The sequence below is a fragment of the Mesoplodon bidens genome (assembly GCF_964165515.1).
Source record: "Mesoplodon bidens genome assembly, chromosome: 1".
NCBI lineage: Eukaryota > Metazoa > Chordata > Mammalia > Artiodactyla > Ziphiidae > Mesoplodon > Mesoplodon bidens.
This window is the reverse complement of record NC_138176.1, coordinates 81,663,700-81,807,878: the sequence shown is the minus strand read 5'-3', so window position 1 is coordinate 81,807,878 and position 144,179 is coordinate 81,663,700.

Below are 144,179 nucleotides of genomic sequence, written 5' to 3'. Positions count from 1 at the left end.
AGGGGTGTTAATTATAATGCACAAGGTCACACCGCTAATAGTGCAGTTGAAATTCAAATGCATTTTTAAAAAACAGACTTTACTTTGGGGACATTTTAAGTTTATAGAAAAATTGTGCAGAAAATTCTCTCCCAGTTACCGCTATTAACTTTTTGTATTAGAATGGTATATTTGCTATAATTGATGAGTTAATATATTACTAACTAAAATCCATAATTTACATAAGGGTTCACTGTGTTGTACCTTCTGTGGGTTTTGACAAATGTATAATGAAATATACCCATCATTATTGTATCATATAACCTAGTTTTACTACACTAAAATCCTGTGTGTCCCACCAATGCATACCTCCTTCCTTCCCCTGGAATTCCTGGCAACCACCTAATTTTTTTACCGTCTCCATAGTTTTGCTTTCTCCAGAATTTTATGTCGTTGGAATCATACAGTATATACCCTGTTCAGATTGGCTTCTTTCACTTAGCAGTATACATTTAAAGTTCCTGCATGTATTTTCATGGCTTAAATAGTTCATTTCCTTTTAGCAATGAAAAACATTTCATTCTCTGGATGTATTACAGTTTATTTATTTATTCATCTATGGAAGGACTCTTAGTGCTTCCAAATGTTGGCAGACATGCATAAAATTGTTATAAACATCCATGTGCAGGATTTTCTGTTGACATAAGTTTTTAGTTCACATGGGTAAAAACCAAGGAGCATGATTACTGGATCATATGTAGTTTGTTTAGTTTTGTAAGAAACTGCCAAACTGTCTTCCAAAGTGTCTATTCCATTTTGCACACCCATCAGCAATGAATGGGAGTTCCTATTGCTCCACATTCTCACCAGCATTTGGTGTTATCAGTGTTTTGGATTTAGGCCCTTCTAATAGATGTATATCTCATTGTTTTAATATGCAACTTCCTAATGACATATGATCTTGATGATTTTTCAGATGCTTATTTGCCTTTTGTCTATCTTTTTTTGGTAAGCTCCTTGTTCAGATCTCTTGTCTATTTCTTAATTTGGTTGTTTTCTTATTGTTGAATTTTAAGAGTTTTCTGTATAGTTTAGATACTAGTCCTTTATCAGATATATGTTTTGCAAATATTTCTTTCTCAGGTTTTGTCTTGTCTTACTTTGAACAGTGTCTTTTGCCCAGAAGTTTTAAATTTTAATATAAGTCCAAGTTATCGATTTTTTCATTCGTGGTTGTATTTTTCGTTTGTCTAAAAAGTCATCACCCAACACAGAGTCACATAGATTTTCCAAATATACTTTCGTTAATGAATCTATAGATTAAAAATGTAAATAAGTTATTTCTATCTGTCTTTAATTTTTTTTAATTTAGTTTTTATGTGCTGTTTCTCTTTGAAGTTTGTATTATATATTTTAGGCTGAATTGAGAAACTTGAGTGTGTATAAAATCTGCTACAGATGATGTGAAAATATTTCAACTAAAATTTTGGGAACATTCCTACCAAAATATCAGAAATGCAGTTTATATTGAAGGACTGAGAAAACAGATAAAAGAATAGAGAAGATTCAAAAGAAATGTGTTAAAATATTATGATTTTCTTTCTCTAGAGCTATGTTTACCAATCTATATGAACTGGTGTTTTCCTGGTATATTTCAATCCAGGGTGTGCATTAGGAAGAATATCACCTTCCCAAACTCTCCTGGCTTGGAATAGCCTAAGCTATCTGTAAGTACATTTCTGACAAACCCTTGGAGAGTTGATCCCAGCATATACATTGAAGTTTTGGGATGTTCACAATTGTCTGTGAAAGTTCACAACTCCTACAATACAAAGGAAAAATAATTAAAACTTCAGTCCCGGGCTTCCCTGGTGGTGCAGTGGTTAAGAATCCGCCTGCCAATGCAGGGGACACGGGTTTGAGCCCTGGTCTGGGAAGAACCCACATGCCAGGAACCAACTAAGCCCGTGCGCCCCAACTGCTGAACCTGCGCTCTAGAGCCCATGAGCCACAGCTACTGAAGCCCGTGTGCCACAACTACTGAAGCCTGCACGCCTAGAGCCCGTGCTCTGCAACAAGAGAGGCCACTGCAATGAGAAGCCTGTACACGGCAAGGAAGAGTAGCCCCCACTCGCCGCAACTAGAGAAAGCCTGCGCACAGCAACGAAGACCCAATGCAGCCAAAAAAAAAAAAAAAAAGAAAGAAAACTTCAGTCCCTACTGTATCTTATATATGGCATAGATATTCCATCATCTTCCCCAAAAGATAAACAACAAAATTCCAGTGAAAACTGTGTTCAAAGAAACTGAAAAAGAGGTGATGACTCATGGAGGTGGTTCCTCATAAGGAGAAACTGATTTTTTTCTCATAATGAATGTGTATTATTCAATCACCAAACTGTTCTAAACAAAACAATAGCTATGAGATAATTACGTACTTGTGGTTTTGCAATAGAGTTTGAAATGTCCTCTAGGTTCTCAAATAATTTTCTCTGTAAGAAGAAAGACTTATCTAGTGTTCAAGTCCAAAGCACTCTTCAAATATTACATGCTGTACCATTTAGAATTTATGTAACATTAAGGGATCTTACTGAGCTGGAAAATAGAGAGATGCTCTTTTTTTCCAATTTGTTCTTCACTCATTTTCCAGTCTAATAGCAAAATACTGCTCGGAAAGTGAAAGTCAGTAAAAATGCTATAGGCTGTTCATGGTTTCCATTGGGAAGAACTAGTAGAAATACTTGAAAAAATTTATAAAGTTCTGAGGCGAGGGCATCTTGGTGTCAGAAGTAAAATCTTTTTTAAACTGCTTTTGCAAAGTAACTGTAAATATGCTCTCTCCAGATTGAAAACATGTGAGATACGTTGCATAAATTGATTGAAAAAGCACAATATTATGCAAATTTTTCTAAATTAAGTTCATGGTTCAGTGATCTAAGCACCCCACCAAAAAATTAAAAGATGTTCTAAGGAATTCTGAATCTAATGATATATCAGTGAATAACTGCTGGATAGGGCCTTGGACAAGTCAGATAATCTTTCTAGGATCTACATTTCTTTACAGCTCAATTTCTTTTCAGCTATAGCTATGCTCTGACTTAATGAAACAGAATTAAGTGAACATCTTAGTGAGCAATTCTAGGGAGTGGGAAAGTGTGATTCTCAAACAAAGCATACTTTGTTTGGAGAGGGTGACTTTTGCCCCTCCCCATCTCCCAGTAGTACAGCCATCTACTGCAGACAACTAGGCAGCTCTCTTCTCCAGACCCAGAACATACTCCAGTCAGGATATCAGGACAATCAATTCAAAAAGCACTCTGCATTACTTGGTACTGAGATACCTAGGGACTGCATAAGTTATTTTTCTGAAAGAAACTATTGAATAAAGCTGAATTAAGTAGTATGTCATTAATAGAAAGAGTTAAAATAGCTAGGAAAATCACTTAATTTCTACTTACGGGGCAACTTGCATTAAACAAAGATCAACATTTTTAAAAGTCATATGTTTTAACACAGTCTCTAGTCTGCATTTTTCTACATGGTTTATATACTGCAGTGTATTTCTGTAAGTTCAAGTAGGTCGAAGAGTATTAATCCTTTTGTTTGTTTCGATTTGTTGTAATTTGTTAAGTCAAGGTTTTCTTTTAATGCATATTTCTTGTGACATAATTAAACATAAATGTGAATAACAGTGATTCCAATTTCAGAACCGTTTGGTCATCAATCCAAACCTCAAGCTTATATCCCTATATAATCACTCACCAAAATATGAAAAACAGCAAAAGGAAACCTGTTTCTATGAAAACAAAATGAAATACAGTACAACACACCTTAAGTTATCTTTACCCAGTTTAAGTTACTGTTTTCCACCACCTACTATAAGACTGAGGATACAGGTCACTTATTGATCTTGGACCTATGTACAGTTCTACTAATAGAGCTTGAATGCCATTCTGTGAATTAGCTAAGACTTATTAACAACCCCTCTTTCTGCCTATATAGAGCAATTATATATGATACTATTAGTGGTATCAATTAAGACAGATAAAGTAATAGCTTAATTGAATGCATGAGGAATCTAATGGCTTTGCTTTCCTTGATAATGGATTGCACTCTATCCTGAAGTACAATAAGCCAGACACAGGATCAATAGAATTTTATGCTTAGGAAAACTACTAGCCTGAAAGATGCCAATACCTAATTTAGGACTCATCATACAGATTTTTAACTTAATGGAAATATGCATAAAATTAAACAGTTATTTCTGAAACCAAAGTTCATGGTCATTTTATCCCCAAACACTGAGGCTTTAATTTTTTTTTTTCTATGTATGAATAGTCCATCTTATGGCTGTAATATTCAGTTCAAAACTTTTGTTTTGTTTTGTGTCTTGCTCTTTATGACTTTTTTAGTCTCTATAAAATGAACTTGGGCATGGGCAAGTCAGTGCACCAACATTCCAATAGTTGCATAACCCAATTACCCATAAAAAAAATCTGAGGAAAAATGTGAAGTTATTGTAACTTGCCTGAGCACTCCCCTGGTGAAAGTTAAACTTATTTTGGTGGAGAAACAGACTTTATTTTACAGAGCTTGTGAGAAAATAATGTCTCATATCAATCACAGCCTTGCATTCAAGTATAAAGCCGCTTTGGGAAAGCTTCGGGCTTCTAGGTATTTTCCAATATTCTTGATAGAGGCAATTCTGGGAAAGCAGAAGGGATGACAAAAAGAATTCAAGTGAAATTTATGTAAGGCAAGGCACTCAGATGAAGCTAGAGTGTTTTTAAGCAACTCTAGAGTGAACGAGCTTTGCCACGTCCAAGCTTTAACGAAAGCTTTGTAAAACTCAAAAGCTTTGCTTCTTATACTTCTCATCATCTAAATGAATAACAGGATATACCAGAACGGTAGTGATTACATAGAAAAGAAAAATAAGAGGCTCCTTGTGAGAATATGTTTTATTATAGCAGTCACAGTCCACATGTGTACAGAATAATGACATGGGAGACTTTTGGTCTCCAAGCACAGTACCAGTGCTCTCACTTAGTATACTATAATTTAAATTTAGATATTCATATTGTAGTGGAATGTGGGGTAATGGGCATAGTCAAACACAATTAGCTGGAAGTGAAAGTTGCTACAAACTTTCTGGAGAGCAATTTGGTACCATTTACTAACATGCAAAGTGCACACAATTGTTGACACAGCTATTGTAATTACTTTATGTGATTTACTTTTATATATTCATAAAAGTTTTCCAAGATGTATTATAATGTAGATTAGCTTGAAATAGCAAAATTAGGATACAGTTGAAATGCTAATAAATTAACTGAGTGATTAAGTAAACTATAGTACATGTACATGAGGTATATCTGCATGTGCTGATATGGAATATATTTTCAAGATATATTGTTATAATTAAAAACTGAAGTACAGACAAGATATAGTGTATGATCCCATTGTGAAAATAAAAATTATGAGCAGAAGATAAAAAATAGAGAGTGGGGGACTTCCCTGGTGGTCCAGTGGTTAAGACTTCACCTTCCAATGCAGGGGGTGCAGGTTCAATCCCTGGTCGGGGAGCTAAGATCTCACATGCCTCATGGCCAAAAAAACCAAAAAACATGAAAAAAACAGAAGTAATATTGTAACACATTCAATAAAGACTTTAAAAATGGTCCACATGAAAAAAAGAAAAAAGAGGGTGGGAAGATGTGGTTTATGTTTCTGGAGATAGATGCAGGAATCATTTAAAGCAAGTTAACTTTATTGCTAAGGATTATATTGTTCTCTTCTGGTTACCTTTTTAATCACATCAATATGCAACTTTTTAACAATGTTACAACAATATTCTCAAGGGATTGTGGGCTAGTATTTTTAATGTACACATCTTTTTGAAAAAGAAAATAATATATAAGTATTCATAAAGTAGCTATGTTAAGATAAATGTTTATTTTCACATAAAGTGATAAAATAGATTTTTATCTATTTAGTATGTTTGGGTACAAAGCCATCTTTAATTATGTAAGCATCTTTGTGAGCATGATTCTTACCTAGTTTAGAAAATTTCAGTCCTGAGATATTTGACCATTGTGAGTCTTTGAAAAACAGAAAATAGATCCTGTTTATCAAAAATACAATAATAACTATTAGGATTATTTTGTTAAATAATTTTAATAAAAATCAATGCATAACATTGTTATACTAATCAAATAATCATTTGGACCCCTACAGATTGTAAAATATGTAGTGTTATAGATTGGATTTAAAGATATATAGGTCAAATGCATTTTGAAATTACTTTAAAATTATTAGTAGTAATTTTGAATGTTAAATCCATAAAAAAACATTAAATGAAATGATGATACTACTACCAAGAATAAATATTTAAGCATTTATTGAGCTGGCAATCAGACAGTGAGCTACTAACTTTAAACACAACACTATATGGAACTAAGATGGAAAACATTCTCAAAGCAACTTGGTAGAAAGAAAAACTAGAACTTTAAGAATAAGAGATGCTAAAATTAAAATAGGGATTAAAACCTCATGGAATTAGTGTTCCTTTCATTAGTGACATGGTCTGCATCTGTTAGCAATATATCATGTTTATTGAGGTTCTTTCAGCACATGAAGCAAGCAGCATAGAGGACAGTCTTTGATAAATAGCTGACTAGCATTTCTGAATCATCAAGTCTATCAGGCAGAGTACATTACAGACAGTGTTTCACACAATTAAATCCTCAAGTAGAATCTGAAAATCTTCTCTGCTACCCTAACGTGGAAGATTTAATGCTTTCATAATAGAATAAGTTTTTATATTCTTTGCCTTTCCTCTTTTATCATATCCTAATTAAAAAAAACCTTACTTGATCATTGAGATTGGACTTCCTTATATTTCAAAATATAATAGTGCCATTTTTAGAACTAGAATATGTATTTGGAAAACTCTACTAACTGTGTTGACCTACCTGCTTTAATTTGTCAGACTGATAATATAAAGCTTAAGTGAGTATTTTAATTTAATAGAAATATTAATAAAAATATTATCAGAAATTTAATCTTGATAGAAAAAAAGTCTCCTTGTAAAAAGATATTTTATTGCTGAGCACCCAGTACAAAGGACGATACACAGAATAATTATATAAGAGCAATTTTGTTCCCCTGTTACAGCACATAGCACATATATAAAAATGCTCTTTTTACATAAGAAGTTCTTATTTGGGCTTCCCTGGTGGCGCAGTGGATGAGAGTCCGCCTGCCGATGCAGGGGACACGGGTTCGTGCCCCGGTCCAGGAAGATCCTACATGCCATGGAGCGGGTGGACCTGTAAGCCATGGCCGCTGAGCCTGCGCGTCTGGAGCCTGTGCTCTGCAACGGGATAGGCCACAACAATGAGAGGCCCGCGTACCGCAAAAAAAAAAAAAAAAAAAAAAAAAAAAAGTTCTTATTTAATGTTTAAGGAAATTTAAAATATATGGCAAACCACAAATAAATAAAAATTTAAAAATTATTCTTCAATCCATTCTGAAAGTCCTATGATTTTTTATTGTTAATCTTGACAGAAGAAAAAGTCCTTCAATATTAACTAAAAGTTTTGCAACAATCTGAGTGTTTATTCAAGAAATATGGCTAATCTCAGAATAGTGATCTTCATGGCATTTTAACCTGCCCTAATTCTATCCTTCTGTCCCCAGCTCTGTGATAGCCTTAAAAACCAAGATCTCCCAACAATAACTTTGAAAACCAGTTGTCAAGCAGTCGCTGAAAGGGGCAGAACAAGTTTGGAGCTCCACAAAAGCTCTACCCTCAGATTTTTTTCACTGTTTTACCTATCCAGCAGCTTGCTGAAAATCTTCCTTCTCAGGACTTGTCTTTATTTAATCTGGTTCAAGGCTTACTCTGTGCAGAAATCTTATTCCAAAAGCATTTGCTGAAAACAATAAGTGGCAATTTAACATCACAGCTGCCTGAGGCATCTTTACCAGCTGGGGCTGTCAAGAGACTGACCAAAAATCTTAAAAGGAAAATCATGGGAATCAGATATCCATAGGACATTCTGAAAAGATAAGGCAAATTCTAGGGAATATCTAAAGGGCCATGTATATACAGAGGGTATTGCACTTACCCAGGAAAGACTTGTAAAGCCTTAATTTAATATCTCTAGCCAACTTTATCTCAATGCAAGCAGAAAATGAAATATAAGACAGAAATAAAAACTGCCTGCTGGAGTATTGAAGACATAGCCAAACACACACACACACACACACACACACACACACACAGAACCCCTTATCAAAGACCGGAAGTCTTATTAATTCAAGGTATTTAAGGAAATCTCTAATAATTATGTGACCATTAAGCTAATCAGACGGAGACTTCAGTGACCACATATGACAAGGTATAAAGATTTAAAGACTAGTTCAGAAAAGTCCCTAAATAAACAAACAACAAGAATAACAATGATAATCCTTGGGTGAGGTAATGTGAAGGGGAAGTATCTAATTTTCAGAATTGCTACATTGCATTTTTCATGCATGTATCTGTTCCAGAAATGTATAAAGGACACTCACAAGCCAGAAATAGCAAAAAAAAAAAAAAAAAAAAAAAAAAAAGACATCCTCTAAATAAGATATAGAAATGGCCAATAAGTACATGAAAAGAAGCTCAATATCATTAGCCACCAGAGAAATTCAAACTGAAGCAAGATACTCTTTACATGCACTGGCATGACTATAATTAAAAAGACAAATAATAAAATGGGTTGGTGGTATTGTGGAGAAATTTGAAGCCTTATGCATTCTTAATGGGAATACAAATTTGTGCAGCCTCTTTGGAAAATAGTTTGACAGTTCTTCAAAAAAATAAAAAATAAACTATGATCCAATAAATAAACTATCTCCATTTCTAGATAAGATAATTGAAAACATATGTTCACACACACACACACAGCTTGCATGTAAACATTCCTAGCAATATTATTCATAATAGCCAAAAGTTAAAACAACTCATGTTCATCAACTGATGAAAAGATAAATAAAACGTGATATATCAATAAATCGATTTTTCTGGACATACAAAAGGATGAGAATGGTATTAGAAACCAATATCTAGATATCAAGAGTGCTCATCATTATTGAGTTGCTGCTATTTATCCTTTCAATACACAGAGCTTGGAAATATATATAACATGTTGTGCATGTGTGTGTATATGTGTGTGTGTACATACACATATTTATTTCTATTATCTCTATACCTATACCTATAGCAATATACTAAAATCCATAAGTTCAGGCAAATATCTTCAGTGTCAGTCCAGTACTACAGGGTTCATTTCAGTTTATTCTCTTCCCTTATTTGTAACTATTTTATCCAAAAGTGAGAAATCCGTCTCCTATAATTATCAATTATTTTTACTTACTTGATCAATGACTAAAATGATGTTGTATAGGTGGCAGCCATCCACCCACCAATCCCAGCAAAAAGATATTTGCCACTTCACTTTTGTTCTAAGATCATTGCTGGGCCACTGCTATCTTCACCTCCTGCCCAAATGACCTCTTCACCCAAATGATGCTTCAACCCAGTGTGACACGCTGCCAACACATCCTCCCTACCCACAGAGAGCCTTCTTACTCTACACAAACTTCAGCATACTTTTCAGCTTTAAATACCCCCATGGTGCCATCTTTCTCACCATACTGGTGTTGCCTTATCCCATACCAGACCTTCATTGTCACCTTGCTTCATAATTTCTTTCCTCATCCCACTTGGATTCCAATGCCCTACTCTAGGACTCCTACATACCATAGATGTCTTTCTCACACTCCTTGATCTCTGACACAAAAGACTGGTCATTCTCCCACCCAAATGTTCCCCTTACCCTGCTTTGGCTCTGGAATTTCCTGCAGATCCATCACTGCTCCCCACCTACTGAATGTCTATTCTCCTTACTCTGTTCCAGTTAAGACAGTCCCCACTGGGTCACCATAGCTGCCCCTCACTCTTCTCACATGATAGACATCTTCCTTTGTCTCCGTAAAACAGACTTAATCTATAAGGAAGGGAAGGGAAAAAAATGGAAGGAGAGGTGAACAAAAAGGCAAGTAAGAAGAAGAGCTATAACTTCCTTACCAAATTTTCACCATATATTTGGAACATCTTATTATGTTTATAAACATGTGTCAACATACATGTTTTTTATAATATTCTGACATATTGACCTATAATAATTTAGTAATTTTCCAATTTGAGGTATGTATTTATTTCCAATTATTTTTCACAATTAGAAATTCAAAGAAGTCAAATAATTGTATTGTTTTTAGAGCTTTAAATTGTTTTCCTGAACTTTTGGGGTTATTTTTATTTCACCACCTGTATGTAAGAAAACATTTTCTCCTTGTCTTCTCTTGACATTTTGGTTTGGGATATTATTTATTGTATAATATGAGAGATAAAATGTAGCATCTCATTTTATTTTGTCTTTGGTTGCTAGCAGGATTTGTTATTGTTTTATATGCATGTTTATCATTTGCATTTTTACTCTTGTGAATTTATTGTGTATATCCCCAAACCATCTTCCCTATTTTGTTTTATTCTATTCATTAATTTTCATGTGTTCCTTAGACAAGATAGATAGATAAATAGGGTTATAAGATTAACAAACGCTTAGCTTTTTCCTACCCATGTTTAGTGTGAATATTTTCTGAATTCAGTTTTGCCATTCCTATAAGGATTTGGTTATAAAAATATTTTATATTTTAAGTAAATATTTAAAAGTAATTTATTTTATGATTTATATCTGTGATTTAAATTTTTAAAATCCTTCCTTATCATATGAACTTATATAGACATACATATATTGCCTAAAGTTTTTCTAGTTCTTTTATCATTTCTTTTCAAAGTATAATTCTTATTGATCTAAAATCATTTTGGCATTGAGTACAAGTGATTATTCATAAAGCATTTATCAACTAATGAATTACTTAAATTGCAAAATACTGAGGCATATTTCTGTCTTCTAGATTTCATTTGTCAATTTCTATGCCTGTTTAATGTGTTATTATAATGCATATTAATATGCTGTAGAAAAAATCCTCTTCCATTAGTTTTTTCAGAATTTTCTGATATTCTTATGCATTTACTTTACAGATAAATTTTAGAATGATTTAGTCATTAAAATATTGCACTCACAAGTTGATTGCAATTGTGCTAAATATGCATATCAATTTTGGGACGATGTATGATTATCCTCTGTAAGACATTCAGCCAAAATTTCACTTGTGGCCTTCAATTTTTATGACTTTTTAAATTTGTCAATCCTGTGGATTCCTTATTAAATTCAGCCCTTGTTTTATGTTTTTGGTTACTTTGATAATAGACTGCTCATTTTTCCTTTTTAGTTTTTACCACATTTTTCTTAACATATCAAAAAGACATTGATTTTTTTGTACTCCTTTTGCAATGCTACAAGTCACCTTAAATTCTACAACTTCTCATGTTTTTTCAGTCAAATCTATAAGTGTCTATTTTAAAGTGAAAATATGCTTGGTATATATGATTTTTCTTTTGTTTGGTAACCTACATTTTTAAAACAATATTTCATTACTGATGAAATAATATGTAGTATTTTGCATGATTTTATCACAAATAAAAGTGATCTTTTCACTTCTGAGTATATTTAAAAAAAACTTTTTAAGTGCATTCTCCTTACTAGTAATAATCTATCTTACAAAAGAACAAACTTCATGATTTCCCTAGTTTTCAACATTTGGTTAATATCCTTTTGTTTCTTTTCTCTTTAGCTATTGAAATAATTCTGTAGAAGATAGCAGTGAAGATTGTATCTTTAAAGTTAGATAATTCTGAGCATGAAACCCAGTGCAATAATTTACTTGTTATGTGATAGACACATTCTTCAATTAAGTATATTAAGAAGGAAGTACCCAGTAGGATGCTTGAAAAGATTAAATGAGGTCGGGAATGTAATGTGCTTAGCAGCATGCCTGCCACATAGTAAATGCTAAATAAATAAATACATACACACACAGGAAAAGACAAGAAAAAAGTGAAGACCACATGGAGACAGCTTCCTAGAAGTTAAATTAAGGGGTAAAACTTCATAAACATATTTAAGGAATTGAAATATTACTTTAAAAACAAAACTTCTGGAGATAATTAAAAATGTTTTTTGATGTAATGCAGTTATAAGAAATAATGCAGAGAGATTCTGAGAAACCTCTACCCAGTTTCCTCTAATGGTGATATCTTGCAAACTATAGTACAGTATCACAAAAAGTATATTGACATGGATTCAGTTGAGATACAGAACATTTCCATCACCACAAGGAACCCTCCCATTATCCTTTTTGGCTATACACAAATTATTCCCCACATATCTGTCAACAGTTAATCTGTTTTTCATTTCATACTTTTGTAATTTTAATATAAATGGAACAATAAAGTATGCAGCCTCTATTAAAGCCTGGTTGACTTTTTTCACTCAAGATAATTCTCTAGAAGTTCATCCAAGTTGTTGCATACATCAATAGTCTGTTCCTTTTTTAATTGCTGAGTAGTATTCCATGGTATGAATGTAGCACAAGTTGTTTATTCACCCATTGAAGAACATCTGGGTTGTTACCTGTTTTGGGATATTACAAATAAAGCTTCTAAAAATATTCATGTACAGGTTTTTAAGTGAACATAACTTTTCATTTCTCTGGTATAAATGTCCAGAAATGCAACTTTTGTGTTATATAGTCACTACATGTTTAGCCTTATAATAAACTGTCAAACCATTTTTCAGAGGAACATAGTCCCATCACCAAGACATGCTTGATTTACTTTCTCCACCTCCTTTAGAGAATTTGATATTGTCATTAATTTTTATTTTAGCTATTCTGATAGGTTTGTAGTAATATCTCATTGCAGTATTATTTGTACTTCACTACTGATTGGTGATATAGGACGTGCTTTTATGTATTTACTTGCATTTGTGTATTTTCTGCAGTGATTATCCAAACGTTTTCTTCTGTGGTTGCTAGGAAAAGTTCTATAGTTTTGCATTTTAAGCCCATGATCCATTTTGAGTTAATTTTTTATAAGGTGTGAGGTTTATATCAAGGTTGTTTTTCTCCTCTTCTTCTTCTTTTTTTTTTTTTTTTTGCCTATAGATGTCCAATTTGTTCTAGCACCATTGTTCAAAAGAGTATCCTTTCTCCAATGAATTGTTTTTACATATTTGTTAGAAATCATTTGTTTTTCTTCCCACTGGACCCCTCTGGCAGTACCCTGGTAGGGAAATCAGAGCACAGCCTGCTCTGCCAGAGAAGGGTTGCTTTATTCCAGCTGATAGGGGAGGGAATATATTCTCCCTCCTTGAGTCATGGACACTACCAGGCAGGGGAATTGGAGTACCGTTTGCTTCTGCCAGGTGGGAGATGGACACCCCCCTGAAGATGTCTGATGGGGGTGGTTTCCATTGGTATTAGTTTGGAGAAGGACAGGTATTGGCAAAAAGATTTCCTGTCCTTAGGCCATCATTATCCTAGGCATAAGCTTCTTGGAGATTTTTGCCTGTGTCTCTTGGCAGTTCCTCATTGGGGACTTCTGCAGCTTTCTGTCTGTGATATATGGGAGTCAATAATTCCAAAGAAATAACTCAATTTCATTTCTTTTAATGGCTGAGTAATATTCCATTGTATATATGTGCCACATCTTCTTTATCCATTCATCTTTTGATGGACACTTAGGTTGCTTCCATGTCCTGGCTATTGTAAATAGAGCTGCAATGAATATTTTCATACATGACTCTTTTTGAATTATGGTTTTCTCAGCGTATATGCCCAATGATGGGATTGCTGGGTCATATGGTAGTTCTGTTTTTAGTTTTTTAAGGAACCTCTGTACTGTTCTCCATAGTGGCTGTATCAATTTACATTCCCACCAACAGTGCAAGAGGGTTCCCTTTTCTCCACACCCTCTCCAGCATTTGTTTGTAGACTTTTTGATGATGGCCATTCTGACCGGTGTGAGATGATATCTCATTGTAGTTTTGATTTGCATTTCTCTAATGATTAATGATGTTGAGCATTCTTTCATGTGTTTGTTGGCAATCTGTATATCTTCTTGGAGAAATGTCTATTTAGGTCTTCTGCCCATTTTTGGATTGGGTTGCTTGTTTTTTTGATATTGAGCTTCATGAGCTGCTTGTAAATTTTGGAGATTAATCCTTTGTCAGTTGCTTCATTTGCAAATATTTTCTCCCATTCTAAGGGTTGTCTTTTTGTCTTGTTTATGGTTTCCTTTGCTGTGCAAAAGCTTTTAAGTCTCATTAGGTCCCATTTGCTTATTTTTGCTTTTATTTCCATTTCTCTAGGAGGTGGGTCAAAAAGAATTTTGCTGTGATTTATGTCATAGAATGTTCTGACTATGTTTTCCTCCAAGAGTTCGATAGTGTCTGGCCTTACATTTAGGTCTTTAATCCATTTTGAGTTTATTTTTGTGTATGGTCTTAGGGAGCATTGTAGTGAGGTGAATGGACCTAGAGTCTGTCATACAGAGTGAAGTAAGTCAGAAAGAGAAAAACAAATACCATATGCTAACACATATATATGGAATCTACGGGGGAAAAAAAGGTCATGAAGGACCTAGGGGCAAGATGGGAATAAAGACACAGACTTACTAGAGAATGGACTTGAGGATATGGGGAGGGGAAAGGGTAAGCTGTGACAAAGTGAGAGAGTGGCACGGATATATATACGCTACCAAACGTAAAATAGATAGCTTGTGCGAAGCAGCTGCATAGCACAGGGAGATCAGCTCGGTGCTTTGTGACCACCTAGAGGGGTGGGATAGGGAGGGTGAGAGGGAGGGAGATGCAAGAGGGAAGAGATATGGAAACATTTGTATATGTGTAACTGACTCATTTTGTTATAAAGCAGAAACTAACACACCATTGTAAAGTAATTATACTCCAATAAAGATGTTTAAAAAATAAATACATAAATAATTCCAAGGAATTCATCATGAATATTGTTTATCCTCATCCTAGTCATTCATGTTACTGTCTTTTCATTCTGTATTTTAGAAACATGTCTCAACTTTATCCTGTATATATTTGATTGGACTTTCTGCAGTGTTAATTCTGTTTACCTGGCTTCTATGTGGATAATTTTGTTTTCTTTTTTATCCCTCCAATATTTTTTCCTGGGTCCTCTTCTTATCAGTTAATTTACTTCTCCCTTTCTTGCTTCAGCACATTATGTTGTTTATTCATTATTCCTTACCTTGTTTAGTAGAGGTCATATCTTTAGTCCTACTTGGGAACATAGAACAGATTATATACATATACACAGATTTTTTTTCTTCATTATTAAAGTGCTGTTCTTTTTAGTTTTCAATATAATATTTCCTTTCAAATGTCAGCATTACTTATAAGCCCAGTTTTTGATATCTTTCTAAATGACTAAAAGTTTACTGTTTGTCACCAGGCATGGTGCCTGGTCTTATCCATTTCTTGTTTTTAGAATCCTTCCATCTATCCTTTAGTTTCTGTTGCCTCTAGCAGAGAATCATTAATGTAGTTCATCGGAATAGGTTTTCACCAACCCTTACTGCTCTTTTCTTTAACTTTAAACAGAAGAATGTATCTTCTAAAATATCTGAAAAATCTTCATTTTTTTTCAAACATGCAGGTAATGAAACGGACTCTTTCTTAATTAGGCTCTGCCTCAACATACCCAGACCAACACCTTATGCTCTTTGATGACAACTTTCAACATGCAGAGTGCTAACATCACTCTTTAGCTATAACCCGGTGATAGCCTAAGAATTGCACTACCTGGATGGATGATAAAAATATGGATGGCACATAAGATGAAGAAGAGGTGAGAAAGAAGCTTAAGAAACGATACTATCTTGGTTGTTCAATAAAGACTGATAGAGTAAGGACAGTGTCACGTTTTTAATTTTTTCATCAAAATCTTCATCTTAATGGAGGGAGAAAAAAGTAGTTAAGGCCAAAATCATATTACTTCTACTTCCAATGTAATAATGCTGATCTCAAATGTATGTATATCCAAATGGGTTAACATTCAAATCCTTCAACGCTTTGCTGAAATTTTATTGCATAATCTTACTCTTTTTCCGTGGTAGTATTATTTATAGTTTTGTTGTGCTCAAGGACACTGTGATGTGGAAACAGGAGTAATTAAATAAGGATCTGCCATTCTGGTGTTATATTAATTCAGAACTTAATGCACATTTCAAAAGGAATGTAAGAAATATGTTAGAAGTTAGAATCTTTTATAAAAGTACATTACAGAAATTCAGATGCATGATTGATTAAGTTATTCCTTACAAATACAAATAGGAGCCAGATTTTACTCCCCTCTAAAAAGACACATTTTATTTAATACCTCATTATGTTAGATTTGTTTATTGCTCTAGAAAATGTCATCATGGTAGTGGAGTCAGGCAGATAAAGCAAAAATTAATTTAAAACCTAGCATATACTGACAAATCATATCAATACAGGAAAACTTTTAAGAGACAAAGAAATATGTAAGTTTGGATATTGTACTGCCATGCTATCAAAATTTGGCAATAACTTAAAAAATATCTCAACAGGGAACTGAGGTTTACCTATTAACAGTAAGGTACAAATGTGAGAAAATGCACAGTGTGTGAATGAATGCATGAATAACTGAAAGAGAGGGAGTCTGACATGAAACAGAAAATAAGAATGAAAGTCTTGGTGGATCCCAATACATATTCAGTATGACAGCCAAAAAACTGTGTCCTTACAAGTCGCCATTTGAGGGCAGTGAGTAGATACCATTATTATTTTATGTTAATGAAAAAATGTGAAGTGATTGGAACAAGTAGAGTCCTAGTATATATAATTGCCAAAGGTTTTTACACTTTAGGTTTAAGCATTAAAATAAAATGCTAATTGCACATTTCATTACTATATGATTGCATAGTCTTGGCATTTTAATCTTCTTCATGGAATTAGGCAGATAGGCAACTAACTTCATATATTCTAATAACTTTGAAGAATTCTTCTTTAGATTGTTTTTTAGATAAAAAATGAAAATAGATTTAAAATGTGCATTTTGGAAAAATATATGATAAAATACTGACATATCTGTAGGCAGCATGACACTCCCTAGCAAACTACTGACAGCTGGAGAGCTTCATCAACCCAGTTTGCAGTCAGTTGTTTCAAATGGCATAAATTCTCCACAAAACTGCATAGATACATTAATCAATTTCTGCAGGTTGTGAATTATAGATTCTGTTTAAGACTGTGTTAGGCATGCAAACTCAAAGAAAAAAATGAGCCAACAGTTGAAAACTACTAATTTTATATTACCTAGAATAGTTGTTAAGCATTCCAACTTAGAACTAATTTATTCAGTGTGTCAAAGATAACAACAATGAGGAATAGCTTTTATAATATATAAAAGCTTAATAAATACAATTTTATTTTATATATTTAGGAGGTTGATAACATTTCATTCTCCATACTTTTTGTTGTCTGGCTAAATCATGAGAGGAGAATATTATGATATCAATTTTCTGTATTTTTCTCACCAAATTCTGTGTGGTTGTGACAGAGATTGCTTGTTTTTCACCAAAATCCTTTTTCTACTCTTTCCATTAAAAAAAAAGAAAAGAAAAGAAAAAAGAAAGAGCTGTAGCTGGATATATACTACTGCTCAGCTAAACTATCCTTTCCAGCCTTCCTTATAGTTAGAAATGGTGAGTAAATTTTTGCTAATTGAATGTAAACCAAAGTGATATCTGTCACTTCCGTGTTTGGATGTTATAAAAACAGTATGCTAATTCCATACTTCCTTTCCCCTCCTTGCCAGTGAAACTCAGACATGGCAGTGACCCAGCTTCAACCGTGCAATAACAACATGCCCTAGTACAGGGGTTGGCAAACTGTAGCCTACAAGCCAAATTCCTCTTTCTGCCTGTTTTTAAAAATTTTTTATTGGAACATAGCCATGTGCATTCATGACATAGAGCCTATGGCTACCTTCCCACCACAATGGGTGAGTTGAGGAGCTGCACCATACACCGTATACCCTGGAAAGCCTAAAATATTTATACTCTGTCCCCTTACAGAAAATGTTTGCAGGTCCCTGCCGTAGAGAATGGCAGAACATGATGAAAGCAGTCTGAGTTCCTGGATGAGCACACTGATTGAGCAGGGCTGAACCACTACCCTTGACTCATCACTCCAGGAGTGTTATAGGAGACAGAGATTTATTTTTTTTAAAGCCACTATATTATTGTGTTTCCTAATTACCAGCAGCTTGCTATTTTCCTAAATCAAGCTACTCTGAAAAGGATATGAAAATGAACAGCAGCAAGAAAATAATATAAGTTCCCAAAATAAAAGCTAAATGTCTAATCAACACTGTCCTAACTCTACAACATAACATACTTCATTCTGGAATTTTTTTCTCTTTAATAATAAGCATCGTAGAGACAAGTATACTATTTTGCTATAATTAATATGCAGGTAGTATAGCTAACAAGTTTCATGGAGGATATCCATTTTGCTAACAAATGTTTGTCTTCAGTACCATATGAGAATTAATACACCTTTTAAATTTAATATCCAAAAAATGTATGTGTGCAATTTTAACATAACTGGTCTTGAGTTCTGTAATCAACATCTTTTCATTTGTTCAAAGAGAATATCTGACTTATCTTGTATATAAACCAAGTTATTATTGTCAAAGTTATTCCATTAAATGCTCTCCAATCTTGAGAACCATATATCTAGAGAAGGGTCACTGATATTTTTCTAGGTTTTAAGAATGATATAACAACAGAATATGCTGTATTCTGAAAACAATGCAAAAACATGAATACTGATTATTGGAATATCCTGTTCATCTCTTCTAGCTATAGCATCTTCTACAATGAAAGCATGAATTCTAATTTTATCTGTGTACTTGCCAGGTTTTCTATCAATTTGTTATTATACTATCTGTAGTAAAATTTCAACAAGAATAATAGTGTCAGTAACTTCGGCAAGAGAAACAAAATGGTGCATGGCAATAAAGGTGGACTCTTTCTAAGTTACCTAAAACAAAGAGAAGTTATATATCTGAAATTGAGCTAAAAACTAAATATGAGCATTTTACATTAAAAATAGTACACAAAGTTATTTATGAATGTGTGTAATTCATTTGAAGTGTCAATAATTTGCAATCAATATAAGACTGCTCTTCATTTTCCAAATTTAAAAACAATGCTATAACCAAACATAATCGTACCTTGTTTAAAAGCCCTTTCTAAATTGTTTCATATTACTTGAGAAGCTTTAGGAATAGCCTAGCAAATTGACCTCAAGACAATCTAAGGTCTAAGAAAAATGAAAATTAGCCACCAGGATTGGATAATAATGAAGTAAGAGACCCTGTTAGTTTTGCTTAAATACAAGGCGATGTTCTTCTCTCTTAAAGCGTGGGTGCTCCTAATCTGGAAAAATAGATACTGAGTTATCTAAATATCCCTTATTTATTTTTTTAACCTTTCAATTATAATTTTTTAAAAACAATTATCAACTGTAAAGGACATTTTGCTGGAATTTCTTTAGATGTTCTACTGTTTTGCCACATATTCACAAAAACAGAAAATGATGAAAACTCTCCTCCACAACATTTAAAACTAAAAGTGACAGATTAAAAATGTGGGAGCAGGGCTCCCCTGGTGGCGCAGTGGTTGAGAGTCCACCTGCCGATGCAGGGGATACGGGTTCGTGCCCCAGTCCAGGAAGATCCCACATGCCGCGGAGCGGCTGGGTCCATGAGCCATGGCCGCTGAGCCTGCTGCGCATCCGGAGCCTGTGCTCCGCAATGGGAGAGGCCACAACAGCAAGAGGCCCGTGTACCGAAAAAAAAAAAAAAAAGTGGGAGCAATTGATATTAAATGTAAGACAAATAGAACTAGGATAAGAAAAATCTACCAGCTCCCAACATAGTGCTGATTTGTTTTGTGAAACAGGAATCAGGTGAGGAATCTAGAATCTCCTCAATTTTTCCATGTTTTCAGTATGTAGGACTTGGCAAGACATTACCGTGTGAGGTTAATTAAGTATTCCTCCCAATTTATAACCCCTCCACCTTTTTATATGATATTGTTTGCTGTAACACAAGTGATTTTGCAATTCAAAAAATAAAAATGAAAAGAGTTAGTAACAATGGAATGTTTTTAGAAAATTCTGGGACTCATAATCTCCAAAAGTAAATTTTAGAGCATGATAGCATGCCAATAATAAGCTTTGAGTGCTGGACCTTTTGTGCAGAGAACTGTACTTGTACGTACATTGCATTCAGAATATCAGAAAAACAAAACTAGGGACAGCAGAAAAAACATTACAGTATTTTATAAAAGGTATGTTACACTGTATTATAAGAGGTATAAAGGTATAAAAGTTTAATGGCTCTAGAGGAATTCAGTTCACCTTGCTTGGCTTCTAAAAATAATAACAGAAAATCACAAGTATTCCTTATTAAATAACATAAACTGTTTACTTTAAATTCAAAATCTCATTAGCACCATTATAATATCATCCTGGCAACACTAAGAAAAAAATGAAACCACAAAAAACAGAATGTGTAATACAGAAGACCAGAGAAGATTTCACAGGTAGACAAAAGACACAGCGAATAAAAATACTGATTGAAATTAAAAGCAAAAAAATGCAGTGTTATGATATGGGTAATATGTACTCATGACCCAAATAAATTGACCCTATACAATGATCAAAATTTTAACAAAAGTCCATGTACCTACTAGTCATGTTTGTTGCTTATTTGTGAACACTATAATCAGACTCTGATTGAATTAAGCAGAAAATATTTTATTGATACTAATGTTGACAGTTCACTGAATCTCTAGAAGGAGGGAGAAACAGGCTTAGAAAGTCAGCAGGAGGAAAAGAAAAGTGGCCAACCAGAGCTATTGGTCAATTATCATTCACCAAACAGTCTAGTGAAGGCACCAGTTGCCAACAGCCCTCAACACCAGATGGCACACCCTGCACCATGGATACCATTTGAAATGGATATTGGATGCTACCATTAGCAATGATGCCACTTCTCCCATGAAAACTACATGTTGAACCTTCCACTAATGGCAGCATTTGTCTCCAAATGCATTTTTCATGGTTCTGCTTCTTTGCATCATTAAATCCTGCATACAAGTCAGAGGTAAAAGTCTGAGGCTAAGCAATTTTTGTGTGTTCTAGTTGAAAGGACAACTAGGGAAGTAAATATCTAGGTTTTTTTGGTTTCATATTATTAGAGTCAAACTCTATGCTTATATGTATAGACAGTTCCCCAAAGAAATGAGGTTATGTGTTGGGAAGCCAAAAAGAAAAAGAAAAAAAAATGTCCTAAGTAATTCCAACTTTGGTTTCACAATGTCACTATAAACCTTTCTCCCTATCATTTCACTCTCCCCAACTATGTTCCCACTAACATAATCCAATTATCTTCAAGCAATACAAATTATATCTCAAGGCTCATTAATTCCACATTTATCTCCAAGCTAAATACATCTAGGTGATGGCCATTCTTTTTTTAGTTTCCTAGACTCAGAAATGAAGCCGGAAAAAAAAAAAGAAAGAAAGAAAAGAAAGGAAAGAAAGAAAGAAAGATATTTCACTACATAAATAGATATAACATATAATAAGATTGTACATCAGAATAATATGTATGTATATTATACTTATCTATATATGTATTACATCTGTGAAATATATGTACATCCATCTATATGATATATATTACTACAACAACAGGTTATATATGATATATATATGATATACATATATGTGTGATACAACAGGAAGAGATGCTGGCATAGGACACAGTTCTCAGTTCTCACTTCACCTCTCTAACTGGCACTAAGGCATGGCTGTCACAAATGATTTCACTCTTTCGTTATTCATTCCTTTTTCTTTTTCTATATCTTCAACTATTGCTTTAGTGCAATAATTTTTTTTTATCCTGAGAAACCTAAAATTTTGTCTCATGGATGTAAGCTCTTAATTACGTGCACATGAAGTTATATTGGTGGCCTTAAACTAAACAGGAAGCACCCAAATGGCCCTCCATATAGAGTAAACTTAACTTTATGCCAGTGTGTTTGTTAATGAAGGATGCATTCTAGGTTCACATTCCTGCCCCTTTCTTCCCTCTTGTCCTCCAGCAAACTCTACAACTTCCTGTTTATTTTGAACACAGATTATTAATTATAATAATCAAATAATATGCCCTACTCTGGCATCGCAGAGACAAGATATGTGCATTTTGGCATTGGAAAAAAATCATCTCATCTATGGATCATTGACCTGAGCATATTTTGAATGTTTACTTGCTTAGTGTTGGCATCCCTTATTCTTTAAGGCTAGGTATTACCTTTGGGTAGTAGGTTATATAGAGTAACACCAGCAAATCTATTGAATGATTCTTTCATTTGCTCTCAGATAAGTTCCCAAATGTGAAGCAATGTGAGTAGGCTACCATGATATAATCAAAGGCGTTCAATATAACCACAAAAGTCTTCAATAATTCTGCAGAAAAAAAGGCAGGCATGGAAAGCAAAAAGAAATTCAAAATAAGTGTATATTTTCCTGAGAAATATTATAGCCCCATTCATAACAGAAAGGTTCCAGGTTAATCAACTGCTGTAGGGAATAGGCTGGTCACATAGTGTATATTGACACAGTGAGCTTGGCTGGTTTCTACTGGAGGGAAATTGGTTCATATGAAGAGAAAAACGTCATACGAGGAGAGAAAGATGTTATTGAGGTCCTTTAATAACTTCCATCCTGCCATTAAATCCACAAATATATGAGTTCTGCTTAGAGTCCTTTCCTGACTGTTCTGTCTAAAACATCACCTGTCCTCATTTAATCTCTATCCCCTTACTCTGCACATAGCACTCTCTGACATAATATCATATATTTATGTTGTCTATTTGATTTGCTAGATTTTAAGTCAAGGATTTTACCTGATTTGTTGACTTCTATATTTCTTGCACCTAAAATAGCTCCTGGCACATTAGAACTCCCCAATAATCTTAATATTGGTTGAGTGAGTAAATATACCCACTGAGCAAACATGGCAGAAGATAGGAAAAAGTGTTGAATTAATCATCTGTCAGTTTTTCTGGTGATTTCCAAAAACATTTTCAGCAAATAGTCACTTTAATGATAACTCATAGGCCACCTATATTTTTGTGCTATAGACTATTAAAATGCCTTTTGCAAACACTCTTGACACCAGTTCAAAGTCCACAACCATCTAACAAAAAAGAAAAAAAAAGACAGCTTGTAAATAAATGCAGATACTTTTCTCAGGCCTGATCTACTAGGCAAAGAGAAAACAAAAACAAAAGTAGTCCTTGAAGTTCTGCCTGCTAGAAAGATTTCCCATCCTAACCGTCCTTCTGGACATTTTTCAGAAGATTTCAACATATTGGAAAAAGCCGTTTGTGGGTACAATAGGAATCAACACTCTGGTATTCTTTAAATAGTTTATTTTACAAGTATTTTTCTAATCTGTGATAGCTTTTGGCTTATTCTATAATAATGGTACTTACATTTATAGTAAGAAAATAAATGGAATAATTCTACCTAAAAATACCTTTTCCAACTATACTACCCAACTTAAGAACTTTGGAAATAAGCCTGTAGTTATTATGGGGTCTAATGAGGTTTACTTGGAGTTAGACTTGTATCAAAACTCCTTTTAATAACTGCCCTACATAAGCCATCACAATGAGCAGCAAAGGATCTTTCTGGATCTGCAGGAATTAGTATTAGTCTCCCATAATTCTGGAAACGTCTGGGTATTTTGGTTTCCTTAGTGCAAAGGTAGCCTGGTAATTATTCCCAGAACCCTAGAGAAGGCTATAAAGAACATTCACCACATACTCTAATGATGTTATTGCAGGATCCTTCCCTGGTTGTACTAAGATTTTTCTTCATTAAAGGTTTCCAAGGTATTCTTACTGGCTCAGGTCTTGGTAATGGCTAATTACCATGTCAGACGAGTTGTCTCTATGTCCACCTTGCTCCTGCTTCTTCTGAAGTGTCCATTTTGGTCTCTGCCATCCTAGGATCCTGGGAGCCAATATTATGTGGCATATGTCTCACAGACACCTCCAGGCTATAGGGAATATCCACTAACAAACTTTTGAAATATCTGGAGATCCTTTCTAAAAATGTTTAAATGTTTTAAATAGACTTTATTTTTTAGAGTGGTTTAATGTTTATAGCAAAAGTGATTGGAAAGTATGTCGAGTTCCCATATATCCTCTATTCCCACACATGCACAACCTTCCCCACCACTGACATCCAGAATCTCCATGGTACATTTGTTACAAGTGATGAACCTACACTGACACATCATTTTCACCTAAAGTCCATTGTTTATACTATGGTTCACTCTTGGTGTGGTACATTCTATGGGTTTTGACGGATGTGTTATGACACGTATCCACCACTGTAGCATTTTACAGAATATTTTCACTGCCCTAAAAATTCTCTGGGCTCTATTCATCCTGCCCCTCCCCAATCACTGAAAACCACTGACCATTTGCCATTTCCAGAATGTCATATAGTTGGAGTAATACAGTATGTATCCTTTTCACATTTGCTTCTTTCACTTAGAAATATGCACTTAATTTCTTTTTTTTATTGTTGAATTTTAAGAATTCATTGGATGATAGTTCTTTGGATAACAGTCCTTTATCAGATATGTGATTTGCAAATATTCTCCAAGTCCATGTTTTGTTTTGTTATGCTCTTGACAGTGTCTTTTGAAGTTTTTGAATCTTAATGAAGAACAGATTATCAATTTTTTCTTTCATGGGTAGTGCCTCTGGTATTGTATCTAAAATGTAAATGCCATACTCAAGGTCATCTAGGTTTTCTGTTATCTTCTAGGGGTTTATAGATTTATATCTTACATTTAGATTTATGATCCATTTTGAGCTAATTTTTGAAGCATATGTTTCTAAATTCTTTTTTTCTGTTTTTGCATGTGGTTGTCCAGTTGTTCCAGCATCATGTAAATCATCTTTGTTCCATGGTACTGCATTTCCCCCTTTGCTGAAGATCAGTTGACTATATTTATGTGAGTACATTACTGGGCTTTCTATTTTTTCCATTGAATTATTTTTTGCCAATACTATACTGTCTTGATTACTGTGACTTTATAGTAAACCTTGAAGTCATATAATGTCAGAGTTTTGATTTTGTTCTTTTCCTTCAAAATTGTGTTGGCTATTCTGGGCCTTTTGCTTCTCCATATGAACTTTAGAATCAGATTGTCAGTATTATCAAAATAAATTGCTGGGATTTTTATTGGGATTCATTGAACATATAGATCAAATTGGGGAAAACATATGTCTTGACAATATTCCTATCTGTGAACGTGGAATATCTCTCTATTTATTTAGTTCTTCTTTGATTTTGTTGCTCAGAGTTTTACTGTTTTTCTCATATAGGTCTTGTACATACTTTGTTAAAATTTTATCTAAGTATTTATGTTTGGGGATTTTTAATATAAATGACATTGAATTTTTAGTTTCTGATCTACTTGTTCATTGCTGATATATAGGAAAGTGATTGGCTTTTATATACTGACCTTGTATCCTGCAACATTCCTATAATTGCTTTTTTAGTTCCAGGAATTTTTCTGTTGATTCTTTCAGATTTTCTATGTATGTATTATCTGTGAACAAAACAATTTGTTTATTCCTTCCCAGTATGTTTATTTTTATCCTTTTCTTATTTTATTGAATTAGTTAAGACTTCCTATATGCTGTTGAAAAGGAATGATGAGAGGAGACATCCTTGCCCTGTTACTGATATTAGCAGGAGAGCTTCTAGTTTCTCCCTGTTAAGTAGACATTAGCTATAGTTTTATTTTTAAATTTAGCAAATTGAGGAGGTTCCCCTCTATTCCTGTTTTACTGAGAGTTTTTAATCATGAATAGGTGTTGAATTTTGTCACATGATTTTTCTGCATCTATTGATATGATCATTTGATTTTCTTCTTTAGCCTCTTGATGTGATGAATAACTTTAATTGGTTTGCAAATGTTGAGTATGCCTTGCATAACTGGGATAAATTCCTCTTGGTTGTGGTGTATATTTTTTATAGTTTTATGGATTTGTTTTAAAAAATTTTTGTTAAATTTTGCATCTATATTCATGAGAGATATTGGTTTATAGTTTTCTTTCCTTTCAGTATTTTTTGTCTGTTTCTTTGTGTTAGGGTAATGCTGATCTCATAGAATGAGTTAGGAAATACTCCTTCTGCTTCTATCTTCTTAAAGATATTTTAGAGAATTTGTATGATTTCTTCCTTAAATGTTTGGTAGGATTCACCAGTGACTCCATCTGAGCTAGAACTCATTTTTACAAATATATTCTCAATCTTTGATAAAGATAATTTTGTACATCTATTCAAGAAAACTTAAGGTGCTTTAAAAAGATTGTACATATTAAACATACTTCCACATCCATATTTCCTTACATCTTATGATTTTTTTCCTCTATATTATATCAAGCAATATCTCGAACTTTATGTACATCACCATTCTGTCACTACTGAATCAAAGTTTCAGTCATTCATTAAAGCAAACAGCCTCTAAAGTAGCCCTTTCTACTAAAACGTTGTGCAATGAAAGAAATGTTTTATATCTGGGAAGCCTGCAAAACAAAAGCAAAATAAATTTATCAATGGCCTCTAGAAAAGCAAATAGTATCAGAGACTTATGTTGTTATAATACTCAATATGTTCCAGACACAAATAAAAATGACTCAACATTAAGAAACAGGGAACTCTGTTCAATATTATGTAACAACCTAAATGAGAAAAGAATTTGAAAAAGAATAGATACATATATATGTATAACTGAATCACTTTGCTGTACACCTGAAACTAATACAACATTACAACATTGTTAATCAACTATACTCCAATATAAAATAAAACTCTAAAAAAAAATAAAAATAAAAAACAAACAGACAAACAAAACTGCTAAACATACAGGAAAATTGAAGAGTCTGGGTCCAGGCCAAATCCTATGTGTGGTTTTTCAAGCCTAACCCTAACCAATTACAAAGGCTTTACCTGGAAGTTCGCACTGGAGAAAACTACCCTCCCTACACCAGACTTTGTGCACAGTGAGTACATTGAAGTCTTTGAAAGGAATTGCAATCAAGGACTCAGGAGCTAACAGCCCATGGCCTTGCACATAGCTGCATTCTGAACCCAGATGCTGCCATTTTGAGGCCTCCTTATGAGTGTATTGGAGGTAAGGGAGTCCTGAGCCAAGGTCTTTCCCTAGTACCTCTGCCAGGATCTACTTATCTGGAGGAGGAAGTAGAGCTTTGAAAATATCTTCTCATCTCTGACTCAGTACTTTTCCACTTCTGGCCCTTCTCCTCTCCCTTCTTTCCAGCCCATAAAAGGGCATGAGCCTTTGTTTGGGACTCCCTCAGCAGGGAAAAGAATCCCCAGGTCTGAGCTGGTCCACTTGCCCTCACCCAGTGCTTTTCTGTGTGGGAAAATGGAACACTGGGAGAACCAATGCTTTTTCCTGTTTGGCCTCTTTGTTTACAGCATAGCAATAAGTGATTAAAGGCTTGACTGTTACCTTCATTTTGCTTGTTGTTTTAATTGAAGTTCTGGACACCTGGCAGCTCCACACTCTCCAGTTCAGCTCTTGACAATTCTCTAGAGAAAATACAATCAACAAATGCAAACCCCATGATGACAAGGTCTTTAAAGTAGCTGTTATAATCAATTAATGTGAGATAAATATAAACATGCTTGAAATGAATAGAAGGATAGAAGTTCTCAGCAGAGAAGTAGAAACTATAAAAAAAGAACATGATGGAAATTTTTAACTGAAAAATATAATATCTGAAATAATAACATTTTTGGATAAGTTGAATAGCCTAATAGAATGGAGATGACAGAGGAAAGCAATGGTTAATTTGAAGATAAACGAAGTTAAATGGCATTTGCATGATCACAGTCCCAGCAGGAGAGAAGAAGGGTGCTGAAAAATATTTGAAGAAATGACTCAAAACTTCCCAATTTTGGGGAAAAATTATACATTCAAAGAACAGAAAAGTCCAAACACAGTAAACTCAAATAAAACTACACCCAGTTACATCATAAGTAAACTGCTGAAAATCAAAACTAAGGGGGAAAAAATGAAAGTAGTCAGAAAAAAAAATGATACAGTTCATATAGAGGAACAAGTGTTAGAATGATTGCAGTTTCCTGTTGGAAACTATGAAGTGTGAGGATATCTTTAGTTGAAAGAAAATAAGTATCAACCAAGAATTCTATATCCTTCAGGCATGAAAGGATAAGAAAGGACATTTTCAGAAGCATAAAAACTAAGAGAGGGCTTCCCTGGTGGCGCAGTGGTTGGGAGGGGGACACGGGTTCATGCCCTGGTCCGGGAGGATCCCACGTGCCACAGAATGGCTGGGCCCGTGAGCTGTGGCCGCTGAGCCTGCACGTCTGGAGCCTGTGATCCGCAACGGGAGAGGCCACAACAGTGAGAGGCCCGCATACTGCAAAAAAAAAAAAAAAAAAAAAAAACTAAGAGAATTTGTCAACAACAGACCTGCTCTGAAAGAAATACTAATCTAAGTTCTTTAGGCTAAAGAGAAGCTATCAGAGGGAAAGTTGGAACTTCAGAGATGAAAAGCAAAAGAAATGACAAATATCTAGGTAAATACTATATACTATTTTTCTACTCTTACTGGTGAAACAAAATTATATTTTCTAGTGACATTTTCAGTGTATGCAGATGTAGTACATATGTCTACAGTAACACTATTTAGGCAGGGGAAAGGGATTATATGGTTGTAAGTTTCATATATTTTATTTGAAGTGGTAAATATAAACTCTAGGTAGACAGTAGAGGGTTAGATACAACAATCTACACAATCACACAAAAAAGAATAATACAAAGAGATAGAGCTTGAAATCCAAGAGATAAAACGGATTACTAAAAAAAAAAATTAAATAATCCAAACACAGAAAGAAAGTGGAGTAGAGAGGGAAAAAAAGAAGGGCAAACAACAAATAACCAATACAAATAAAGACAAATCCAACCATATCAGCAATTACATTAAATGGAAAACAGTTTTACAGTTTCTTATTATGCACGTATTTACAACATGATGTAGAAATCCTACTCCTAAGTATTTAACTAAGAGGAAAAACTATGTTTACAAAAACCTGCATGTAACTGTTGATAGTAGCTTTATTTGTAATTGCCGAAACCTGGGAACAATTTAAATTTCCTTCAACTAGTGAAGATATTAAAAAAGAAAATCTAGTAATTTGTGTAATTCAATATTGATAGATGCAACAATATAATTTATCATGCTAGTGAAGGAAGCCAGACACAAAAGGCTACATATTGTATGATTACATTTATCTGACATTCTGGAAAAGGCAAAACTATCGAACCATTGGGTAGTTACCATGGGTTAGGAGTGAGGGGATGGGTTGACTACAAAGGGGAATCACAAGGGACTTTTGGAGGATATTAAAATTGATCTATATCTTTAGTGTGGTGGTATTTACCTGATTCTGCATTTGTCAAAGTCAAATGAACCATATAACAAAATAAGTGGACTTTACAGCATGTAAAATAAAAACAATATTTTTAAAGTGCCCCACAGAAATAATTAATAAATGTTAGCTATAACTGTTATAATTATTTCATGTTAGTAATAGTGCTTTAGTATATTTGAATACAGAATGACATGTAAGTCCAACCATATCTATAAATTTACCTCCATCTAAAATTATGTTCTTTGCCTATACTTCCAAAATCCATTCCCACATATATTTGTCCAAATTTTGTGTATATAAAAAAAGTCTTGAAATACTTTTGTGAGGCAAATCTTCTACTTTTGCTTGTAACTTTATAATTCGCCCATCAGAGCGCTGAGATCCTGACTCTAGTTGTGTGTACAGAGGTAATGGGGCAGCTTTGGAAGAGAAAGGCTAGAAAGGGAGGTATTTGGAAGAAGGAAAATGGGCTTTGTCACACATGTAATTTGCTTACATTAAGTTATTGAACAAACTTCAAGGAATGCAAGAAACCATTCCTGAATAATAAGGAATCAGCCCTTCAGTTGACAATCCCCCACGGGTTTTGGGAGATGAATTACCAAGAGTTGCCTTCCAATTCTTAGTACCCCCCTCTATCTTACCCTCAATTTTGTTTCTAAAACCTTGTGAGACAGTAAATCCTACTAACAATTACAAATTATCAAACAACCAATTAGGACTTTACATATGGATTTTGGCAGCTCTAGCCTTATGGCTGCATGAATTAAAAGAGTTATAGGGGGCTTCCCTGCTGGCGCAGTGGTTGAGAGTCCACCTGCCGATGCCGGGGACACTGGTTCGTGCCCCGGTCTGGGAAGATCCCACATGCTGCGCAGTGGCTGGGCCTGTGAGCCATGGCCGCTGAGCCTGCACGTCCGGAGCCTGTGCTCCACAACGGGAGAGGCCACAACAGTGAGAGGCCTGCGTACCGCCAAAAAAAAAAAAAAGAGTTATAGGAAGCCCCTGGATTCAGTCTGTTTTGAGATTAAATTGTAGGTGTTTGAGCTTGTCTTTCTCTTTCTTCTGGTTATTTGTAAATATTGAAATTTACCCCCAATCCTTATATTCTCTTCCTCTAAAATAGGTGTGGTATTTTATTGTTTATTAATTTTTATCAATTTCTACTTGATTTTTCAGTGTTCTCTTAATGTACCCTTCAATTCTGGATGATCATATATTATTATTTAATTAGTTGTTTTACTACTGCATGCTCTATGCTACCAAATTCTAATTATGCAATACCTGCTGGATTTTTAATTGCTCTCAGTTCCAACTGGGGCCAGATAATCAGTATCATATTACCATATTTAAAAAAAAATGTCTGTCTGCAACTAGCAAGTATTCCTCATACTTAATCTCTATATCTGTTTTGGTTATGTCAAGAAGTGCAAGCTAAATCTGATTTGAAGCAGAAAATAAAAGTCAGTGAGTGTCTGGGAAATCTGGAGAAGTAGGCTGCCCTATTTTCTAGAGTTGAGAAGAATTTTGGAACATATGTACTAAATACCTAAGATGTACAGAATACAGATAAAGGTGCCAGAGAAATGAACAAATATGAAAAAGATATCTATAGATGAATTTGGTCAAAATTGCAATTTTGATCAAAGTCAAGGAAGTATTTCAGTCCAGATTTTGCAATTTTTCTACTACTGACTATTTCATGATAAAAGGACAAAAATATACAGTTTTGAAACATTTTACCTAGTAAGGCTTTTTAAGCACTGTTTCATCTGTCTTTATTTTATATTTCATTTTATTTAGGCAATTTTTATAAAGCTTTTTTATTTAGAAAAATTAATGAGGTAAAAGAGTATTTGTGGCTAGTGTTGGGTGGGAAGTGTCCCAAGAAGGACTTTCAAATTTTAAATGCTGCTGATACTTGATTATGAAAGAGGTAAATAATACTTGACTGGTGTATTTCACATACACAAATTATTACAATAAAACCTCAATTATTACAAGAACAAAAGTAGGAATGTAAAGGGTATAAACACTACAGTGAAAGGAAAAGTATTTTTGGCCATAAGGAATTAGGATAATTCTTAAAAAGATTACTCTTAAGCTGGAGCTGGTAGTTAGAGATAAAACAGTAGTTAAGGGTATCAATTCTGGAAGCTTATTGTTTGGTCACAGATATTAACTCTGCCACTGTTATGAACTGAATGTTTGTGTCCCTCCAAAATTTATATGTCGAGATTCTCACCCCAGGTATTATAGTATTAGAGGCGTGGCCTTTGGAAGGTGATTAGTGTCCCTTTAAAAGAGACCCCAAAGAGCTTGCATGTCCTTTCTCCCATGTAAGGGCACAATGAGAAGATGGCCATTTATGAACCAGGAACTGGTCTTGCCAGACACCGAATCTGTCTGGTGAGATCTTGAACTTCCCAGCCTCCAAAACTGTGTGAAATAAATGTTGTTTAAGCCAGTCAGACAATGTGTTTTGTTTTGTTTTGTTTTTTGCTTTTTGTTTTTTTGTTTGTAGCAGTGCAAATGGACTAAGGTAGCCACTACCCAGCTGGGTGACAACCAGGTGTTATTTTTCACTGTCCCTCAGTTTTCGCATCCATAAAATGAAGGTGGTGATGGCAACTATTTCATCAGTTTCTTTGAGTATTAATGACTTAACAAACATAAAGCACTTAGAGCAGTGCCTGGAACAGAGTAAGGGGAAAATATTTATTATGATGAAATAAAAGAGGAACTTGTATTTTGGCATGGGCATGATAGAAGAAGGGACGCTATGAGCCATATCACAGGCTGGGAAATGCAGGCCAGTTTGGTGAATAAGAATGATGGAATCATTGCTGTTTTGCTGTGATGACGTGCAGAAAGGTAGTAATAAAAGATCCATGAGGGCTTCCCTGGTGGCGCAGTGGTTGGGAGTCCGCCTGCCGATGCAGGGGACACGGGTTCGTGCCCCGGTCCGGGAAGATACCACATGCTGCACAGCGGCTGGGCCCGTGAGCCATGGCCGCTGAGCCTGCGCGTCCAGAGCCTGTGCTCCGCAACGAGAGAGGTCACACAGTGAGAGGCCCGCGTACAGCAAAAAAAAAAAAAAAAAAAAAAAAAAAAGATCCATGAAATACAGGGAGTATTTTAACAATCACGAGGAATGCTTCATAGGTGCAGTGGGAAGCCACTGCAAAGGTCCTTAGGCTTGCAAATTGTGAAGTGTTTAGTTGCGATTGTTGTAAGGCTTTTAACCTCATTTTAAGCATATATAGTAATTACAAAATAAATGTTTTTCCACTCACAAAGTTTAAGCATAATAAAAACTGATTGTGTACACAAAAGTATCTAAAATATAGGATACCTTGCAAACCTAACTACAGAGCCACAAATAGAAGTAAATTGTAAACTTTTTAAAGTAATATTAAAATATCTAGCTGAGAAAGAAGTAATTCAACTTCCTCACAATACAAAATACAAAGATGCCCAATATAAATAAATAAATAAATAAATAACAACTAAATGCATATAATTTATATTATATTTTTATATATATATAATGCATATTTAAAAGATGATATCATTTCAAGAGACATGAAAGACCTAGCATTTAGGAGATCCCAAATTTTGTGTGTGTGTGTGTGTGTGGTACGCGGGCCTCTCACTGCTGTGGCCTCTCCCGTTGCGGCGCACAGGCTCCGAATGCACAGGCTCAGCGGCCATGGCTCACGGGCCCAGCCGCTCTGTGGCATGTGGGATCTTCCCGGACCGGGGCACGAACCTGTGTCCCTTGCATTGGCAGGCGGACTCTCAACCACTGTGCCACCAGGGAAGCCCTGACAGAGATCCCAAATTTTAAGGGCAAGAAGATAATACAAGGAATTGAGACAAATATAGAAAAACACATTAGAAAATAATATCGTTGGGGCTTCCCTGATGACGCAGTGGTTGAGAGTCCACCTGCCGATGTAGGGGACATGGGTTCGTGCCCCGGTCCGGGAAGATCCCACATGCCGCAGAGCAGCTGGGCCCGTGAGCCATGGCTGCTGAGCCTGCGCATTTGGAGCCTGTGCTCTGCAACTGGAGAGGCCACAGCAGTGAGAGGCCAGTGTACCACAAAAAAAAAATTAATAATAATAACATAAAATAATAATAATAATATAGTCTTTTAACAATAGATCTTCTAAGATCCTCTGATTAAACCTAAAAGACTGTTTAATTCTCGAATATCATTTTAAAATTAATAATTGAATGTTTTTCCATATCCTGAAGGAAGACTAGGCCCACATTAACCATAGTCAATAGGAACATCTATTATTTATTAGGCATATTGGATGTTCCAATCACTTGGCAGCCTTCAGGCATATTTCTAATGGAAAGAAGGATACTATAGAGTTTCAAAACGGTGTTAATTTGCAGATTTAAGTAAAGAAATGCAAAGGCTAACTTGCCTACAAAGACAACATTTTTATTTACATATATATCTAATAACACTGAAAGTGGAACTTGCAAAAATACATTTATTTCTGTGTTATTCTGTTCATAGGGCCACATTAAAAAATAGTATGAGCTCAGAAAATTAAATGCCCAATTATGTCGTGAATGTCACTCACCTGGGAAAGGTGAAAGTTATAGTCCTGCAGGGTAAATGTCAAGTGAATGTTTGGAACGTGGCCATATCTGATTAGCAAAGCTGTTTTCAGCATATTCAACAGCCAGGCATGTGTAATTTGCCCTATGTTCCTGAAATATAATGGGAAAAAACAGGGTATTCTGTGAACTCTGGACAATTAAGGCACTGGGGGTGAGGATTCAATTCCAATTAATAAACATTTATTGAATATCTATAATTGTCAAATAAATGGGCTAAATTTTGTCATATCCTTTTATAAAATGTCCTTCAAGCTGCTTCAGCTCTCTATGCAAATATTTGAATTTTTTCACACATATTGACTATTTTATGATCAGATACTAGACATATTGAGTTCGATACAAGTTGTTTACTGATACACGTCTTCTCTCTGTGACTGGATTTTAAAAATGCCTGTCAGTGAGGTCATTACTAGGGTCTTACATGTTTCCGTTTGCCTTGTGCAGTGTAATACATATAATGTAGATACTAAAATAATTCTTAATTAAATGAATTAATAGATAAATAGATTTCTAATTCTTGATTTTATGTATGAAACATCACTTACACAATAAATAACCTCAAGAAAAATACCTAGAAATTTTGCTGGACTCAGAAAAGGAGAGTAGGATTTGGATGTATTGAAGGAATGCATATTAATAAGCTTTTCAAAGGAACCAATGTGAGGCCTACGAATAAGACTGCTGTTGTCCAAAAGTGACATTGTTAATTTGGCTGAGAAAGTTTGATAGCCTTGAATTAAGCAGTAAATGATTGACTCTTTCACACTAATAGTGATAATGAGAAACTAACTCTAGAAGTCAAGATTTAACTTTTCATATGCTACATTGCTGAATGATCTTTGATGCAGTATCTTTGGGGACATCTTAGAAATGTAAAGAGATTGTTGTGACCTCCTGGAAATACTGTGTGGAGGGCAATCTAGTTATCTATGCAGAATTAGTCTAAACTGTTAATCACAAGTGGTAATCTAATCCCTGACATTAAACTCTCTAATGAATGCTATTCAGTTTTATAACTTCTCAAAAAGCTAGTGAATTTGTATTCTGATATTTATGGCTCAGGAAAAAAAAATAGAATAATGCACAAAATGTACTTAGTATGACCATAATCTGTTTGATACTGAAATATTTTTATTATTTTTTGTAATATAAATCATCCACAAATGGCATTTGTTAGGGTGTTTTACAAATATCTTTTATCAGTTTTTCTATAGAAAAAGAAGGAAGGGAAAGAAGAGGAAATGCACTACAAGTGACATTTCTAAGACTTCATTTTTCAGTACACTGAAAGATTGGCTCCTGCCCTGAAGTCATGGTTGGGCTAATGAATATATGCACATCTTGCAACATAAAGCATACCCTAAAATGTAAAGCCACAACTTTATCTCTACAATACTTTCCTCCTTTTCTCCCTGTTTTAGAAAGTGTAAATTTAATTTGGGTAATCTTCTATTTACCCTCAATGTAAACATATTTTTGAAATGAAATATATTCAAAAATTTATATTTTTCTTTAAACAGTCTATGCTTTAAGCAGTTAAAGTAATAAAGGCCATACCTATGACTGTCAGCTGTTTCTTTGTGATTACAGAAGCCACTTCCCAGTGGTAAATGAGGGCAGCTACTCCTATTGTACAGTAGAATACATTTGCTTGACCTATCTATAATGTCTATAATCAATACAACTTCCTAAAATATATACAAAAACTGGCAAATAAGAATCTTCATAAAAGAAATATAAGCTAAATATAATTAGTGTGATCAGTTGATGAGTTAGGAATAATCTAATTCAACCTTAGCAAGCCTGTTCATGACTCTTTCCAGGTCTCAAAGGTAATAATTGTAAATTAATTCTGCCAAGATTCTAGCACTTGATAGGAAGAACTATTCAGCTTTACTTAGGAAGACATAGACATAGAAACATCGATTTTTAAAAAGACTCATTCAAAGAACTAAGAAGAGCAAATTAAGACTGAGTAATAGCATTCTATTCATATTTTTAAAATAGAAAAAAAGGTTTTTGAACGTGCAAAGCAACCTCATAAATTATCCTACCTTTTTCCTATGAGTGGACCTGGCATTGTCACAAATAAGTCATTTTAAAAAGATGAAACTGGCCTAATTTCTTACTTTAAAAAAAAGAAGAAGGCTTCCCTGGTGGCGCAGTGGTTGAGAGTCCGCCTGCCAATGCAGGGGACATGGGTTCATGCCCTGATCCGGGAAGATCCCACATGCCACGGAGCGGCTGGGCCCGTGAGCCATGGCTGCTGAGCCTGCACGTCCAGAACCTGTGCTGCACAACAGGAGAGGCCACAACAGTGAGAGGCCCGCGTACCGCAAAAAAAAAAAAAAAAAAAAAAAAAAAAAAAGAAAGAAAGAAAAGAAAAGAAAATTCACCAGAAAAATCTGATCATATATTTAATTAACCTTTTCATGGCTATTGGGTTTTGCTTTCATATATCATGAAATCATATTCATGGTGTGTGATTTGCCAAATCATATATAATGAAATCATATTTATAATATCATTTAAAAATTAAAGAAATGTTCATCTCTCTCTTCTTTCTCCATAGAAGTAAATGGTTTATCCATCATTTTCATTGATTAAATTCAGCTTAATTCCTGCACAATTAACATTTTCTAGAGTTCCCTTGAGTTTTCTGTGCCCTGGGTAGTGTGTAAAGGAGATTTTCTATAGCAGTGATCTCTCCTAACTTTATAACTGGTTAAATATTAACTTACATTTGAACAGATGTTCAGTTATTTATTTATAAATTATATACCTATATTATTATATCAACATAAGATATACATATTACATGTAGATAATAATTGAAAGAATAACTGGATAAGACAAAATAAATGTGATAAAAGTTCTAATATTGTATTTTCTTCTAATACCCATATTGAAACTCCTCTTGGGTGTACATGTTTTAGAGTCAATAGGCCATGAATATTCATGTACTTAAAGAAGTACTTAAATGCACTTAAATCACACATTTTTTTTTTTTTGGTTCTTTTTCTGTAATTGATGATGCCATCTTATGAAGAAATTAAATTTAAAAATAAAGGCATCATTATTACTTTCCTTCAAATACTTCCAATTCTCTATAAATCTTGTGTTGCTCAGTCCCAGAACTAGTAGTAATATTCTAAATAGTATCCTACCATTGGTCAGAGTAGCCTAACAAAATAGATCTCAATTTTATTTTGAGAATCAAAGTTCTTAATTTCTTAACTGATATACAGAACTGAATTATATGTAACACAAAATCTTTTTAACAGTTTGATTCCTTTTTTTTTCACATCTTTATCCATTAGCAATCACATTTATAATGGAAACAGTTTTAATATTCTTTTATATTCACTATGAACTATATTTTTTTTCATTTTTTGAAACGGGATAAATATCTTTTTAGTTATTAAATGTGAATGGCATCTCTAATTCTTTTTTTTTTTCTTTTTTAAAGTAGAGATTCATTATAATAGTGATAGGTGGAATTTCCTTATATCTGGGAGTTAGAATGAGGACAGATAATCTGATAATATGCATCCTCTGAAAAGCAATTCAGAAGCCACTCTCCATAGAAAGAGGGAGGGAAGCTGTAGGCAGATGCGAAACCCCCCCCCGAGGGCAAAAAATGTATACAGCATAAAGATAAAGAAAAAGCAGAGTGAAAAGTATTCCCAAGTGTATGTTCCCCATCCACTCAATGTATCTTTTTTTTTTTTTTGCGGTATGCTGGCCTCTCAGTGTTGCGGCCTCTCCCGTTGTGGAGCACAGGCTCCGGACGCGCAGGCTCAGTGGCCATGTCTCACGGGTCCAGCTGCTCCGCGGCATGTGGGATCTTTCCGGACCGGGACACGAACCCGTGTTCTCTGCATTGGCAGGCGGACTCTCAACCACTGCGCCACCAGGGAAGCCCTGAGCTCCAGTTTTATCATCTATATTTAGAGAGTATGTTGCTCACTGGTTGGTCAAAGGGTTAAGCAACAGGGTAATGAGTTAGGATAGCACGCTAGTATTAAGCTGATCTTCAATAATTATTACTTAAGTCAAAATTCACATCCTATAGGGGGCTTCCCTGGTGGCTCAGTGGTTGAGAGTCCGCCTGCCGATGCAGGGGACATGGGTTCGTGCCCTGGTCCGGGAAGATCCCACATGCCACGGAACGGCTGGGCCCGTGAGCCATGGCTGCTGAGCCTGCGCGTCCGAAGCCTGTACTCCGCAACGGGAGAGGCCACAACAGTGAGAGGCCCATGTACCACAAAAAAAAAAAAAAAAAATCACATCCTATAGTATATATAGAACATGGTAGATATTCTATATATGTATGGAAAATACAGATATAGATATGTATTTAAATATATAGGAGTTATAATAACAGGACTTTTGATTTACATATCACATTTATATTTTAAAACTAGAATTGTATATAATATCTCATTTGATATTCAAACTTCAAAGAAAGGTGAGACAGATATTTTTTCCATTCTGCATAGTGCAGCTGAGAATTTTGTGTTTTGAAGTGATGTCTTCACATACTTTTGTAGATTCTGAACTTGATTCTAGATCTTTTGATTCTTAAGTCCAACATTTCCTTACTTAGATGTTGAATTAAAGCATAAATACGTTTTATGTAAAAATTTCCATTTTGTCATAAAATGAAATGCAGATCACTTGTTTACACTCACCCACTATGAGTAAACAGCACACCTTACAGTGTATTTACTCTGTTGTCCCTGACCCACATGTGGCTCCAAGTTAGAATCAATAAATACTTTCATACTGTTAGTTGGTTTAAAATGAAAAGGTGAAAAAAGCTATATTTCCTTATTTTCTTATTTGCATATATTAACAGAGGAAGAAATATATTATCAAAGTAAAAACTTATCTAAATGCCAAACTCTCTTAATTAAAATGGCCTGCTTTGACTACCCCTCTATAAATCATATACATTTTGCCTTTTGCTTGTGATTTAAACAAATAAATGGAAATGTATTTTTGCTTAGTCAAAATGTGAGCAATTTGTATGGCACAATGTGAGTAATAATAAGTGGAAGTTATGATGTTATTTTGTTACGAAGCAAGACTATATGTTTATGGCTTGTGCTTTTCATTTGTCTCACTTTCTCACAAAAGTGGCGTGACAGACACTGAAAACAAAATAAGGGAGAACAGATTTCAGCATTTGCTATTACTGCTATGAGAATGCAAAGGAAAAGCTAATGAGAAGCTGGGATAAAGAACTGCCTTCCTGGTCCTGAATGTGGCATTTGTTTCTTTGTGAAGTAATGATTATACTAAAGCATTTTTGTTTCTCTCACTGAGCTGACAGGAACACTATGTAAAAATATGCTTGCTTCTAACCTGCAATGTTCCTTGGTGTTAATATCCAAAATATTCAGTCATAGGAAACATGGAACTGGGTTACACAAGAAAGTGTGGGGACTAATGTGTTTTTATAAGTGTAAAGATTATTTTCTCATGCACTGAATTATTAATGTGAATAATTACAGGAGTTGAAAATAGGATTATAAAGAGATTTATGAAGTTAAGTTATGCTTTTTTTCTTATTTAGTTTAAAGATGGTATTATGTCTTCAAAAATATAATAAGAGATGGTGGTTATTAAATTATACATGTTTAAAAAACCAAACATTTCTAATGAGTTAGAAGTAGTCAAGTCCATAATAATTATTCTGTTAATCACACCTAAGTTATCAAGAACATAGCTTGGTTTCCATGAATGTGTACGTGCACATTCCAACCCTGCTCTTTAGAAAAGGCCAAAGCATTTTTCCAAAAGATGGATCCTTGAGTATTGAGGAACATACTATTTCCTCTTTGATACTTTCCTGTTTCGTTCTAAGCATTCACATATCCTTGCATAATCATTTATGTGTCACAGATTCCAGACACTGCAACTTTTTTTTCTTTATCTGAGTTCCCTAGTTAATCAGTATAACATTTAAAATGGATCCTCAAGAACTGAATATGGTAATTCAAATGTGTGAACTTACATTGAAATTATCACTGTTCTTGACTTTTGTAATACAATAGCAGGTACTGTTCACTGACTGTTTAACACTCATTTACCATTTTAAGTTGCTAAGAACCTTGACTTTACTAATAGTATCCCTCACATATAACTCACTGCTCAGGGATAAATCCTGATGTGTCTAAACCAATTATAATGGTTCCAACCTGTGGTGTGCTGATAAGTATTTAACAGTCATCTCTATAGATTAAGGAGAGAGAGAGAGACCCTGATTTGTAGTGTGTACTGATTATTTTGGTGTAAATATTGTCAACATAGAGTATAATGTTTACCCACCCTGATCATTAGGAAGATAGATTAGATAGGGAGATAGATAGATAGATAGATGGAAATAGATTACAAATTTGAATTTCAAACATGCATACTTATAATTGTGTGACCTTCTATAATTGAGATATTTTCATATTTACTGAGAGCTATTAATATTGTCCTATAAACTTGATTTTTTAAATCAACACTACATCTTGTTGTTAAAGATTCTTTCAGAGTTGGCAATCTGATGTTTAAAAAAATCTCATGTTTAAAAAATGTGCTTGACTTGGAACATCTTATTTTAATTACCCATAAGTCTTCATTTACCTTTCTTTTTTGGTAAAAAAAAATAATAACTGTGCATTTTTGTTTCTTATTTGCTGTTGGGTTCCTGCTTATGTTAAGTTATAAACACTTTTGTTATATAAAGGATATAAGCCCTCCAACATATACAGCAAATATTTTACCTACTTTATCTAAAAAAAGGCTACAATAGTTAATGTTGCATTTTTCTCTTCTTATGTTACTAGCTTTTGTGAAAGTACTTCTAACATCAAACTTCTTCACACTAAAATAATTTTTAAAAAGCCACACAGGGCTTCCCTGTTGGCGCAGTGGTTGAGAGTATGCCTGCCGATGCAGGGAACGCGGGTTCGTGAGCCGGTCCGGGAAGATCCCACGTTCCGCAGAGCGGCTGGGCCTGTGGGCCATGGCTGCTGAGCCTGCGCGCCCGGAGCCTGTGCTCCACACATATTTCTTAATATTTTGTTAACAGTTATTCTTCCAGTGTTTGAATAATTATGCAAAAAAAATTCTCTTCCCATGGTCTCTACTCATCAGGAGGGAATAAGGAGGCTCTGAGAGTTGGCGTGAGACACAAGCTTGAGGTAGGGTTGGGGGTGTCTCCTTAGTTAGTACTTGCTTTTTTCCATTTTGAGTTGTCCTTCGCATCTCTTAGGTACCTCATATTAACTGTATCAAATAGTCTGTGACAAAAATGTTCTTTTTTGTTCAAGTGTATAGCACTTCGGGGCATTTAGAATTACACAGAGGAGGCTGGAGACCTTAGAAATAAATTCCCCCTTCTTCAGTGATTTTACATAAATTTAATCTTGAATCGTAGTTTTAGATGGACACTCCCCAATAATGATTGTTTTCTGCATGGGAAGGTGATCTCAAAAACATTTTTTTTTTCTGTCTGTTAAAGGCATTATCCTTGCTGTTTCTCCCACTTAGCACACACCATTTATTCGTAGTATTAGAACTTGGGAGAGAGCCTAAAATCCACTCTGCTAACCTCAGGCTGACTTTGTGCTTTTACTTCAAATTAAACCACCACATCTACTGATTGCACAAAAGCATAATCAGTTAAGCCTGCTGCTCCTCCAGTAACAATGTCATGGTTATATGTTCCAAAATAAAATTTCTACCTTCCTTGGCTTTCAGCCGTCCCTGTTGTTTGAGTTTATTGGTTCTTCTTCAGTTGTTCACACGAAGTGCTATTTTGGCATAATGCCTATTGATCAAATTGCCATATTAACTCTTCAAATTCCCTCTCTTAGTTATTCTTCTTGACACATTCACTTAAAAACAAAGAAGAGGAAAAGGGAACTTCTGTGAATATCTGCAGACTTTTCCACACCTACTTTTGGCTTGAAGTAAAAATGTTCATTGTGAAGAATTACCATAAAATACAATTAAGTGTATACATTTTTTAAATGTCCATATTTCTTTTGCTTTCATTTAGCACGTTGTACCTTTGTGTGTGTGTGTGTGTGTGTGTGTGTGTGTGGTACGCGGGCCTCTCGCTGTTGTGGGCTCTCCTGCTGCGGAGCACAGGCTCTGGACGCGCAGGCTCAGCGGCCATGGCTCACGGGCCTAGGCGCTCCGCGGTATGTGGGATCTTCCTGGACAGGGGCACGAACCCGTGTCCCCTGCAGCGGCAGGCAGACTCTCAACCACTGCGCCACCAGGGAAGTCCAGCACGTTGTACCTTTTTAATGTTCTAGCTTCATGAAGACTTGAGTCCTTCTTCTTATAGAATGAATGAATGTGATTTAAAAAAATTTACATGTGGGCACTTATAATATATACAAGTACATCTTTTATTGTCTTCAAATAAGCATATTCATAAGATGGCTATGGCAGACAGGTTCTCTTGAATCGACTCACATCTGCACTTAAAATAATCTCTAAACTCTGAGTGAAATGTCCTTTTGTCCATCATGTTTGTTTCTATCTTCCTTTTAAATAAATAAGTTTAATTTTTATCTTCGGGAATATCCATTTCCCTACGGAGACCCTATGAGTGCCCATTCTTCTTTGTTGTTAGGAAGACACCAAGGAGACTGGGGTTCCCAAAGCAGAGACAGTATCTATTCTTTTTAATTTCCTAACACCTAGAACAGTGCTTAGTGTATAGATAAACATTCAATAAATGTTAGTAAAGTGAATTAACATAGATTTGCTTGTATGCCACAAATATTCCAACCTCAGCCAATTTGTGCAGTTCTTTGTAAGAATGTCCTTGGAGAGCTTTTAAATAAAGCTGCAGTGGGTTTGTGGCAGGAAAAGGTGATCCAACCAGTGAACAGGTTTATGAGAATGGGAAGGGAGGGTGTTGTAAAGAGAAAAGACAAAACAAGAGTGAAATCAAAGTCCAAAAAATATCAAGTCAAAGAATCAAAAACACAGCATATCAAAATAAATGGACAAATATGTGTTTTGAGGCTACAAAAACTGGGGGGAAAATACCATTCAGACTAATCAGGATTAGGAGCAGGTCCTAACGGAGACTTGAATTCAGGGGAATTATAAATCAGCCTGTACTTGGTTTTACCTATGTTGATCCTGACAAATCTATCTCTCTTTCTTCCTCCCAAGTACGTATTTACTCAAGATAAATCAAATGGAATAGAGAAAAAGAGTGTGAAGGTAATTCAAATGTGGTATTTACATTTAGAATTTCTTCCAGAGTTCAAGGAACTTTCCATAAGGAAGTCAGTGTTTGTTTCTCCAGTTCACTGCTCTGTATTACTACACAGAGCTAGCCCTGGAAACAAACTGGAGATGACATGGTAGGTAGAAAGAGCTGTAACTAAGGGAAAGCTGAAAGAGGTAGGGAAGTGAAGACTTGCTGTTTGCCATCAGCAGCAGCAGAAAGGAGTTGGGCTCTACTCACTGCATCTTTCATTTAATCTTTTTTCTGCCCTGGCACAGAACACATATTATTAGTTTACCTATAAATGTATTATTCCCTTAATATGAGAACAAAGGTATATAAAAAAGATATAGAATAACAGTTCTGCTGAGGACCTTGCTGATATTTTCTCTCCACCTCCAGCTCTGAAAAGCAATGAATGTTCTTAAAGCCTCCAGTAAGCTCTGCTGACAGCCATGGTACTGATTCTAAAAGAAGGAAGAAAAATAAGCCTGCTACTGTGTGTGCATGCACTAAGCTATCTGGAAGTAAGAGTTATCTATGGAAAATGTTTGTATTAATACTATTTACAAACCTAATGCCAGAGGGAAAATATGTGAACAAATATATTGCACAGCATAGAGCATAGGTATAGGTAACAATATACAGCAAACAAATATCTCGATAATTTCCTATGTTTAATAAAGCTAATAATCATCTTAGATATTAGATAGCTTATTTGTATCTTTCCTTAAAGGAGCCAATAACAGAGATTCCTGAGCAAATATTGATAAAATGCCAATTTTTAACATTAGAAGTATATAAACATAAAGAATAAAACTAGAGATTGTCATACAATTAATTTAAATATATCCAGATATTTTAATTCCAGATACAAAAACTTCAGCCCAATATATCTTATATCTACATGCAATAACCCTAATTTAAATACTTGGAATGCTTATCTAGATGACATGTCAGGCAAGATATTTAATCACTGCGGTCCTCACCTCAGTCCACTCATGGAGAAAGTGAAACATTTGAGCCAAATTATCTCAAAGGCTTCTTCCAACGCCACAGTCCTGGTACTTACACCATTTCTTCACCTTTTACTACTTTTATGTTGGTTTCCCAATGTGTCAGGGTGCTGTAGTGTAGAAGAGGTCATCTTGTAGAGCAGTTAGGAGGGCAAGAAGGCCTAGTCTTGCCAACTCTAGATCTGTGGAACTGGGTACTACTTAAACTTTATATGCCTAATTTGAAAAACAAGCAATTAATAGAATACTTATTCCTTATGATAATGAAGTAAAGAATTCATACAAATTACTTATCAGAATGTCTGACATTTATTATGTGTTTGATATAATTATAGAGTTACTGCAGAATTTATGGAGCTTAATAGGGAAGCCAAATCAGGTTTGAAGTCTGTTAGAAGATATTAATGTTTTTGAGTTTCAAATTTATAATAATTTAATGTTCTACACATATCTAATTAAAATTTTTAAATGTTCATTTTATGTCAACTGTAGAAACAAAAATTTAATAAATTTATAGACCTATAGATTTGACTGAACACATACACACACACAAACACGCACACACACACATTCATTCATACCATACACAATTTCTATGAAGAAGAAATGAAAGGGAAATATGTCAGGATAAGTAAAGTAACAAACTATGAAAAAAGGTGCAAAATATACTGCAGAGAAAGATTTAATATATTAGTAAAAAACAGAAACAAGCATCTAATAGAAACATTTCTAAAGATAAGCAGCTTAAAAAAAGAAGCAACTGTTTATCTCAAAAATATACTAAATATGAATATTAAGACAACACTGATATGCTATTTGTACATTTAAATTGAGACAGCTCATAAAGTTATAATAACATGTGCTACTTAGCATGGATGTAGAGGATAAGACAAAAAACTATCCAAATATTACAATACCCTGTATTGCTTACCATCACAAAGATATAAACAAGTTGAAATAACACATAAAGAACTAAGCAAGAAACTTAGCTAGGTTCTGTGCCAGGAGTATTCGTTTTTTAACTTCTGAAATAAATGTTGATAATTTCCATGTCAAATTTGCTTGTGAACTCCGGATCTGAGAAAAAAAATAAACACACACACACACACACACACACACACACACACACACATATATATACACATATACACAAACAGATATCATATATAGATATATGATAGCTATCTGTTTACTCTGTTGGGAAAATCTTGGAAACTTCTTGACAGGCATCAAAAGTTCTAACAATGATGCATTATCTTTGACTCAGAAATTCTACTTCTAGGAAGGTATCACATGATTATCATTGTCTTCATAACACCTAGTATTTATTGAGCTATTTCATGTTCCTGTCACTGTACTTAAGATTTATTAACTCACCCACTGCTCACAACAACTCCATGAGACACCAAACATTTATCTACATATTCAGTTAAGGAAACTAGTGTACAGAGAAGATGAGATAGCACAGCCCAGATTATTCAGCTTGGAAGAAGTTGACCCACTGTTCCACAGCCTATATTTTATTCCCTATGACCTGTGGTTGTTATGTTCAACAATAAGCTATTTTATCACTGTTGTTTTTCTAAAAATCTCCATTGGGGAGTAGAATAATGCTATTAAAAATAGAGTTACACAAGACTATTTTATGACATGGCAAGATACGAGACAGACTGTAAAGTGAAGGTTAGAATTTATCAAATATCACTATGATTTCAGTCCTGGAGGGTAGAGGGGAAAAGGGGAGAATAAATATACACCAAGCAGTGATGTTCACATCTATTTGGTGGGCTATAGGTAATTTTTATTTTTTTTCCTTTTGCTTATATTTTCTTTACCTATTCTACAATGAACCTCTTTTATTCTTGTAATATCAAAATACAAGAATATTTTGTTTTTGTTTTAGTGCTGGTTCCTCTGCAAGACTTGAGAAGCTGAGCAAATTAGTCTTTTCTGAAAGGATTATTTACTTTGGCTGAAGCCTTTTCAGTCAGTGGGAAGTAGTCAATTGCCATTATAGGTAGGTAGATAGGGAATAGCCTGTTATTTTAAGTATAACTCCCAAGACGGAAATTATTTTTTGTAACCTCAATTTTTTGATTTTGTGTTTTAATGTGTAATTTTCACCCTTAGAAAAGCCACTTATATTGAAGCTACCATAAATTACCGAGTATTACCTTACAATATGAATATTTTCTCAGGATTCCAATAAGCCAAAATTCAACAATTTCTCTGAAGCTATTTAAAATCCTGACACAGATTTAATATTTCTTTCATCCATATTTCAAACACTCAACATCTAAATTCCTACTTTGATATACTCAGATTTTAATTTCTTTTAAATTCCCCCCCCAAATAGATCATTTTTCTGGGTTTGTTTTTAATACTAAGTGGTGAACAAAAATTGTTTTATGTAAATATCAAAGACCTTAAGTAAACATATTTGTTTCACCTGTTATAGCTGTTTAAAACCCAGGAAAGCAGTGATGATATTAATGAAATTCTAATTATGACTGCAAACTCTCTGTGATATATTTAAAAGCAAGAGTGGTACCTACAAATCTCCTTAAAGGACACTGAGGGAACATTCCATGTAACTGCGAATGGGGTGGAATTTTGTAGCACATGCTATTCTTCCTTCCAACATTTCCTCATCCAGATTGTTGACAGAGGTATAAATAAAGAGTGCCCAAATACACATTTTAAGGTTATGGAGAACTCATTCTGAATCAGAAGAGGCAAAGTTCGACAAAAGTACTGTCAATAGGCTTCACCATTTTATTTATCATTGAAAATAGGCAGTTTTCTACCAAAACAGGCAGTTTATCTCCACTCTGCTGTTGGGCTGTCTACAATCCTGTTCATTAGTACATTGTTTGAAGTAAAGTAGACTCAGAATTAATTATTTACTGGTACGTCTTGTCTTCTGCAGGCTTCCATATGTAGGAAAAGTGAATTCTAGTGCAGACATTAAAATGCAGATTATTATGTGCCACAGCCAGACATTCTGATTCAGTAGGTCTGAACAGATGGTCAAAAAAAAAAAAAAAAAAAAAAAACAATTCAAAGAAAAGTGTTTTATAGAGCATGGAATTTGAAGCCACAAAGACTTAAATTGACTTAATAGTGACTTTGACCCAATTAATCTTTTTAAATCTCAGATTTTTCATTTTTACATGGGTATAATTACAGTATCTATTTCACCAGGTAGTTAACAAAGAATAATTAAAGGACTGCATGATAATCACATAGAGTAATTATCTACCAAGTACCAGTATAATTGCTCAAAAGTGTATTATCCTTATCTTTATTATTGTTGTTTTTCATGAGTAAAGCATTTCTACACAGTAAAATCTTTTACATTCACTTTTTAGTTTTGACTATATTTTGATTTGCATTATTCTAAATTCAAGGTTAAATTCTGATTCAGGTAATGATGAATAAAGATCAGATTTTAGATCATTTCACTATGTGCAATTCTCAGTTAACTTGGAGATGCTAGTTTCTAATCCTGTAATAAATTTTATTTTTGTCCTGATGTGCAATAAAAAGTTTTGTACGAGGACAGCTCTGCTCCTAATTTTCTTCCATCTAGAAAATATGCATTTTAATTTAGTAAAATAAATAAGTAAAACTAGGAAAATCTGATTATCTAAAAGACAATCCTGAGGAAAAAAGTAGTAGGAAAATACTAATAGAAGAGTTATGAGAAAGATAATAAGAACATACATTTAAAAATAACAAGCATATAACAGTAAACCTGCATTGAATATAGTGGGCATTATAAACTTTATTATAAATTAAAGACTAGCTTTATAAATTTGCTTAGTAAAGATATGTCTTAAATGCTAGAGGTATGAAGTCTATAAAATGAAGGCAGAATCACAGCAGATCAGAAAGGCAAAGAGAAAAATCATCATCCTGAACCATAACTAGTTATGATTTCTCATTATACAAATGTGCCTCAAATTTCCCCATTAGTGGAGGGTTATTACACCCAGTAAATATTGACCTCTGGGTCACAAATTAAAATCAACCAGATCTACAACTCCGTTTAAATTATAATGTACCTCTCATTTCCTGGAAAAATCTCATCATGGAGATCATACTTGCAAATTGGCCAATATACACATTAGAGGTACTTAGATTTATTTTAAATTTAAAAAGTAGCATCTAGTATATTCCATCAACATAATAGAAGTTTGTTTATAACACATTTAAAAAATTAAGTTTGAGCATTTACTTACTTACTATTAAAAGAATATAAAGTACATATTTAACAAATGGATGTCTTTCAGTTGCAAGTGCATAGAAAACAAGTATAGTAACAAATACAATTCACCTTTATTCTCTTTCCATAGACTCTTAACTAAAATATACTAAATATAATAGATCTACTTTCTGTAAAATCTATCTTTGGCCAAAAGGAAATAAAAAGGCCAAGACAAATTTTATTAAATAATATTAATAAAAATAAATGGGATCTTATTATGCTCCTACTTGCTAATTAAATTCCATGTGAATCACTTTCTTTAGTAATGACATATTTTAAATCTAAAATAGTCACTTAACATAACTAAGCAAATAAAGGGATAAGACATAGTAATATTCTAAAAACATAATTTCCAGGTGAGAAATTAAAGTGGCCAAATGACTTTAAGAGAATAGGAAGAGCCATTTATGCTGGTCACCTGCTTTACAAGAATTCCACAAAAAACTAACAATGAGGGTAATTATCTGCTGTTATCTGAAGTATCTTCAAAATAGAGATTATTTTCTATTGTAGTGTTAGCCTGAGCCTCATAGTCAGTATACAAAGTAGTATTTATTTCCTAACGTAAAACCATTTTCTGAGAATGTAAATTTATTGGATTTTACCAGAATTTTACTGGGAATAAAAATTGATGATTTTGCCAACTACTCAACCTAACTCAGGCTATTTACATGGCTCAGTTCCCCCTTAGAATAATACTGTGACATCACCACGGTTCCTAATGTGTCCAAATTTCTAGCGAATTTAACATCAGTTAAGGGTGTCAGGATCACATGCAGAGCATGCTAAATAAAATTTTAGTGTGTGTTTGTTTTTTATCTAAAGATTAAGATAAGTTAAAGATAAATCCCCCAAAACTTTTAATAAGCGAATTTGAGGAAATTGGTTAATTTAGATTTAACATGTAATACACTACTAACTGCAATAAAATTAGATTGTAATTCCAGTAGCATATTTCTTTGCTTACATAAAGAACTTAAAATAATTTAAAGATCGAAGGAAAAAACACTGAATGCCAAGATTACTATTTAAAATTATATGTTCTTTGTTGTTAACAAATCTTTAAATTCCTCATTTTGAACACTTAGAGTCATTTTTTTGGAAAATATGTTTTCTTTTATGATTACTTTGATAAAACAGACCTATATATTAAAGATAAACTATTATTACTGTAAGTCTAAGTCATTTCTTATTTGTAAGTTACATAATTAAGAAAGAGTGTTAACAGATTTACTTTGATTCACAATTCCCTCTTTACTACTGAATCTTTCCTATAGGCATTTAAACATACCTTATTTTTTTTTCTGCATTTAAAGTAAATAAATACACGTGAAAAAAAAATGTCTTTCTAAGCCCAAACCCAGCCTCTGCCCCTGAAGCTATGATCTCATGCCTTTAGTCCTCTACATATTTTAACTTATTAAAAATGAAGATCTTGGGTTAGAGTTTACTTAAGCCAATCAAGACAATGAAAAACTGGCTTTGAGAAAAAGTGGAAATGAAATATGGAACTCCATCAGGACTATCTTACTGCTTCTGTTCTGCCTTTCTGTTATGAGCATCACACAACAAAATGCTTTTAATAAATGTCATATTTTTTATGCCACTTAATAAAATTTAATTCATTCTATATTTTATCCCACCAGAAGAGTATAAAACTCAGTGAAGTTGTTGGAAGACTTCTACTACAAAATTTAGGCAAAGGTCTTAGGGGTCATATAAAATCTCAAAGTGGACAGACATAGGTTGATATTTATATCCACCCATAAGGATTCTTGAGAAAAGAGGGCTTGAAATTAACATCTTTCTGAAACATATCTCTCCATGGGATCATGTCTTGAGCATGTACTACTTGAATATTTCAAGTCTGCTTCCTAGTTTATAGTGATTCATTCAACACCTCTCCTTGGAAGGTTGCTTTTATCTCCTCACTTTCCAAATCCCAGAACCCATTTCTCCCACATTTGTGTATGAGCTGAGGCTAGAGATTCCCCAAAAATCTCTTAAGGGTCTTAAGACTGTTTTGTTTGGAATAAAGAATGTTTAAAGATTGATTAATTAAGTGCCAACATTTAAAATGCAGGTGGTTTCATATAAAAATCTGGATTTATAGCTTCTCCTGAAAAATTGAACATCTGACCAACACTGGGCCTACATTTCTTCATGTGAAGAGTGCTGAGTAATGACGTCCTAATTTATAAGACTTCTCTTCAGTTAATCGCAGTGCCTAACACCCTTTATTCCTTTCTTTTTTATCCTTAGTTACCTTTGTTGACAAAATGTTTTGAAGTGAAATGCAGATATCATGCTATTCATCTCTAAATGCTTCAGTGTGCTTTTCTTAAAAAACTAAAATAATTTTTTCTATATAGCTATGATTTCATTATTACACTTAAAATTTAGCAATAATTCATTAATACCATCTAATACTGAGGCTATATTCAAAATCTCCAAGTATTCCCCCAAATATATTTTACAGTTAATTATTTAAGCTGTTTATTCATTTCTTAAATATGACCAAATTTACTCATTTGGTTTACTTACCTAATTCCAGTTGGCATTTGAATTTGTATAACTGACTTAAGATATTAGGGCAAAAATTAATTTAAAAAACAGGTTCAATCTTCTCTTGGAACAAGGGAAACTCTAAGACTTCAAAACCTAAAACTCTGACTAAATTAGATCCCTATTTACCTTTTTTGGGGTGATGGTAGATGGAAAGTATAGCTGGAAGAGGGAAATTAAAACCAATAAAAAAAATAAAAAGCTTCTTATTTTCCATGATTCTTTTATAGCAACAAACACAACTTAGTATCTCTGCAAGTTTTCCAGACACATTTCAATATGTTTTGTTAGCTAGTCTATGTGCATGTCAGCACAGAGAAGGGCAGATGTACTCTAGGCTTAAGGAGTGGAGAATCAGTCATGAAAGATGTGAAGAAACTTACCTGAAGTCCTGGAAGAGAAAGAACACTTCAACCACTTCTTGTGGTTCTGGGGTTAGAATTGAAATCCTTGAATGTGGCTTATAATTAATTCACATCATGATTTCTCTGTAAGACTGCTTGCTCTATGAACTGGAACCACCTCTGGCGCATCATCATTTTGTCTTCAGCCCTTGTGTGGTCCAAAGCACATAACAGATATCCAATAAATGAATTAAAAAAAGATATAGAGTTACAGTGTTATTCTAAGACAATTTTTGTTAAAAATTTAAAATGAGCTCATCAAATACACTGTAAAATACATTGCTTACACTTCAAAACAATGTCTTATTTCTTCCTGAAAGTGCTTCACTGCCATAAATAAAAGCCTAGGACATATTCTATAAAAAGGAGGGGAGCTTAGAAGAATAATGTCTTAGCAGATCATTAATGTGTTCTAGTTTCGTTTCTGTATATCATCAGTTCATTATGCATTTCCTGACTAAACTTTCACTTGCTCCATCGCTAAATTACAAGAATAAGACTCCATTTCTTTTATACATCTCCTGATCAAAGACGAGGAAGTTTAGACATTATAATTAGTAAAACATTGATTTTAGACTATAAGAAGAACTTAGAAACCCACAAATGGTAAAAATGCAGGCTTCAAATGGCTTAATTCACAAAAAGATCACATAAAACAGTTATCAGCACAGAAGCAAAATTTATGTCAAGCCAGTGTAGTAAAAAAAAGTGAAAAATGTAATATGTTAATTACAACCTTAAACAAATTGTGTAGTTTTTTTTTTTTTTTGCTAATAAGTTATTTATGATTCTAAACTGGAATATCATGGCCCAGGCTCTGGTCAAGGGCTTTTAAATGCAGTTATGCCCCTCCCCAGGGTTCTGTGACTTTGTGAAAATATCTTACCTGTTGTGGTATCATTTTCTTGTAAAATAAGCGTAGGTTGCCCCTAAGGTCTGTCTTATATTGAGCTGTTCTTATTTAAATTTTTTCTCTCTGCTTTCTAAGTCAGCATATCAGAGATAGCACGTTTACTTGAATTAATGGGTGGTCATTTTACCCCTTTTGAAATCCTCATATACATTCAAAAACGTTTATAACATAGCCGTAGCATTTTTGTTTTCATTATCTCATTTGAAACCCAAACAAATATTTATATATTTACATTTCCTTTTTACACATAGGGAAACTGAAGCTCAAGAGCTTTAGTGAGGGACTTCCCTGGCGGTCCAATGGTTAAGACTTTGCCTTCCAATGCAGGGGGTGCTGGTTCAATCCCTTGTCAGGGAGCTAAGATCCCACATGTCTTGCAGCCAAAAAAACAAGAAAACATAAAACAGAAGCAGTATTGTAACAAATTCAATAAAGACTTAAAAAAATGGTCCACATCAAAAAAAAAAAAAAAAAAAAGAACTTCAGTGAATTGCCCATGACCAAGTACACATTAAGTCATATATACTCATACTCATAGAGTCTATTTACCTTGACTCCACCTGTATCACTTTAGCCCCACATACAGGCTTGCCGTGGTTTCCATATTGTCCAAATGCTAGCTGTAGATGTCTCTGCTAAAAACACATTTAAGTCACTTTCAGAAGATGTTTAAATATAAACAGGAGGCGTGAAAATGGGAGAAATTAACTATATGCATCCAGTCTAAATTTGATTATCACCATAGCAAATTTCTTGGAGGGCAAGCTTCCAGAAGAATTTGTGATTATTCCAAGAGTAAGAAGAAACACCCTTAATAATACAAAGATGATGATCATAATACTGATGACAAAGTATACTGAAAGGCTATCTTAGTACCGTACAAACATTTTATTTTCACACTTCCAGATGCAATGTATATAATAAAATATCCATTGAGAAGAATTAATTTTATGGAATCAAGTCAGGTCTGGAGCTAGTTTTATCCTCTAATACTCACTTGATTTGAAAAAAGCTTTGAACAAGTTTAAATATTTCCATTTATTCCAAAATTATTGATTTAATGGGCACAACTTCTTACTGAAGAACTTTGTGACTTATGAAATGCATGTCATGAACATACAAGTCTCTCACCAGATCTTTTTTAACTGAAGCAACATTCTGACCTATGAAAATTGAGTTTGACAACTTTATTAAAATGAGATGATTTAGGGGTGAACTTTCCATTACTCCGTCAAATCTATCGCCTTGCGCTCACAGGTTTAATAGCTTTTAAGAATGAAGTAATGGGAAGATATGTGTTAAAAACAAGAGAATAATATTTAAAATTCATATTTGTTATTCTTCAATTTTTAAAAGTATTTTAAATTGTGTCATGTATTTTCAAGAGTTAGGAGGAATTTTTCTACCACCTTAAGTATGATGTTAGAAAAGGTATGATTTCAATTATACCTAGAATAGATCTGCAAAAGCAAATGTCTCATGAAAGCAAGAGGTTAACTTTGCTGTCTCCGGTATGAATAAAAAGTATTCAAAGGGGTTTCTCCTCATATAACTGACTTGCATACACGTATACTCCTCTTATCCCACAGATTTTCTAACAGGCAAGGCAGGTGCAACAATTCCATGCTGTTCATCCAAAAGGACACTCAAACTACATTACTGAGTGAAAATTATTTGGCAGCTTACATATACATGACATCTTTTAAATATGGGTGGAGAACTAACTGGATCCCAAATTATTCTTCTCCTTTCTTTGAGAGGTTGGGAAGAGGTAAAGAAAAGGTCATTCTCTTATCAATTATGATAGTTATAAGTGCTTGGCATATATATAATGGTTGTTTATTAGTACTAAATTTTGGAAAACATGCTTTTCTGGATAGCTTCATTATTTCCATTGATTCATTTGAACGGCTATTTCTTATTCTACACTTAGGATCATTCCTGTTTTCCTCCAGTCAACTCACTAAAAGTTCCTTTCCTTTCATGTCTCTGATGACCAGGCTCAACTGATATTCAACAACACATGTGTATATTATGATTATACATTATACTTCCATAGTATTATTATCATCTCCCATCCAGATTATAAATTAAATTAGACTGATATTTCATTTTTTTTTCTTTTTTAAACTTTCTATAAGGACTTAAGCATTTTTGTAAATGGGAAGATGAGGTTATTTGGGAAGGATGGAGGAAGATCTGCAGTGAAGAGAAGACATCAGGGTACTTATGTTACTTCATGATCCACACATATAAATCAACTAAGTAGACTTGGGGGGTTATCACCCATCAAAACTGAAATCTGGACAGATCATAGAGTATGTCAATAGATTTAGGACATTTTCCAAGGAAAAAGTGTCCTATACTTCAGAATAGTGAAGTACAATCTGGTAAACTAAATATATACAACCTATATTCTATAATAAAAGATAAACCTAGAACACATTCTAGAATTAATGGTCAAGGGACAGATTTCAACTCACAGTGCGTTGAATGCTTTTTTAAACTACCAAAAGAAGAATTATAATACCTGGTGTGGCTGATTCTGGATTCCTTCCTTGTTTTCCAGTATAGCTATATTTTCTTTGTCAAGTTACATGTATTTCATTGGCCATAACCTTCCAACAGAACACCTTATACATATTAAGCACTGAATAAACATGACACTCTGATGATTTGCATTGTATTTAAGAAAAGAGACATCATCTTTCAAAATTGTTTCCTTAAATTTAATGTAAATTTTTTTGGTGCAGTCCAGGGATATTTATGTGAATCTTTCATGAATTCACTTAAATAAGAAATATTTATTGGACATGTAAATCTGTCAGTTAGTAGTATGCTGGAGATAGTGAAATAAACACAAGACCCATGGCCCCTGTCCTTTTGAAATTTACCAGGTAATTGTAATATACAAAGAAGTAAACAAAATTATAATCCAGTGTGATAAATGCTAAGAAAGGAGAATTCTTTGGTATGGTGAGGCCACAGAGGAAAGTTACAAAACCCCAACTTGGGCATAAGGACAGAGCATACTGGTGAAAATGTGCCCTTAAAGAGTCCTCCAAATTTGTAGCCCCTTAAATTTGTAAGAGATAATAGAAGTTCCCTTCACCTAAATTATAATAAGCTCCATTATGTAATTTAGTTATAATTCATTCTGGTTTAATGAGTTTGATATGTTTATAAGGTAGTTTAACTCTTAGGTTATTTACTTAGTTAGTTTTTGTTGTTGTTTCTTTTATTTATTTTTGGTTTCAGTTGGTTGATTTTTGTCTTGGAAAAAAACACATGCTTGTACGTATCACACAAATGATGGAGGTCTCCTCCTATGTCACTAAATTGCATAAAGAAAATAAATAAACTTGGACACATAATCTTCAATGAAGGCTTGGAGAGTTCTTTGCTAATAAAAATAACCAGTTACTGGGTTCAGGAGTAACTCACAAAGGGTGATGAAATAACATAGATCATATCTATTGAGATCCAGTGTTATTAGTTGAAAAAGGGGGTGAGGAATAAAGGCCTCTGGGCAATACAGTATCACCAACTCCAAACAGACCAAATATGTGGAATGACAAAGCAGGAATACAGAATCACTAAAGAACTCAATTGAATTTAGGGTGGTAGTGGAATGTATATATTATTTGTACTATACTATTTACAATAGAACATATAGGGTATAGAGTAGACTCTATTTACAATAGCTATTAACTTCTAAAACACAAAAGAAAGTCTTTCTAAACTCAGTCTTTGCAACTCTGATGTTATACTGTCTGGATTGCAACCTTGGCACTCTACTGGATCAACTATGAACATTTGGAAATGTTACTTATTTTTCTTAGAATAAGTTATGTATTTCTCAGAGAGTACTCCACTGTAAAATAGAAATACAAGTCATGGGCTTCCCTGGTGGTGCAGTGGTTGGGAGTCCACCTGCCGATGCAGGGGACACGGGTTCCAGCCCTGGTCCGGGAAGATCCCACATGCCGCGGAGTGGCTGGGCCCGTGAGCCACGGCCGCTGAGCCTGTGCGTCCGGAGCTTGTGCTCCGCAACGGGAGAGGCCACAGCAGTGAGAGGCCCGTGTACCACAAAAAAAAAAAAAAAAAAAAAGAAATACAAGTCATACCTTGCTTCAAATGTTTGTGGTTTGATTTAAAGAAGATAATATATATGAATTACTTAGCAAAACGCTTGTCTGTAGGCAAAGAGCACTAACATTTAGCAAGTTCTTCCTTTCTTATTTAGTAATAATTCTAAACTATATTTTCTAATAACCTAGCAGATAGGTGGGATCATGTGACACTATTATGGGTAATACAACGTGACCAGAAATTTTATATATAACTTCCAAACCTTACATAAAATATTCCATGAGCACTCTTCAGCAGTTTCCATTTATGAGGCTAGATATAATACATTTGAAAATCACTAGATAGACAAGCCTGTATCTTTGAATGAAAGCATGGAGCAGAGACCTCGGTCCTCAACCCACATTGGCCTGTGACATGGCTAAAATAAATATGCATCTACTGAGCTTGCTTTAGGTGATGAGGTTGGAAAATGTGCTATTTGTAGTGTGTGTAGATTGTTATGAGCCATATTTAGTTAGATATTCAATATATGGGGGCAGACAGGGAGTTCTCAAAATCTGGTTGACCGTATTACCTGCTTTCTGAATATTACTGCATTAGCTTCCTATTGGTACTATAGCAAATTATCACTAATATGATGACTTTAAACAACACAAAAATATTATTAGTTTTAAAATTCAGAGGTTTCAAAATCAAGGTGTCAGCTGTTTCCTATATAAACATTCTTCAAAACATAATACAGAACAAAGGGTTTTCAATGCCTTCCTTTATAAGACATGCAGAAACATGACAGATCCCTGGAGAATTCTCTCTTGACCCCAACACAGCTATTCTCTTTCTGGTCCATTTTCAAGCATTGGGCTAATAACAAATCTAGGTGACTGTGGTAGAAAGAATCGTGCTCTTCCCCTAAAGATGTCCATATCCTAATCACAAGAAAATGTGAACATTTTAGCTTACATGGTTAAGGATCTTGAGATGGGAATATTATCCTATATTATCCTAATAAGTCCAGCATATTAACAAGAGTGTCCTTAGAAGAGACAGGCTGAATAATCAGAATCAGAGATGGAGGCATCACAGAAACAAAGGTAGAGAGAGATTACTATGCTGAATTAGATAAGTTATGATTGTGGCTTATTCAAACACAGTAGCTATAGAATTGATGACAAGTGTTTGTATTTCGGATATATTGATAAAGTATAATCCATGGGAATTGCTGCCACATTGGGTAAAAGCTGGAAGAGGGGATGAATCAAGGGTGATTCAGGATGATTCCAAAGTTGTTGTTTTGAGCAAATCCAAGATGGACTTGAAATCAGTTGAGATGGGGAATACTACATGTGGCACAAGTTTTGAGGAAGATCAGGAATTTAGTTTTGAATATGTTGTAATTTAAGCTATCTATATTCGGTATTCAAGTGGAGGAGTAAATCAGTATGTTAATAATGTAGAGATGTAAATTTGGGAGCCATTTACATGTAGGGGGGTTTGACACCTTGGGGCTGGATAAGATTGCTAAGACAGTAGGCATTGACCAAGAAAAGAATCAGAGAAAATGCCAATCTGGATTTGACTTACTTCATAAATCATAATTGCCAGAGAAAGAAATACTGAATAGAATTAGGCTTTGGAAAAGATAATTCTTGTAAGTTCTAAAGGGAAAAAAAAAAAAAGACATCATCCTATAGCCAAACTCAAGAAAGACTGTGATTATCAAAGATAAAATGTTGTCATTGATAACGCATTCAGAAATTAAGGCAACAAACCTACAGATAGCAGTGGGGCTATACACTTAGTTGCTCATTAATGGATTTACATCATTATAAAATCTTTTTTAAAAGATGGGGGGAGAGAATAAGTAAAATGCCAAAAATTGCATTAAACTAGAGTAACATTGTCTGAGAGGCTAAAGGATAGAATGAGTTGATCTTTGAGAAACAGAAACAAAATAATTACTTGGACTAGAGCATGAAAGAAAAAAGAGAGATAGACTGAGACTAGACAAATAAAGAACACCATGTCTTTAAATTAGATTTCATGACATCTAAGCACACAATCAGTCCTCAAGCGTTTGTCATGTATACCCATTCCAGTTCGTTTTCATGGTCATTATTTTGGCTCAGATATTGATCATCTGGCTCTTAGCAACCAAAATTGAGTGGAATTTCTGTCTCCTTTCTCTGTATTCTACAAGGGATTCTACAAACAGCATTTCTTTACTAACACAGGAAATCTTTATACAGAAATGCAGATATTTAGTAGTCCGCACATGGCACATTGGCTTGTTTCCTCACACAGCAAAATAAAAACCAGCATTCCTGTCTACTTGCAGGGCATAAATAGTTAATTGTCTTTGGCCAACCAGCAAGAACTTTCTAAATTTCCCAAATAGGTTTAGAGTTTTAAATGTTTTTTTTTCTATTCACTCTTTTTCAATAGACATTATTCCACTAGAGGACTATCTTTCTGCTCCCCACCATTTTCCCACCAAAATCTATCAAGGACTGTAGAAAGGGTCAGGTGTCTCTTAGTAAGGTAATATTTTCAGGATAGTATCTCTTCAAATCAGATAATTTATATAATTGCCTTTGACTATGAGTTACTTTGTCAACTCCAAGAATGCCTCAGGGTTAATTTTCAGTATGAAGATCTTGAAAATTCTGAAGAAAAATTTTGCTATGAGCAGAATGTACAGCTTTTAGAGAACAAATGCTGCTGTTTCGATTATTACTAGACTAATTCAAAGGAAAATCATGAAAAATAAAGCATATTTACTACCATGCTCTCATTTCTAGTTGGCAGCGGAAATAATTTTAATTCATTAGAATGGAAGTGTATCTTCTCTCAACTAATTATGCAAATATATAATAAGATAAACTTCAGGTATATTCTATGAAAGATACAATTTTGATGACAAAAGAACATTAACATTCAGGCCATATTATTTCCCAAATACGCCTAATTTTCCTAATGTAATACAAAATAATTAGGATATTAAACTTGAATTGTAAAGGATATATGGAAAAGATCAGAAATAGATTGTTTTGAAAATACCTAATGAAAGCAGTATAATATAACAATATATTATTGTCTGTTGATAATAGTATTCCCATTTTCTTTTTATCACTTACCTCTTTCTTAAAAAAAAAAAGTATGTGAAGTTTCTCACCCTAAAGTGCAGCTCAATGAAAGTGACATTATAGCTGACTCTTTTGTGATCCCTAAAGCAAATAGGATTCAAATGTATAGTTATTCAGTTAATTATTTACTTACTTATATTTAAATGTATTCTAGAAGAAGACAACCAATACATTGAGTATTGGTTGGGTAACATTCTACCTCAACTGTGACATTCAACCAACAAAGTTTCTCAAAGTTTTTGAAAAATTTAAATGAATAGGGATTAAGAAAAAAATCACAGTTATTATACTTGTCACACGTAGTTCTTCTTGTAACAATACCTAAAGTGGTTATCACCTAAAGATGGGAAGAGAGGTAGTTAAATATTTTAAGTTGTGCTTCAGTCATATAATTTGTACTCTATTTATTTGAGATTTAGATTAAAAATATGTTTAAGTATTTTGCAGACATTCAATATATTAATTTATCTATCAATAAAACAGATATTTTTCTTTCCTAATAGCATGCATATCACTGTAAGTTATTAGAAATGGTACTGTTGATTATTATCATGATGATATTGATGGTTGTGTATTATTCAGTTGTTTAAACTCTTTCTTTATACAGATTCTTTCCTTATTAACAGAAACTACAAAACTATACTGCTGTTCAAAAAATGTATTCAGTGTTTCTTGATATTGGAAATAGCATTTGTAATCAACATAATTCTGTAATAAATGACAGATCATTAAGTATAGTTTTAAATTTTGAAATTTGTGTGTGATTTGCTCTTGTGTCAAATCTGAAATACAATATAAAGATAGTAGTTTCAGGGGTGTATCAAACAAATGAAGAAGAGACTCCCAGGAAAGTATAGATTAATGAAATAGCTTCATAGATATGGTGTATTTGATTTTGTGTCATTTTTATCATTTTACTTGGAGATTTAACATATTATTTCTGTAATATTAAATTAAAATTAAGAGTATGGAGTTATGCTTAGAGACATTAAACCCTGATGGATATAAAATACTAAGCAGCTGTATCATCTATTTCTCTTAGAGTTTATCTTTTCCTGAGACTTAAATTTCAAAATTTATTAGGCATCAAATCCTTTTCTATAGCCTTCAGGACTCTGTCACCAGTACTCCAACATTTTGATTAAAGTGCATATGCTGCTGTTTGCTATCCAGATGCAATTTCCCTCTGTGCAGATTGGAGGAAGGAATGTAGCTTCATGTCAAAAATACTTTGTGTTTTACTTTTTCAAATGTAGGCTGAAGAACTGGAAAGGAAATACATTACACACAAGGATGCTGAGTTGTGTTCTCCACTGAGTTTTATTTAAAAGCTCATAGATATTTTTGATTGCTGTTCTGGTCTTTTACTTTCACATATTTCATTGATCTTTTCATTAACCACTTATTCTCTTTTATTTTCTTTTGATATGGAAAGTTTGTATAATGATGAAAATAAAACACCAGATAAATTATGTCCTGGTAAGAATAATAGTGAATTAATATAACCTTTATTTTTCAAAAGGGCATTTTTGGCCAACAGTAGTAATTACTACTCATTGAGTGTTTACCATGTGCTGGCCACTTAATAAACACTTTGTATACACTATCTCATTGTCCCTTCTAGCAGAAATATTTTCCATTTCACAGATGGAACTAAGACTGAGATTAAGAGATGTTATATGGTGGGTGATGAAGTTAAGATTTGAATATTAGTTTGTCTGGTACAAAATCTATACTTTGTCATACGATTCTTCACTCTATTTTTCTTTTTTTTTTTACTAGTCTTATATTTTACTAATAACACACATGGGCAATTGAAATTATACACATTGGATACTGATAAGTGATTGGCTTGGTATTATTTTATAAAAGAATAAAATTAAAAATGACCATATTTATGTTATTAAACTTTTAAGTAAGCACAGTAACATGAAATTTCTTTTCACCAGTTTAAGTAAATAAGACCAACCTTATACTCCAACCTAATTACCCTCTTAAAAATATACTGCTGAAATATTTTCTGCATGTAAAGAAAAGGAAGAAGAAGCAATATAAATTACACGCGCACAGTGATTATCCAAAATCCTAGTGCTGAAAAATGAAGCTTAATACCAGTTAACCTGTCACTAAGTCAGAGTTATGAGTATAGTCAGGTAAAATTCTTGATAATTGCTTATAATTTTCACTGTTTGGAAAGCAATTTCCTGGGCAAATGTTTTTACATTGTCCTAAATGTTCCTGTCTCTATAAAGTGTTAAACATTTTCTCTGGTATACGCTCCAACGTGTTAATCATTTCCAGTCTTTCAAGATGATTACCTGGTAACATTAACATACAAATGTACAGTGATCACTATGCTATTATGAATTCCTTACACTCTGCACACTTGAAAAAAATGTCAAATAAGTCTTTGTTAGGTGGTGTGGTGCCTTGTTCAAAAACTGAATTTATCATTAAGTCACTGACCTTGAAAATTAAGTATTAAATGCTCTTGGACTATTAGAAAATTATCTCAGAAAAACATCATTTAACATGTAATTCCTTTAAATTTATGATATTTAACTTATCCAATGGGATAAGTTACTTTTGTTGCTATTGAAAAGAGCAGTGAATGCTTATCAAACCTCCCTTATCAAATTTCATTTTAAATACCAGACATATTAACTAGTTAGGAATTAATTATCCAGTTTATGATTTCTCTGAACCTCTGTTTTCGTTTCTTTGTGTAGTTCTTTTTTTTTTCTGTAGCAATCAAAATTCCAAAATCTTTAGAAAATGGGCAAAGGAATATATGTTGATTATTAAGTTTTATTAATTCTCCCTAGTCCTAAAGAAAAGTTTGATAGAGATTGTATATGGTTTTAATAAAATAAGACTGGAAACCTATAACTTTAATTTGTTCTGGTTATTTATATGCTGAAATAAAGAAGTGTTGTGTGATGATATTTTGAACTAAAAACGAAGTTAATCCTAAAGGAATAAATACTAGTTAATTAAGAAAGAATGGTAAATAATTTTAAAACCTTAAAACCATTCTTTATGACAGAATTTTCTCATCACTATTTCTTTCAAAACATAGTCAATATAAAATGATCTAAACAGTAGCAATGTACAAGGTATCCTACGTAAACATTTTTATAAATTATACTTTTTCCAAATTAGTTCAGAAACAAACTTATCTAAATGTTTCCTAAAGAATCTCATTCTTTCCTAAGAAGCAAAATTAGTTCTGTTGACTCTCTCATTACTTTGTTCGCTGGAAAAAAAATATATATATCAATGTTCTAAATACAAATAAATTCCACCTTAAAATGAAGTATCAATATTGGCAGTTCTTTAAGCTATTTATCACTTTGCTGATTCATTTTAAGTTCAGAAACAAACAAAAAAAACCAGAACAACAGTCAACTCCACCCTTCCAGTCTCAGTTTGGCTCCATTATCAAATCCTATTGACTCTAACTTCAAAACATATTCAGCTTTCCTTACCACTATATCTCATGACTTTGCTCCAAACCACTATCATTTCTCACCTAGATGATTGCAGTATTTTAGAAGATAGTTTCCTGTTTACAGTTCCACATGAAAGGAACTTGGAAGTTACCATTCCATCCTAACAAGTAAAAGCTAAACACATTTAAAAAACCAACAATTCTTCTCAGATCCATAAGAGAGGGGAGGTCACAGGGGAAGTCATGCCATCAGTATTGCCCCTTGGTATTTATGCAAAGGAGTTGAAAACTTACATCCACACAAAACCCTGTACAGGGCTGCTTACAGCCAGCCGCTTTTTTTTTTTTTTGCGCTACGCGGGCCTCTCACTGTTGTGGCCTCTCCCGCCGCGGAGCACAGGCTCCGGACGCGCAGGCTCAGCGGCCATGGCTCACGGGCCCAGCCGCTCCGCGGCATGTGGGATCTTCCCGGACCGGGGCACGAACCCACGTCCCCTGCATCAGCAGGCGGACCCTCAACCACTGCGCCACCAGGGAAGCCCCAGCCAGCCGCTTTAGTCACAGTTTTCTTCAGTTGGTAACAACGAAGATGTCCTTTAGTAGGTGGATGGATAAATAAACTGATGCATCCACACAATGGAATATTATTCAGCACTAAAAAGAAATAAAATATCAAGTCATAAAAAGACATGGAAGAACCTTAAATTCATATTGATAAGGGAAAGAAATCAATCTGAAAAGGCAATATACTGTAAGATTTCAACTATAAGACATTCGGGAAAAAGCAAAATAATGGCGAGAGTGTAAAAAGATCATTAGTTATCAGAGTTTAAGGGGAGAAAGTCAAATTGGTGGAGCACAAAGGATTTTTAGGGCAATGAAACTACTGTATGTCACTCTCATGATGTATATATATATATATATATATATATATATATATATATATATATATATATATATACATATATATATATATATATATACATATATATATATATATACACACATATATAAGTGATATATATATATCACTTATACATATGTCCAAACCCATAGAATGTACAACACCAAAAATGAATTGTAATGTAAACTATAGGCTTTGGGCGATTATGATGTGTCAGTGCAGGTTCATCAGTTCAGTTGTAAGAAATGCTCCACTCTGGTGGGGGATGTTAGGAATGGGAGGAGGTATGCATGTGAGGCAGGGGATATATGGGAAATATCTGTACCTTCCTCTTAATTACACATGAAGTTAACACTGCTCTAGAAAATTAAAATCGTTAATTAAAAAGGGAAAAAATTGTTTTCTTATTTCTGTCCTTACAGGAATCAGTGTATTCAGAAACCAGAAGGTTCTTTTTAATATGAAAATAAGATTATGGTAGCTTTTGTAACTCAAAACTCAATAATATATTCATATGCTACTAAATTAAAAGCTAAAACCTATAACATACCTCAGTGGGTCCTCATGCTCTGTGCCTTCCCATTCCCCAACTCTCTGACCTCATCTCCTCCCAGGCTCCAACCCCTCAGCTCACTCTGCTGCATCCATGTTGGCCTGGTGACTGTTCCCAGAATCCACTAGGCATGCTCCTGGCACAGGGCCTTGGCATGTGTTTTTATCTCTGCTGGGAAGCTTTTGTCTCAGATGTGCAAAAGGCAAACTGTCTCACCTCTTTTAAATCTTTGCTCAGGTATCAATTTCTCAATGACTCTTCTTTTTAAAATTGCTTTACCACACAAACCATATTCTTTTTGCTCCTTTATTTTCTTTTTATCTTCTATTATAATGCCTTTTAAAACACCATATAAGTCAGTTGTAATTTTTGTGTCTCTCTCTCTCTTAATATAACATAAACTTGCTTTTTTTTTACTCCTGTATACCTACAGTCCTACAAAAGTACCTGTCTACTAATAGGTACTCAATGCATATTTGTTAAATAAAATGTCATCAACAGATTAAAAGTTTTATTAAAATAAAACATAACCACGGTATCAAAAGTAAGCAAAATGCCTTAGGAAAGGATTTAGATATTTACATTAATGTTAAGTTTCCAAAGAATTTTTGAAGATCAGTAGGGATGAAGCAGCATGTTAAATACAAAGCACGGGGGAAAAAAGATTTCAGTCTTCTCACAAAAACCACTGCCTTTGAAATAAATACTAATATTGTTTGTTTCCTTTTATGTAATATAGCAAAGAAGGAAGTAATGCAATTATTAAATGAAATGAGGGATCAATTAAAAAAGAAATAGAGAGAAGGTTCATAAATTTAGATTTATCAATGAGATCCTCAGAAAAGTATCTGCCTAGGAAATGTGTTACCTATTTACAAGCATAAAACTACAGCCTGCATCTAGGTGGTAAACTGTGCAATATTGCATCAGAATCAGCTTATCCTCCCAAATGCAGAAAGTCAAAAGGAATTAAACTTGGAAGAAAAAAAAAATTGCCTGTGCTTACATAGAAGCTATGAATTTCACAATCACAAAATTACTATGACTTCTTTATTTATAATGAAACTAAGCTTTTAAGCCTCCTTCTTTATTGACTATAAAAAACAAATCTGCCAACGCAAAGTAGCTCTGTTAGTTATGGTTTACACTCTTTGAAGAATTGTTTAATTCAGGTCTCTTCTCAAGATTTTCTGCCTTCTCCTTCCCTTCTCTCCAAGCAAGGTCGAACTTAAGTGTTGGGTTAAGAACGCTGCTGTGGGTGTGACGCTAGTCCTGGATAAGGACCTCATGAGTCAGCTGGTCTTTGGTGGACTTCAATCCAGGTTGGCATCACTGAAATGTGCACACTTCATCAGACTTTTGGCATTTGTCCTTCCTGCCATGGTTATTGGTCATAAGATTGTTATCCTCCTGATCCAAATAACCAAATTACTGTCTTTTTGCAAGTTTGCCCTCAAGGGGACACAGGAGTTTAGTACATGAGTGGCACATTCTGCCACAGGACATAGGAGTGGTTCCCTTAACACCTGACAATTGAGGTTCTTTTTAAATTCATCATTATTAATTTTATCATAAATGTGCCTATGAGGTGTTCTGGATCAGAGACAGATTTCTTATTAATTATATTATAGCAAATAATAAGCACGTTAGCTCTCCTTGGCCCAGGCTTTATTCTGCTTCAACATGAAGAAAACCAAGTCAAATATTGCACAAGAGTGACTGGGCAGCATAGGTAATGCTGGAGAATAGCAGAAGGTCTCTATTTATGAAAAGGAGAGAGAACTGCCCTTCATCCTCCAAAAGAATGAGGAGGGACGTGCTTCTTTGAGATGGATGGAAATGATTCATGTTCTCAGCCTAATATTTTAGAATGCAATGCATATTTCTAAGGCCCAAATAAACCCCAGATATCTGTGGCTTTAACAACCTAGGGATTTATTTTCTCTTTCTGACACCTTGGACTTAACATAGGCACCTAGTCAGGGCTGGAACCATTTGGACCTCTTGAGTCAGAGCAATTCACTAGACAAATGGCTGCATCTGATTCTCATGGTACTTAAAGATTTAGATGTTCCTGGTGAAGTGAAAGCAAATATTCCTTATCTTTATGTTGTATGCATTTCCATGGCTCATGAAGCCAGAACTCTTTATCAAAGTGCTAAAATATGCAGGGAGTTTTAATTCCCCACATTGATTCAGGGATTTCTGCCAGGCTGGGGCCTGGCTCCAGGTGTAGCTGCTCTGAGAGGATCCATGACAGGAAGTGAAGGGCAAGCTCACTGCTCTCAGATTCCCACAAAACTTCTCTGTGGCCCTTCATGGGGTGGGCAAGACGTTTTCCAGCACCAAGCAAATGTCTCAGCTCCAGCTCAACTCTCTTACTCTCTAGTCTTTCAGCTGATGAAAATTGAGTTCCTTTGGGACAGAAATTAGCTTGTACACATGTGTTCTTCAAATCCTTTATTTATTATGTAAACTGTTTATTTTTAATATTCTAGCTAAAATTTATGCAATTTCAAAACACCTTTTCTCCAAAGAGCCCAATTTTGACATTTGAAAGGCTAGGTTTTCAAAACCGTTAGTCATTACTATGGGCTTAAAAATATGTCTATTAGGAAAAAGGGGGGGAACTAATTTAATTATTATCTAAAAATTCTATCCAACTTCACCTACTTCAAGCCTCTGTTTAGCAGCTGTGGTCTTGGTTTTTACACACACGTATACAATGAGGAAAAGTTACTGAAATTTTAAAAGAACTGAAGTTATTGCCACACCTGGAAAAAGCTGCGTAACAATTATTCTATCCGCTATCCACCTGTGTAAAGAACTTAGCTTCTGTAGGTATAACAATAAGGTGGATGTAGAACCTTTTAATTATCATTAACATAATCCAGAAAGTAAATCTTTTAAAGAATAGAACTTACATTTTTGAACTTTTTTTTTTTTTTTTTTTTTTGCGGTACGCAGGCCTCTCACTGTTGTGGCCTCTCCCGTTGCAGAGCACAGGCTCCGGACGCGCAGGCTCAGCGGCCATGGCTCACGGGCCCAGCTGCTCCGCGTCATGTGGGATCTTCCCGGACCGGGGCACAAGCCCGCGTCCCCTGCATCGGCAGGTGGTCCCTCAACCACTGCGCCACCAGGGAAGCCCAGACCTTACATTTTTGAGAGGCAAATCACTTTTATTATCTGATAAAATCATACTCTCCACCCACTAATTAACATATCCTCATAAACACAAAACCTGTTCAAAATAACTCAAAGCTAGGTCCATGGCCCAGAATGTCAACTGTCAACTCCCTTTTCAAAAGACCACCAAAATAACGTGTTCCTCAAGTTTAGCTAAGTTTATTAGACCTTTTATTAAGGGATAATACATCTTGACAGAATCTTTGTCATTTTGGAGAAGGGAATGGTTAGGAGAGTACACAAGGTTTTGGAATCTGTGCTCCTGTGGTTTCATAGTGTCAGAGGGGGGAAATCAAGAAAGTATGTTTATAGGATTTTACAGTATAAGCTCAAAGCAGAAAACTAATTGGCCTTGGCCAAAGTTTGTGACATAAGAAAGTGAGCAAGTCAATGAATATATAAGCAGTTGTCTGTTTGCATGGGTGAACAATTTGTTGTCCTGATAGGAGAGGTATTTGCCCAAATGACTAAATTGTTTAGAAGTATGGTTTGACTCCTAGTAGCAGTTTCTAAGATAACTGAGTAACATGAATAATTTAGTTTCCAAAATAGTTTTAAGTGTTGAAGTATCAATTTCAAATGTTAAAAACATGACTCTCATACATTAACAGAGTGAGTGTATATTGATTATTTTATTCAACTTATTGATTAATGAACTAGTAAAATGGTGACTCCATAAGCATTTAAAGAACCAGAATATATAGTCCACTGTGAAAGGCCTTTTTTTAAAAAAGAATATTATGAAAAGGTTGCTAAGTTAGATACAAACCTAGTTAATGTTCACGGCCCTTGGAGCTATCTTTTCTACCAAAAAGAAATGTATATATTAACATGAAATTTTACAGTGAATGGGCTCTAATCAAATAGCAAATAACAGGTAAATTATCCTAAAGAAATGAATAATTTTCAGATGGGCTTATTAAAACTGCCATAATACTCCCTTTTTAAAATTTTTCATAGGCTTTTATAGTTTTTTTTGTATCAGTTTCTCCATTTTGATCATAAATAATCTTAAACGGTACTTGGTTTAACAAGAAGGCTAATCACATTTTGTTTTGTTTTGCATGCTTACAACTAAAGATATTAACTATGTAAACCTCCTTGGATACAAATTATTGAGCAGGTGCTAAGGCCATAGAATGAATTTCTATCCTGAACTTTCATTAAGGAATACAGGATTAGACCTTCTAAAAGCCTTTGTTACTTCACCGGCAGTGCTTGTTGATTTTGGAGAATTTCTGTCTACTTAGGGATCCCAAAATATACTGAGGTCTTTGACTTGCCAAGAAGTAAGGCCAAGGTCCTTTAGGTATAAAACAGGTAGCAGGTCTGGATTTTTTTAATATGCATTGCCTTTACATATAAAATTCAAGCCCTCTTATTTAATAGAGGGGTTTTCAGTTCTGATTCAATGAGATTTATTCTCAAATATGACACAAAGTATGTCTTGGTAGTACAATTTATGCAGGTTAAATAAGGGGCAGGGGCAAATTCTCACTGAATGTATGCAGATATCCACATTGCCATAAAAATTAAGGGAGCAATAAAATATTTATTTTCCTGAAATCTGAAATCAAACATAGTGGGTCATCAGCAAAGAAAGAATAGATTCAGTGTTTGCAAAGCAAATATTCCTGTACTTATAATTGTTCTATCAATACTGTTTATTTTTTCCTCCTTGTAGGGCCAAATCACTTTTTGGCAGAAGAAAAACCAAAATGTTAAAGGGTAAATTCAATATGATTGACTCAGTTGTACAAGAAAGCCAGGAAGTTAACTTAATGATTAACTTCCCATTGCAGTTTAAGTTGAACTTGAATATTTCTTTGAGTTGCCTGCAGGTATATAGCCTTGTAAAAGATTGGATTTGTAACCAGCTGTGAGCTTCCAGGACAACGTTTTGGGCTGAATGAATTAGCAAATACCTTCAGCCAGACAGGTTTAATGTATGTGTCTAGGAAGACTGCAACATGTTTAATACATTGTTTTCCTCTACTGCATTTTGCTTATTTCATTGTACCGGACTTCTTTTTGGAAGACAGAAATGCACATCTGTATTAGATGCAATGGCTCATTAGAAGCTTTGATCATATATGGCTAAGACACACCTTATAACCCTCAAATTTAGACATGAGATAATCCCCATATTTTTTGTTAAATGTTTATTTTCAGGCTATTCCAATGCTTTATGTCAAATTAACTATGTATGTTTATGTGATTTTTATGTAACCCTATATAAAGGAGATTTAGTAGCTATGTATAATAAAGCATAGCCATTGATTTTCCAAAGTCATGATTACTTATTTCTCAAGTTAATGATATTTTATACCCTCCCCCCAACCATTTATTTGGTCCACATAGATTGACAGAGTTTCAGAACTAAAACTATTTTATAAATCATGAAACCCAAAGCCTTTCTTGTACACATAAGGGAATAAGACCCAAGAGTTTATGTGACTCACTCAAGGTCCTACAGCTATATGTAGGAACTTCAGCTTGCGACTCTAGACTCTTAATCCAGTGTGCTTGCCTCAGTATCATTCTGCTATAATGGAAAGATTAAATCTAAAAAGTTTGTTCAGGTAGATTTATAGAGAGTATCTTGGCCTCATTTAATTTTAATTTAATAGCCATTTTGTGAGTTTGATGAAGCAGTTAAATGAAAGTAGACTTTATTTTTCACATTGTCCAATATTGTATGTGCTAGCCACCTGTGGGTACTGAGCACTTGAAATGTGTCTTGCCCAAGCTGAGATGTGCCATAAGTGTAAAATACACATTGGAATTTAAAGGCTGACAATAAAGAAATAATGTAAAGAAACTTATTAATAATTCTATGTTGACTATATAATATAAATAATATTTTGGATATATGGGCTTGAATAAAATGTATCAAATTTAATTTCACCTGTTTCTATTTTTAATGTGCCTCCTAGAACTTTTTAAATTACATGTGAGATTCATATTATTTATCTGTTGGACAGTGCTGCTCTAAAATGACTTTGAGAGCAAACTGACAAATTTAATTCTGTTGATATCTGAAGACTATACCTTTATGTTCCACTAAATTAAAACTTCTATTTAAATAAACTCTTTAAGAGGGATGGTCCATTAGCACCTATTTTTACAAATAGTTTTTGTCTGAAATAAATGACTTTATATAGCTCTACTATTTACCTTTGCTATTAACTCTGTTCACACTCAGTCCCTTACATTTTGTTATTTTTACACAATTACATTATGTCTTAGTGTAGCCATTGTAATTTATATCCCTTAAGGAGAAGGTCCAAGAATCATTTGATTTGTGGCTCACGTTACTCATATAAGAGGGCACAGGCTTTGGACATTTAAATATTAACATGGTTAGCAACTGCAAACAATAAGAGAAGAATCTGGTTAAGGGTAATATCAAACAAGTGTCAAAACATTTTGACTCAGCCCAGTGGGAGAAACAGATTTTGGCTCAAATTGTAATCTAGGTTTTGCTCTTTGTAGTTAAACAGAATAGAATGAAATCTCTCTTCAATTGTGGCAACTGAACAGAGAAAAAAGGAGATTGGTATAATGTATAGATATTGAATGCAGACTTAGCTGCATTCGTGGATACAGAAGCTATTTAATAGGGTTGGCAGGCAATTCCTCATGGGCCTCTCACGTTTCTGCATGTCTTACAAGCAGAGGCACTGACTACCTTTGTTCTAAACTATCTTTCAAGACTGTTTTTATAGTGAACAGTTTGGAATGTAGAATAGTGTCTCCCTCTGGAGTTAAGGCATCCCTACTAAAAATTATATTCAACTTCCCCAAGATTAATGTTACTCTGCTGTGAGTACAGGTACCATTTGTCCTCTTAGTGTTGCCTTGTGAGAACTAGAATTTAGGGAATCACACAAGGAAATGCTGATACATTTGGCTAACGTTATTGCTGTGAGTAATTAACTCCTTTGTTTCTGACCCAGTAGTCTTTTACTTTCTTCAGGAATCTATGAAAATCTGTAGCACATTATCTTGTTAGCTTGCAAGTACAGCAATTCTCAGACCCTTCATAGTTATTGTTAGGGAGGTAGTACATACACACTATTTTGCTTTTTTAAAGATACTATTGAAGAATGTAGTAAGCCAAACAATACACATGCTTAAAATGAATTCTGTACTTTAACAAAGACTCAACAATTTATCCAAAAATTTTGAAGATCTTTTATAAGAAGTCAACTCAAGGCTTCTCTCATTGTGCTGCCACTCTGGCTCACGTGGTTGCTCCAGATTAGGAAGTGGATCAGATTCTAAGTTAGAACAGATCCATAAAGGGCAAAGGACAGGTAATTTTTTAAATCTGTGATGCAGTGTGTTTGTAAAATCATGTTTATAAAAGATGTATAGAAAGAAAGGGACTGAGAAACTATTTGAAGAGATTATAGTTGAAAACTTCCCTAATATGGGAAAGGAAATAGTTAATCAAGTCCATGAAGCACAGAGTGTCCCATACAAGATAAATCCAAGGAGAAACACACCAAGACACATATTAATCAAACTATCAAAAATTAAATACAAAGAAAACATATTAAAAGCAGCAAGGGAAAAACAACAAATAACACACAAGGGAATCCCCATAAGGTCAACAGCTGATCTTTCAGCAGAAACTCTGCAAGCCAAAAGGGACTGGCAGGACATATTTAAAGTGATGAAGGAGAAAAACCTACAACCAAGATTACTCTACCCAGCAGGGATCTCATTCTGATTTGATGGAGAAATTAAAACCTTTACAGACAAGCAAAAGCTGAGAGAGTTCAGCACCACCAAACCAGCTTTACAACAAATGCTAAAGGAACTTCTCTAAGTGGGAAACACAAGAGAAGAAAATGACCTACAATAACAAACCCAAAACAATTAAGAAAATGGGAATAGGAACATACATATCAATAACAACCTTAAATGTAAATGGATTAAATGCTCCCACCAAAAGACACAGACTGGCTGAATGGATACATAAACAGGACCCATATATATGCTGTCTACAAGAGGCCCACTTCAGACCTAAGGACACATACAGACTGAAAGTGAGAGGATGAAAATAGATATTCCATGCAAATGGAAATCAAAAGAAAGCTGGAGTAGCAATTCTCATATCAGACAAAATAGACTTTAAAATAAAGACTATTAGAAGAGACAAAGAAGGACACTGCATAATGATCAAGGGATCAATCCAAGAAGAAGATATAACAATTGTAAATATTTATGCACCCAACATAGCACCTCAATACATAAGGCAAACACTAAAAGCCATAAAAGGGGAAATCGACAGTAACACAATCATAGTAGGGGACTTTAACACCCCACTTTCACCAATGGACAGATCATCCAAAATGAAAGTAAATAAGGAAACACAAGCTTTAAATGACACATTAAACAAGATGGACTTAATTGATATTTATAGGATATTCCATCCAAAAGCAACAGAATACACATTCTTCTCAAGTACACATGGAACATTCTCCAGGATAGATCATATGTTGGATCACAAATCAAGCCTTGGTAAATTTAAGAAAATTGAAATCGTATCAGGTATCTTTTCTGACAACCACTCTATGAGACTAGATATCAATTACAGGAAAAGATCTGTTAACACAAGGGAAGAAGAACACACACAAGGGATGAAGAACCTAGGGGTAAGACGGGAATAAAGACACAGACTTACTAGAGAATGGACTTGATAATATGGGGAGGGGGAAGGGTAAGCTGTGACAAAGTGAGAGAGTGGCATGGACATATATACACTGCCAAACGTAAAAGAGATAGCTAGTGGGAAGCAGCCGCATAGCACAGGGAGATCAGCTCGGTTGTTTGTGACCAACTAGAGGGGTGGGCTAAGGAGAGTGGGAGGGAGGGAGATGCAAGAGGGAAGACATATGGGAACATATGTATATGTATAACTGATTCACTTTTTTATAAAGCAGAAACTAACATACCATTGTAAAGCAATTATACTCCAATGAAGATGTTAAAAAAAAAAAAAAGATGTATGGAAACCAGAAAGTCATGTATAGTTCCAAAAACAAAACTCTTAATAATTCCACAAAGGTTTATTCTTTTGTTTTGTTTTGTTTTTGTTTAAAAATTATGACTACCTCTTAAGTTAACATCTTGTGAACGCCAAAGGGGTTTCATCTGTTTATTCATTTGTTCTCAAAAGTTGTTCATATTTGATTACAGCTTAGAAAGCAAATATTTGAACTATTGTAGAATGAGAGATACTGTAGCAATTCTCAGATATCCAAACTGATTTTTTTAAAAGTAGTTTGTGGTCTTATTTTATTTTAATTTATCAATAAACAAATTATTTTACATTTGAAATAGTATAGCTCTGTAGAAATCATTTAAAAACTTCTTTTGCATTTATTTATGATACAAAGTATAAAATCACTTAATGCAAAAAAATTTTAATAGAATTTGTGTTCTGCATTATGTATTATATGCAGCAATGTGAAATTTAGAAATAGAAGTTTGACAAGCAGGGAGAGAAATTGTATAATTAGGACAGCATTATGTAGAAAACAGGAAATTCATGACTAAGAGCGAAACAGGAAGTGGTAATTTATATAACCCTGTACAACACCACTGAGTGTCAAAAGACCTCTGAAGAGTGGGCAATTTACATGCAAAAGGTAATTTTAAGATTTTTTTCATGTTTTCTTCTCTGATGATAAAATTGCATTTTTTAAATAATGACTAAATATACTCATTACACATCAGACTGAAATATTTTGTTTTATTATTATATGACAGTGACCCTAAATTACAGCAACATGGAATTTGCCTGTGGTCCAGAGGGAGTCATTGCTTTTGGGTTTCATTTATAATCAGAAGAAATTAAACTTATCAGGTCTAGCTTATATAAAAACTACCAGGTAATTGGACTCATTTCAAGAACATAAGATATTGAAAGCAGTTAGTATTAAGATTGAATTTTGAATTCTTGAAAAAAGTTATGCCTAAAAATTAATGTATATTTATATTGAAATTATAGGAATATGTCTGGATATTAAATATGCCCAACATAATAAATATTTTCTTATATGTTTTTATAACTCTGCCTAAGCTGGAATCAGAGTAAAGGTCAATTTTCATATTCAAGACATAACTAAGTACAAGCCTAATTAGGTTGTTTGTTTGTTTTTGAGAAACATATTACTGGATTAAAAATGCAATTCTATACCTGACTCTGTATGAAAACAATTTTTTTGTATTGACCAAGAGGTCCCTAACATACCTTCTACTTGAATAAACTTTAGGTAGGTTTTTTCCTGACTATGGTCCCCAAGACCTCCCTTTTCTTAGAGCATTTACTTTAGAAAACTTGCCAATGAAAATTCTTCCTCTGTCCCATGAGATGTAAATCTTCTAAAACCTAAGGATATCTTTATATAGGATCTGGAAGTCATCCCTTTGAAATGTAATCATCAAGAAGATAGGGCCCCTATCTTCCAGTCTCTGTGTGGAGGGTAGGACTCTAACTTTGTTAAACCAATTAGCAAACTCTAATGACCTAATCACATGGACCAAACTCCATCCCTAACGTCCTCCAGTACTTTTACATTAGCTCACCCGATTCGTTAAAAATCCTTTTGCCTTTGGTTTCAGTGAAGTTGAGTATGGCCTCTCTCACCATTACAATAGTCTTGACCTCTATTGCAATAGTCTTGAATAAAGCCTTCCTTGACTGTTAAACTCTATCTGGTGCAAATTTTCTTTGACAGTTCATGTAATATCCTCAAGAAGAGTTAATTATTAACTCATTATTCCCAAATGCCCTTCCTACTGTCTTCCCTCCCAGAATTAAAATATGCCAATCCACCATGTCAATAATTGTTGCTCCAAAAATAATCTGGGGATAAAATGCAATAGATAACAACATAAGGCAACCACTATAGTTTAATGTTTTCAACTTATTCTAAAAAATCATTGAGGATAACTTAAGATATCTTGCCATAAGATACCTATGTGATTTTGAGAATTCCATACTACAAATACTGTTCATTAAACACTTACTTTTTTTTTACATCTTTATTGGAGTATAAGTGCTTTACAATGGTGTGTTAGTTTCTGCTATATAACAAAGTGAATCAGTTATACATATACATATCTTCCCATATCTCGTCCCTCTTGCATCTCCCTCCCTCCCACACTCCTTAGCCCACCGCTCTAGGTGGTCAGAAAGCACCGAGCTGCTCTCCCTGTGCTATGCGGCTGCTTCCCACTAGCTATCTATTTTATGTTTGGTAGTGTCTATATGTCCATGCCACTCTCTCACTTTGTCACAGCTTACCCTTCCCCCTCCCCATATCTTCAAGTCCATTCTCTACTAGGTCTGTGTCTTTATTCCTGTCTTACCCCTAGGTTTTTCATGACTTTTTTTTTTTCTTAAATTCCATATACATGTGTTAGCATATGGTATTTGTCTTTCTTTTTCTGATTTACTTCACTCTGTATGACAGATTCCAGGTCCATCCACCTCATTACAAATAGCTCAATTTCATTTCTTTTTATGGCTGAGTAATATTCCATTGTATATATGTGCCACATCTTCTTTATCCATTCATCCGATGATGGACACTTAGGTTGTTTCCATCTCCTGGCTATTGTAACTAGAACTGTAGTGAATATTTTGGTACATGACTCTTTTTGATTTATGGTTTTCTCAGGATATATGCCCAGTAGTGGGGTTGCTGGGTCGTATGATAGTTATATTTGTAGTTTTTTAAGGACCCTCCATACTGTGCTCTATAGTGGCTCTACCAATTCACATTCCCACCAGCAGTGCAAGAGTGTTCCCTTTTCTCCACACCCTCTCCAGCATTTATTGTTTCTAGATTTTTTGATGATGGACATTCTGATCGGTGTGAGATGATATGCCACTGTAGTTTTGATTTGCATTTCTCAAATGATTAATGATGTTGAGCATTCTTTCATGTGTCTGTTGGCAATCTGTGTATCTTGTTAGGAGAAATGTTTATTTAGGTCTTCTGCCCATTTTTTGAATGGTTTTTTTTTTTTTTTTTTTGCTGTTGAGCTGCATGAGCTGCTTGTAAATTTTGGAGATTAATCCTTTGTCAGTTGCTTCATTTGCAAATATTTTCTCCCATTCTGAGGGTTGTCTTTTCGTCTTGTTTATGGTTTCCTTTGCTTTGCAAAAGATTTGCAGTTTCATTAGGTCCCATTTGTTTATTTTTGTTTTTATTTCCATTTCTCTAGGAGGTGGGTCAAAAAGGACCTTGTTGTGATTTACGTCATAGAGTGTTCTATATTTTTCTCTAAGAGTTTGATAGTGTCTGGCCTTACATTTAGGTCTTTAATCCACTTTGAGCTTATTTTCATGTATGGTGTCAGGAAGTGATCTAAGCTCATACTTTTACATGTCCCTGTCCAGTTTTCCCAGCACCACTTGTTGAAGAGGCTGTCCTTTCTCCACTGTACATTCCTGCCTCCTTTATCAAAGATAAGGTGACCATATGTGCGTGGGTTTATCTCTGGGCTTTCTATCCTGTTCCATTGATCTATATTTCTGTTTTTGAGCCAGTACCATACTGTCTTGATTACTGTAGCTTTATAGTAGAGTCTGAAGTCAGGAAGCCTGATTCCTCCAGCTCCATTTTTCGTTCTCAAGATTGCTTTGGCTATTCGGGGTCTTTTGTGTTTCCCTACAAATTGTGAAATTTTTTGTTCTAGTTCTGTGAAAAATGCCAGTGGTAGTTTGATAGAGATTGCATTGAATCTGTAGATTGCTTTGGATAGTAGAGTCATTTTGAAAATATTGATTCTTCCAATCCAAGAACATGGTGTATCTGCCCATCTATTTGTATCATCTTTAATTTCTTTCATCAGTGTCTTACAATTTTCTGCATACAGGTCTTTTGTCTCCTTAGGTAGGTTTATTCCTAGATATTTTATTCTTTTTGTTGCAATGGTAAATGGGAGTGTTTTCTTAATTTCACTTACAGATTTTTCATCATTAGTGTATAGAAATGCCAGACATTTCTGTGCATTAATTTTGTATCCTGCTACTTTACCAAGTTCATTGATTAGCTCTAGTAGTTTTCTGGTAGCATATTTAGGATTCTTTATTTATAGTATCATGTCATCTGCAAACAGTGACAGCTTTACTTCTTCTTTTCCAATTTGGATTCCTTTTATTTCCTTTTCTTCTGTGATTGCTCTGGCTAAAACTTCCAAAACTATGTTCAATAAGAGTGGTGAGAGTGGGCAACCTGGTCTTGTTCCTTATCTTAGTGGAAATGCTTTCATTTTTTCACCATTGAGGATGATGTTGCCTGTGGGTTTGTCATATATGGCCTTTATTATGTTGAGGAAAGTTTCCTCTATGCCTACATTCTGGAGGTTTTTTATCGTAAATCGGTGTTGAATTTTGTCAAAAGCTTTCTCTGCATCTATTGAGATGACCATATGGTTTTTCTCTTTCAATTTGTTAATATGGTGTATCACATTGATTGATTTGCATATATTGAAGAATCCTTGCATTCCTTTGAAAAACCCCACTTTATCGTGGTGTATTAACCCTTTAATGTGCTGTTGCATTCTGTTTGCTAGTATTTTGTTGAGGATTTTTGCATCTATGTTCATCAGTGATATTGGCCTGTAGCTTTCTTTCTTTGTGACATCCTTGTCTGGTTTTGGTGTCAAGGTGATGGTGGCCTCGTAGAATGAGTTTGGGAATGTTCCTCCCTCTGCTGTATTTTGGAAGAGTTTGAGAAGGATAGGTGTTAGCTCTTCTCTAAATGTTAGATAGAATTTGCCTGTGAAACCATCTGTTCCTAGACTTTTGTTTGTTGGAAGATTTTTAATCACAATTTCAATTTCAGTGCTTGTGATTGGTCTGTTCATACTTCCTATTTCTTCCTGATTCAGTCTTGGCATGTTGTTCATTTCTAAGAATTTGTCCATTTCTTCTGGTTTTCCATTTTTCTGGCATAGAGTTGTTTGTAGTAATTTCTCATGATCCTTTGTATTTCTGCAGTGTCAGTTGTTACCTCTCCTTTTTCATTTCTAATTCTATTGATTTGAGTCTTCTCCCTTTGTTTCTTGATGAGTCTGGCTAATGGCTTATCAATTTTGTTTATCTTCTCAAAGAACCAGCTTTTAGTTTTATTGATCTTTGCTATCATTTCCTTCATTTCTTTTTCATTTATTTCTCATCTGACCTTTATGATTTCTTTCCTTCTGCTCACTTTGTGCGTTTTTTGTTCTTCTTTCTCTAATTGCTTTAAGTGCAAGGTTAGGTTGTTTATTCGAGATGTTTCCTGTTTCTTAAGGTAGGATTGTATTGCTATAAACTTCCCTCTTAGAACTGCTTTTGCTGCATCCCATAGGTTTTGGTTCACCGTGTCTCCATTGTCATTTGTTTCTAGGTATTTTTTGATTTCCTCTTTGATTTGTTCAGTGATCACTTCATTATTAAGTAGTGGATTGTTTAGCCTCCATGTATTTGTGTTTCTTACAGATCTTTAACTGTAATTGATATCTACTCTTAGAGCGTTGTGGTCAGAAAAGACACATGATACGATTTCAATTTTCTTAAATTTCCCAAGGCTTGATTTGTGACCCAAGATATGATCTATTCTGGAGAATGTTCCATGAGCACTTGAGGAAAATGTCTATTCTGTTGTTTATGGATGGATCACCCTATAAATATCAATTATGTCCATATTGTTTAATGTATCATTTAAAGCTTGTGTTTCCTTATTTATTTTCATTTGGATGATCTGTCCATTGGTGAAAGTGGGGTGTCAAAGTCCCCTACTATGAATGTGTTACTGTCGATTCCCCCTTTTATGGCTGTTAGTATTTGCCTTATGTATTGAGGTGCTCCTATGTTGGGCATAAATATTTACAATTGTTATATCTTCTTCTTGGATTGATCCCTTTATCATTATGTAGTGTCCTTCTTTGTCTCTTCTAATAGTCTTTATTTTAAAGTCTATTTTGTCTGATATGAGAATTGCTACTTCAGGTTTCTTTTGGTTTCCATTTGCATGGAATATCTTTTTACATCCTCTCACTTTCAGTCTGTATGTGTCTCTAGGTCTTAAGTGGGTCTCTTGTAGACAGCATATACATGGGTGCTGTTTTTGTATCCATTCAGCCAGTCTGTGTCTTTTGGTGGGAGCATTTAATCCATTTGCATTTAAGGTTGTTATCGATATGTATGTTCCTATTCCCATTTTCCTTATTGTTTTGGGTTTGTTATTATAGGTCTTTTCCTTCTCTTGTGTTTCTTGCCTATAGAAGATCCTTTAGCATTTGTTGTAAAGCTGGTTTGGTTGTGCTGAACTATCTTGTCTTTTGCTTGTCTGTAAAGTTTTTAATTTCTCCATCAAATCAGAATGAGATCCCTGCTGGGTAGAGTAATCTTGGTTGTAGGTTTTTCTCCTTCATCACTTTAAATATGTCCTGCCAGTCCCTTTTGGCTTGCAGAGTTTCTGCTGAAAGATCAGCTGTTGACCTTATGGGGATTCCCTTGTGTGTTATTTGTTGTTTTTCCCTTGCTGCTTTTAATATGTTTTCTTTGTATTTAATTTTTGATAGTTTGATTAATATGTGTCTTGGCATGTTTCTCATTGCATTTATCCTGTATTGGACCCTCTGTGCTTCCTGTACTTGATTAACTATTTCCTTTCCCATATTAGGGAAGTTTTCAACTATAATCTCTTCAAATATTTTCTCAGTCTCTTACTTTTTCTCTTCTTCTTCTGGAACCCCTATAATTCGAATGTTGGTGCTTTTAATGTTGTCCCAGATGTCTCTGAGACTGTCCTCAGTTCTTTTCTTTCTTTTTTCTTTATTCTGCTCTGCAGTAGTTATTTCCACTATTTTATCTTCCAGGTCACTTACCCGTTCTTCTGCCTCAGTTATTCTGCTATTGATCCCTTCTAGAGTTTTTTTTTTTTTTTTTTTTTTTTTGCAGTACGTGGGCCTCTCACTGCTGTGGCCTCTCCCTCTGCAGAGCACAGGCTCCGGACACGCAGGCTCAGTGGCCATGGCTCATGGGCCCAGCCACTCCACGTCACGTGAGATCCTCCCGTACCGGGGCACGAACCCGCGTCCCCTGCATCGGCAGGCGTACTCCCAACCACTGTGCCACCAGGGAAGCCCATAGAGTATGTTTTATTTCATTTATTTTGTTGTTCATCCTTGCTTGTTTCATCTTTAGTTATTCTAGGTCCTTGTTAAATGTTTCTTGTATTTTCTCTATTCTATTTCTAAGATTCTGGATGTTTACTACCATTATTCTGAATTATTTTTCAGGTAGTCTGCCTATTTCCTTTTCATTTGTTAGGTCTGGTTTGTTTTTATCTTGCTCCTTCATCTGCTGTGTGTTTTTCTGTCTTCTCATTTTGCTTATCTTACTGTGTTTGGGTTCTCCTTTTTGCAGGCTGCAGGTTCATAGTTCCCATTGTTTTGGGTGTCTGTCCCCAGTGGCTAAAATTAGTTCAGTGGGTTATGTAGGCTTCCTGGTGGAGGGGACTAGTGCCTGTGTTCTGATGGATGAGGCTGGATCTTGTCTTTCTGGTGGGCATGTCCACGTCTAGTGATGTGTTTTGTGGTGTCTGTGGACTTATTATGATTTTAGGCAACCCCTCTGCTAATGGGTGGGTTTGTCTTCCTGTCTTGCTAGTTGTTTGGCATAGTGTGTCCAGCACTGTAGCTCGCTGGTCGTTGAGTGAACCTGGGTGCTGGTGTTGAGATGGAGATCTCTGGGAGATTTTCACCATTTGATATTATGTGGAGCTGGGAGGTCTCTTGTGGACCAGTGTCCTGAAGTTGGCTCTCCCTCCTTAGAGGCACAGCACTGACTCCTGGCTGCAGCACCAAGAGCCTTTCATCCACACGGCTCAGAATAAAAGGGAGAAAAAGTAGAAAGAAAGAAAAACGATCAAAGAAAAGAAAATAAAGTAAGGTAAAATAAAATAAAGTTATTAAAATAAAAAATAATTATTAAGAAAAAAAAATTTTAAGTAAAAAAAAAATGGACAGATAGAACCCTAGGACAAATGGTGAAAGCAAAGCTTTACAGACAAAATCTCTCAAAGATGCATACACATGCACACTCACAAAAAGAGGAAAAGGGGAAAAATAATAAATCTTGTTCTCAAAGTCCACTTCTCAATTTGGGTTGATTCATCATCTATTCAAGTATTCCACAGATGAAGGGTATATCAAGTGGATTTTGGAGATCTAATCCTCTGCTCTGAGGCTGCTGGGAGAGATTTCCCTTTCTCTTCTTTGCTCACACAGCTCCCACGGGTTCAGTTTCGGATTTGGCCCCACCTCTGCATGTAGTTCACCAGAGGGCATCTGTTCTTCGCTCAGATAGGACAGGGTTAAATGGGGCCGCTGATTTGGAGGCTCTGGCTCACTCAGGCCGGGGGGAGGGAGGGGTACGGAGTGCGTGGCAAGCCTGTTGTGGCAGAGGCCGTCATGACATTGCACCAGCCTGAGGCGTGCCATGCGTTCTCCCGGGGAAGTTGTCCCTGGATCCCGGGACTCTGGCAGTGGCCTAAACACTTACTTTTAACACCACTATTGGCAAACATCTCTAAGGAATGTTGAAATTGTGTATTAATACTAGAAAAGACTAAAATTCAAAATAAATATCGTACTTGAGCAGTAAAATTTTACTTAATTAATAAAATTTTATTTAAGAGAAGAAGAAAATACCGCTTTACATTGTATCAGAGACTTAAAATCAATATAAGATAAAATATAAATGACTTGATTATTTAAAATAGAGTAAACAATGTCTAAAGCACCATCCAGCATGAAACTTGCTAGTGAGAACCGCAGAGCCACCAGATAGGATTGATGCAAGTGAGTAATTCTTTCCCCAGTTTTACATGAACTTTAATTTTGAATAAGTCTAATCAAAGTTTATTCTTCCCATAACTTTCTAAGTTTCTAGAAACACAAGAAGGTAATCCAAGTGTGAGATAAAAGAGCACTAAGAAGTGAAGGTTTTAGTAAATTAGTCATTGACTTTGCTTAATTATAAAGGATTCTAAAAAGAAAAGCTAATAAAATAAGCATAAAGTCAATGGCTACTTAATTAAAAAATTCTACAAGAGTTTTAACTCTTTGTATAGAGTATTTTCTCAGGTTTTCACATGATGAAAGCAGTAATAGTTCTTTGTTCTGGGCCTTTAAGCATTGATTGCCAAGTGTTAAACTGACTAAGGGAGCTGTTTCTGGGTTGCAGTAAAGAGGCAAAGAATAAGTAGGCTATTAACAGACATTCTCTGGAGCATACCTCATTCTAGGCAAATTCAACCTACATCAGAAAAATGTTCAACCACGGGGAAACCAGCAAGAAAAACACATATCAAAACACAGTACTCTGAGTTTACAGAGAATGAATGCACTACCACTATAAACAGTGATGTGATGGATCTCACAAGCATAATATTGAGACAAACAAACTCAGAAGAGTACATTTTGTTTTGAACAGATATGCAGCCATATTTTCAGTAAAAACACGTGAAAGAATGTTCACAGCAGCACAATTCATAAGAATCAAAATCTGGAATCAACCAAATGTCCATCAACATTAGAAGAGATAAACTGTGCTATATCCATTCAATAAAATATTACATAATAATGATAATGAATAATTACTGCTAGATATATAATATCAAATGAAAGAAGCCAGACACAAAAGCATATACCCTGCATGATTTTATTTATACATAGTTCAAAAAGGTCACAAAACTGTGCAAGGGTATATTACTAACAGTGTTCTCTTTCTTTGTCTGAGTACTGGTTACATGAGTGGATTTACTTCCTGAAAATTTGTAAAACTAAACTCTGATGACGAGTGCACTTTTATGTTTATTTTTTAAGTTTACCTAAAAAATTACACAAATATATAATATGCTTCCTTTTTAGCATAATTTTAACTTGTAAAGAGATGTCTTTTCACAAAGCCAAATATGTGTTACACATAAAGGTTTGAAAATACAAATTAATTCAACTTGGACATCTTTTGTGGTTAGAAGAAAATTATTATTCACTTGGCTTCTGAGATTTTTTTCAAAGATGAGGACAAAATAGCTACAGACAAAGAAATAATTAGAATATTGGTTGTATAATTCATCAGAAAAATATCTAACGAATATTTGAGGTTGTTCTTTTATTGACATAATTTGAATTCTATTATTGAATGTTATATTGTAAAATCCTAATTATTGACTGTTTGTCTTGTGCCTTACAGTGCAATGAGGATCACAAATATTATATAATTTCTCTTAACATCTCTATGACATAATTTAAGTAAGTGTTGGGGCAAATATTGTAATTAGGTTCTGTCTGATACTGAAATCAGTGCTATATGTGCACTAGACTGCAATTTCTCTGAGAGTGGATATGCATCTTACTCAATATTTTGGCTGCTTCTACTACTTTCTTGGTTGGTAACAGGTAATATATATCTACTAAAAGCCTACTAAAAGAATGGATGTACTAAATGATAAAAACATGACAACTTTGAGGTAATCCCTTTACACAAGGATATAAAATTACAGGATCTCCAGAATTTCCAATCGAAAGGGTTTCAATGGTCTTGGATAAGAAATGATTGTTTATTCTATCATAAGCAGCATCATTAATGACTGATAAGTTTAGAAAGGGTTGAGGTTTACAGAGATGCTGTGTTTAGGAATAATATTGAGGAATCAAGCCAGTAAACATTAGCACTGATTAAATTCACCTCTCAGAGTAATCATAGTTTTCACAGTCTTACCTAACCTTTTTTATTTATAAGCCCATTGAGAGAAGGAACATCACTCACTAGTTTATTTTGTATGCAAAGCTACTAGTTAGTTTATGTTCTTGCACATATATATATATATATATATATATATATATATATATATATATATGGTCATTTATCTATATATCTATATGTATAGATATAGACATGTGGATATAGATGTATTGATATATATGGAGAGATATTTGATTGAATGGAAGTCAACATTTTCATTTTCCTCCTTTAAAACAAAGGATGCATTTCTAATTTTATAGTACAAAGATATGAACACAAATCACAAGACACTGAATTCACCTTAAACACTTCGTTTTACTTAGAAAATAGAGCAGGAAATTCATTAATAGTTTCCTGAAGTCAGATTGTTCTAAAGGCACGGAATCACTGCATTTCTAGGAGCATGAGGAATAATTATTCTACCTTTACAAATATGTTAGTCTCAACAACTTTCACAAAACCTTTGTGAGGAAATGGTGTAGACACTATATTAGTTACTTGCATTTGAAAATTTGCTAAAACTGCTAGAACAATTTATGAGTAATGGTGGAAATGCTGCAGTGCCTTGAGCCATCACTCTCTTGTCCTTCAGAGTACAGGTCAGGTACCCCACTTTACCAGGATATCATGACCATCAGCTGCCAGGTGTTTTCAACTGCACTGAGAGCACCTGGGCTTCATAGTAATAGATGTTCTCCACATGAACTTCACCTTGCAGAATCTGTGTTCTAAATTCTTGAATCTGCAAGTGAAGTATTGATGAAATCCTCCATGGCTGAACATTTCTCTGCATATATGAAATGAATAGAAAATTTTCTGAGTTCCTTTGTTTTCTCTACGATACTTTGTAAACAACATGCAATTGGAAGCAACACCTTTGAAAAGAGACATCTAGTGATGCAATGTTACATACTAGTTTACTTTCTTGGGTCAAGTCACTTTTGTTTCAGTCAAGAGATGCCAATAAGTATTCCAATTTGAAACAGCATGTGATTAGTGGTGCTCGATAAAATCTTTTTAATTTTCCCATGAAAACACGTGAAGACAACAAAAATCAGAATGCTTCAAAAATTATGAAGTGTTTTCTGTTAAGTAACTTATTTGTTGGAAATAATATTTAGTTTTATTGTGAGAGTGTGATGACTTGAATCACGAAATAAAAGTATTTTTCAGGACAGAGCCTTGAACGTTCTAGTTAACAAAATTGTATAATGCTATGTTGCAGTTAGAGGCAAAAGATAAAGCTCACTTTAGATATCTTCTAAAGAAAGAATTAACTTATTCCATATATTTTGGACACAGGTATTTGCATTTCTTTGTTGTTGCTGTATCATAGTGATATCCAGTGGGGCTCTGAAAATATCAGTAATAAATATCGTTGTTTGACATTTTATATAACCAATGGAAGTACTTTCTGTTTTCTTCCCAAGACTACATGTTTAAACTCCCATGAGAAGTTTGAGAAATTACACTTTCCTCCAATTCAGACTGAAAATGCCAAGAGACTATATCAGTTGTCAACTGAAAGCAGCAGCATTATTTATTCTCAAAACAGTCAGAGTTCATGAATGATATCTGAAAAATGCAAATCAGTGAAAATGGAGTTAAGAAAATTGTATAAAAATTGATATTTGTCTTTAAAATGTGGGCATATCTCTACTGGCCTCAGCACCATTTAGAGGGAGTGTCCAGCAGTGGCTTAGACTGTAAGTTTTGGAGATAATGCAGCTGTGTTCAAATCTTGAGTCTCTTTCCAATTGATGAGTTATGTGATTTATAATCCCCAATTTTATCATATACATAATAAAAATATTTAAAATTTCTACTAAATAAGAAATATGTGGGATAATTGGTGTAAAGCACTTAGTTAAATGCATATAGTAAGCACACAATAAGTGTTAGCTACTATTATTACTATTAGTAATAGTAGAATCATGACAAAACTCTAATACATAATATTGAATTTATTTAGGGTTTTACAAGAATTTTCAGTTGTGATTTATAATCATTCTATATCAAATGGCTGTTTTTCCCCTCTGTTACATTTCTCAATCATTGGACACCACTCTTCAATTAAGAAATACTTCAAGTATTATATTACTTAAAAGATTATTTTTGTTTGTAACAAAAAATATAAAATAATTTTTCACTAAATCAAAAATTTTAAAAATAAAATTTGAATTGAACATAGTTTTTTTTTTTTTCCCTCTGGAATTTGAAGGTGGTGGGTTGTCATAAATTCTCAAAGGAAGACTAACCCTGCACATAAATTTGTTCTGCTTGAGTCTTCTCCCAGGCGTCATAAATTCAGTGTCTTCAAGATTTTTGCACAGAGGACATAGACAGTTTTTCATTTTCCCTAAGATGAGTTATCTCATACTTCTTAAAAAAGAAGCATAATAATAATTCCTAGGAACTAGACAGATGGAAAACCATTCTCCCTGTAAGTCAGTATGGGAAGGAAGACAGAAGAACATGAGCAATAGCTTTTATACCTTGATGCTTGGGGAAAAGTGTACAAAATTTCTATTTTGTTCAAAGGATAGAATTATGCCTCTTACAGCTTTTGAAAAATAATATCTGAAATAAACATCTGATATTTAAAAAATCTTGATATACTTAGTTAAGACACTAATAGCAGAGGATGTTGCTCACATTATTCCTATATTTCAGACTCTGGCACTCTCTATTCTAAAAGATGCTCAGATGTCTTTCATATAAATTTCCATAGAAGCATTTAAAAAATTCTTATCTGCACTTCATGATAAATCTGCCTTCAAGAAAGCAGCAGGACTTCAGAAAGATTTGCTTATTCACTCTTCTATCTTTGTGAAGCATCATCCTTCACGAGAAGAATACTACTTATCCTTCATTTAGAAAACTATATTGTACATATCATTTTCTCAAAAAAAAAAAAGGAGAGGAAAGAAGGAAAGAAGGGGAAAGATCTGGCAAAACTAAAGAAATACGTTATTATTTGCCTTTAATTAAATGTTATTCACTAAATAAAATGATCTTAAAATAACTAATGTGGCCTATTGTAAGGTGGCAGTTAATAATGTTAGAAGGTATGTTTGCATTGTACAGTAAGTCTGGACTGATAAGCCTGAGTTGGATCTTGTATTTATTAACTGTAACAGTGGAAAAGTTATTTAAACTCCCTAAGCTTCATTTGTTTCATAAGCAAATCAGAGTTAATATGTACTGCCAAGTGTTTTGGTAAAAATTAAATTATACTGTTAAGTGAAAACTGTATTGTAGGTGGCCAATAAACTGTAGCTATAATCTACAGTTTTATAATTACAGTTTTGATCATAGTTTTAATATCTTTTTAAACAAACAAAATGCTTTCTTATTGAATTTTCATGCTCTCCTGAAAGATTGATTACCAAAGTATTATATTATTTCAGTTGTATTTGTTATTAAAAAGTGAAATTGAGAGTTTCTGTTTTCATAACTCCCTTCTTCCATTTAGATACAATAACTCTAGAAATAGTTCATTATTATGTACATAACTCAGTGATTTAGTATGCATCTAGTTTTTGCCATATTGCTGATTGAGACACTGAGACACAGAAATGTGATATTTTGATATGAGTTTTGTTTTCTTTTGCCTAAATTATTCCCAGACCTCGTTAAATGAGTAAAAATAAATATTTACTTGTACAATTCACTATAAAACTATTCAATGAAGATAGTGATTTATCATTGATTTGGAAATATACAATGATAAATATTTTAGGCAGGAGTCTGAAACAGAAGAAAAAATGAAAATAATTCTCAAATAACCCCAAATCAGCTCTATCTCAGTCAGTCAAAGGCTGAATAAAATTACTGCTTATTGTGGAAGAGACACTTGAATATTATAAATGCAGAAAACATAAAAATCTGTATCAAGACCATGCTATGCAAAAGAGGACAGTGAAATAAAAGAAAGTAACAACTGAACACTGGGATAATGCCTTAAAAAGTGAAGGTAGGTCAAACCAACCTGCAAAGTGAGAACATTAAAAGTATGTGTGTGTATGTATGTGTGTGTGTATATATATATATGTTTATAAGATATAAATATATTTTTCAGGTAGAACAATTAATTGGAATTGTTGTTCTGCCCTATTCTATTTTTTAATTGATTTACTTGTAGCTTGTTTTCTTGCTTTAATGAATTTAAATCTCCCTTTTAGATGGAAGAGCAGTAGAAGGAGACAGGGATACCAGTTTAAAGGGTCCAACAGGTGTTCTGATTCTGAGACAAGGTTAACTAGATGCATTTCTCTCTATTCCTCTTGCTAAGTACAGATAATAACCCTGACTATCATGTAGAGAGCAAACATAAGAAGCCTTTGAAATTTGTTAAGAGGGTAGATCTCATGTTAAATGGTCTTACCACAATAAAAAATTTTTTTCAAAAATTAAAAATAAATTTTCAAAAAGAAAAATACGTCTTTCTCTAGAAAAGGACTAGGAAGAGGGCAGATTAGCAAGACACAAACCTTTTGGACAATAACCATCCTACTTCAGCCTCGGATAAACCAGTGACTCCACGTTTACACTCTTCAGCAAAGGCCCTTACTCGTTACTGGGGTGATGATAAAAGTCAGATAAACCCAACGGGGGACTTAGGACTTTATTTCCGTCAGGCAGGAAAGAGGCTGCCCCACACAATGCTGTGGAAGCCATATGGAAGCAGTAACAAGCTGCCCTCTTCCACCGTCACCCGGCACTACTGAGGCACCCTCCCCACTCACTGAAATGCCCTCTGTTGACATGTCAGAGGACATTTCAGTGTCTCTGAGAGGGGACCTTTGACTTTTATTCCCACAAAGTAGTAATGAAGCAACATCTTCTTTACCCTACCAGTGTGGTGCCAGTAAAGGCCTGCTAAGACGGAAGATTTAAATATGATGCAGAGTCTCATAACATAGTACCCAAAATATCCAGGATATAATTGAAAAACACTTATCTTAGCAAGAACAAGGAAACCTCAACTTGAATGATGAAAGATAATAGACAACAATGAGATAACAGAGATGTTGGACATTAAAGCAGGCATCATAAAAACAGTTCATCTAGCAAATTTAGATACACTTAAAACAAATTTAAAAATAAAGTCTCAATAATGAAATAGAATGTTCCTGGAAAAAATATAACTAAGAATCTAGTAGAAATTTAAAATTAAAAAGGACAATAACCAAATTAAAAAATTCATAGGATTGACTCAGTATCTGAATAAGATGATAGAAGAATCATTAAACTTGAAAGCAGAACATTAAAAATCATACAGTCTTAACAACAGAAAGGAAACAAATGAACAAAACTTGAGGGACCTGTGAGACTATAGCAAAAGATCTAACATTTGTGTCAACTAAGCTCCAGAAGGAGAAGAGTAAGAGTGTAAGGCTCATAAAATATTTGAAGTAAATTAAAAATGGCTAGAAATTTGCCAAATTTGACAAAAGACATAAACTTACAGATTGAAGAAGTTGAGGGAATCCAAAGCAAGGTAAACCAAAAGAAATTCATGCTAAGTGCAATAATGAAGCAGGGAACATCTTTACATACCTTGAAGTCATCTAAAGGAAAATAAGGTAATACAAATCTGTATCCATAAATTTGTTAACAAATGAAATGGAAGATTTAACAGTAAAGGTAGTTCTCCCCAAAATGATGTATTTTAACAGAATTCCAATTAAAATCTCAGAATATTTGTATATACAGGCAAGCTTATTCTAAATTTATAAGAAAATGCAAAGGAACTAAAAAGGCTAAAACAATTTTGCAAGAGAATAAAGCAGAATTAATCAACAAACCTAATTTTAAGACTTATTAAATGGCTATGATAATCAGTACTCTTCGGTATTATCAAAAGGGTTGATGTGTAGATCAGTGGAAGAGAGTAGAGAAACCAGACCATGGAATGATATTTAGCAATAAAAAGGAACAAACTATTGGAACATACAACAGCTTATATAGATCTCAAAGTTATAATGCTCAGTTCGTTCACTTAAGGCCAATCTGCAAAGGTCACATACTATATAGGGATGAAAACAGATTCCTGGTTGCCAAGGGTTAGGTATGGTGGGTTGGAATGGGATGGGTGTGACTATACACGAGGAGCATAAAAGATTTTTGAGGTGATGAAATAGTTCTGTCTCATAATATAGAAATATCCTGAATATTTATGTACACGTGATAAAATTGTATAAAACCATATACACACATTTCACCAATGACAATTTCCTGGTTTTGATGTACTATGGTTATGTAAGATGTAACCAGTGAGGGAAATTTTGGGGTACATATACATGGGACCTCTCTGTGCTATTGCCACAACTTCATACTAATCTATAATTTTCTCAAAGTAAAAAAGTAAGAAAATTTTTCTTCTCACAAAATATTGTTTTTTTCAATGCTTTAGATAATTTTTTTTTAAGTTTTGAGATTTTCTAAGGTTTAAAGATACATTTTCTTCACTGAATGGTAAATTTCTTCACTGAAGGGTAAATCTCTTATTACCCTCCAGTCAGAATTTGATATTGTGAGTTAAGAACCAAGGTTCTACATTTGTGTTTGAATTAAGAAGAAAACATTGTCATTATTCTCACTCAACCTTGCACATTTAGTAAAGACTTTGGGGGTTTACGTCTTAAATACAAATTTCACAAAATAAGACACCTGGAAAAAAAAGTCACTGGTTTCTTTTTAAGTTTATTTTGATCTGAGATGATACCCCAATAATTTAAAATGCACTGACACTTGTTTTATGGCCAAGTACTTGTAGAGAATGTCCATTTTGCATTAATATAGTGTAGTGTTATATAATTACCAATTGGTCAAGGTGTTTGGTAGTGTTGTTCAGATTACCTGTGTCTCTATCATTGTTTTATTTATTTATATTCTTTTGTCTAGTTGTTTTTTCAAATGTTGAGAAAGGAGTTTTACATTTTTCTAATATAATTTTTGAATTGTCTATTACTCCCTTTAATTCTGTGAATTCTTATTTCATGCAGTTTGAAAGTCTATTATTATAAAAAATAATGTTACAATTATTCTATCTTCCTAAAGAATTATTCCTCTTTATTTTTGGTAATAATCTTTCTCTTGAAGTCTATATTATGTCATATTAATATTGACACTCCTGCTTTTTCATGATTTCCATGTTCCTGGAAAGTCTTTTGCCATCTATTTACATTCAACCAATCTGTAGGTGAATATTTAAAGTCCATATTTTGAGGATAACTTATAATTGAGTCTTACATTTTTATATTCCAGGAATCTCTGACTTTTAATTGAAATGTTTACTCTATTAATGTTTAATGTATTTATTGATATGTTTGGGTTTATAATTACCACTTTAAAAAAATTATTTTCTCATTATTCCCTTTCCGTTTTGTTTTTCTAGTCTTTTTCCCCTGCTTTCTTTTGGATTATTTCTAAGCAATGCATTGAATAAATTTGTCTCTGTTTTAATTCAGTATGATAATTTATAATAAAGTTGAATACCACTGATTTCAAATAGGGTTAAGTTTACTCATCCATTCTTTTTGAATGCATTTCACATGTTTTTATATTCCCAGAATTATATGGGGATAATTTATAAGATGCTGCATTTCACTGAAATACAAACATTGTTCAGTTTTTCATTAAATTTCCCCAAATGCCTCTTTCTAATAGCATATCACCTGTCTGTCTTCTTTGAAATTCTTAATACTTGATTTACTGGCAAAAGCTGTGTAAGTTAGGATTTGGGGCTCTCTTCCCACACCAATTGGATTCAAATTCTGGCTCTGTAACTAGCTTTAAGCATGTTACTAATATTACTTGGCATTTTAATTGTCTCAGTTCCCTTCTCTGATTTACAGACCAGAGTATAGTTGCATAAAACTTAATCCATTCAAGATTTAAGAAGAAAGCAATCCATTTTAGGGATTAAGTGATATACAGAAGTGTTCAAGAACCGGAGAACTTAGTTTGAATAATCAGGAAAGACTCCCAAGACATACTGTAAAGCTGGCTTGGCAAGGGAACTGACAGTTCTGCTGAGCTAAGAACCATGCTACATCTTTCACAACTAAGAAAGCTTTAAATCAGGAAGCAGCCATTGTGGATACTTGGCAACATTGAATGCAGGGACTCTTTGGACACTAGAGCCACTATTATAGCTTTTTCAGAAGGAAAACAAAACACCTTGCTCAAAGATTTCAAGAGAGCTATGCAGTTGCCACTTTAAAGGGGTCACTTTTAACTTCCTTGACTCACAAGGCTATGTGTGCTTGGTATAAGCTGGGTTACATGCAAAGTCTAATGTAAGGAAATCTTTACAATGTATACTTTATATTTCCAGACTTGAGTTTATAAGGATTCAAGCTAAAATAAAGGGATAAAGAGAGGTTGAAGAGTCAATTTGCCGTATCTCTTTCTTATGTAAACTGGCCATAATACTAGTACCTACCTCGTAGGGTTAGTTGTTAAATGACATTAAATGCCCTAATGCATGTAACATATGTGGTACATTCCCTGGCACATAGTTGTTGATGGGGTGTTTTCCTTCTAGATTCAAGAGATGGTACCTTTCTTATTTCTTCTGGGCTAAACAAAATTTTGGTAGGAGAAAAATGGTACTGTTAAAACTTTAAATATAAAGATACATTATTACCTAAAATAAATATTATATTAAAAAATTCAAGTAAATTAGTTGTGGGCTTAATTTGGGGGATAGAAACATAATTTATCAATATAGTTTTTACTCTGGAAGATGTTTGGTTGAGATTTTCATCTCATTACAGAGGTATAAAGAATAAAAGATTGTAATGATTTTTAATACAATACTTTGACAATCAAATCATTAAAAGATATAGAAAGCAATAAATATTTAGTGAGATTTTATAATATCATTGTATGATCAGGATGCCCTGAATGCATATTTATAGGATGCAGAGTGTTCCCATAAAGAAACAATCAGAATTAATTTACTATTTGTTCATCTATTTACTAATAAACGTGACTTTTGTTTGACCTTGAATAGAAGGACTCTCAATTTTATGTGATACATGTAGTTTCTATTTGCTTTTAAATAGACTATAAAACACTCTAAACTATCAAATTAGCTTTGACCTTTTAGGTGTAGAAATGAATGTATATGACATTACATATTAAGGCATCTTTGCAAATCATATTTATATTCCATGATACACGTATTTTTGGTAAAAATATGAATAGAAATTATATATTCAGCTTTATCTGCACACTATTTAAAGATTCAAATTAAGTATTAAGAGTAAACCTAATGTAAGTATATTAATCTCATTAAAGTCTTGAAATGTGTGCACCTACAGTTTGATTTAATTTTAATTGATTTTTGTGCTGACTCTGATGACTTCCAATAAAAAAATTGTTGTATTCACCAAAATGATTTATGATGGCAGATTTCTCTGTTGTATAAATAATATCTAAAGAATTAGTTGTTAATGTGGTAGCTTATTTCATTAAAACAACAAATAAATCAATTTAAATCATGTTTATATATTAGTTGAAAAGAAAGAACTAGTATTCTAAAGTTTTTACCCCTACCCATAAAATTATATATGAGTGCAAAATCAAGAATCAACTAATATACAATCAAGCAAAATATCATGAATGAGAATTAGCCCAAAAATGGACAGATTTTAGACTACTCAGTACTTTGGATATTAAAGTTATCTGAAATGTGTGTATATACATTCCTATGAGTGGATGTTTAAGAACAGAAAATTAGAATAACAAGTGAGCAGTCAATAAGCATATTTGAAAAAGAACAAAATATTCTTAAATAAAAAATACAAATGTTGAAAAAATACTTAAAATATGAATTAAATAACATGGTAGATATAGTTGAAAGAGAATGATTCACTTGAAAGAAAATTCTAAAGAATTTACTCGAAGTGTATATACTTTTTGTCTCTACCTGTTAAGTGGGACAGAAATCATAGTAACTAATATTTGTTAAATGTATAGGATTCACACAGATGTCATTCGGATCTATTTTTGTCTGTTTGTGAGAAAGGAGTTAAACTATACTTTAGATACACTGCATTCCAGACAGAGGAGAAAATATAAAGGAACTATGCATTATAAATTTACAGAAATGTCACCATTTTTTCAGAGATGAGTACAGAGATCCTAGACATAAGTGGTCACAGCATTGCCTTCAGTAGCTTGTAGATAAACTCCATTTTCTTCCCTTTTGGAATTATTCTTAAAGTATTAGAAACTGAGCATGAACATCATTTTTTTTCCTATTCCCAGGAAGATAAGCAGGATTCTTTCACTTAAGACAAAGTTCAAATGCAGATGAATTTCTGTGGCGTTTTCACATGTCAAGAAAACCTGTTAGTTAGTCAGGGAGACCACCAGGTTTTAAAATAATAGGCGTATATGCATATGCTCACTCATTTACTTTGCCTACCAGGAACTGCCAGATACACTTTAAATAAGTTGACAGTTATTGTTAAACCCAAACATATATTGAGACTCACAAAAACACAGAGCTGTTAAAGGAGAAATTATTTTATAGAAGGAGGTGCTTGGTGGAATAAAATAGAGGTTAGGTTTAAGAGAATTAATTTGGATAAGGAGACTATCACAAGATCCAGGATCCTATTGTTAGTAAATGTGTCAGCTTTCCAGAGTTAAAGGTCATGAATACTACTTGTTATCTTTCTCACATGTATTTTGTGAAGGAAGTGCATATCTCACCTTCATTTAGAGATTGTAGCAGCTTTAATATTTAGCAGGAGCTGTTGTCTGGCTTTCTGACAACCAAAAAAAAAAAAAATCGCTCATTTGTTTTTCCCTCTTCTTTCCTTTCTGGTAAAGAGCCAACACAGACCTGTCACTAATCTACAGTAGTCAAATTTTAGTACAAATATTTCCTTTTGTCAACACATATTATTCTGCAGTATGTTCTACTAAGAAATGAAAGTTATCTGACTGCAGGGACTGTGCTTTTCTATTTATTATGTTCAGGACCTGAAATAAATACCAAATAGGAATACTGAAGATTATGGTAATGATGCCTGGAAAGTTCTTAGAATACTCAAATGAAATGCATTAGTGGACTACAAAATAGTTAATTGAAGTCATCATCATTACAATAGTTGATTCCTTTGATGTATTGCCTCTGGGCATGATTAATGATTTAACAGTATTGGTCTTATATCCTGAGATGTGAAAAATGTCTAACCATTTGTTCAATAGTATAAGGATTATTTAGAATAAAAAAAAACTAGGAAAATGCTGTCTACATATAAATTAGCCTGACATTTATTTTCCAATCATAATAGCATTTCTCATTTCTAAAGAATACATATATAAAGAAGAAAAATGTGTGCATTTTTATTTTTAAAAATGCAATTTAAGAGCTGAGAAGAGAGAGTAGTTTTACCAGAAAAACACAGATTTAAGTCTCAGAAGGCCTATGTTCTTGCTGCAGGTCCTTTACTTCCTTGATGGTGATTTTTAGAAGGTTACAATATCTGTCTGGGTCTAGACCCACCCTCTTTTAAATAATGACCTCTAAGTTTGCTTCCAACTCTAACCTTCTATATTGTTAAAGTAATACAACATAAAAAGTACCACCACAATATTGAGCTAAATTAATATAATCCAGGGTATTTATTTCAAGGAACATTATAACATTCTCAGGAAAAATTAACTTCAATGTTATTCCTAAACATTGTTCAAAATTTTAGAAAGGTTTTAGGATACAAACATCAAACTAATTAAAATAGTGACTAAGAAAATAAGAAATCTCCAGTGTTTGAACATTAAATACACACATTTCATTTCTCATAATATTAATAACTAACATTTATTGAGCATCTACTATGTGCCAGGCATTATTCACATTAAGTGTGTGCTATTATTACACCCAGTTTACAGAAGAAAAACTGAGGTGCACAGAGCTTAAGTAAATTTTCCAAGTTCAAATGCCAGTAAGTGAAGGTCAAAATCAAAATCCAGACAGTCAAGCTACAGAACCCACACTTTTAACCTTTTAACTACAGTATTTTTCTCATGTGTGTCTTCCTGTGTTCTCCTCACATGATCAAAAGCCAGGTAGCACAAGTACTCATTGATCATCACTTTATATCAGTTAACCAGAAAAAGAAATTTATTTGTTTGAATTTTGCTCAAGGCAGACTATTAATGGTTTATGCCACCTCCTCAAAGGAATAGTACTTATACAAACTGATTGTTAAGTACTAATGCTGAAAAATCTATTCAGTATTTAACTTATTAACGAACATATAGTAGACAAAATATTGAGATCATTTTCCTTTAAATAAGAATTAATCTTACATAGGTCTTTGATATTTGCTCTGTAAAAATTTTCATTTTAAAGATATACATTAGCTGCAAAGGACTGATAAATCTGAGAGAATGCAGCTTCATTTAGAATCAAATTAGTTATTCCCTTATGCCTGGGCCTTAGCATCCATGAAGATGATAGTATTCTACTCCGAACTTCATCAATGGTTAAGAAGTTTGAATCTGTTAACTAGAGGAAGTTTCCCATTTGGAAGGAGTTATTCCATTTAAGCTTGCTCTCAGTTTAGCAAGGCAATTCTGACTTCTAGAAGGTATTTGCATGCATATATTCATGACTAAAAGGAGTTTACTTGGAAATTATACAGTATTATTTCCATTTTTATTCCTAAAGTCTAGGAATTTCTAGATTCAAGAATGCCAGTACAAAGATTTAAAGGTGCCTACCTAGATTAATATATGTGTATAGTGGGATTTTTAAAACTTGATCCTAGCACATTTGATTTTTAATATTTCATTACAATTAAGAATGTCAAATTTATTTTATCTTCTTTCAAATGAAAATATGGGTTTCTCAAAGGTGTTAGGGCATTTGTAATGTACTTCCTAGAGATCATATTTTTGTGTTTACATTAGCTATTAAAGAGATTCCTTATCTTACAGAATGCATTTAAAAAAATGTGGTAAGGTGGAAAAATTAATTAAAATTGCTCAGTTTTTGTAACCAAATCAAAGTTACAAAGTAAAGTGAAAAATAAATTTAGTAAATTTTAAAAATATATTTAATAATAATATTATAAATAATTGTTAAATATTAAATACCTAGGAGAAAAAAAATCATTTTCTTCATGTAAGAGATAAGTTTAGATCTACATAATTGTGAGAATTGAAGTAGGAATATATTGTTGGCCTCCTTCATAAACCAGGCAACAGGATGTGGAATGTTACAAAAATTAAATGCTATATTTTGTTATAATACTTATCAAGGACCAGACATCAGTTAAGAGAAAACAGTCTTAGAAAACAACTAAAAAAAAGTAGTACTAGGCTTTGGAAGAACTTCTTGACAATATAGAAATATCTGTCAAATTATTGAAATTAGTTAACAAACGGTGAAGTAACTTCAGAATTTTTCAAGTCTCTCTCTGCTAGTAATAACACATATGATTTCACTGTAGAGGCACAAAAGGCAAAAAGCATTTTTATGTGTCTATTGGCCTTTCATTTAGTTTTCCATTTGGAATAGAATAGTCTTTACAAGTTCATATGAAGTCATGTCTTTGGACCAGAAAAATTACCAGGCAAAGTGATATTTAATTAAGCCTGGTTTTAAAAGTCTGTACTTTGGTATAGTCATATTACATAGATCAATATTTTATTTTCTTCAAATCAGTAGTTCAAAATCTTCTCTCATTATATGTAATTTATTCCTTTTTTCTTGCATCTCTTGAAAATTCTTGGCCATTTCAGTATTCAAAGTACAAAGTCAAATTATTTTTTGAATATTTTACCTACTTTAAATAACTCATCAAGTGTATAAATAGTAATATATTTAAAATAAATTTATTTTCCCCATATGTATAGCAATATTAAAGAAACAAATTCATAGAGTATAATATACAAGACAGAGATACAATCATACACCTTTACTGTTAATCAATGAAAAGTATGTCTTTCATGTACACCATTATAATCCAATTTATGAAATCATTTCCTTTAAAGAACACACAGTCTGGAAAAAGTTTTAGATGAGCCTAACCTTTTGTTAACATAATTTGATAAATGTCTTGATTGAGGTTGCAAAGAGGGAATGAAATATATTAGATAACAAAATTATGTAAGATATCAATTCACAATAATTGCATGCCAAAATCTTAAATAAGTAAGTTTTTAAAGCAAAAAGCTAATACATTCATCAAAAAAAGAAATAAGTGGTTATGAAAATATTAAAATTTAAAACAAAGTCCGAAGGATTTCAATTTTATTTCACCACCTATTAGCTGTGAAACCTAGGCAAATTGTCTAACCTCAGGCCCCAATGTATATCTTCACCTGTTAAAAAAATAAGAAAATAAAACCTACTACTCAGAGAGCCTTTAAGGACTAATACCTGTATATAATAAACACAGCTCAGTAAATGACTTGCTATAGATCATATGAGAAAGTTTCCTTCCCGTACTTTTCTGATTATCTATGCCTCTCCTCCTCCAAATGCAAAAGTGTATCAAAGAAAATCAAGGGGTGTGTGCGTGTGTATGTGTGTGTGTGTGCATGTTCAGAGATAATATTTTTAGACCTTGTGATGCTGGCAGGTAGTCTTTTATATTCAACAGTGAATTATCTGAACGTGTTAGACATTTTAACAAGTGAGTTTGTACAGGTATATATCCCAATTAACAGTATATCATGCAGGAACTTTCTTCATATTCAGTCAAATCCCCTAAGAAGTATGGAAAGGAAATTGATATAAATTGTACTTCTGGCTTTCCAAAATGTAATAAAAGACTCTAATGAATACATGCCACAGAGATTCACAATATAATAAGAGTGTTTCCAGGAACAATACACAATAAGAGGTAACTAAAGTAAATTTGCACACGAGTTTAACAATTCTCTTATGTGTTTAATCCTACTAAATTTAATATCATTACAAATATATTATTCAAACAGTGAAGCATTTGGATTCCCTTATCTAATTCTCCCACGATTCCTGAACTACATTTGTAAGTACTGGACATTTCTCTGTTTTTCTGTAATTCATTTATGATGTAATATAGTTCTTTAAAATTTCAGAGGCTGAGAAGTTTTGAAACTAAAGGTAGCAGGGGTTTGGGTGGAACTAGCTCAAGGGAAGAAACAAACTTGGTTTAAAATGTATAGTGGTGATCAATAAATAGGGAATAAATGTTATAAATTTGCCTTTCATATATATTGATATATATAGGGGGTGCATACATATAATATACATATATATACTAAAATTACTTTATGAAATTGATTATGGAAGTAGTTATGTGAAAAGAATTATATGACAAAGTGTAGGTCTCATAATAGAAAGAAATATTTTTATTCATCAGTTGAACTTGTGATATAATCGCCCTACCAAAATATATATTTCTCTTACCAGCCTACATAATTTAATATGTTAGATTTACTTGCAGAGGATGTCTTGCCTGGGAAACCCTTGAAACGGAGCCCAAAACAAGGACTTAGATGCAGGTATTTTTAGGAATTAATTTCAGTGAGCAGGAGTTCAAAACTTGGAGAACTGAGGGAAGGAGAAAAGACCGTAAGTGTGAAATAATACTCATTGCTGTGAACAGAGGCTCAGTTTCAGTTGGGATATTCAAAGGAGGACATTTCCACCTGAGTTTAACGCATCTGCTTCCACCATGGCATTGGTTAAGGGTTGTTCTCAAGGGCACTGACTGCTCTTTGTTTTTGGATTACTATTGAGAGTAACTCCCATTTGTGTCTGCAGCTCTGGAGAATCCTTGAATCAAGATACTGTTGACACCAGATGTTGCAAAAGCCCATGCAGGACTGTCCACAAAGCCTGAGCTAGAATTATATATGAGACAAAGAAGATGTAGGGTGAGGCAACCTAGGCATCTGATACTGTCCACCTTTTGCACCATTTTGGTCTTTTCTGTCATTGCACTTTCAAACTGGGGGCTAACTATCTTTTGTATATAATACAACAAACTATATGCAATGGTCATTGAATTCATGCTAGATTTTTCTTAGCCTGAATCAGCAATTCAACTGGACTAGATTGCTCTCATAGTGGGCTGATTCTTCGTTAAAGAATCCCATAAAGCTCTGAGTTCTTTATTGCCTTGTCCTTATTAGGCTATGGTCACAACAAAAGCATAGAAGTAACAATAGAGAGTCCAGTATATCTCCTGAATACTGGACACACTCCTGCCCACATTACATAACCTCCCTAGCTATACAATCGAAAAACTTGTATTAATACAAAATGTCTCTGAATTTTTGTAGAGTTTATTTCCGACAAGTAGACATCCGTGTGTCTTAGCCTGACATATTAAATATATGCCATTTCCTGCTACTGAGTCCAATTTTCATGATGTAATTAAAGTAGTGAGTCAGTGGGATGTTCTGCAGAATGTCAAGATAATCAAGGTAATGCAGATTATTTTTGAGCGGAAACAAATAGTGTTAGCCTAGCCTTAGGGCAAGATAGTACATTCCTGTGTTCTTTCCACAAAGGGAAGAGTTTTGGATCCTCTCAACTGATGGAGAGTGAAAAGAATGTATTTATCATAGTAATAGTAACACACTACTTGTCCAAGGCTGCCTTGACATATTTAGGTAAAGATACCTCTTTAGGACTATAAATATCATAGGGGCTAACAACTGGTTACAATTATGGTAATCCACTATTGCTTGTTACAGTCCATCTGGATTCTGCAAAACCAACACAGTTGAATTGAACACAGAAATGATGGAGGCCTCATCTTCAACATCCTTAAAGTCTATGAGGGTAGACTGATCTCTTCCAAAGATGTAGCACTGCCTTATTTTAGTTATTTTGTCTGGTAGGAGTATGGAAGTTTCAGTGTCTTGCAGTTGGCTCTTCCTACCACAATGGCTCTTACTCCATTGGTCAGAGAGATAGTGGTTCTTGCCAACTCCTGATTCCTCCCAAGTAATCAGCCAGTTGTATCACTTGTAGTAAGGATAATGTTTACGTACAGCCCTGTGACCAAGTGTTCACCTTAAATTCTAGTTTCTATAATCTGGAACCTATCTTGTCCTCCCATCTGAAAAAGTAGAGAGAAGAAAGTCTAGGTGGACTCACAGATGGAAGTATAAAGGCAGGAGACACTTCTGAAAGACAGGACATCCAAACTCTAGTCTTGGATGTCCACCAATCATGGAAGTTTACTTTCAGGCAAATCACTTAGACCCTCTTTTATTTTAGAATTTCAGCTAGTAAAACAGGAGGCTGGACCAGATGATCGTTTGATCATTTATAGTAACATATTCATTACAGAAATGTGATATAGGAGGTTTTATCAGTTAAATATCTATAACATTCAATTCAGATCTCAAAAGCATTGGTAAAATAGAAAAGAGTTGCTGCATATTCAAACTCAATCATTGCCACAGAAGCGATTAATAATAACAACTAACTCATATTGAATGTTTACTTTGTTAAATGCTTTATATTGATTACCTATTTTATTTTCTCACCAGAAATTTGAGGTTGTTGTTATTATGATTCCCTATACAGGTGACAAAATTGACAGAGAGGACAACGTGTCCTAGATTAATCAAATAGCTAGTAATTAACAGAAATATGATTTGAACCCAGGCATTTCATGCTCTGAATCTCTGGATTATACAACCACTTTGCATTATCTGTCTATAAGTTAAATGGTCTGTTCAGTAAAAATGAAAATATCCAAATCAGTTTAAGCATCTGGGGGTGGGGGGTGAGTCAGTTCTGTCAAAGCGATAACTCTGGTAGCTTTAGTATGGGGGTAAATTTCTTAATTTGGCATTTATTTATTCAGCTTGATTTCTTTATTGTTATGATTGTTACTAAATAAAAATATTGAAGAAAATAGTGACACAAAATATTTCTACAGAACTTTCTGGAACTTTGTGATAGAGATTTGAACATTTCTTTCTTCCAGAAGACTGAGATCCAAAGCCAGAGGGAAAAAAAAAAGAAACCTTTAAAACGAACCTCTTTGCAACCTCTCCAGAATTTCTTGATTACTCCTCATCTGGTCTAATTTTTCCCTGATGAGAAGCTGTGCTTGAGAGTAATAAGTACTGCATGAACTAAATACATCACACTTGACTGTCTGCATAATGGCAATGGTGGAAAGGAATCAAATGGATTTAGGTTTCATCATCCTGCAGCTATTGATTTTTCAGCTTTCCATGAGCAGCAAAATGGAGTTAGCAAAAAACACTTTTTACACTCAAAAGAGTGAACAGCAAGGGAATATCAAACTATGCTTAAATATAATGTGTGTTTCTTTAGACAACTTGCATCTCACCCCTGACTCCTTCAGCAGTAAAAGCACCCCTCTGCTTCACAAATGTACACTGCATAGAGGAGTGTTTTGCTAACCTTATACTACTGATAAATCTGAACAGTTATAACACTAATCATATATTTTAAAGTTCATAAAGCATCAGCGGATATTATCTATCTATCTATCTATCTATCTATCTATCTATATATATATATATATATAAAGAGAGAGAGAGAGAGAGAGAGAGAGAGAGAAATTTAGAACAGAGAAAGGAATGATTTGTGAAGGAATCATTTTTGAAGAGATAGAGTAAAATTGAGTTTGACTCTGAATACTCATTTGAATATGTTTTTAAATGCCTCACTACTATCAAAAAACAAAATAAAAAATAATTAGATATCTGATACAAAACATTAGATGTCTGTGATTTTTTTAAAAGACATTGTATGTTAACCAACAGCAAAGTGGTTGTCTTTTTCATTTTAATCTATTTTTAATGGGTTTTGCAAAGGTAAAAGGGCTTTTGTTTTGTTTTTGCAGGCAGAAAGATTATAGGTAAACCTTATTCAAAATATGTTTGGCTTTGTGAAATTCATCTTTGTAGTTTGTTTAAAGTGCTTTTTTACCTGCCATTCTATCCAAATTATTTTGTCCTCAGATTACAAGCAGAACCATTCATCTATTAGTTTCAAGCTTATCACATAAAATTAAACACCAGGATGTGCAGTAATTAGAAATTACCTCACCCTGGAAAATGGGATAATGACAGAGTCCTTGAATTAGTGGAGGTTAAAGCTGTATGTTTAGAGCACATTTGTATGAATGTGACACAGGCTTCTGATTAGCGATATTGTATGAAGGTACTACAATTAAAAGTTATATTTAATTTAGCAGAAATAGTTTATTTTAAGCACAGTGGCCTTAGAATTGTATCAAGTAAGTAGAAGAAACTCTGGCAAAAAATAATATACAATGCCCTTTCCTCAACCTTGTCTTGAGTTCACTTTTCAAGAAATCACTGAAATATTAGTAACAACATTGTGTACAAGGCATATAAATTATTAGGTACAATGCACTAATATACAGGATGGTGGCAATTGTTAGTTATTTACATAGGATAAAAAGGTTAAGCCTGACCACCTATCATGTAGTGAGATAAATATAGATACACTAAAGATGCAAAACCTGAAACTATACAAGTCACCAACATATGACAATACTCTTGGATTTGAAATTGAGAGTGTCCCTCTAAGCATAATACCAAAAGTAGAAATAATCAAGAAGCTGTAACTGACTCAGCAAACACAAGATAGACCTTTCCACCTATAAAAATGTAGGTGGAATAATACATAAGAAGAAATTTCATGGATACCTAGTTGTCATGACTGGTGCCGTTCCTGAAAGAAATTGGTAGAAAATACGGGTACTGGATTCATGACTGAACCTCTGGAGACAGTATGAACCCAATTTCCTAATCTTTACTCTAGTTTCCTGATATTAACATAACTCACATGTCTCTCGGAATGTCCTCTCTTTCTTCCCCCATAGTCACCTGAAAGTATTTCTTGCACTCAAATTTAAATTCGTGGTTGGTGGTGGAGGCCAGAGGAGGTTCTGATTAGCTTTGCTACTATCATCTATGCTTGGTAGCAGCCTCCACATAAAACCACACTGTGGACTGCTGGCCTAGCTACATAAACCTGCACATTAAAAGATTTGGCACCATGAAACAAAGGGGGACTTGAGTTCAATACAACAAGAGAAGCATGATGAAATTACTAAGCCTTTAAAATTCTGGCAATATGTCAAAGAAGAGACTATGATGAAAAATGAGATAACGTAACAAACAAATGAAAAGGAAAGGGACTAAAATGCATGAAAAGATTATGTGGGAGAAAAAATATTGTAAGGTAATTAACACATTAATAGCAATATTAAAATTTAGAGATCATATTCAGAAAGTAATATCTGAAAACAGAGACAAACTTAAGAACTACCCACTGAACATGGAGGAAAATATCAAGGAGATCAAAATAACATGTAAGAGGTTGCTAGAAATCTTGAAATGGATATCTGACATTCAGAAGTAACCAGAACTAGTAGAGTCAAAACAATAATCAAATTAAAACAGATTTTTAAAAAACAGTGATCTTAAAAATGACTAAAACTTATAAATGGTAATGACTCATTGAGATTTCTCAAAATAAGTAAAAATAAGTCTCCACCCTTGAAATAGGTAGGTGGATTTTTACCTTAATTTTAAAAAATAAAATGATATAGAAGTATTCATGCAGAAAAACTAACATCCAACCAAAAAGAAAAAATGTGACTTAGGAAAGAACAAAAATCATACTGCCTAAAGATTTCTCAACAACAAAATTCATGACCATTTTTGTTTTCTAATATTGAGAAATCTTTCTGAACCTTCAAGGAAATCTTAGAGACTCCAAGAATTTGCAAAGATAGCATGGTGATATTAATTCTATGGAATATATAAAATATAACTCACAGTTTACCAGTAATGTATCAAAAGACACAACTAAAAATCACTTCAGAGCACTTAAATATGTTTTGTCTAAATAATTTTATATATCATTTTATAAAATGTAAAGTAAACATTAAATCAGAGAAATAACTTCTCAAAGAGAAGATAGAAAATAAACCATAAAATTCCTAACAAGGAGTATGGAAGTGGATAACAAGGAAAAACATTCCTCATCTCAGGTAAGGTGATGTTAGTGACTTCCAGACAAGGGGTCACTCCTGTGAAACATCTGGACGACTCTTTCTTCATACCTTGACCACAGGTCTTTCATGACTAAAGCTTGAGAAGCCATCTTAAGATCATTAGGGAAAGGCCAAAATAATACTGGGGACATTGACCCCCCTCTGTACTCCTCTAAACTAATGGCAGCCATGACCTACTTCCAGATTTGTTTTTTATAAGAAAAATAAACTTGTATTTCTGTAAATAAATGTAGTTTAATTTTCAGTTATAGTCAAATGCAATCCCAATTCTTAGGGCATAATTAGATCCTTCCTTATTCTTAAAACTCATTAAAAAATATTGAGTTAGCATACACATTTAACAATGGGCATAAGCATAAAATGACCACTAATGAAATTTAAAACATTATGTACACTACCCAATTTTGCTAGAGGTTAAATAAAAGAGTATAAAGAAAAATAGTCCATAACATAAAATCAGAGCAATGAAAGCATCAAGAACAGAAATCACAAAACAGAATAACAAAACAAATCATTTATAAAATAATCAAATGGTGAAAGACTTCTTTAAAAAGGTTTTTAAAACTTTGTTGGAGATCAATATATCTATTATTTATAGTATATATAATATTGACAATTATAAGAAACAGATTGAGCAAAATTTCACCAAAGAAATTCAAACAAAAAGATGCAAGATTAGTTAGAATAATAAACAATAGCAAAGTATATTTCAAGGCGAAAAGTATTAAAGAGGGCAAATAATCCTCATAGAAAAGAACATTTGGCTGAACTACATATTGTTGAATTTATATGTCAGAAATTTTTAGACATACAAATATAAAGTACACACAAATAAGAGACATTAACCAGCCACCTGCAATCTTTCAAAATAAATGCAAAATACATATATCCATGCTCTCTGTGTAAAAATATAGTTTACAAAATGAATAGAAAATATAATCTTTGCTTTTGCCTATTCCCATTGGCATAAACAATTGTGTGTTGTAAAGCACATTTAATAAAGCTAACTTTGTAGGATAGCTCTTATTTTTTCCTAAACAGATTCAAATATTATTAGACCATGAAGAAAATCTCAGTAAACTCCAATGAGCAGAAACTGTTTCAGCAACACCTTCTTTCAAAAAAGTAATAAAATTATAAATTAACTGACAAAAATTTCACTAAAATTATTCATTTGAGTAAAATAACATTCCTCTAAAAACTTGGCTCAATTACAATGCTCTACCTACAATTAGAAATTATTTTTGAAAATGGGAATACTTTCAAATGCTTTAGTGGCCACAACTGTTTTCTGAGATAAAGTCAAATACTTGCATTTAAAAAATGAACAGAATTAATTAAACATTAACTTAAGATGTTGAAAAAATATGAGAAAGTCAAGGAAAGAAAAGTGGAGGAAATAGGCAAGACCCCCAGTGGTTTATTCTGTGGACTTACCTCCAGGCTTTGTGAGTCCCTTACCAGCTGCCATCTTGCTTTCTTAGATTGAAATAAAGGGGTTCCCATTATTTTCTATTGTTGAAATAAGCCTTCCTAATTCAACCAGCATTAATGTTTCTGGCTGCTTGTGCATAGTTCTTCAGACCTGTCAAGAACTCCCAAAAGCATTTACCTTGTTGATGAGGTTGACCACAAACCCAAATGTTGTGGCCCACTGAGTCTCACTGTGAAAAATCTTCAGTCTCTCACACCCCAATTTTCCATCCAGAAGGGTTAGGACAAACAAGCTTGAAGAGCTCAGAATGCAAAGTAAGTAGTGCTTGATCTGAGAGAAGCTACTGGAGACCCCTTGAGAGTAGCCAAAGACAGTGAACCAAAGGGCTTGGTGGTACTTTCATCTCAGTCATGCCCCTGGAGGTAATATGTTGTAAGTAAGGAACCATGACTCTCCACTGCTGGGATTTCCTACCTTGTTCTCTTTTATCTTATGGGTTTTATATATTTTGAATTCCTATTTTAATGAGTTTTCATGAGAAAAGGAGGTAAATTTTAGTGACCGTTCAATCTTCCACATCTAACCGGAAGCTTCAGAGTCAAGTTAGTAAATAAGAAGGATGTAATCCCTAAGGAAGGTATTTGTTTTGCAATATTTTGAACATATATAATCAATACAATTGGTATAAACAAATTAGCATTATTTTATGCATTTTTATCTCATATAATCATGTATTTATCTAGTGTGAATTTATCATTGACCCTATGTAGGTCAAGTAAACTTTGTCTTGCATGAGGCTCTAGAATTTAATCTGGCCTTTATTAAAATGTAGCAGCAAAATTTGGAAAACAATCATTAAATGACTCAATATTCTTTTTTCTTTTTACCATATCGCTGTTATGAGCTGTTTTCTTATTATTTAGTGCTTCCTCCTGTAAATAAAATGAAGAAAAAATTGCAATTCATTGACGCTCAGTTTAGCCAATTCCATTTAATTAAAAATTGAAATTTATGCATTATAACTAATAATTTAAAAATGAATTTTAGCTACATGTTCATGGTTAGGAAATATTTCATAAGTACATGTTTTTAAAAATTACCACTGTCTTAAATTTTTATTTTTCTAAGTCACTGAAACCATATTTTTTCTGAGAGCAAATAAGCTTAGACCTCAAAAGATTTACTTCAGAAGTTAAAAGGTCCACTTAGGAAATGAAAACCCACAATGCTCTAATGGAATTTAAACATAGAAAAACCTCTTCTCCCGCATACTATCATTGACTGGTATGAGGCTTTTTTGATGAAGTTTAAAAGACTTCATCAAAAAATTCCCACAAGCACGCCAAAATAAGAAGTGGTAATCTGAATTTTACAGCTTTGTTTTCTTGTTTGATTTTATGTAATAGTGCTGTATTACTTTTAGACAGTTTATTGTTTTCTGTAAATTGACCCTTGAAATAAAAACAATATTGTTGTTTGTTTTAATATTAAAAGTCAATAAGGAGTGAAACAGGAAAGGCAATGTATGAGACTTTTAAAAAGTTATTATTGGGAATTCACTGACAATCTTTTCTCATTATTACATGCAGGAGTGCCTTCCCAACCATAAAGATTATTTCTGAAATCATTTGGTGGTAATATTTTCAGTAGTGAGCATTAAGGATTTTTTAGAAAATTTTGGTAAAATAGATCCAGGTGCCTAAAATAAAATGATAAAGACAACACATAAGTACAAAAAGATCAGGGATGTGTTATATTTTCTTAAAATATTAAGAATCAGTACCAGCTATTTAATTTTTAATTATCTTTCCCTAGGCACTGTAAATTTTACAAGATTACCTCACCACAAACCATTAATACAATGCTAGAAGTTTCTGTTTTTTTCCAAAGGATATGCATGTTGAAACTTTCTTTTAGTCATATTCTATTTTCTAATTTTAGAGCACAAAATCTTAGACTTCAGCATTTCTGGCCCAAGTGAAACAAAGGCTTTTAAAAGAGAATTTTTTAAAAATGAGATAAAATTTCATTAGGGTATTAATTACAGATGAATAAGTAGGGTAACACTCAAGCTCGTACCACTAGAGGGGAATAAATAGCTTAAGTTATATAGCATGTCATAGGGCTTTCTACTGTTTCTTACATATAGAAATTCTCTCTCCCTAAGACTCAAGAATAGTTAGAAGATTTAGATTTTCTTCTATCCAGCTTCCTTTACTTCTCCTGGGGTTTAATTCTGCTTCACCTTCTACTTTAGCTCCTTAATTCATTCAAGAAGTTCTAAGTTGTGCTGTGGTAGCAACAACCCCAAAAGTTTTCTTTGGCTCAACCCAATATTTATCTTTGCATACACATCACTGTGGGCATAGGACAGGCCCCAAGACCATGTGCCCTCCCTGTATTTATTCAGCATTCCAGGCTGTTCTTGAATATATGGCACCCCACATCAACATACACTTTCACAATCACTGAAGCAAGAAGGAATTAGGCTGGAAAATCGATCACTGATTTCTAGCAGAAGTAAAATGCCTCAGTTCTCCTCACATTAGATTGGCCAAAACAAGTCACATGATCGCTCTTTGATTCAAGGGGATGGAGAAGTGCAGTCTTCCTGTATGTCACATGATTGCTCTTTGATTCAAGGGGATGGAGAAGTGCATCTTCCTGTATGTCCAGAAATACAGAAGCACCGTATTTTGGTGAATAGTGGTAATGCCTACCAAGATCTTTTTATTTTTTTAAACCTGCCCATAAATAATTTTTATATTAATTAATATAAATTAGAATCATGATGCTATAGTCAGCTAAAAAGTACAACACAATAGATACACAGGATTTTGTGTCAAGGAAGAATTAAAATAATGTTAACTTCATTCATATTCCGCCTCCCACCCCATGCATTTATAAATTCTTCAGTAGTTCTGTAGACCTGCAGCACTTTCTATAAATAAGAAACTCCAAAGAACTCTTTAACTTCTATCAAGAAAGAATCTCTTCCTCACTGAAACTAAAGAAAGTAAGGTTGTATCAAATTATCTTCTTAGTCTCATGGTATCCATACTCATGTATTTCACACTGATTTCTGCATTACATTTTTCCATCTCCAAAATTATTCCAGAAATATTCCAGCATTTTTTCTTTCAGTTAATATCCACTCTTTCTGAAACATATAATAGAGATTTGGAAAAGAACCTAGTACTATTCCAGCTCATGGTCACAATATCTGCATTTTAACTGTTTCATTTGTATCAAATTTTAGAGGATTAAGAGTTCCCTATACAGACAAACTTTTAAATAATTGATCACCTTACTTTCCTGCATCATCAAGGTTTCACTCTTTACTGGATCATTCCTATCAGCCTGTAAACATACTCTACATTCCAACATCAAAAATAATGTCCTCTTGTCCTTGCTTCCCTCAAACTAGTGTCTAAATTCTCTGCTTTTCCTCATAGCCAAACTTCAAGAGTTATTTATAATTACTACTTCCTTGCCTTCATTCACCACATTTTAATGGCATTTGTTGTTTTGTTTCTTTTTATTTTTTTTGGATTTAGGAAATGTAAAAGAAGAAAATGAAAAGAAGAAAGTAATGAGTTCTCATATTCCCCCCTCTCCAAACCAACCATCTTTTTTGTTACCGGTATTACTGTCACATTGCGATTTAAGAATCTATTGTTTCCACACCACTCTGCCATTTTTGTTCTATCTCAAATCAGTTTTCCATATATACATCCATCTATTTCTATATGCTGAGTCTATATTTAAGCTCTCTTTCAGTGTCTTTTGTCTACGTGTTTTGTCTATATTGAGTCTTCCCTGTGTTAGTTACTATATTTTTATGGCTGCATTTTAATATGTGGAAGGACCTGTCTCTGCACATTGTTCTTTTTCTAGAATGCCTTTGAATATTTTTGATTATTTGCTTAGTTATAAATTTTTAGAATCAAATTGTTAAATTAAATGTATTAAAATTAAGTGAAACAAACCATATTGAGAATTTTACTATAATTGCAGTTTCTATCAGTTGCTTAAGTCTGTATCATAGCAATGTTAAGTATCCCAATCCTTGAACTAGTTACATTTCTACCATTTCTTCAGATTTTCTTTAATGTCTTACAGTAAAGTTTAATAATTTGCTCCCTACAAACTTTGCACATTAAAAAAGATTTGTTTCTATTTTTTGTTGCTATTGTAAGTGATCACTTTCTCTTATTAAGATGATAATAAGATGGATGCTGGATTTTAGAAATGCATTGATTTTTGTATTTTGAGCCTTGCTAAACTCTCTCATTTCATTCTATTAATTTATCAGTAGATTTAGGCAGATTTTCTCTGTGGAGAATCATATTTTATAAAAACTTTATTTTCCATTTCTTATATTTACCTTGTTTTTTGACTCATAATATGTTTAATTGGGAGTAGTGATGGCAGGAATCCTTGTGTTGTTTCTAATGTTAAAGAGAATGTTTTCATTTTTTTCTCAGTCAAGTGTGATATTTTTAAATTATTTTTGAACATGTACTTTACTAAGTTAAAAAATACTTTCTATTTCTCTTTTGCTAAAAATATTTAAAAATAATGGATGTTGAGTTTAATTGCACATTTTTCATCATTTATCAAGATAATAATATGATCTTTACCTTTTCATTTGTAATATGCTAAAATATATTAATCACTTGGAGAATGTGGAATTGTATTATCTTCGTAGGTTTTCAGCCTAAATCAAAGCCATCTTTTGATTATGAATGCATAGGGGGTATTTTTGGCTCCATTCATTTCCAAGGCCAAGATTCGAAAGTTTTTCCAGTCTGTTTCCTTCCGTGCAGTGTGTTTAATTTTCATTAAGGTTAGGGTTCTGCTTTACCTGGAGTCACCAATCCAATTCTGCACCTTAGGCAGACGGAAGCTTTATCTTCTGTCCTCCTTTATGTAGTCATTAAAGCAGAACCTCAAGGTTTCAGGACTTGGCAGAAACTCTGGCTAAAAACTAGCTTTGGTGCTGCTGAAATAAAATTCTGGTGCCAAGATGTCCTGCCTAGGGTGCCATGTCAGCAAACGGAAACTTAGATAACTTTTGTGTCCCGATAAACAGTCTGCTTGATCACAAAGCCAGGCATTCCCAACGCCAAGCCAACCCTGGGTTTTTTCACCCCAAGCAAGGTTGACTATGAAGCCCTAACCAATCAGATATTTTCTATTAGGCTTCTTCTTGTTTATTCTTTATTCTATAAAAGCTTCTTGCCTTCTGCCCATTTTGCAGTTCTCCAAAATAAAGACTGGTCTGCTTCATGAAGCGTTTGTACACATGAAGTTTGTATAACCCAAGTTGTTTTCTTTAATAATTTTTTATTTGTTTTTGGTGACAATTAATGGGATCCAAAGCTGGCTGCTAAGGCTTATGGGACACGGAGACAGACAGGCAAGAAACCCACTAAACGCTTTGTCTCAGAGTTCCTCTTGTTCTTACCCCTGGGCCTTGGGTAAGTCAGTCCCAGATTTGAGCACCACCCCCTTGTGTGCAGTTCTCCAATCCAAACTATGTATAGAGAGAGTTCTGGGGCCCTGGAAAGGTTCTGGGGTTTATTAAATTTCCCAGAAAGGTTCTGGGATCCAGGAAAGTTTCCAGGGTTTGTTAAAGGTCCCAGAAAAGTTCTGAGACCCTGGCAAGGTTCTGGGATTTGTTAAAGTTCCCAGAAAGGTTTGGGGGTAGTTATATTTAGAGTTCTCAATGGGTGGCAGCTAGTAGGAGACTTGCAAAGCTTTGAAGTAAGTTCACAGCATAAACCACTAGAGGTGTTGGAGAAGTAAATTAAGACAAGAAATTCAGACTGTTTTGATCATAAAAATTAAAATCTAAGTAGACACAAGTCAGACCATTATCAGGGCGTACACCACTGCAAAGAAATCTTATTGTGAAAGGAATAATAGATCTATTGCTAATGGAAATCTCAGAAGCCAAAGCCACAAAACTGGTGGTCACAAGTTGAGCACTTAAGAGCTGTTAGAGCTCCCACCTAACTCTAAGTCTCCTGTGCTAGGTTAAGTTGTTCATGGAGTGGGTTAGATTGACACTAGGTCACTGCCAACCTCAAGAAAATTTCCATGCAACAAGGTAAAACACCACAAAATCCCCCAGCCCAGCAGCACATTCTTATTAGGTATTAATTTGCCTCTGAGAGACCCAAAGCTTAGCTAAAGAAATGGGATCCTCAAGTTTCAAAGAATTGAATGCACCACCTTCTGGCACACTTGCTTATTTTCTGTCTAAGAACTGTGGTCCCAAAAGCTATAAATAATATACAAAAATGGCAAAATCTTAGTAAGACAACCTAGAATTACAATGGCCATTATGGAAAATGTTCCAGTTAGACAATCATTCATTTAAAAAGTGCATTTTAGGGCTTCCTTGGTGGCGCAGTGGTTGGGAGTCCGCCTGCCGATGCAGGGGACGGGGGTTCGTGCCCCGGTCTGGGAGGATCCCACGTGCCATGGAGCGGCTGGGCCCGTGAGCCGTGGCCGCTGAGCCTGTGCGTCCGAAGCCTGTGCTCCGCAGCAGGAGAGGCCACAGCAGTGAGAGGCCCGCGTACCGAAAACAAAACAAAACAAAACAAAAAAGTGCATCTTAAAGCAAAGTTTCCCAAATCAACAAACAGAATAGAATACCCATTTTAATTGATAGCTTCCAGAAGGCTTCAAGATTCCCAAATAGCTTAATTGAAAGATTCATTGCAAAAGGCTAAAGAAAAGAAAAAGATGCAAGAGTTACCTAAAGCAGAGCACTATATGGCTTACCTGACTGCTACTACTCCCCTCTATCCTCCTTTACCTAAGTACTCAGTCTACTGTACCTCTATGTGAATTGTCTTTCCACCCTGAAAAGACTACAAGACCATAAACCAAAGTCCACCAAGTTAGTGGCCTTACAACTGCAAAGGGTCCAAGGCCAAAAAGCTAAAACACCTGTGCCTCCCTCACTGCACTTTCCTAGGGGTCCATCATCAAAACACTGGCCCAGAAATCTGTCTCATTTGTAATTAACTGGGACACTGGAAAAAAGTTTGTCCTCAAAGATTTTATCAAATTCTTTCACACCAACTCGAATGTCCCCATATCCAACCTCAAACGAGAGCCCCCATATGAGTCCCTCCCAGAGTTGACAGGACTCTGAGGGATTCTCTGGTAAACTGCTGCCAGTTATTCCCTTAAACAACCAAGGAGAAACTAAAATTAAAATTAATAGAAAACCTTGCCAAATTCTGGTAGATATCAAGGCTACAGTCTCTATTTTAAACCCAGTGACTCCAAAGTCTGAAGATGGGATCCTGGGAAAACTAGCAGAAGCCTGTGAAGGGTGACAATTCTTACTAGAGTCAGTTCTGTTCCTCTGTAGGGCCTGGTTCATCGTTCAGAGAAGACGGTAAAATATCATGTTGCCCCTTCCTTTCCAAATCCAGACTCTTGTCACTTCAGTTTTGAGGTACCCATTGTTGTCAATCTTTTCTCTCCCAGGGACCGCTATACTTCTTGTTTGTCTCATTTCATTTCCTGAGAACTTGGCTTGATTTTGCCTGCCTGGTGTATCCAGACTGTCTGTTCTTATGTATGTAAATAGCTCAACCATCAGGTTGGGGGCTGCAAAATATGACTGGTCAGAAATGTGGGCTGTACCCCATTTGTGGCTAGGGGCCTACTAACTGTTGCCAGCTTTCAGGGTTGAACTAAGTTATTTTTTTTTCTTGGTTATCTTTGGGAGTGGCTCTGGATCTTGGGAGGGTAGAAGGTTTTGAGATTATTCAGTACTGCCAGGAATGTTTACTCTTTCTTTGGCTTGGCTGGAACTTGACAAGATTGTTGAAAGATTTTTTTTTTTTTTTTAAGTAACTCTAAGGTCAGAAGTTGGCCAAATTAAAAGCTGATATTCAGAGCCTAAGAGCCTGATAGGGACTTCTTTTAAGCCTCTCCCCTAATCTGAATGAAACTCTGTACCCAGAGAAAAAGAAAAATATTCCAAAGGCAAATAGCCCTAAATCTAGGACAAGGAATCTTTTGATTTACATCTTAGTTGAAGATCTTCTCTCTGATATAAAGAAGCAAATTGAAGATAATGCAGTTGGATGGGCGGGTCAGGCCCTTGATATCATTCAGCCTGCAACCTAATTCTTTGAGGAATTAAAAACAACTTCTAAAAATTGAGGACAACTTGTACAACTTGTTTTACAAATCGAGCCTTTACAAGAACACAAAATGCCCAGCTTTTCTTTGTACAAATCCCCAAACCTCCCTATTCGTCTCAAAAGACTTATAGATATTTTAACAAATTTGGTGTTAGGAAACAAAAGTTCTTGGAGAAACTTGCATTCTTTCTCTGTGTCTTTGAGACGTCAAAGTTCTACCTGGTCTTCTCTAGGAACCAAGGTAATACTTATCAGAAGGGGAAAAAAAAGTCGGGGTTGAGTGGGAATGGCTCTTTGGAAACTAAGAGGGTAAAAAAATCTTAAAATACATATGTATCAAATAGCATTTAACCTTGTTTTATCACACATTTTCACCTTTAAGATTAATAACATATTTTGCTGTATTAAAAGAAAATGTTCTCAAAGCTTCTTGAAATTTGTAGAGCTATTATACTTTCACCAAATACAATAGGTCAATACTGCAGTGATTTTTATATAAGGCATATTCAGGTAGCTTTGACCTTATTTCTTTTTTTAAATTTTTTTAATTTTAATTTTTATTTATTTATTTATTTTTTTATTAGTTTCTGTTTTATAACAAAGTGAATCAGTCATACATATACATCTGTTCCCATATCCCTTCCCCCATACATCTCCCTCCCTCCCACCCTCCCCATCCGACCCGTCCAGGCGGTCACAAAGCACCGAGCTGATCTCCCTGTTCTATGTGGCTGCTTCCCACTATCTATCTACCTTACGTTTGGTAGTGTATATATGTCCATGCCTCTCTTTTGCTTTGTCACAGCTTACCCTTCCCCCTCCCCATATCCTCAAGTCCATTCTCAAGTAGGTCTGTGTCTTTATTCCCGTTTTACCCCTAGGTTCTTCATGACCTTTTTTTTTTAATTCCATATATATGTGTTAGCATACGGTATTTGACTTTCTCTTTCTGACTTACTTCACTCTGTATGACAGACTCTAGGTCTATCCACCTCATTACAAATAGCTCAGTTTCGTTTCTTTTTATGGCTGAGTAATATTCCATTGTATATATGTGCCACATCTTCTTTATCCATTCATCCGATGATGGACACTTAGGTTGTTTCCATCTCTGGGCTATTGTGAATAGAGTTGCAGTGAACATTTTGGTACATGTCTCTTTTTGAATTATGGTTTTCTCAGGGTATATGCCTAGTAGTGGGATTGCTGGGTCATATGGTAGTTCTATTTTTAGATTTTTAAGGAACCTCCATACTGTTCTCCATAGTGGCTGTACCAATTCACATTCCCACCAGCAGTGCAAGAGTGTTCCCTTTTCTCCACACCCTCTCCAGCATTTATTGTTTCTAGATTTCTTGATGATGGCCATTCTGACTGGTGTGAGATGATATCTCATTGTAGTTTTGATTTGCATTTCTCTAATGATTAATGATGTTGAGCATTCTTTCATGTGTTTGTTGGCAGTCTGTATATCTTCTTTGGAGAAATGCCTATTGAAGTCTTCTCATTTTTGGATTGGGTTGTTTGTTTTTTTGCTATTGAGCTGCATGAGCTGTTTATAAATTTTGGAGATTAATCCTTTGTCAGTTGCTTCATTTGCAAATATTTTCTCCCATTCTGAGGATTGTCTTTTGGTCTTGTTTATGGTTTCCTTTGCTGTGCAAAAGCTTTGAAGTTTCATTAGGTCCCATTTGTTTATCTTTGTTTTTATTTCCATTTCTCTAGGAGGTGGGTCCAAAAGGATCTTGCTGTGATTTATGTCATAGAGTGTTCTGCCTATGTTTTCCTCTAAGAGTTTGATAGTTTCTGGCCTTACATTTAGGTCTTTAATCCATTTTGAGCTTATTTTTGTGTATGATGTCAGGGAATGATCTAATTTCATACTTTTACATGTCCCTGTCCAGTTTTCCCAGCACCACTTATTGAAGAGGCTGTCCTTTCTCCACTGTACATTCCTGCCTCCTTTATCAAAGATAAGTTGACCATATGTGCATGGGTTTATCTCTGGGCTTTCTATCCTGTTCCATTGATCTATCTTTCTGTTTTTGTGCCAGTGCCACACTGTCTTGATTACTGTAGCTTTGTAGTATAGTCTGAAGTCAGGGAGCCTGCATCCTCCAGCTCCGTTTTTTGTTCTCAAGATTGCTTTGGCTATTCGGGGCCTTTTGTTTTTCCAAAGCAATTGTGAAATTTTTTTGTTCTAGTTCTGTGAAAAATGCCAGTGGTAGTTTGATAGGGATTGCATTGAATCTGTAGATTGCTTTGGGTAGTAGAGTCATTTTCACAATGTTGATTCTTCCAATCCAGGAACATGGTATATCTCTCCATCTATTTGTATCATCTTTAATTTCTTCCATTAGTGTCTTATAATTGTCTGCATACAGGTCTTTTGTCTCCTTAGGTAGGTTTATTCCTAGATATTTTATTCTTTTTTGTGGCAATGGTAAATGGGAGTGTTTTCTTGATTTCACTTTCAGATTTTTCATCATTAGTGTACAGGAATGCCAGAGATTTCTGTGCATTAATTTTGTATCCTGCTACTTTACCAGATTCACTGATTAGCTCTAGTAGGTTTCTGGTAGCATCTTTAGGATTCTCTATGTATAGTATCAGGTCATCTGCAAACAGTGACAGCTTTACTTCTTCTTTTCCAATTTGGATTCCTTTTATTTCCTTTTCTTCTCTGATTGCAGTGGCTAAAACTTCCAAAACTAAGTTGAATAAGAGTGGTGAGAGTGGGCAGCCTTGTCTTGTTCCTGATCTTAGTGGAAATGGTTTCAGTTTTTCACCATTGAGGACGATGTTGGCTGTGGGTTTGTCATATATGGCCTTTATTATGTTGAGGAAAGTTCCCTCTATGCCTACTTTCTGCAGGGTTTTTTATCATAAATGGGTGTTGAATTTCGTTGAAAGCTTTCTATGCATCTATTGAGATGATCATATGGTTTTTCTCCTTCAATTTGTTAATATGGTGTATCACATTGATTGATTTGCATATACTGAAGAATCCTTGCATTCCTGGAATAAACCCCACTTGATCGTGGTGTATGATCCTTTTAATATGCTGTTGGATTCTGTTTCCTAATATTTTGTTGAGGATTTTTGCATCTATGTTCATCAGTGATATTGGCCTGTAGTTTTCTTTCTTTGTGACATCCTTGCCTGGTTTTGTTATCAAGGTGATGTTGGCCTCGTAGAATGAGTTTGGAAGTGTTGCTTCCTCTGAAATTGTTTGGAAGAGTTTGAAAAGGATGGGTTTTAGCTCTTCTCTAAATGTTTGATAGAATTCGCCTGTGAAGCCATCTGGTCCTGGGCTTTTGTTTGTTGGAAGATTTTAAATCACAGTTTCAATTTCAGTGCTTGTGGTCTATTCATATTTTCTATTTCTTCCTGACTCAGTCTTGGCAGGTTGAGCATTTCTAAGAATTTGTCCATTTCTTCCAGTTTGTCCATTTTATTGGCATAGAGTTGCTTGTAGTAATCTCTCATGATCTTGTGTATTTCTGCAGTGTCAGTTGTTACTTCTCCTTTTTCATTTCTAATTCTATTGATTTGAGTCTTCTCCCTTTGTTTCTTGATGAGTCTGGCTAATGGTTTGTCAATTATGTTTATCTTCTGAAAGAACCAGCTTTTAGTTTTATTGATCTTTGCTATTGTTTCCTTCATTTCTTTTTCATTTATTTCTGATCTGATCTTTATGATTTCTTTCCTTCTGATAACTTTGTGGGTTTTTTGTTCATTTTCTCTAATTGCTTTAGGTGCAGGGTCAGGTTGTTTACTCGAGATGTTTCTTGTTTCTTAAGGTGGGATTGTATTGCTATAAACTTCCCCCTTAGAACTGCTTTTGCTGCGTCCCATAGGTTTTGGATCGTCGTGTCTCCATTGTCATTTGTTTCTAGGTATTTTTTTTATTTCCTCTTTGATTTCTTCAGTGATCACTTCGTTATTGAGTTGTGTATTGTTTATTCTCCATGCGTTTGTATTTTTTACAGATATTTTCCTGTAATTGATGTCTAGTCTCATAGCGTTGTGGTCAGAAAAGATACTTGATACAATTTCAAATTTCTTAAATTTACTAAGGCTTGATTTGTGACCCAAGATATGATCTATCCTGGAGAATGTTCCATGAGCACTAGTGAAAAATGTGTATTCTGTTGTTTTTGGATGGAATGTCCTATAAATATCAATTAAGTCCATCTTGTTTAATGTATCATTTAAAGCTTGTGTTTCCTTATTTATTTTTGTTTTGGATAATCTGTCCATTGGTGAAAGTGGGGTGTTAAAGTCCCCTACTATGAGTGTGTTACTGTTGATTTCCCCTTTTATGGCTGTTAGTATTTGCCTTATGTATTGAGGTGCTGCTATGTTGGGTGCATAAATATTTACAATTGTTATATCTTCTTCTTGGATCGATCCGTTTATCATTATGTAGTGTCCTTCTTTGTCTCTTCTAATAGTCTTTATTTTAAAGTCTATTTTGTCTGATATAAGAATTGCTACTCCAGCTTTCTTTTGATTTCCATTTGCATGGAATATCTTTTTCCATCCCCTGACTTTCAATCTCTATGTGTCTCTAGGTCAGAAGTGGGTCTCTCGTAGACAGCATATATATGGGTCTTGTTTTTGTATCCATTCAGCCAATCTGTGTCTTTTGGTGGGAGCATTTAGTCCATTTACATTTAAGGTATTTATTGATATGTATGTTCCTATTCCCATTTCCTTAATTGCTTTGGGTTCGTTATTGTAGGTATTTTCCTTCTGTTGTGTTTCTTGCCTAGAGAAGTTCCTTTAGCATTTGTTGTAAAGCTGGTTTGGTGGTGCTGAACTCTCTCAGCTTTTGCTTGTCTGTAAACGTTTTAATTTCTCCATCAAATCTGAATGAGATCCTTGCTGGGTAGAGTAATCTTGGTTGCAGCTTTCTCTCCTTCATCACTTTAATTATGTCCTGCCACTCCCTTCTGGCTTGTAGAGTTTCTGCTGAGAGATCAGCTGTTGACCTTATGGGGATTCCCTTGTGTGTTATTTTTTTCCCTTGCTGCTTTTAGTATGATTTCTTGGTGTTTCATTTTTGAAAGTTTGATTAATATGTGTCTTGGTATATTTTTCCTTTTATTTATTCCGTACGGGACTCTCTGTGCCTCCTGTGCTTGATTAACTATTTCCTTTCCCAGATTAGGGAAATTTTCAACTATAATCTCTTCAAATATTTTCTCAGTCCCTTTCTTTTTCTCTTCTTCTTCTGGAACCCCTATAATTCGAATGTTGGTGCATTTAATGTTGTCCCAGAGGTCTCTGAGACTGTCCTCTGTTCTTTTCATTCTTTTTTCTTTATTTTGCTCTGCATCAGTTATTTCCACTATTTTATCTTCCATCTCACTTATCCGTTCTTCTGCCTCAGTTATTCTGCTATTGATCCCATTTAGAGTATTTTTCATTTCATTTATTGTATTTTTAATTGATGCTTGATTCATCTTTAGTTCTTTTAGGTCTTTTTAACTGTTTCTTGCATTTTGTCTATTCTATTTCCAAGATTTTGGATCTGGGAAATAGAATCTTGGATCATCTTTACTATCATTATTCTGAATTCTTTTTCAGGTAGACTGCCTATTACCTCTTCATTTGTTAGGTCTGGTAGGTTTTTATCTTGCTCCTTCACCTGCTGTGTGTTTTTCTGTCTTCTCATTTTTCTTATGTTACTGTGTTTGGTGTCTCCTTTTTGCAGGCTGCAGATTCGTAGTTCCCATTGTTTTTGGTGTCTGTCCCCAGTGGCTAAGGTTGTTTCAGTAGGTTGTGTAGGCTTCCTGGTGGGGGGGCCTAGTGCCTGTGTTCTGGTGGTTGAGGCTCGATCTTGTCTTTCTGGTGGACAGGTCCACGTCTGGTGGTGTGTCTTGGGGTGCCTGTGGCCTTATTATGTTTTTAGGTAGCCTCTCTGCTAATGGGTGGGGTTGTGTTCCTGTCTTGCTAGTTGCTTGGCATAGGGTGTCCAGCACTGTAGCTTGCTGGTCATTGACTGAAGCTGGGTGCTGGTGTTGAGATGGAGATCTGTGGGAGATTTTCACCACTTGATATTATGTGGAGCTGGGAGGTCTCTTGTGGACCCGTGTCCTGAAGTTGGCTCTCCCACTTCAGAGGCACAGCACTGACTCCTGGCTGCAGCACCAAGAGCTTTTCATCTACCCGGCTCAGAATAAAAGGGAGAAAATGTAGAAAGAAAGAATTAGTAGAAGAAAGAGAGAGAGAGAAAGAAAGGATGAAGGAAAGAAAGGAAGGAAGAAAGAAATAAAGAAAGGAGGGAGGGAGGAAGGAAAGAAAACAAGTGAAAGGAAGAAGGGAGGGAGGGAGGGAGGAAGGAAAGAAAAAGAAAGTGTGAAAGGAAGAAGGGAGGGAGGGAGGGAGAGAGGAAGGGAAGAAAAAGAGAAAGAAAGAAAAGAGGGGCGGAGGGAGGGAGGGAGGAAGGGAAGGTAGGAAAAAAGAAAGCAGGTAAAGTAAAATAGAATAAAGTATAAAATATAGTTGCGTTATTAAATTAAAAAGTAATTATTGAAAAAAAATAACGGACAGAGAGAACCCTGGGACATATGATGTAAGCAAAGCTATACAGAGAAAATCTCACACAGAAGCATACACATACACATTCACAAAAAGAGAACAGGGGGAAAAATCGAAAATCTTGCTCTCAAAGTCCACCTCCTTAATATGGGATAATTCGTTGTAAAAAGAGGAAAAGGGGAAAAAGTCTTAAATCTTGTCCTCAAAGTCCACCTCCTCAATTTGGGATGATTCGCCGTCCATTCATGCACTCCACAGACGCAGGGCACATCAAGTGGATCGTGGAGCTTTAATCCACTGCCTCCGAGGCTGCACAGAGAGATTTCCCTGTCTCTTCTCTGCTCTCACAGCTCCCGGGTCTCAGCCTTGGACCCGGCCCCGCCTCTGCGCGTAGGTCGCCGGAGGGCGTCCGTTCTTCGCTCAGACAGGACGGGTTTAAAGGAGCCGCTGATTCGGGGGCTCTGGCTCACTGAGGCAGAGGGGAGGGAGGGGCGCGCAGTGAGGGGCGGGCCTGCGGTGGCAGAGGCCGGCGTGACGTTGCACCAGACCGAGGCGCTCCGTGCGCTTTCCCGGGGAAGCTGTCCCTGGGTCCCGGGACCCCGGCAGTGGCGGGGTGCACAGGCTCCCCGCAAGGTGGGGTGGACAGTGACCTGCGCTCGCACACAGACCTTGTGGCGGCGGCAGCAGCAGCCCCAGCGTCCCATGCCCGTCTCCGGGGTCCGCGCCTTTAGCCACGGCTCGCGCCTGTCTCTGGAGCTTCTTTTTTTTTTTTTTTTTTTTTTTTTTTTTTTTTTTTTTTTTTTTTGCGGTACGCGGGCCTCTCACTGTTGTGGCCTCTCCCGTTGCAGAGCACAGGCTCCGGACGCACAGGCTCAGCGGCCATGGCTCACGGGCCTAGCCGCTCCGCAGCATGTGGGATCTTCCCAGACCGGGGCACGAACCCGTGTCCCCTGCATGGGCAGGCGGACTCTCAACCACTGCGCCACCAGGGAAGCCCTCTGGAGCTTCTTTAAGCAGCGCTCTTAATGCCCTCTCCTCGCGCACCAGGAAACAAAAGGGAAGAAAAAGTCTCTTGCCTCTTCGGTAGCTCCAGACTTTTTCCCCAGACTCCTTCCGGGCTAGCCGTGGTGCACTAACCCCTTCAGGCTCTCTTCCTGCCACCAGCCCCAGTCCTCTCCCTGCGCTCCGACTGAAAGTCAATACCCGAGCCTCAGCTCCCAGCCCCGCCCGCCCCGGCGGCCGAGCAGACAAGCCTCTCGGGCTGGTGTGTGCCTGAGGGCACCGATCCTCTGTGCCGGAATCTCTCCGCTTTGCCCTCCACACCCCTGTTGCTGTGCTCTCCTCCGCTACTCCGAAGCTTTCCCCCTCCGCCACCTGCAGTCTCCACCCGCGAAGGGGCTTGTAGTGTGTGGAAACCTTTCCTCCTTCACGGCTCCCTCCCACTGGTGCAGGTCCCGTCCCTATCCTTTTGTCTCTGTTTATTCTTTTTTCTTTTGCCCTACCCAGGTATGTGGGGAGTTTCTTGCCTTTTGGGGGGTCTGAGGTCTTCTGTCAGCGTTCAGTAGGTGTTCTGTAGGAGTTGTTCCACGTGTAGCTGAATTTCTGATGTATCTGAAATCCCCAGCCAGGGAGTAAGCAGGGAGCCTGCGATCCGGCGCTTTGAAGTTTTCCCTGGAGCAGAGTCGAGGCGGCGAGGAGGAACAACGGGAGGTGGGGTGGGTGGGGAGAGGTGTGCGGGGTTGGAGGAAAGTGGGGTGGCGACGTTGGCGATGGGAGAAGGGGCCGGGCCGGGGAAGCGCGGAGAACAGCAAAGTTTGCCGTCCCCCGCTGCCCGCAACCCGCTCGCGGCGCCGCGCTCGCTCGCCTCCTGCACTGATTTTTGAGTTGATGAAACTGCTTTCTAGAAAAATTCTGATCCACAATTTTTCTAGCAATTCTTTTGGTAATTTTATTGTGTGTGTATGTGTGTTTTCTAATTTCATTGTGTATTCTTCTAATACGTAGCATATTATGTGTGTGTACATTTGTGGGAAAAGGCTTACATTTTATATTCATATATAATTAACAAATGATAAACTGTCAAAATCTTGTGTTCTTTTTTGTTGTTCTCAGTGTCTTCTTAACACACATTCAAACAATAGAATATTATCAGCATTCCAAAAGCCCTTGTATGCTCTCTCCAAATTACTACCCTGCAAACACGCCCTACTGACTTCTACAGATGCCAAAATCTCGGCCTCTGTGCACCAGTGCCAAATTGAGTCTCACACAGTTTTTGGTGAAGTAGAAAAGAATAGCTTTATTGCTTTGCCAGGCAAAAGGGATACAGCAGCTCCTGCCCTCGAAAACTACGTGTCCCAACCTGGGAGGATTTGATGAGTTTTATAGTAATAGTTCAAGGATGGGGTTGATGATAAGATTAAGGTATATGCAGGGCCTGCACTCCTCTAATCTGGTCTCAGGTAATCTTCTTGATGAGCTTCTCTGGTCCCTTTAATCTTCCCTCAGATGGTTTCTTGGCTGCTTATCCTGTGATTAGCAACTGTTCTAATCTGCCCTTTGGAACTCAGGGAAGGTCATACAGGCTGGAGTGTGTTCCCTACAAACAAGAAAGATGGGACAGAAAGGCTTCTGTGCCCAGGAGACCCACAGGGTTCTACTTGGTTTCACTATCATATATTAATTCTACCTATTTTGAGCTATATATAACTGGTATCATATATTCCCTTTGATGTCTAGATCTTTCACTCAATATCATGAATGGTGTTCTGTATAGCAGCAATTTGTGTATTCCCATTACTAGGAAATAGTTGCTTTTACAAATAGGATACAATATATTTATCTATTCTTCTGTCAGTGTTCATTGGGCTATAACCAGTTATTAGTTTCAATGCATAATGCAACTATGAAAATTCATGTATATGTTTTATTGAATATGTTTATACTTATCTGTTGAGTATACACCAAAGAATAAAATTGCTGGGTCACAAAATGAGTGTATGTTCTGCATCAATAGAAAATACCAAACAATTTCCATGTTATTTTTACTATTTTACACTCCCACTAGCAGTATTTAAAAAGTCCAGTTACTTCACATTCTCACTAAAGCTGGGTATCATCTCTTTTTAATATAATATTCTGGAGGTGGTTCAATGATTGCATTTGAAATGATTCGATTTTAATTTGCATTTCTCTGTGGTCAGTGAGGTTGAGCACCTTTTTATATGTTGACTGGACATTTGGATACCCTCTTCTATAAGGCCTATTCAAATATTTTCCTTAATATTCTATGGAGTTTTCTATTTTGTCAATTTGCATAATTTCCTATAATAGTCTATGTAAGCCTGTATTAACTGTACACATTGCAAATATTTTCTCCTAGTCTGTGCATTACCTATCCATTTTCTCAATGGTTTCTTTGGATAAACAGAAACGTTTAGTGTAAATATAGCTCTATTTATTATGTTTTTTTCTTTATGGTTAGTATTTTTATTACCTAGTTAAAAAAAAAATCTGTATACTCCAAGGTCATGAAGATACTGTCCTGTGAATTTTTTCTGGAAGATTTATTTTTCTACCTTTCACATTTACATTTTTTCCACCTGGAATTGTTTAATATATTGTGCAGTAGCAGGTAAGATTGATTTTTTTTCACATGTATATCCAGTTGAACCATAACCATCCCTGAAAGAACCATTCTTTTCTAATTTCACTACAGGATAAACTTCATTATATCAGATCAGTATACATTTTTGAGCCTGTTTCTAATGTTCCATTCACTTCCATTCATCCATTTTTCTATACCTAGGCCAAAACACACAGTTTTCATCACTGTAGCTATGCATGTCTTGATTGTGATAGTATAAGTCATCAGTCGTTGTTATATTCTTTAAGACTTTTTGCTAGTTACTTTTTGGTATTTTTTCTTATTTAGATATAAGATGCATGCTCTAAACTCAAAAATCTTAAGCTTTCAGTTTGATGAACTTCAACAATTATACATATCCATTTCAGAATCACACAAAGCAAGATATAGAACACTGTCATTATACTTCCTGTATTATTTTGATGCAAACACCATCTGTCATACTCAAAAATATTTCAGTCTATAGCCCCACAAGAAAAGTATTCCTAAAAAAAAAAAAAACATAATAGCATTTTCACTCCTATAAGTAAGTATTAACTATAGTTCCATAATAATACCAAAGTTTCAAAGACTCAGTTTTTTTAATTTAAAAACATACCTCTTGAAGAGAGAAACCAAGATGGCTTAGTAGAAGGATGTGCTCTCACTCCCTCTTGTGAGAACACCAGAATCACAACTAGCTGCTGGACAGTCATCGACAGGAAGACACTGGAACTCACCAAAAAAGATACACCACACACAAAGACAAAGGAGAAGCCACAATGTGACAGTAGGAGGGGCGCAATAACAGCAAAATCAAATCCCATAACTGCTGGGTGGGTGACTCACAGAATGGAGAACACTTATACCACAGAAGTCCATGCACTGGAGTGAAGGTTCTGAGCCCCACATCAGGCTTCCCAACTTGGGGGTCCGGCAACAGGAGGAGGAATTCCTAGAGAATCAGTCTTTGAAGCCTTGTGGGAATTGATTGCAGGACTTCTGACAGGACTGGGGGAAACAGAGACTCCACTCTTGGAGGGCACACACAAAGTAGTGTGCATTTTGGGACCAAGGGGAAGGAGCAGTGATCCCAGGGGAGACTGAACCAGACCTACCTGCTAGTGTTGGAGGGTCTCCTGCAGAGGCGGGGGGGGGTGCGGTGGCTCACCATGGGGACAGGGACACTGACAGCAGAAGTTCTAGGAAGTACTCCTTGGCGTGAGCCCTCCCAGAGTCTGTCATTAGACCCACCAAAGAGCCCAGGTAGGCTCCACTGTTGGGTTGCCTCAGGCCAAACAGCCAACAGGGAGGGAACCAAGCCCCACCCATCAACAGTCAAGTGGATTAAAATTTTACTGAGCTCTACCCACCAGAGAAACAGTCAGCTCTACCCACCAACAGTCCCTCCCATCAAGCCTCTTAGGTAGCCTCATCCACCAGAGGGCAGAGAGGAGAAGCAAGAAGAACTACAATCCTCCAGCCTGTGGAACAAAAAACACATTCACAGAAAGATGGACAAGATGAAAAGGCAGAGGGCTATGTACCAGATGAAGGAACAAGATAAAAGCCCAGAAAAACAACTAAATGAAGTGGAGATAGGCAACCTTCCAGAAAAAGATTTCAGAATAATGTAGGTGAAGATGATCCAGGACCCTGGAAAAACAATGGAGGCAAAGATCCAGAAGATGCAAGAAATGTTTAACAAAGACCTAGAAGAATTAAAGAACAAACAGAGATGAACAATACAATAACTGAAATGAAACCTACACTAGAAGGAATCAATAGTAGAATAACTGAGGCAGAAGAACGGATAAGTGACCTGGAAGACAGACTGGTGGAATTCACTGCTGTGGAACAGAATGAAGAAAAAAAAATGAAAAGAAATGAAGACAGCCTAAGAGACCTCTGGGACAACATTAAACACAACAACATTTGCATTATATGGGTCTCAGAAGGAGAAGAGAGAGAGAAATGACCTGAGAAAATATTTGAAGAGATTATAGTTGAAAACTTCCCTAATGTGGGAAAGGAAATAGCCACCCAATTCCAGGAAGGGCAGGGAGTCCCATATGAGATAACCCAAGGAGAAACACGCTGAGACACATAGTAATCAAATTGACAAAAAGACAAAGAAAAATTATTGAAAACAGCAAGGGAAAAATGACAAATAACATACAAGGGAACTTCCATAAGGTTAACAGCTGATTTCTCAGCAGAAACTCTACAAGCCAGAAGGGAGAGGCATGATATACTTAAAGTGATGAAAGGGAAGAACCTACAACCAAGATTACTCTACCCAGCAAGGATCTCATTCAGATTCGATGGAGAAATCAAAAGCTTTACAGACAAGCAAAAGCTAAGAGAATTCAGCACCACCAAACCAGCTCTACAACAAATGCTAAAGGAACTTCTCTAAGTGGGAAACACAAGAGAAGAAAAGGATCTACAAAAACAAACCCAAAACAATTAAGATAATGGTCATAGGAACATACGTATGGATAATTACCTTAAAAGTAAATGGATTAAATGTTCCAACCAAAAGACACAGGCTTGCTGAATGGATACCAAAACAAGACCCTATGTATGCTGTCTACAAGAGACCCACTTCAGACCTAGGGACACATACAGACTGAAAGTGAGGGGATGGAAAAAGATATTCCATGAAAATGGAAATCAAAAGAAAGCTGGAGTAGCAATACTCATATCAGGTAAAATAGACTTTAAAATAAAGAATGTTACAAAAGACAAGGAAGGACACTACATAATGATCAAGGGATCAATCCAAGAAGAAGATATAACAATTATAACTATATATGTACCCAACGTAGGAGCACCTCAATACATAAGGCAACTGCTAACAGCTATAAAAGAGGAAATCGACAGTAACACAATAATAGTGAGGGACTTTAACACCTCACTTACACCAATGTACAGATCATCCAAAATGAAAATAAATAAGGAAACAGAAGCTTTAAATGACACAATAGACCAGATAGATTTAATGGATATTTATAGGACATTCCATCCAAAACCAGCAGATTACACTTTCTCGTCAAGTGTGCACAGAACATTCTCCAGAATAGATCACATTGTGGGTCACAAATCAAGCCTCAGTAAATTTAAGAAAATTGAAATCATATCAAGCATCTTTTCTGACCACAATGCTATGAGATTAGAAATCAATTACAGGGAAAAAAATGTAAAAAACACAAACACATAGAGGCTAAACAACATGTTACTAAATAACCAAGAGATCACTGAAGAAATCAAAGAGGAAATCAAAAAATACCTAAAAACAAATGACAATGAAAACACGATGATCCAAAACCTATGGGATGCAGCAAAAGCAGTTCTAAAAGGGGAGTTTATAGCTATACAAGCCTACCTCAAGAAACAAGAAAAATCTCAATTCAACAATCTAACCTTACACCTAAAGGAACTAGAGAAAGAACAAACAAAACCCAAAGTTGGCAGAAGGAAAGAAATATTAAAGATCAGAGCAGAAATAAATGAAATAGAAACAAAGAAACAATAGCAAAGATCAATAAAATTAAAAGCTGGTTCTTTGAGAAGATAAACAAAATCGATAAACCATTAGCCAGACTCATCAAGAAAAAGAAGGAGAGGACTCAAATCAATAGAATTAGAAATGAAAAAGGAGAAGTTACAACAGACACCGCAGAAATACAAAGCATCCTAAGAGACTACTACAAGCACCTCTATGCCAATAAAATGGACAACCTGAAAGAAATGGACAAATTCTTAGAAAGGTATAACCTCACAGACTGAACCAGGAAGAACAGACCAATCACAAGTAATGAAATTCAAAGTGTGATTAAAAATCTTCCAACAAACAAAAGTCCAGGACCAGATGGCTTCACAGGTGAATTCTATCAATCATTTACAGAAGAGCTAACACCCATCCTTCTCAAACTTTTCCAAAAATTTGCAGAGGAAGGAACACTCCCAAACGCATTCTGTGAGGCCACTATCACTCTGATACCAAAACCAGACAAATATACTACAAAAAAAGAAAATTACAGACCAATATCACTGATGAATATAGATGCAATAATCCTCAATAAAATACAATAAAATCCAACAACACATTAAAAGGATCATACACCATGATCAAGTGGGATTTATCCCAGAGATGCAAGCATTCTTCAATATATACAAGTCAATCAATGTGATACACCATATTAACAAATTGAAGAATACAAATTGACTATTTCTTATTGACTATGGGACGCTTTGCATTAATAAGTGTAGAAAGTCTGAATAATTGTATTTTGCTCCAGAGAGGATTCATGTTTCCTTCTGCTGGATAACCAGAGCAGGGCAGAATATCTTAATCCAATCAAGAACTGAACTACTCACAGTGTGTTTACCAAGAGCCCCTCCCCTCACTATGTTCTCCAATTTTTAAAATCTCTTCAACATTTTAAGATTGTCAAAAATTTTGTGATATTTTTGAGAATTTGTCTTTAGCTTCTGTACTTCTTTCCCTGTGTAGTTTAAGAATTCAATGGATGCTCCAAAGTCAAAAAAAATCACAAGATTTTCCCTTACTTCTCCATGCTTCAATTTTCCTGAGATCTTGGCCTTCCAAGATTTGCCTGCCACTGTAGCTCGAAATTATCCTTTTTCTCGCAAGACTTATGAAATTGCTGAAAGCACTGCTGGTTTTCTGTCCTCTTAGTAACAGCTCTGTGTCTGACCTCATAGCCTTTTTGCCTTCCCCCAAACTGACAAATGTACTGTGATTAGAGCAGCTTGCAAAACTTCAGCCCACCTCTCTTTGGTTCCCTCAAATCCTGGCTAGCAATTCTAGAAAGAAATTTTTCTTTTTCATTTTAGTTGGTCTTATTTTCCTGCAAGCTACTGCCTCATATCCAGAAGCAGAAATCTCCACTACTACCTTTTAAAGTTATTGTTTTTGATTTCTTGTGGACTAAGAAGTGGGATTGGCACAGAAAAAGAATTTAAACTGTTAAATAAAGGAGAGGATATCTATTGTCAATAAAATAAATTCCATAAAATGTTACAGTTATTTATAGTAATTTTACCTTACTTCTTGTTTCTTGCTTGTGTTCTAGATAGTTGAGATTGACATATAAGAAAGATGCATATTAAGACAACTTGTAAAACTAGTGAATAGGAAATGTAAAAAAAAAATGTAAGCTCATGTAAAGTAAATTGTTTCCATTTTTTCCCTTTTTTATTAGATTATATTAATGATATTTTCAACTTCATATCAAAGCTATTTAAAATAACTACCTATACTTTAATAACATCTGAATTCAATACTAGTTTCTACAACTCAGCGGGCTTCCCTGGTGGCTCAGTGGTTGAGAGTCCACCTGCCAATGCAGGGAACACGGGTTCGTGCCCCGCTCCGGGAAGATCCCACGTGCCACGGAGCCGCTGGGCCCGTGAGCCATGGCTGCTGAGCATGCGCGTCCGGAGGCTGTGCTCCGCAACGGGAGAGGCCACAACAGTGAGAGGCCCATGTACTGCAAAAAATAAAAAAAATAAAAAATAAAAAATAAAAATAATAATAATAATTTCTACAACTCTTTTTCTTTAAATTTCTATATTTTTCTCCCATTCCCAAACCTTATCTTGGTCATAGCCTCATCTTGTACCATTCTCAAAGTCCCAGAATATGGCATACATATCTAGGTCATTTCTTCTGACTAATTTTCTCTTCTCTTCATTGACCATCTGTTGAAACACAATTTATTGTCCCAAGTTCAGCTTAAATTTTACTTATTTTTAGAATTTTCCTGTCCTGATATAAGAAACATAAAGAGCACTGTGCTCACATATACTCATTGAATGTGGGGGCTGCATTGTTGGACATGGTCTTATTAACCAGGTTAGTCATTTATGGGACCCTCATAGCATGATCCCCATAGGAATAAGTTTGCAGCATAGTGCATGTGTGTAGAGCACAGAAAATTTATGATTGTTGTAATCGTATTTTCTTTCAGCTACCTTTTATACAATTCTTTGGCCATATTGCCAAGTTGCACTAAATTTCGTGATATATTTCACAATATGAAATTCCACCACCACCACTCCTAGATTGTATGATAATCTTTGCCATCTGTTTTTTCAGTCACTTTCTGATGGGTCTTCCCATCTATATGAGTTCCATTTTAATATCCTGTGTGACACATCTTTTACTTCTTTGCAGCAGGTTAAACACTATCACTTGCTTTTTCTTTTGTCAGACATATGAGTCACAGATGTTAATCAAAACAAAAAAAATGGCAGGTAGTGTTTATAGTGGTGTAAACCATACTTCATAATAAACTCAATTAAGGACAGCAAGTTAGAACAAATATTGGCTGAAAGATATTATAGAATAACACTCGAATAAAATTACAGATTGTACCATAGTAAAATGTTCTATTTTAATATATGCAAAATTATCAGAAGCATATCAGAAACAAATAGCACTATAATAAAATCAGCAGGATGGCATAAATGACACATCTGTGTGCAGTACTTGGCTTATCCATCAATAGATTCTGCACACATTTCTGCATGTTATTTCATTCTCCCTTAGGTAGAATTAAATGCTTTCTCAATCTTTATCCATAGCATTTAAATATTCTTCTAAACACCAGCCTGGAAGATCTATGGAATTCAGGAGTCACAGCTGGCTGCTTCTCCCCTGCATCCAGAGTGCTGCTCAGTATCTGGCACAGTCTATGTGATCCTTAAGTATTTGCTGAATAAATGAATCAACAAACAGCATTTCTTCACTAAAATAGGAATTCCCTAGGCCTCAAAAGGTCTTGATAATAATAGATATTCAACTAATACTTACTGAATCCATTACAGTGGTACCTCAGTATCCATAGGAACCCCTGTGGGTACAAAAGAATCCTGGATGCTCAGGTTCCTTGCATATAATGGTGTAGTACAGTTGTCACTCCATATCTGGAACCTGTAGAGTTAACCAACTGCGGATATGGAGCGTTGACTATATTAAGGATCTATTGAGTGTTTATTGTCTGCCATGAATATTCTGCTGAATTAGAATTACTATAAGTAAATTGAAAATCTATCCCTTACTACCCTCCCATCTGCCTATTCTCTTCCTTCCTAATTTCATCACTGAACATTTTTCTATGGAGTACAGAAGTTTAGGAAGACTATGAGACACTATAAATGCCTCTTGAAAGTCATTTATGTTTAAAGCTTTTATTTACCTTTAATGTTAGACATAGTCTTCAATTTTTTTTTTCAGATTAATCTTCCATTAACAAAAAAAGTTCTGAGGGCATAAGTATTTAGAGAGTGACTGGGGAGAATATTGAGTGGTCAAAGTCCAAACTTGCATTATAGAGTTTCTCCCTCCTGGGGAAGGCTCCCTATATAGAAACAATTGCAAACTCTACTTGAAAGAAGATATTTTTCAGTAATTCAGGGTTGTGTGTTTGTCAATGATCTTGTTTGGGAATGGCTGGAAGGAGTATGAAGTGAGGGAGGTAACCATAATTAAAAAGGTAAAAAATTATGTTTAATATTTAATTAGGATTTTATTTTATTTTATTAATTTATTTTTTAACATCTTTATTGGAGTATAATTGCTTTACAATGGTGTGTTAGTTTCTGCTTTATAGCAAAGTGAATCAGCTATATGTATACATATATCCCCATATCCCCCCCTCTTGCATCTCCCTCCCAGCCTCCCTATCCCACCCCTCTAGGAGGTCACAGAGAACCGAGCTGATCTCCCTGTGCTATGCGGCTGCTTCCCACTAGCTATCAGTTTTACATTTGGTAGTGTATATATAGGAGATACAGAAATTTAAGTGCAATAATTTCCTAACAAAACCTCTCATCTCTTATTCACATTCTCTCTTACATTCATTAAAAATGATAGATGTTTGTTGAAGACTTACCAAGTACTTGATATTGCACTTCAGACAGTGGATAACATAAAGAATAAAATACAACACATGCAATCCATGATATAGTCTAAGAAAGCTCATAATTTATCAGGCAGTCAGGAAATTAAAAATCAACTAGAAAATAATTAATAGTTCTTATATGTTTTCACTTTGCTGTAATACCTTACACAGGACAGAGTGATTCATTCCCCTGGTGAGGTTGTGGACATCCTCAGAGAAGGAAAAAGTTTGAATGGCCCTAAACAACAAATAAGAATTCAAAAATTAGGAAAGAAAGGGAAAATTCTTTTCAGGCAGAAGAAACAATATATAAAAAGAGAAAAAAAACAATAGAAATGGACAAATTTCTCTGGCAAAATTGCGCCATCAGATGGGGCTAGAGAATGATGTTGGCAAAGGAAGGGATGAAGAGAATGTGCAGAATACTGAGTGGAAGGAGGCTTGGAAAGACTGGGAAGAGCCTTAAACGATGTAGACTTTAGGGAACCATCAAGATATTTGTATGTCTTTAATTGAGCAAGAAATTGGTGCCTCATTACCAAAAGGATGCAAAAGTGACAAACAGTGACTCTGCTGAAGGACATCCTTTAAATCCATATACCCAAAATATATGTGACATGTTTTTTTGTTTGTTTGTTTGTTTTTGTTTTTGTTTTTTATTTTTGGCTGAGCCACTCGGCTTGTGAGATAGTAGTTCCCCAACCAGGGATTGAACCTGGGCCCTCGGCAGTGAAAGCGCTGAGGCTTAACCACTGGACCACCAGGGAATTCCTATAACATGTTTTATTTTTACTAAAAATAAAACACTGGGTAATAATGTAGATTCCTTTAATTACATGCTTTTAGTTTTATATAATATATTCATGTCAAAACAGGAACTATCACCATGTTTTTAAATTAACAAAGTACAAGTCCTTTGTGCTGATATTCAAGGCTCTTTTATTCAGGGGTGTGTTGTAATCAGGTCTACATTAGAAAATAACTTCAGCAATTTAGAGGAGAAATTAGATAAATAGAAACTGGGAAACAGAAATTAAGTGGGATTAGATATTTCAGAAGCAAATCTGATAAAATTAGTGACACACTAGATGCTAAGGATAGGGAAGGGTGAAGAGTAAATGATAACTGAAGTTTTTAACAATGTGGGAGCCAAGTAGAGCATAGGAATGAGTTTAAACAGAATAAGAAACACAAATGGTGACAAATCAGAAGACACCAGCTGCCTCGAATTGTCATAGAGTTAATGTACACATGAAAAAAAAATCCCAAAACAAAGGGAACAAAAATACAATTTTTTGTAATTATATATCAAACTTAATGTAGTGTACTGCTCCTTTTATTGGTTTTTTAAAAAATTACGTTAAAATCCACAGTATTGTAGAATGTCATGAATTAACTTATATTTATTGAATTCCTATTTTTCCATTTGGTATCCCTTCCCAGTGGCACTCTGACTAGAACAAACTCAGTCAATAGTACCAGAGGAATTGGATGTCCTGTTCTTCAGGGGCATGAGGAGTTCCATATTTTGTCAGATTCAACAGATCATCTTGACTCTTCCTTGACATGTGTGGTTAATTGCCAGGAGTCACTTTATTCTCTGCATCTTCCTCACCGGTGTAGCTCAGGCTCTGCTCTCCAGCTGCCACACTGCATCTCTCAGAAGAATTGAAATATTTAAATTTATATTTAAATTTAGTCCTGTGATAGGCTGAACCTGTCACAAACCTGCCAGCCTCACCTAATAATAGGCAAGTCTGAGTGAATACAAGGACTCCAAGTGTATATTCAATACACTATCCATTGTGTGAAAATACTGATGTGTTTCCTGGAGTCTGCATTGATGCATACATTTGTTTTTCTTATGCCCACTCTCCTTGCCATGGACAGTTTTTATTAAACCCAGTGTTTGGTTAGTTAGTGTTTTCTGTGTTTTATTTACTTATGTATTTACTTCAAATGGAAAATCACCAAATTTAAAAACTAACTCCAGCCTTCAAGACTTTTATACCTAAAACTTACATATAGTAGTCAGGTAGACAGTACCTGATCAGGATGAAATAAATAGTTACTAATTTTAAATTGTACCTCAGTGCATCGCATTTTGTGGATTTTTGGGGAAAAAAATTAAATTAGTCAACCTCTTTTCGGATCACTTCAAGAAGCATGAAGAATGGACCTATAGTAGGATGCAATCAGTGCCTTTAAAAATATCTCTATTAATAACAGCTTAAATGAATGCGGATACAGCATGTTATTACAGTGCTTTGTATTTGTCACAAACACCCTCATTTAATTCCAAATGGAAATAATATTCCCATTTTCTAATATGCTCATTAATTTTCCAAATAAGAAAATGGGATTCCTCCATTTTTACACCTGGAGATGCCATGTGATATCATCAAGCCTAAGCTTCACTTATTTTATAATACTGAGTTCAGGAGAAGGATTAAATATGGAAAAGGCATCTCAGCTTCCATGTTTTACATTTGTTTCCTTTTAGTAACCTTTTGAAAATGTTTTCCCACATCACATTTCGTCCCTTGCATACATTTCCTGCCATATGTCTAGGAGCAAGCCATGGAGCCACTGATGAATACAAATAGTGATCAGACCTTCTCTACAAAAATCATATTCTCCCTTGAGGGACTCTGCTCTGAATTCTACTCTACAATTCCCTCTTGTAGCTTCTATTTCTCTGCTCAGCCAGCATGGAGTTTGAGTAATGGAAGGTTTCTCTCACCTGTTTTCATAATAACACAGATTCAGATTACTCTCAGGAAATAAGACAGAAAGTTCACAATGTTGAATTAGCTGCATTAAATATTCTGAATAGACCCAAATATAATGTTGAATCTACTTGAACATATAAAATCTTGTTATATCCATATAGCTTCCTTCAGTTCAGATCATAGGAAGCTCAGATCACATCTTTTTTCACTTTAATAATAAAGTAGGCACTGCCAAGTGTGTTTTTTTCAGGTGCCTTTCACAAGTTTCAGATACTTTTTTTTCATTTATTCATTCACTTATCTATTCGTTCATGCATTCAATCATTAATGATTTTTTTTCACTAGCATTGATTTTTAACTGGGAATACAAAAATAAAGTAGGCAGTCTTGGGGATTGGTAGATACTGACTTAAAAACAAATTACTGATACTTCCATTTACATTACAGTAGTCCAATTTTATATCGTTGACATTTCAATGGATTATGAGTATTTCTAAAATCCTTCCTAGAAAGATGCCTCAACATAAGAAATTTGATTCTGTAGACTCAATTTTTTTTTTCTGATAACACTAAGAAATTTCATGTTAGATGGCTGATCTTTTAGATTTTCCATTCAAATAACAACTGAAAGATATGTTTGGTAATGCTTTGTAATTTGAAGTAGTTTCTGGAAATATGTAATTGAACAAGTGGAGACCTTGGAGTATAGTCAGAAAACAAATGTATTTCCCCCCCTTTTCTACTCATTTAAACCTGCTCTGTAAGAACAGAACTATCCCGCCTTAAATGAAAGTTTTGACAGGTTCTTTAACTCTTGGTTACACTCAGTCTTCATCCACACGAGAAGCAGGATGTCATTGTAATAATTAACAAGGCCAGTCCAGCATAAAAATTAAAAACTAAGAACTTCATTCAAAATTAATTCTTGTCCCTTCCAGCAGAATGAGTCTTCCAGAATGGAAGCTTACAGAAGGAAAGAGCTGAATGCATGGTTTCTATTTCCTGCCTAGATTATTACTTTCCTATCTCCCTCGCTAGGCTGTGGTAGGCTGCTCTAAGATGAAAAGCAGTAGGGGAATTGGTGAGAAAAGAGGTAAAGGGCAGAAATTTTGTTACTTGACAGTTATTGATGTTATTTAGCATTGCATGTGTCTGTGCTTTTCATGTCTTTAAAGCTAATTCTTTCTTGAATCACGTTCATGATGTGTTTTCGCTTGGCTGGTCATTTATAATTCCCCCAGCAGCTCCTGATTTTGTGATCTCAATTCACTGAGCTGTTCTCTGTTGGAATCCCCATCCGAAATTTCCTCTTGTAACATGTTGGGGGATTTTTCCACCATCAAACTCAATATACTTTATCAAAATGTGCTTAATATTGTATGTATGCATTCACTAAGCAATCACCAACTTCTTAATGTTTTAGACCATGTGTGTGCACTTTTGTGTATGTGTGCATTTGTTTTAAGGGATAGAAGTTTAGAGAGGAGTGATAAAGAGATGAAAGCATGGAGAAAAATCCTCAAGGCAAACTTAGTCAAAATGAGAAGTCAACCACATAAATATTTTTTTCTTTTTCTTTTTAAGTATAATTGATTTACAATATTGTGTTAGATTCACAGTATTGTGTTAGTTTCAGGTGTACAGCAAAATGATTGGGATATATATATACTATATGTATACCTATATTCTTTTTCAGTTCTTTTCCCTTATAATTTATTACAAGATATTGAATATAGGTCTCTGTGCTATACAGTAAATCTCTGTTGTTTATCTGTTTTATATATGGTAGTATGCATCTGTTAATACTATACACCCAGTTTATCCCTGCCCCACGTCCCTTTGGTAACCATAAGTTTTTTTTCTATGTCTGTGGGTGTGTTTCTGTTTTGGAAATGAGTTCATTACATAAATAATTAAAATAAAATATGATGGGCTTCCCTGGTGGCACAGTGGTTGAGAGTCCGCCTGCCGATGCAGGGAACACAGGTTCGTGTCCCAGTCCGGGAAGATCCCACATGCCGCGGAGTGGCTGGGCCCGTGAGCCATGGCCGCTGGGCCTGTGCGTCCAGAGACTGTGCTCCGCAACGGGAGAGGCCACAACAGTGAGAGGCCCACGTACCGCAAAATAAATAAATAAAAATAAAATAAAATAAAATAAAATATGAAAAGTAATGAAATAAGAAGTAAATAACGTGTTTTGAGAGCATAATAGAAGGTCAAAGGAACAAAATCATCGCTGACCCCCTGGAATGTGATAGCATCCTTTCAAAAACATTGCCATAGGTGTTCACAAGATAACGGAGTAATCATCATTTTTGACTACAGATAAGAAATAGTAAAAACCAGTACTATTAAGTGTTATGTGTTACATCATTTGCTCCCGACAGTTCTATGAGATAGTTAAATTAATGTCATTTTCATGTAATAGATAAGGCAGTTGAAGTGTTTAAGTGGACAACATTTGTGCATTCCTAAAGTCTGACTCCAGAGTCTTAACTTTTATTCTATGTTGTCTGTTTGGAAACAGGATACTGCTCCTAAAGATAAGCTGGCAGATTTGTTAAAGGTGATTCCTTAGTGATTGTTGCTCCTAATCATCTCACTTGACGTTTAATACATTTTCTGAAGGAGAACATATATTATGAAACACCCAAGTTGGAGGGTAACCCAAAATCTTCAGAAATCTGGTGATTAAAGAACAACGTAATTTTTTTTTTTTTTTTTTTGCGGTACGCGGGCCTCTCCCGTTGTGGAGCACAGGCTCTGGACGGGCAGGCCCAGTGGCCATGGCTCACGGGCCCAGCTGCTCCGTGGCATGTGGGATCTTCCCGGACCGGGGCACGAACCCGTGTCCTCTGCATCAGCAGGCGGACTCTCAACCACTGCGCCACCAGGGAAGCCCGTAAATAATTATTTTATCATTGTAATCAAGTTGCTGATTCTCAAAGAGTATCAGACAGAAACAAAGACTGGATTCCATCAGGTTATAGTAGCTGAATGGAGTTGCAGGGCAAAGTGAGGGGCAGAGAGAGAGGAAAGCAGGCTGTGTGCTGAGAGATTGTGGGATAGAGAGGGACTAGTAGAGGGTTTTTTTGTCCTTGTTCCACAGTTTTGCTGGAAATCCTCAGTGAAAGAAGGTGATGCCTAAAGATAAATTTTCTGTGGAATATGTTTTGTGTATTTTAAAGACACCTACAGTAGAGAGCTACAAAATTCTTCAGGACTTTAAGTGTTGTCCTTTTAACTTGAGGTATTTTAATGTAACGTCTCAGAAATCAGTCATTATGGTGACTAGTTTTATATAGATTAAATCTGGATATCTATCTGTGTATCTCTAGAGAGAGAGATTTTTGGGGGTATATACCAAAATATTTTACATGAGAGCAATTCTAATATAAAGTATTTTTAAATGAACACTTGTAAAATGAATTGAGTACTGAGCTCTAGATAATAATATCAGAAAAAGTCTGAAAAATATTTTTGATTGTGTTATGGATCTGAAATTTAGCCTCAGTCTTAAAGACTAATGAAATGATTTCTCAGAAAGGTATTAGAAATTCAACAGAATGTTATCCTCTAGTTTTATATAAATGACTATGTGGTTATGATCACTGTGCATCAAGAAGGATATGATGGAACCACTAATGGGCAATAAAAATGAACCAATATATAAGGGAAGAAGATTGTATCAGGAAATAGTAAAATGAGGAACTAATTTAAAATGAAGAATTAAAATGAAGGAGATGGAGAACCGAATTTCAAAATTATGGTTGTGAAGCCATGAAGGTAACCTCAGAATTATTTACCAATTTCCCAAGTGCAGGAAGAAGTCCTGCAGTGAATGGCCATTGTATTACCGGCCAGACATCGATCTCCCCTTTTTCTAGTAACATAGCTTTTTTTTTTTCTCCCTCTGAGAGCCATGTCCCCACCACACAGTTATTGGTTCTTGCTATTAGTTTGGGGAAGATCAGGGATTGGCTCAGGCTTGGGTCTTCCCAGAAAACTTCATCCAACTCATACTGAACCAATGAAAGTCAATGATCAGGAATTGCTAGAACTGTTGTGAAAGGCAAATTCACTTTCTCTGGGATGGTTAAGCAGGCAGGATATAATTTAGTAATTATTTTTTTTTTACTTTTTATTTTATACTGGAGTATAGTTGATTAACAATGTTGTGTTAGTTTCAGGTGTACAGCAAAGTGATTCAGTTATACATATTGAAGCCAGCAAAAGAGAATATCAAGTGGGTGATGGGGAGAGAAAGAGTGATTTGCTGAATTCAGCTGATAAGAGCTAAGTCCACCTCAGGAATTTTTAGGTATATGAGCCAATAGTTCTCTTTTTTATACTTTTTAGTAATTTCTTTTTGAAATAAGCTGTGTAACAAATTATGGATTACACCACAATAAAGTCTAAGAGTTTGGATGTTCTTAAAGCTTATTTAGGCCACTGTCACTCTTATACAGTTCAATTAACAAATGAATGTGTAGTTTCTACTTGAATTTTTTGGCATACTTCCTTATGGACAAGGCAACTCTTTCTATTGAAGGATATTTTAGTTGTAAAGCTGTTTCTTACATTGAAATGAAATGTGTCCCCTTTCAAATTTACACTATTATTTCTCACTCTGTATTCTGAACCAATAAAGACAATTTCAATTTAGCTATTATATTTTCCTTTAAACTTCTCTAGTCCAAATATCGTCAATCTATTAAAACATTTTTCACTCATATATATCAATGGTTTACTATGTGCCGAGTGCAGTGCTTGGCAGGAGATATAGGAGTAAGCTAGGCAAAGAAAATTTACCCTCCCATAAATCATATTCTTTGTATGAAGAATATATAGATGTGTAAAAATAAAATAACATTTATTGCTGTGAACATAAATAAACAAGATGATGAGAAGATGGTGTCCTGGGAAGGAAAAGACTAATGAAATGTTTTAGTGAATGATCAAAGCATCTTTTAGCAGGTGATATTTCAGCTGAAACCTAAATGATAAGAAAGAGCCATCATGAGAAAATCTGGAGAAAAAGCAGTTCAGACAGACAGGCAAAGTATCTCCAGACATGCAATCACTAGGAGAAAACTGTTTTGCTTATTTTATGATTTCTAATGCCCTTTTTTCTGATACAATCTAGAATTTTTTTCACCCAAAGTTTAAGTCTCAGAGATACGTATATTTTAAACTAATTTTTAGTGAACTCAAGTACAGGAAAATTATTATTTCCTGTGATTTGATGCTCTGGTTCAATTAATTCAGCCTGAGATGACATTAGCCTTTTTAGCCATCAAATCGCATTATTGATTCCTATAATTAAGCACCATTTTCAGTATAATTTTTTAAAATAATTTTTACCAGGTAATTAGTTTCATCAACATGTCTCCTTTTCCTTGCAGTCTTGGAAATAACTAAAATAAGGAATTGGGACTTTTGCAACAGGATTATATTAATAGTTATAATTAACACCAAAAAAACTTTAATTCACTTGCTGTTGTATGAGTCTGGAAAATCTTTCTGTTCTCACTCTGCAAACAAATTCTTGATTTTTATAGATGTTTGCCTTCAGGCTTACAATAACTAGAGATAGGGTAGTCTTCCTATTTAGTATTCATTGACTTTGTTCCTTTCTGAGATAACTCATTGATTGCAGTCCCCATAATTGTCCTCCTTCCTATACTGCTGGGGTTCACCATGCTACAGTTTTAAGCCAATCTGTAGGGCTAGAACTCACAATCCAGATACTATGAAACTCTCACTGATTTCACAAAAATGAAAAGAAATGGTGTTATTTTTTAAATTTGGTAATCATCATTTTATCTGTTTTCCAATTTCTACCAGGTACCAGTAGCTTCAACCTTTTACTGTCCCAGGGAAGGTTGTTTCTAATCTTCAGTGGTCAAACTTTTTCTTTAATCAAACTACACACTTATTTCCCTTTAACATTTGCCATGCCTCCGTGTTTTCTTGTGGTTTTATTCGATTATTTTTTGTGAGTAATCTACAGTGAGATTGTGCAGTAATACTGACATTAACTAGCACTCTTCAGGATATTTTTACAGGAAATGATCTTTCACTATCTTCAGGATCATTGTTTCTCAAGGCTCATTTATAACCCTTAGAATACTGAAATCCCATATGCTCATTTCATAGCGTAGATTGTGGATTATGATAAAGGCTTGTTGGGTGATTTGATCTTTGAAGATAAAAATTGGAATTATGCAGATTAATTAGGTCATATCAATGCATGTTCCTTTTAGGCATGGCTCAAAGTAAAGAAGAAGGAGAAAAAGAGAAATTTCCATGACATTGACACAAGGTGTGACCTTCAACTTGCTGACGCATCTGCTCAAGTCATAGCCTGATATGTAGCCTTAGTTTCACTGACTACACCCATGACCATCCTCTAGACTACTCAAAAGGTAACTTCTAGAAAACTATAACTTCCTTGGCTAAATCATAAACATTAATAATAATATCAATAAGTACTATGTTCAGTTGGTTTTATAGATAGCTTGATTCAGTTTTCTAACATATTGTGTTCTTCTTTTATCTTAAATTTCTGACTTTCCTAGAAATAAGACAAATATCTTTGCACTTATTTTCTAGGTAACATCATGTGGACATATTGTCTAAAAACTGATACTTTTATTTTAAACTTCGTAATCTTCTTAAACATTATAAGGTTTCTCTGAATTGTTATTTTCTAAATGTCCCAGCTATTTGTTCCCTGTATTATAGCCCTTGTTAATATTTAATATGGGGTTTATGTGATAGTAAAGGGATTAGGATAAAGAGTGTCAGCTGTTTCAGGCAAGGCATGAAATGTCTTGAAGTCACCATAACCAGAATTTGTTCTCAGTTATTAAATAATAAAACACAATTTTCTTACTTGACCCAGAGGTAATCTGACTTTACAATGCTAACTCCCACTAATAATCTCACAAGAGGCTGATAGACATGACAATGCTAATTATTAATTTATATTGAAAAATATAAATATATAGGTATTATGAAATTAAACAATAGATGGAGATAAATTCTAAGCTAAGCAGTACTAGAATATAGCTAACATCATACCCATAACTTGCTCAATTTTATTACACATCTAAGCCAAAATTTGGGTCATACTAACACAATTCTGTATCTGCACATACAAACTCATAAAATGTGTGAGATTTGAATTCCTATTTATTATGTTTATAGAGAATATTCAAGAATTTATATTCAACTGTAAAGAGGTTATTCTGTATTTCTATCTAATCTTCAAATCTTTTTTGGAAAACATATCATTGAAGTTGTCCCTGAAATGTTTTGAAAACTCAGATTTATGTATAGTTGTATGCAATTATCTTCATCACATATGCAGAGCTTCTTTATGATATCCTAAAATTATTGAACTACTGGTTCCCAATTGGATATGTGGAGTAGAGATATGTAGAGAATAATAGCACAATCACCCAGGAATTTTTTTCAAAATATACATGTTTCTCATTCTCAGATAGCAATATGTGAAACTATCATAATCCCTGGGGTTGCAGAGTATATGTATTTATTTTGGGAAATATCCACAGATTGTTCTGATTTTCTGTTTCTCCTCAGTTGAAAACCAGTTACTTGATTGAATTACAGATGCTCAAATGCCTACAAACTACATAATTTGCTCATGTCAGAAAAAGAAAAGAGAGAGAGAGAGAGAGAGTGAAAAAGGAAGGAAGGAGGGAAGAGAAAGATAGAAAGAGGGAGAGAAGGAAGAGAGAAGGTGGGAGAGAGAAGAGAGGAAAGG